This window comes from Pleurodeles waltl, chromosome 8, assembly GCF_031143425.1.
Source record: "Pleurodeles waltl isolate 20211129_DDA chromosome 8, aPleWal1.hap1.20221129, whole genome shotgun sequence".
Classification (NCBI taxonomy): Eukaryota; Metazoa; Chordata; class Amphibia; order Caudata; family Salamandridae; genus Pleurodeles; species Pleurodeles waltl.
In genome coordinates, this window is record NC_090447.1 from 756,255,010 (window position 1) to 756,399,188 (window position 144,179).

Genomic DNA, 144,179 nt, shown 5'->3' on the forward strand with positions numbered 1-144,179 from the left:
ATCCCTGGTGTTTCTACGTGGCTTCTGCCCCCCTTGGGGGCAGGTGGGTCTAGAAAAATAGGCCCATCTGCCCCCAGGGGGGGCAGAAATGGCCAACAGGTCAATGCCCCCCTTGGGGGGGCGCCCCGTGCCCGAGGGGACGCCCCCCCACAAAAATAAACACATAAAAAAAAATCCCTGGCGTTCTAGTGGTTTCTGCCCCCCTTGGGGGCAGATCAGCCTAAAAATAATAGGCTGATCTGTCTCCAAGGGGTGCAGAAATGGCCTGGGTACATGTGCCCCCAAAGTGGGGGGCGACCCTTGCCCAAGCCCCCCCCCCATCCACTAACACACACACACACACACACACACTATCCCTGGTGTCTACGTGGCTTCTGCCCCCCTTGGGGGCAGGTGGGTCTAGAAAAATAGGCCCATCTGCCCCCAGGGGGGGCAGAAATGGCCAACAGGTCAATGCCCCCCTTGGGGGGGCGCCCCGTGCCCAAGGGGACACCCCCCCACAAAAATAAACACATAAAAAAAAATCCCTGGCGTTCTAGTGGTTTCTGCCCCCCTTGGGGGCAGATCAGCCTAAAAATAATAGGCTGATCTGTCTCCAAGGGGTGCAGAAATGGCCTGGGTACATGTGCCCCCAAAGTGGGGGGCGACCCTTGCCCAAGCCCCCCCCCATCCACTAACACACACACACACACACACTATCCCTGGTGTCTACGTGGCTTCTGCCCCCCTTGGGGGCAGGTGGGTCTAGAAAAATAGGCCCATCTGCCCCCAGGGGGGGCAGAAATGGCCAACAGGTCAATGCCCCCGTTGGGGGGGCGCCCCGTGCCCAAGGGGACACCCCCCCACAAAAATAAACACATAAAAAAACATCCCTGGCGTTCTAGTGGTTTCTGCCCCCCTTGGGGCAGATCAACCTAAAAATAATAGGCTGATCTGCCCTCAAGGGGGGCAGAAATGGCCCTAAAAGACATGCCCCCCAAAGGGGAGCGACCCTTGCCCAAGGGGGCGCCCCCCCATCCACTACACACACAATCCCTGGTGCCTAAGTGGCTTCTGCCCCCCTTGGGGGCAGATGGACCTAAAAAAAATAGGCCGATCTGCCCCCAAGGGGGGCAGAAATGGCCAACAGTTCTCTGCCCCCTTGGGGGGGGCGCCCCTTGCCCAAGGGGACACCCCCTCCCAACATACCTGCACAGAAAATATAATTCCCTGGTGATCCAGTGGTTTCTGCCCCCCTTGGGGGCAGATCCGCCTAAAAAGTAGGCCAATCTGCCCCCAAGGGGGGCAGAAATGGCCGTAACTAATTGCCCCCACAAGGGGAGCGACCCTTGCCCAAGGGGCCGCTCCCCGCCAGCAAGAAACACGAGCAAACAACAAAAAAAACAAATCCCTGGTGTCTAGTGGGCATTCCTGCTGCCCGATCGCAATGCGATCGGGCAGCAGGAATGCTCAAAGAGACACCGGGGGAAAGGAAAAGCCTTTCCTTTCCCCCGGTGCCTCTTTAGCCCAAACCCCCCACCCACCGGGAAGAGGAACTCACCTCTTTCCTCGTCGCCGCACAGGAAGCAAATGGCTTCCTGTGCGGCGAAATCCCCATAATGAAGTCAGCGCGCGATCGCGCGCTGATGTCATTATGGGGGGGTGGGGGGGTCGGGGGTGGAAGGGGAAGGGCTTCCCCTTCCATCCCTGACTTTGGGGGGGTGGGGGGAAGCACACAGAGGGAGCGAGAGCGCTCCCTCTGGGCTGTGTGCCGAGGACGTAGTGGTTACGTCCTCGGCACAGCAGCACTGTGCCGCGGGACGTAACCACTACGTCCGCGGCACAGAAGGGGTTAAGGCTTGTCAAGTCAAGTGACAGTAAAACTGCACACACAGGTTCTGCAGTGGCAGGCCTGAGACGTGTTGAAAGGGCTTCTTATACAGGATCTGGATATAGAGTATACCACTTTACAGGTAAATTAAATATGCCAATTGTATATACATCAATTTTACCATATTAAGTGGAGACGCACAAGCACTTTAGCACTGGTCATCAGAGGTAATTTGCACAGAGTCCTAAGGCCAAACAAAAGATCAGCAAAAAGATTAGGCCAGCATGCAAAACGTTTGGGGGAAGACCACCCTAAGGCTGATAGGTCTAACAGACAGGTTTTACTCTAAATAGGGTGGACTGTATAAAGTCGTTCCTTTGACGGACCCTACTCTGTCAGACCATCAGAGAAATAATTCTGTTGAGAAGCCATAAGTAAAGGAACGGGACTATAATTATTTGAACAGAATGTCATTTGAATACGAATGAATTTTCCCAGTAAATCAGAAAGCCCAGAGATACTTTATTCATTGACTTTATTACAAATATTTTAAGAAATAAGATACTGGATAAACATACATGATGTTACTTTTACTCTTGTGACCTCCAGGTCGATCATTCGACATTCCCACTTCAATACTCTTTCTCCAGACAGGGGATGTGGATCCACTCTTGAGGTTTCAGAATTGATTTGGAGTGATTGTCTGCCAATTATCATATTCTGGCTGTAGGCCAGACAAAGTCTATGTAATATATGATGGCTTTCACAGCAATAGTAATACTGGCTCCAAGCCGAAGTATCCAAAACAAAACAAGGACACAACAAAGTATGAGATCTCAGCATCTAGCTGTCATTGGCTTTCCTGGGCAGTCAACAGGCACAGAAGGGCAGCCCTGCTTTGAAACTCTGACACCTTTAACAAAAGAAGCGTATGACCTACCTGTTGTTCCTACCAGCTATCTTATGTCATCACTTAGGAAAAACTAACCAGCAGTCTGACACAAAAATAGCCCTCACAGAATTTCTTTCCCATGCATTTTCTCCATTCTCCTTCACTTCAGTTTTGGGTCTCTACCCTCCATCCACAGGAATGCAGTCAATACGTACCCACTACGTAGGGAGGCTGTATGTATTCGTATGTATCACGTCATGCAAAATGCATCCAACTGTTCCACGCATTTAAATTTTCATCACACAAGGAGTCTTACTACTACGCATTTGCCACATACCAATCATGCATTCATGCTCTTAGAATGTAGGACACAAATATCTGGGAATCACACAAAATCCCACTTTGGGTCATCTGAGATAATCTATTTAAAGCTCCCTCACCCCCTCCTCCACTCATCAGGGCCGTCTTATGATCCTGAGCTCCCCTTTTCTGACTGCCATTGCCCTTTGACAGCTTTGTTAGCCATTAAGAGCCTAATTCACAAAGGGCCTCCACACTCATGGCAGATGCTCAGTAGTGGGAGAGCCTCCACACTCAGGGATTTCGCCCGATTGCAGAGACTCCCCCACAACTGACTCCTGACTTCAGCTTCTCTGAACTCTTTCTGCCATCCTTCAAAGACAATACTCATGTTCAACCATTCACCCATCCACTCCTCTGCCAAGTTTCAATCCATATGCCCTGAGATCCACACTCAGACTACTGTGCCAATATTAGACAGCATCTTCTATCACTCAAAGTCTAATAGTCTCATATTTTTATTCTCTTTGAATGCTCTGATTTTCAGCACATAGGCCCTCATTATGACATTGGCGGTAAATTCCACTTACCGCCACGATGACTGCCGCCAACATACCGCCGCCGCCACGGACACCCGTTCACCACATTATAACACAAACACACCGATTCGTCAGTATTCAGCAACAGACTCAAATCCGCCACACTAAAGGTCAGTGATAAACTGGTGGTATCAAAACCCACACCGTTACACCAACAGAAAAACGCCCATCAAATTATGACCCACGAGTCTCCACGGTGGACATTCAATGGTGGTAAACCATTGGCGGTACATAATTCAGCAGTCAAAATACACACACTCAAACAAAACAACACCACATTGGTTAATTCAAACAACACACACCTGACACCCATACACACACCACACCCACACCACTATAAAACACACACCCACATTACCCACAACCCTTCACCATTCTAAACCACTGGCACAAGACAGACACCACGACCACAGACAAAACCAGGGCCACACACTACCTGCACCTATACACCACTCATGCACCCCACATCACACACCCCAATACATCGCCCTACACACCCTCACTAACACAACTCACACAACACCCATGGCACCACAAAGACACCCCCGATTCTCAGAGGAGGAGCTAAGGGTCATGGTGGAGAAAATCATCAGGGTAGAGCCACAGCTATTTAAAGCACCCAAGAACTAGGGATGACAGCAGGAAGAGGTGGAACGACCTACGGGGGGAAGTACGATCCATTGCAGCAAGACACCAATTCGCTGTCCAGAGGAATGGCAGTGGACCCCCACCTCCTCCCCCACAACTAACAACATGGGAGGAGCAAGTCTTAGAAATCATGCATCGTGAGGGCCTGGCTGGAGTAGGAGAAGGACTGGACTCTGGTAATAACTCTCTACTACTACTACCCCCCTACCTGCATACCATCACATACCCTCATCCTCACCCTCACTCCACCCCCTCCCACACACCCCACCATCACATCTCACACATCCCAATGCCAAGCCCTGCATACCCTACCAATGCATGCACATCATACACAGACCTGCATGGAAACCTATCACTAAAGCATGCACACTAGAGAGAACCAGCTAGCCCACCACATACCAACTTACACAAGTGAAAGCTGCCAGGGCAAATCCAACCAAAGAGGGCAAGCCACCGATGCACAATATGTCAGACACAGAAACAATAACACATAATTTACATCCCCACAGGTATCCCTGCCAATGTCACCAGAGAGGAGGTGCCAGCAACATCCAGTCCCCCAACTGAAGAGGCCCACAGTGATGACAACAACCTGGTCACTTGGATCTGGATGACCAACTTGGCCCATCAGGGACCTTTGGACAGTAGGTTACCCAAGCCCAGTCACAGACAACCGCAGAGCCTCCCCATCTGGAAACACCACCACAGCATCCACCCAGCGTACGCACACCTCTGTCCCCAGGACACGTCAATCAGCAGTGTGTCCAGCTCTACAGGGACCCCAGGGCACACCTCAAGCCCATGACAATCAGGGACCTGGGGTTAGTGGCAGTGGGTACACGGTTCAGGGGACAGAGGCACAAGACAACAGGGAAACTGGGAGGACTTCTGTGCGCCAGGGGGAGGACAGGCCCAGAGAACCGACTCTCCAGGAGGGACTTGCAGAGATCCTGGGAGCATACCAACATTCCCAGGACACAATGGGCCAGATCCTGGACAATGTGCAGGAGGGACAGTACCAGGGGATCAGGGAGGACTTGCAGGCCATCAACACCACCCTGGTCTCCACAGCAGGGGTGCTGGCAGACATGGCCAATATTATGTGGGAGGCAGTATCACACCAGCGGGCCCCTGCCACTAGCCAGACATCTGAACTGCCTTCCACTGCTAGTGGCCAGGAGGCCCCACCACAGGACTCACAGGCCACCAGCACCCCACCCCTTGCAGAAGGAGAACCACCCTGCAAACGTTCCCTGCAATCCAGGCAGAAGTCAGAAACTATTGCCAAGACCCCGCCAGGATGGATAATGCACTTGTGCTAGAGACTGTACCTATACCCTGGAATATCCTACATCATCACCCCATCCCATTGCACTTGTCCCTCAATATCTTAGCACTTCAATAAACACCCTTAAAAAAAATAGAAGTATGGAGTATGTTACATTTTTTAAGTATGTATACGTTTAAGAAGTCCACCTGACTGAAGTGAGGTAATTCCGCTGACGTTGTGCTCCATTGCAGTAGGCGGTCGGGAACTGCCGTGCAACTCCTCATTGGTTAACATGGGGCCCTATGGGTTACAGTGGCCAATGGTGATGTACGCCGGCGGTGATGGTATGCACCGCCGCAGACGTGACTGTCATTTTCTATCATATTCCTCACATGCTACCTGACCTTCAACAGGAGAGGACCTACACTGCATGTGCTGCTGTGACCTGTGTCGGGAACCTACCATGGCCCGTGTGACTGGAGAAAGGGCCCCTGCCTTCACTCCAGTGGAATTGGAGAGACTGGTGGATGGGGTCCTACCCCAGTACGGACTGCTCTATGGGCCTCCAGACCAACAGGTAAGTACACTGTTGGCACGATGCATGTGGTATGAATGCATGGAGTGGTGTGTGAAGGCATCATGTAACAGGGTGGGTGGATGTCCCCTGGGTGGCGTACAGGTTGTGTGCTGGGCCATGTGTGTGTAAATGGTGATGTGGAGGGGTATGGTGGGACATAAGTGTAACAAGCAGGACTGTCTGACTGATACTATTTTCCTGTGTGTATTCCTTCTACAGGTCAGCGCCCATCAAAAGAAGGATATATGGGGTGCCATGCCAAGGACGTGTGGACCCTGGGGGTCTAGGGCAGGCAGAGCACCCACTGTCAGAAACAGTTGAAGGACCGGAGACGCTGGGCATGGAAGACAGCAGAGGCCCAGCTGGGGATGGCGTCCCAACAAGGAAGGGGTGCCTGTCGAACCCTGACCCCCCTGATGGCCTGCATACTGGCAGTGGCCTAGCCTCAGCTGAATGGGCACTTAAGGGCATCACAGCAGCCATCAGTGCCCATCATTACAACGTATGCATGGTAGGGTGGTATCCGGGTGGGGGATGTGTGTCAGTGGGTGCCCCTAGGCCAGGCCTGACATTGCAGCATAGGTCCCCTGGTGGCAAGGGTCCAGAAGAGATAATCCTTTTACCTAGCTCGTAGGCATCCACTACTGGTCAAGGCTTCATGGGTCCCAGGTGTGCTGGATTTGCTGGTGTGTGCCCCTCCCCATGCCTTGGTGACTAGCAATATCACTGATAGTGCGTAGCCCTGTACCCTGTGTGTGAGTGTGCTGTGTATGCCAACGGTGGTGTTGGTGCAACCATTGACCAAGTGTAGCCTTTGTCGCTTCCCCCCCTTTTTGTTTTGTCACCTTGTTCTTATGTGCATTAGCATCATCTGGCGGAGGAGCAGAGGCACCGGCGAAAGAGGGAGCTGCATCCCACAAGACCCAGGAGGCAGAGTCCACCGACACTGAGGGCACCAGTGGGACGGAGGGCAAGGGGAGCACCACGGCAGAGACTGGAGGGGACAGTTCAGACACAGATAACTCCTCCGATGGAAACTCGCTGGTGGTGGCGGACACCTCTGTAACCACCCCAGCTACAGGTTCAGCCACCACCCCCGTGCCAGTGCCGCCATCCCAGCAGCCCCTCATCGAGTTGCCCCTGCCTGCTCACCCAGGAGGGTGGGCATCTCTTTCGCCCCACGCACCTCAGGCCCTGCCCCAGTGAGCCCTGCTGCCCTGACTAAGGAGGCTATTGACCTCCTGAGATCCATCTCTGTAGGGCAGTCAACCATTGTGAATGCTATCCAGGGGCTGGCAGCCCAGATGCAACAGACTAATGCATTCCTGGAGGGCATTCACACTGGCTTGGCGGCCCAACAGAGATCAATTCAGGCTCTGGCCTCCTCTCTGATGGCAGCTATTGTCCCGGTTTCCACCCTTCCCCCTCCAACTTCCTCTTCCCAATCCCATTCCCCTCAACCCCAACCTATCCAAAGCACACAGGCAGATGAGCATGCACACAAGACAACAAACAAGAGTGGCACAGGCAAACACAAGCACCACACATCATCCCACAGGCACTCACACAAACACCATCCAGATGCAGACATACCAACATCCACAATTTCCACTGTCTCCCCCTCCTCCGCCTCCCTCCCAGTTCCGTCTACACTCGCACCTGCATGCACTACATCCTCATCCACTACCAGCATCACCACCACACCTAGCAGAACACACACCTCACTGGCAGACACCTCCACAAGAGCCATGCACATGTCCCCTGTGTCCTCTCCCACTGTGTCTGTCCCCCCCCTAAAGTACACAAATACCAGCACTCAGACACCCAACAACGATCCACCTCACAACAGCATCCAGGACATGCACCTGCACCCAAAATCAGCAGACAGACACCTCCTACAACCACTCCTTCTTCCTCCAATCCCAAACCTCCTCCCTCTTCCCCCCAATGTCCCTAAAAAGCTTTTCCTATCCACCTTTGACCTCTTCCCTACCCCAACCCCCCGTCCTGCACGTATGGCCGGGGTGGCAAAAACCCAACCAAGCACTTCAGCCACCCAGTCTATGGGCCCAGTAGCCACCACATCCACAGGGCACATGTCCTAAGGGTGAAGGAGCCTGCACCAGGCAGCCTCAAGGGTAAGGAGCCTGCCCCAGCTGCTGCCCTGACGACCAAGGAGCCTGCCCCAGCTGCTGCCAGGAAGACCAAGGAGCCTGCCCTAGCTACTGCCAGGAAGACCAAGGAGCCTGCCCCAGCTGCTGCCAGGAAGACCAAGGAGCCAGCATCAGCAGGCAGGAAGGGCAAGGGGCCTGGGGCAGGAACTCTGGCGGAGCCCCCACCACCAACCATGGTTGTGCAGCCATCCAAGGCTGCAGTGGATGGGTTGGGGCCTCCCCCCACCAGAAGCAGCAGTACCACCACCACCAGTTGGCAGCCATCCGAGGCGGGAAACATCCTTTTCTACAAAAAATAAATTCCGAAGGTCGTGGTTAACGAAAGTGCAACAACGTTTTTTTTAACCACGACTTCGGTTTTTTGTGCCTTAACTACGTATGTTCTGAACAACGAACATGCGTGGTTAAGGTACAAAGAAGGGACTTGGCGAAGTTAAGTGTGGGTTTAGGTTTTGGGGAGGGGGGTCAGGGGGTTTTAGGTTTTGGGGTGGGGTTGGGGGGGTGGGGCGTTTTTGGTTTTGGGGAGTGGGTGGGGGGTCAGGGGGTTTTAGGTTTTGGGGTGGGGTTGGGGGGGTGGGACATTTTTGGTTTTGGGGAGTGGGTGGGGGGGTCAGGGGGTTTTAGGTTTTGGGGTGGGGTGGGGGGGTGGGGCGTTTTTGGTTTTGGGGAGTGGGTGGGGGGTCAGGGGGTTTTAGGTTTTGGGGTGGGATTGGGGCGGTGGGACATTTTTGGTTTTGGGGAGTGGGTGGGGGGTCAGGGGGTTTTAGGTTTTGGGGTGGGTTTGGGGGGGTGGGGCGTTTTTGGTTTTGGGGAGTGGGTGGGGGGTCAGGGGGATTTAGGTTTTGGGGTGGGGTTGGGGGGGTGGGGTGAGGGATGTAGGGTGAATGGTGCCTATTGCTAATGATTTTATCAGGAATGCCTTTACAACAAAATATCGTTGTTAAGGCATTCGTGGTAAAATCATTAGTAGTAGCAACGAGATCGGTGTTCCGACCTCGTTGTTAAGGCAGTAGTTTTTTTTGCAGTCGTTGTTTCGTCGTACAGTCATCCGAGGCTGCAGGGGATGGGCTGTAATCTCCCTCCAACAGCAGCAGCAGCACCACCACCACCAGTGGGCAGCCATCCGAGGCTGCAGGGGATGGGCTGGAGCCTCCCCCCACTAGCGGCTGCAGCAGCACCACTACCACCACTGAGCAGCCGTCACCGCCGGCGGACGGTATGTAGTCCTGCCTCCATGGGCTGCTGTGCGGCCTGCCCCCTGCAAATCCAGTGGGTATGACACCCACCTGAACGGCTGTGCCCTTGCACTCCCCAGGATCAAGAGCACAGGACACGATGCCACCTCCAGAACCATTGGGGAAGACACCCACCCACCCCAGCATCCCCAGGATCAAGAGCACAGGGCACAATGCCCCCTCCAGAACCAGTGTGTAAGAGACCCACCAACCCCAGCCTTCCCAGGATCAAGAGCACAGGGCATGATGCCCCCTCCAGAACCAGTGGCTAGGACACTCACCAACCCCAGACTCAGTAGGATCAAGAGCACAGGGCACGATGCCTCCTCCAGAACCAGTGGGTAAGACACCCACCAACCTCAGGCTCCCCAGGATCAAGAGCACAGGGCACAATGCCCCCTCCAGAGCATGTGGGCAAGTCACCCACTCGAGAGACTGTGGCCTTGCACTCCCCAGGACCAAGCACAGGGCATGTTACCCCCTCCAGAGTGTGTGGGCAAGTCACCCACTCGAGAGACTGTGGCCTTGTACTCCGCAGGACCAAGCACAGGGCATGTTGCCCCTCCAGAACCAGTGATCTTGTTCCATCTCCTGGCTGAGGTGCTCCCCATCCCCGTCCACCTGAGGTTCCTGCCTATTTACCAACTGAATCCCCTGCAGTGTTCTCTTCATGTTGATGCAGGTGACAAGTGAGGCCTTGGACTTTGGCCTGTGGCCGTGTGGCCCACGCAAACTGAGGACTGGGCAATGACCCTTGAACTGTACAATTGTAAATATCATTAACATTGGCTAAGTTATTTTTATGCTGTGTTGATATTATTACACCCACTTTAGTAAATTCATTTGGTCCTTGCATTATTCAGCCGATTTAGGGGGAATAACTTGTTTTCTTGTGCATCTGGTTGTGTCTATGTCGGGTGTGTGTTGTGCGTATGTGTGTCACTCTCTTTTTCCTCTCCCCCTGCCTTGGGTGCTAGGCGGCTGTACTCACCGTCGTCGTACTCGCCGTCGTTGGTGTTTGTGGTGGAGCAGCACATAGAAGACCATGGGGAAGACATGCAGCTCGGGCTCCATGACGGCGTGGTTGTTCCCTGTGATTCCCATGGTGAGTCCTTTCACTTCTGTGCATGATGTCGTTGGTACCGTCTCGGAAAAGGTGGCGATTGGCACGTCTTAATTCGGTGGGCGGAACATTGACTTCCGCCTGGCTGTAGGCGGCTACCGCCGTGGTGCCTATTGTTTCCGCCCTGGCGGTCGGTGTGGTAAATGGCTGTCTATTTGAGATCTATCCACCAAGGTCATGATTTGGCGGTATTACAGCCACTTTTAGACCAACCACCAGGGTTGTAATGAGGGTGATTGTTACCGATTCTGTACATGCTGAAGATATGGGGGTTTCTCCAGATGGCTGTATAAAAAGCATGTTAGACCTGACAGCCTCAGGGTGGTCACCCTTATCTTTTTGCCTGCCTCCCTCCACTTTTGACACTGGTTTTGCTGGTTTTAGGACTCTGCGCACTTTACCACTGCTAACCAGTGCTAAAGTGCATATGCTTTCTCCCATAAAACACGGTGACGTTGGCTCATACCCAATTGGCTTATTTAATTTACTTGGAAGTCCCCAGTTAAGTGCACTACATGTGCCCCCGGCCTGTAGATTAAATGCTACCAGTAGACCTGCAGCACTGATTGTGCCACCCACATACGTAGCCCCTTAACCATGCCTCATGCTTGCCATTGCAAGGCCTGTATGTGCAGTTTCACTGCCACTTCGATTTGGCATTTAAAAGTACTTGCCAAGCCTTAAATTCCCCTTTTTCTACATAAAGGTCATCCCTAAGGTAGGCCTTAGGTAACCCATAGGGCAGGGTGCTGTGTAGGTAAAAGGCAGGACATGTACCTGTGTAGTTTATATGTCCTGATAGTGTAAGACTCCTAAAATTAATCTTACACTGCTGTGAGGCCGACTCCTTTTATAGGCTAGCATTATGGCTACCCTCATAGACCGTACAGTGGTTGATTATGATCTGACAGGAGTACCAAGGTCATATTGAGTATGGCCAGAATGGTAATACAAAATCCTGCTGAGTGGTAAAGTTGGATTTAATATTACTGTTTTAAAAATGCCACTTTTAGAAAGTGAGCATTCCTCTGCACTTAAATCCTTCTGTGCCTTTCAATCCATGTCTCTGGCTGGGTTCGGTTGACTGCTTCCTTGTGCATTTCATTCAGGCAACCCTAAACACAGGATGCTCAGTCACACCTGCACACATCTGCATACTGAATGGGTGTTCCTGGGTTGGGAGGGTTGAGGGCTTGGCACTTACATGTGAAAGGACAACGGCCTGCCCTCACACAATGGACTGCCAAACCGTCTACTGGCACCCTGGCAGACAGGATGGAACTGAAAGGGGACCTTGTGCACTTGTAAGCCACTCTTTGAAGTCTCCCCCGCTTCAAAGGCACACTTGGGTATATACACTGGGTCCCTGACCCTACCAACTCAGACACTCCTTGACAAGATACCTCCTGGGCAAGAAACTCTGATGCCAGAACCTGCAACCTGCTATGAGAAGCTCCCTGGCTGCCCAAAGGACTCACCTGGCTGCTTTGCTGTAAAGGACTGCTGCCTTGCTGTTGCCCTGCTGCCTTGCTGGCCTCTGGCTCTGTTGAGAAGTGCTCTCCAAGGGCTTGGATTGAGCTTGCCTCCAGTTTCCTGAAGTCTTGGGGTTAAAAAGACATCATTTCTGCGAAGAACTCCTTGTGCGGTGAAAATCGATGCACCGCCTGCCGGAATCGACGCACAGCCTGCCCGCGGTGAGAAAATAACCGCACGCTGAACCGGAATGCAACAGGAACTTCAACGCACAGCCTACCAGATCAACGCATCGCTGAGCTGGAATTACAGAGCCTGACTTCCTGCGAGAGGAATCGACTCAGATCCTGCCATGCAACAGAAATTTCCCCTCATCACCCACCGGATCGACGCAGCTCCTGTGGCTTCGCCCTGTACACCCAGGATCTTTCCACATCGTCCCTGGGGCATCCAAATACCCAGCAACCTGAAGAGGATTCAAGCCTGCGCACCAGAATTCAATGAAAACCCCTTGCCGCGTGGAAAAGAATCGACGCATTGTCTGTGTGTGCCCAGAAATCCAAAGCACACATACCTTTTTCAACGCATGTTCTCCTCTGCGGTCTTTGTGCATGTAATTTTGACGCAAACCAGGTACTTTGTGCTTGCAAGAGACCATTGTTACTTTTAAGGACTTAAAACTCATCTTATCATTACGAAAATGATATTTCAACTCATATTTATCAAGTCTTTATCTTTTTTGGCCTTAATCTACTCAGATAAATATTCTATATCCTTCTAAACCTGTTTGGTGTATTTTTGTGGTGTTTTCACTGTGTTATTGCATGATTTATTGCACGAATACTTTACAAACCTTGCACATTGCCTTCTAAGTTAAGCCTGACTGCTCAGTGCCAAGCTACCAGAGGTTGGGCAAAGGAAAATTTGGATTGTATGTGACTTACCCTGACTAGAGTGAGGGTCTTTGACTGCCAAACAAAGACCCAATTTCTAATAAAGCATAAATAAGAACCATTTACAAAAAGGATATTCTCATACATTTGGCCTAGACTCAGATAGGTGTCCTTCTGCTCCAGGTCTTCTTTCTCTTCCAGGTCCTTCAGTGCCTTTACTTGTTGGTCCCCTCCTAGTCATGTTCAAAGTCCTCCTTTTCTGTGCTGTTATGGCTCACCGATACTCATCCTGGCCCTGGTCTAACTAGTTCTGGCCCCCCTGATACTAGTTTCCTGAATCTGGTGCTCCTGGTAGTATTCCTGTCTGACTCTTAACCTGCTCCTTGCTCATCTTTGTATTAGCTCTTCCTGAACTGCCCAATCCTGCAAATACTGATCTTCACCCTGACCCTGCTGGTCTGCTTGATCCTTATTCACCTAGCCCTGTTGTTCTAGTTGCTCTAGGACTAGCACTTCCTGTCCCCCTGATTTGGGTCATCGTGATTCTCCTTGTCATTGTGGTTCACCTGGTACTGCATTAATTGGTCCTGGTTAACATTATTAGGTATTTTCAGGCTCAGCCTGGTATTTTTTAGTCCTGGTACTAATGGCTCTGGTTGTCCTGATTCCCCTGGTCATCAACAGCCCGTTCCTAATACCCCAGTTCTTAGTGCTCCTGTTCCATGTGGAACATGAGCACCTAGACCCCTCGGTTTTGGCCTCTCTTGCCCTCCTAGTCCTGTCCCTGGTCCTGCTTATTCTGATTCTTCTAGTCCAGCTAATCCTCCAATCTGGTCCCCGGTCTTAATGCCCAAGTCTACCTGCTCCTGACCTGACTAGTTATTTGGGTCCTTATCTAACATGTCATGATACTCTTCTTGTTTGTGTCTTTGCAAGCATAATCCTCTTGGTTCTGGTCCTTCTTTCCATCCTGGTTTTTTCACGCCCCCTTTTCCTAGTCCTTCCTTTTTATTCTTGATCCTCTTGATCTTCACTTATTTGACATGGTTCTTCTGCTCCTCATCACCCTGCTGATCTAATTCCTAGTACATCATCTCCGGGTCCTGTGGGACCCCTCAATCTACCTGGCCTCTTTTGTCTTGGCCCTCTTAGCCCTTGCCTTCCTGGTTTGGATCACCCTTGTTCTCCTGGCCCTGAGCCTTGTCCTGATAGGCCTCACAACACCCAATGGTCTGGGCTCTCTTAGTATGGGTTCTCTTTGTTTGGGTTCTTCAGAGAGTTCAGAGAATTGGCATTTTGGTGTTGGTCCTCCTGGACATCCAGGTCCAGCGTCCTTAGTCTTCTTGGCTTTGGTAGTTCTGGTCCTCCTGATCTTCTTCACTCTGGTCCTGCTACCTCCAAGTCTTGGTGTTTATGCTCCACTTAGAACTCTGGGCCTTGGTCCTGTAGTCAAGGTCCCCCTGGCACTCCAAGACCTGTTCCCGGTCTTCTTGGTGCTGAACTTTCTAATCCTCCTAGCTCCGGTCCTAATCATCCTGGCTCCAATCCCTCTGTCATTTTTGGTACTGCCTCCATCACTTTCTTTTATTATTTTGGTCCCCTGGTCCTATTAGCCTCAATCTGGCCTCCCGTGATCTGGTCCTTGATCTGGTCCTGATCATTATGGCCCAGGTCTTCCTACTCCTTGTCCTCCTTCTTCTACACAAACTCATCATGATCCTTGTTAGACCTTACATGGTTGTCCTGGGCCTAGCCATCCTGTTGTTCATCTTCCTGATGATACTGATCCTAGACCTGTGGCCTGGATCTCCAGGATGTGATCATCCTGCTCCTGATGTTCCTGGTCCTGATCCTCCTTAGCCTGCCCTCCTGGTCCTCAAGGTTCTGATTTATCCTCTTTGCTCTGATCTTCCTGGTTCCCCTAGTGCTTTGCTTCCTGTTCTCTTAGAACTTGTTCCTTCAGGCTTAAGTTGCCTGTGTCCCCGGGCTCATCACCCTGACACTCCTGGCCATGACCAATGCTATTCTTGGTTTGAATAGTTCTTGTCCTTCTCAAGGTTATGTGGCCTTTGGTCCTGATTCTCTTGGTCCTGGTCTGTATGGTTTGGTTTCTCCTGGGCTTACTTCTCATGGGCAGTTTCACCAGCCATGCTTGCCTTGGTCTGCTTGGTCCTGATTGTCTTGGTCCTCCTTGTGCTATTGTGCTTGTTATCATAAACCTTGCTTTTTTGCCATCTTGGTCTTTTTTGGTTCCCTCAGTCTTTGTTCATCTGGATCTGTTCCTTTCTGGTCCTCTTGGCCCTGGTCACATTGTCCTGGTTCTTCTCACCCTGAACTTCATAACCCGGTATTGCATTTTAATTCCCATCTGACCTCTTTTGCCCTGGCCCTCTTAGTCTTTGTATGCCTGGTTTCAGTTGTTCTGGTCCTCCTGGATCGTTTCTTTGTCATTGCAGTCCTACTGGTACTGCAGTCATTGATCCTGGACCCCTTGATCTAAGTTCTCACCCTAATTCTCCTCATCCATCAGTCCTCATGGTACTGCACCCCAAGTGTATCTATTCCTCTGATTTGCCTTTTCATAATCCTTCAGCTCCTGGCTCTCCTGGCCCATGTAGCCTTGATCTTAGTCTGGTACTATTTTGTCTGATCCTCATGTATTGGGTCTTCTGGTGCTAGTCCCACTCGTCTTGGCATTGCCACAGTCAACCTGCCCCAATTTACTCTTTCTAGCCCGCCTCATCTCCTGATTTTCCTACTCCACCATGTTCTTGACAATCTGATCCTAGTTCTCTGTATCACCGTCTTCCTAGTAATGGTCTTCCTGGGTCTGGCCTTCCTTATCTATGGCACTGGTCCACCTAGTTCCCCTTTTGAAATTTACTCTGGTTTGTGTAGTCCTTGTCAGCCTGGTAAAGGATCCCCATGAGTCCAGCCTTCATGCACCTTCTGTTCTGGTCCCACTGGCTCTAGACTTTCTGGTCCTTTATGTCCCTCCTGGCCATTCTAATCTAAAGTCTCCAGGACCTGCTAGCCCTGGTCCTCTGGCCATAGTCTTCCTGGTACTGGGCCATTTGCTTCTGGCCCCTCTTGCTCCCGGATCTGATCTCTGTGGTATTAGCCCTCTGGTTTCTGGTCCTTCTGTTTATTGGTCTCCGGGTACTGTTCTTTCTACCTGGGTCTGTGACTCCTGGCCATAGCTGTTCTCATTCTTCTGGTCCTAGTTGGTGCTCCCAGGCACTCTTAGCCCTCCCTTTCTTTATGGACCTTGGCCTTCTGTTCCTTCTACCCCTGGTGTTTCTGTTCCTTCAGTTCCTAGTCCAGTGGGTTGAGATCGTCATGTACCATATCCTCCTTTGCCCCCGATCCTTCTCACCCTGGTCCACGTATCCCTAGTCCTGTTTTTCCCTGTCCTGGTCTCTAACATGTATTTGTTCCTGATTGTTGGAAATGGCCTTTTCTGGAGGGTCATCCACAGACTTTTTGCCTTCCTCCTCCTCATAGTCTGACCTTGTTTTTCTTGAGTTTAGGACTTTACCACTGCTAACCAGTGATAAAGTGCGTGTGCTCTCTCCTTATATTGTTGTAGAATTGGCTTATTCACAATTGACATAGTTCATTTACTTTTAAGTCACTAGGAATGTGCACTGTGGCCCATATTTATACTTTTTGAATCAAAACTGCGCCAACGCAGTTTTGCGTCAAAAATATTACCGCTGGCTAACGCCATTTCTTTGCACCGTGCGGGCATCAAATTTATACTTTGACGCACAGTGGCGCAAAGCACAGGTGTGAGTCTTTTTTTTTACTCAAACCGCTGCGTCACGTCATAAAGGAAAACAACGTTAACGCGGCAGAAAGGACTGTGAGCCAGTTTACGACACCGCAAACCGGATATGCGGCGTTTTTTTACGCAATAGCATCAAAATTCGCCTCAAACACAGCAATTTGTGCAGAGGAGAGCCAAAATGGATCCCAGATGCTTTCACAGACCCCAGGAAGATGACAACAGACCAGAAACCAGCCAGGAGGACCCACACAAGACCCAGGATAGGGAGAAGAAGAAAAGAAAGTGTTGCTTCAGTGCAGAGGAACAGGAAATTTTGGTGAAAGAGGTGACGGAACACCAGCACCAACTGTTTGTCATCTCAAAGTTGCCAATCAGTAGGAGAGAGGCAATATGGCAACAAATTGTTGACAAGATCAACAGTGTGGCAGAAGTACGCATAGCAGTCATCGAGTGCAAGAAACGCTGGCATGACTGCAAACGCAGGACCAAGGAAAAGATGGCCAGGAACAGGAAGGCAGCACTGCAGATTGGAGGTGGGAGTCCAGAACCACAGGAGGCCCTGGACCGCATGGAGGAGATGGTTGCAGCCGTCATCCCTGAGGAGATCATCACAGGGATTTAAGGACAGGACAGCTCAGACAACCAGGAGACAACACACATGCAGGGTAAGTTGCATGGGGAATTAAAATGCACTAATGTTAACTGCAACCGGGGGGGTGGACATACCTACTACACAATGCATGTCAGCCATGATATTCAGGGAGTGGAATGGGTAAAGTGGCATGGCACTGGGGCATGGCCCGTACTGAGGAAACCTGGGGCACACCACCACACAACACCAACACCTTTTGCATGGGGTTATGCTGCCATACCAAGGATGTTGCAAAGGTTAAGCCAGGCCAGGAGGGCAGGGTACAACATAAAACTGACAGCCCGTCACACATCAGCCAGTAGACTCCCTGCATTAACTAGAGGCCAATTAACAACCTATGGCCATACCTGCAAGTGGAATGTAACATTGATAACAGTTGCAACTACCACCTCTGCTCTGTGTGCAGGTCAAGTAGCTAATGGCATTAACGTCCCCATGGATCAAACACACCCAAATTAGAGGGTTCAGGATGACAACAATATCAATCCCCTGAAATCAATACAAATGTTCCAATCCTTTCAAATGTGAGTGCCAAAAGTTGCCACAAACTTCACCCATTGTCATGAACATTAGGAGGTACACAGCACTAATGTCATATCCATGCTGCATATGTCAGGGTCCACCCTGTGCCTGGGTCACTATAGCTCCAATGACACCATGCAACATCCCAAATGTCATACTGCTCAGACAATAGCATTCAGGGGGAGGACACATGCAAGTGTTCACAGAAATACACCAGCACAGTCAGAGGAGGAAATCGGACACTGCTACGACTATCAGTGCAATCCAATGTACCACACATTCCCCAACATCAGCAGTACACATTACCAATGCTGACATCCATATTGTGCCATAACAATGCTATACATAGTATATGCTACATCTCAACTACATATAGGTGGATGTGAAAGATCAGAGACTGGGGCAGGTCCAGATTGTTACGTGTGGTGCTAGTGCCATCAGAGCATCCACAGCCAGTGCAAGGCCTCACCATGAGAATGGAATTAGACGGAGTGTTGAGTAGGACAAGAAGGTGGCAATTCACTATTTGGCCTGAACCAACACCTAGAGTCTATGATGCTGACAAGTCCACTAACTGACCACAATACATGTGACATGCAGGTGGGGCATAGGCCTGAGAGAATGCCATTCTGAAAGACAGGAACAATGAACAGGAACCAAGATCACAATGTGAAAATAATCGGAAGGCAGGCATGTCACATTACAAAGCCCACAACACTGACACACTAATTGTACCATATCTCATTGCAGAGGACGATGGATCTCCTGCGGATATGCCTGTCCAGGACTACCCTGATGACATGGATGACAAGCTGACAAACATTAGCCAGCAGACCCTCCAAGAGGTCCTTGGAACCCTCCAGACCCCACCTTCAGTCACAAGGAGGAGCACAGAACTAGCAGCCATCACAGTGGACCCACCCACAACACCAATTGTACGACCTGCAAGCTCCAACACAGCTGGGGACTCTGACGACACTGGCACCAGCTTTGAGAGAACTGTAGTTGGAGTACAGCGGGAGCTGGCCAAGGAAGTGCGGGTGGGGATGGAAAATATGGCAGCCAGCCTAGAGGGGGTGCGTTCGTGCATGATGTCAACTGAAGAATAGGCAGCAGCTATGCAAGTGCGAACAACTATCTTGCAGGAAGCTGAAAAAAGGTTGAAGGAAATCAGCACAGCTGTAATACAGTTGACCCAACACCTACAACAGCAATCCGTTCAACCCGTGCACGAATGCAACATTGAACCCTCAGGGCCGACCTGGCTGCTTACCACCGTGATGTGGCTTCTATTCTTAAGAACCAGCAGATCCTCTTTGCTGCAGTACTGCCCTTAAGACCCCCACATGTAGCAGCTACCGGAATGTCTGACTCCATGTCTTCAAACACTGAGGTGTGTGTTGCCCCTTCACAACCACCACCACCAAGGGCAGAGGAGACTACACACACATCAGAAGATGAAAGACGTGGAACAGATCACCTTCACACGTAAGAGTACCCGGTAGCACTAGTCCCTGCCACATGGCCACATATTACCAAGGTCCTGTGCTTTGTAACATGCCAGTCTTGCAACAACTGTACTCAAGCACTGTTCTGCAACCCACTGTTTATCTTGTCACCCTGCCTGGTGATTGTCTCTCACTAACTCATTGGCAAATCCTGTCCCTCTGCACTGTCTGACACTTCACCCCAGCATGTCCAATGACATGTCCTTTTGCACATGTGTCTGATCACAATGGAAGATGTCACAATAATGGACTCACAATCATGGACAATGTACGTATGGCACTACAGCACTTTTAAAATAAATAGCACTTACACAACCACTTTGTCTCTGTGTAATGTGACACATCAACCGTGCGGTAGATCAGTGATGTTTGCCTCCTGTCAATGATTATAGATTGTCAATACAACTGCCCTGAAATAATGTGGGCTGATAACTATACACAGTGGCCTGGATTGTATCATCATCTGCCCTTCCTGAGGGTTAAATCTGAGGGAAATAGAAACTATACAGTATAATGCTGTGTTGGACAGAATAATGCTTCCTCAAGGGATGTCTAAGCCAGAAAATACTGCCTTCATTTGTTGCTGAAAGTGAAAACATTTGTATTTGACATTTGCCCCAATTTAAACCTAACACACACCAAACTGCATGAAGGGATGTGTATGAGTTTCCACATAAATAAGTAACCATGCTGCACATTGTAACAATTGATATGTGTGAGTTATGTACACTACACTACAAGAGAGCATACTACCACTCACCTTTTAAGGAATTGCTTGGACATCAGGCTGCAGGCAGACTTAACACATTGTCTCCAATACCAATTCTGGTAGCACAGTATGTGACATTGAAAACATACATCACAAAATAACCACACTTTGGGATCCATAGTAACCGTGAGTGGTGGGTGCAATGAATGGCTGACTCTTAGCTAAGTAGCTTTGGGGTAGCTGCCAATGTATCAGCTCAGTTGGGATATGGTTGCAGCATGGGAAACAAAAGCTAATACAAAAGAGACACTGTTCACTCATGGCAAGGCCCTGATCTACAAGCAGTTGACACATACTGTAAAGGGTTACCTACATATTTATTAAAGAGTAAAAACAGAAGTTAAAACTAGGGAAAACACCTTACCTAACCTAATCTACTCTAACTACACATTACCCACAACTGTACCTAACTAACCTAAGCTGGACTTACTTATCACATTTAACGAAACGATCTAAACATCAATCCCCCACCCCCTTTATAAGACGGGACACATGGAGGACAACAGATACTAACCTAAACACGTACTATCCCATACTAAACAAATATATATTTTTTGTAAATTATTTTGTGTACTTTTTTTATTTTTTTGTTTTTATTTTTTTTAAACACCAAAACCCCAACATTGCCCCCGCCCACCCACACACATAATAAAAAACTGTAGAAAGATTCTGAAACCCCCACCCACTACTACTAACTAAACTAACAGCTTATACTAACCTAACACTAAGCCCCCTAAACCCACTAAGTGTAAGAACCAGGAAAGAGGAGAGGAAATCATGTCTGCGTTCATGCCTACAGGTTGGCCCTCCTCAGGGTCTTTTTAATGGCACGCACCCGCCGGTTGACCTGTGCCACCTCCTGCTGCAGTCTGGTCATCTTTCTTAGGACACGGTCCAATTTCCTTTGCATCTCTGCAAAAGCTGCAGGGTCTATGGATGCATCAGGGGTGGTCTGTGTGCCAGCCGAGGAAGTATGGGCCCTTGTCGGGGCAAAGTCTGTAGGCGACGGGGCAGGTGGTGTTGTGACTGCTCCTGGAGCTGCGCAGTTGATGGTCCACAAAGGTCCCAGCTGCTGTTGGTGCCACCTGGCTGGTAGTGAAGGTGCTGGTGGTGGTGGCTAAGGTAGACACGGAGGGTCCCCCTTGTGCAAATGCCCTCCATGCTCCGGAGGCTCTTTCATGGCGATATCTTCTTGCCATGTTGCGGTACCCAGACTCAACATCAAGAATGTGGAGGTATCGCTTTGCCCGGCGTTGAAACTCCCGAATCTGGATGGGAGTCATATTTGCAGCTGTTAGGACAAATAGAAAACCAAACATTAGGTACTGCATTGTGTGAAATGGCTCAAGAAGTCAATCGGACATTAAATCTAATGTATCTGTAACAGCCCATATCATTACACAGATCACTGACAGTCCCTGAGGAAGTACATGGCAAGCCAGTCTACAAATGTCCTATCATCAAAAAGCACATCCAAACCCTACAAGATGGGTAACAACTAGAATGAATTTGGCATCATAGTTCTGCCAGTTGTCAGGTAAAGATCATGCTGCATATCCTCCACCACTGCCAGGCCAACAAATTTCTATGTACTGGATGGCAATCTAGGGCCACAAGATCTGTGACTTGTAAATGGACTTGCCAGTATAGAAAGGATGTGCTAACCATGAGTGGGTTGGACAAGTGATTTACTGATTGACATGTCTGTGTACCAAACTTAGATCATCAGTTCTAGGTACACTATGCCCAACCCTACGCCTGTGTCTGAAGGGGGTAGACAATCAACTAATAATTTCTAACAACAAGGACACCCAGGAAGCCTTGGAAAGCTGTACATGGGTTTGGGCAGCACACCACAGGTAAGGAGGAACTCCAAATAGGATACACCCAAACCTTGGACAACCCCATCAACACTTATCTTTGGAAATGCATACCTTTGTCCACATCAGTTACTACCATTAAGCCATGACTTATAACAAACAGATAGATGCAAGCACACCTCTGGCCATGAGCTGCATGCACACCTAGGCCATTGTACTCAAGTGCCTCATACTCGTAGCACTACATGTAGAGCTACATGCAGCTAGGAAGTTTAACATACAGTCAAACATGTCCATTAGTGAATAGGGAAGCTGAAGTCTGTGGCTAACACTTTGGCATCCCTATTCTGGGAGAATCACGGTCTGACTGGCAAACTAATTCACTAATATGGTCCACTGCCACTTTTTCAGATTCAAGTTTTATCCACATGACTCATCCCTATTCACATTGCCGTGCCTACAGGACTGACCTAGAATCCCTAATTATGACAATACGATAAGGATCGGCCAACTCAAACATGCTGATAAAATGATCTTCCACTCATGGAACAAAACAAATGATTGACCAGTGCATCACACCTTGCTATGGGTCCAACACATAGGAGTCAATCATACATCATCAGCTAACACAACACATAACATAAATATCAACACTTACTGGAGATGTCTGGGTCCGCAAATCTACCCACCCCTCCAATAGTGTAGGGTGCCAGTCCATCTGTAAGGCCTGGAAAGGAGAAATGTGCTCAATGTCTGTGCACTCTACAACAATTCAAAAAACAAATACTATGTGTGATGTGAACTCAAAAAGTAAAGCCTCTCAGACATGATGATACTGCATCCTACATACCACTGCAAACATGTACAGATCCGGGGACTCCAGTGAATGATACACACATATCTGCACACATGCAGTGGCCCTAACCAACATGTCGTGGCAAACATGCTCCTTCATTATTGAGCATACAAAATCATGGAGTGTATTCCTCTCATCATGTGTATACATGAGAGACATCCAAAGCCACTTTCCATGAGGACTGCAATACCAGTCACCCAGACATTGTGACTAAGACCAATTTTAGACACACAGGTACAATGTACAGAGGGCCAGGGACAGTTGTTACCTCTCAATTTGTATCATTTTCTTCAATTGATGTGCCACAGCTATGGTGAGTTGCACCAACCATAGAGATATGAACCCATGTGCATACATTTTGCCAGCCACCCTAATTGAAATGTGGCACTACAAACTCCAAATATCAGTCTAAGATGTTAGCTGAGCGCAGCTATAACGTGTTACGTATGTGTCCAAATCCAGTTCAGACATGTGTCCGAAACAAATGGAGGGACACAATATTTATGAACATTTTTGGGATTTCCATGATCTGTTTCCTGACACACTCACCGACCACACTTGAAACATATGTTTGTGACACATTGCCATCATCAATGAAGTGAAGGCTGCACTAATAGTCTGGCTACTGTTGTGTTTATAAAGTTAGTGTAGCTGCGGCGTCAACAAATGACGGTAATGTGTCGGAAATTTCTATGCCTCACAGGCAACTGTGGCCCATATCTAAACATATTTTGCACCACATTTGTGTTGCTGTTTGACACAAATGCGGCGCAAACTTACTACATACAATTGAATTTTTGAAGTTTGCACCGCTCTTGATTGTGGTGCTAACAAAGTAGAAATATGGCCCTATATGTTTCACTAGCATTCCACATGTTCAAAAATATTGCCGTCAGAATATGAAAAAATCAGCTACTGTCACTATAGAGCATTTAAACATGCACTTTACCCTGATTTGTACTCACCAACAGGGCCACCAATCACAATGCCCAGGTGGTCCAGCAGATCTTGCTCCCTGGATACAAGGTCAGCCCAGCGGTGCTTCAGCTGGTGGTCATTTTGTGGTGTGTTACATATCCTCTGCAGATGGTGCAATGCATTTGCCCACCGGAGCATCCGTGCCTCTGTGTGATAACCTTGAATCCCACGACCACCTGCCTCAATCATTAGGGGTAGGAAATGGCACACCAGCCAAATTAACCCACCCAGCTCCTCCTCTCCCATCCTGCCCAGACGAGGCCTACCCAACATAATGTGAGAAAAATAAAAAGGGGATAAATGGGAAAAAAGGAGAATAGAGAGAAAGTAGGACAGGAAAAAGGCAAAAAAACAACTAACACAGCCCAACTATAACCAGACTACCACTACCCACAACAGACTCCCAACACAACAAAGACAAATCCTAACAACACAATGACCACAAAAACAGTCAGACAGGATACCACAGACAGTTATGAAACACAAAAAGGCAATTTATAGACCACACTGGAGACAAAATCACAAAATGCACAGAGGGACAATTCTAGACACAGCCACACAGTCAAGAAATATCACAGACTGCAAAGTGAAAGTACACCCACTGTACCAATTCTTTAAACAGGATATCCTATTACATCACTTCCTGCCTCAAATGCGGTGCGTTTTTATTGTTATGCGTCAAAATATTATGACGCTTACAGTCTGCATGAGTAGATTTAATCCTGCATCCATATGGTTAAAAAATGTTTCCAACTTAACCAATTTCCCGGGGTACAGTGTGGGAAATACGGCTCAGGGCCAATGGATGTTTCAGGGCATTGTGCGTCATATTTCTAAGCATAAGCGTCATTTTTAGACGCATGTGCATCATTTTTAGACGCGTATGCGTCAACATTTCGAACATAAACTGGGTTTGGGTCATTTTCCCATTTAAATGGTACATGACAGTTGTGACAATACAGAGATAGGCGGATTGCACCCACTTTGGGCATTACGGTGTATGGGCACATGTGACAGATCATACTACTGCGGACCATGATCCGCTACTTGGTGTACAGGATTTTCACTCTTCACTGACGCAATAGATGGCCAAACGTGTGGCCTACATATATGTATTACCCAATTTGGGCATGTTTGGCGTCAAGAGAGGATAACAAGGCGACGCACATAAGTACAATAAGTCAATGCCTATGGGTCAATGTGTGTGATTTGGCTACTACTATTGTTGTTGACCCACTGTGTGACTGTAGTGCTTTCCTCTTATCTAGTTTCTAAGCACTAACATAACACAACAGAAATGCACTTCTGAGGTCAAAGAAGACTTTTATTGTTGTTAATTCTTCCCCAACCACAATATTTTATGTATGACGAATTAGTAGCTTTCAAGTCCGCGTTAATCAAACAAAATATATCAGTTTGCAATATACACAGCAGGTTATATTTATAAGATATTGAATGCAAAGCAAAACAAATACTTCACCGTGTGGGAACTATTCACAGCTTCATCTTTCTAAGGTCTGCAAGCTGAGGACCCCTGTCAGCCGCGAGAAAGAGAGATTCATCTACCCACACGGGATTGCTGGCAGCTGGCGCCAAGCTCCAGCACGAGGTCCGGCAGATTCGAATCTGACCCTCTGCAGCCTGTTACATTCGTTACAAAGGTGTGCCCCCTCCTCTCAGACCTGGGAAACTGAGCAAGCCTTTTGGAGACTGGCCAGGTCTCCAAGACTACTCCTGTTCCCAAGCTCCAGCGGAGAGAAAAACAACACCCATGTTCTGTCTCTTATCATGTCTAGTCTACTGTGAGAAAAACATCTTGGTTCTCTTGTGCAAAAACACAGCTTGGCAAAATACAGCTTGGATTCTCAACTGCAATGTCTAACTCCACGTTAAAGGCAATGGGCAGCTAACCTAAATATCAAATGCAATGTCATGTTAAAGGCAATAGGCAGCTAACCTAAATATCAAATGCAATGTCTAGTGTCATGTCAAAGCCAATAGGCATCTAAGCTGAATACAAAATGCAATGTATAATATCATGTCAAAGCCAATAGGCAGCTGAGCTGAATACAAAATGCAATATATAATATCATGTCAAAGCCAATAGGCAGAATATCTAATAGCATGTCAAAGTCAATAGGCAGCTAAATTGAATACATCATGTCAAAGCCAATAGGAATGCAATGTCAAAGCCAATAGGCGGCTAGACTGGATACAGCATGTCAAAGCCAATAGGCAGAATACAGAATGTAATGACTAATGCAATGTCAAAGCCCATAGGCGGCTCAACTGAATACAGAAAGTAATGGCTAATGCCATGTCAAAGCCCATAGGCGGCTAAACTGAACAAAACATACCATGTGCTACTGGTGAACATTGAGCAACTAATATGCGCAGTGGTGAAACACAAAGTCATTGGTCAAAACAAACTTTATCAAATGGCAGTACAGTGACCATCACAAGATGCATTGTAGCAAATATGCTTGTATGGATGTGGAGTCATTGTGTCCAACCCTCAGATGCAAGTCAGTGTGGGAATGAGAGATGACATGTGTTAGTCATACATGTAGCAACAACTCCTGTGTGCACTTTATAGTTTTTTTGTAACTTAAACACCACAAATGACAAAGCATGCACTGGATAGATAGCAGACGGTTGTTCATGTCAATGGTCCAAAACTTGGCCATCACATGTCCTGGAATGTTGGATACTACTTCCTAGGCACTTGTTTGTTGAGTCACCATGAGTCAGGCATGGGTACATACTATGTGGGTACTGTGTTTGTGACACGGAGACTCAAAGATAAGCCACATTTGTATTGTTACGCCACCGTTGAGGTCATATAACTGAGCCATGTCTCTCCTGTGGCGGTGGAGGTCCAGTATACCAAGCAGCACATGTTCACATCTTTCCAGTGGTCAAATGTACAGAGGTGTCTGGTTCATGTGTGTGGGCCAATGTTTCACCTGTATAATTATTAGGATCTATGTTGTCACAGTTTCGTGCAGGTCTAGTCATGAGTCAGTGGCTCCATTTCCTTTATCTACGAAGTATCCTTCGCAAATCTATAGAAGTAAAGCCAATGAGGATTTGAGAACACACATGGGGATGGTCCAACCCTGTCACTGCAGACATGTAATGAGACTGTCAACAGGGCAACCTTGGTGTGCTGATACAGTTAATATCTCAGGATTATTGTACCAGCAGCTGTCATCAAAACATTTGTACACAGGTTGGCCTCTAAAATTCCCACTGCATCTAGGAACATCATTGCCTCTGTGCTGATTAATTTCACAGCCATTCACCACGCACGCCCCATCAATATGTTGGGAGCAATGTGAATCAGCGTGTGGACTGTCAGGGTCCTAATATGTGTAGACAATTCATGAACATTATCTGACGTTGTTTGTTGTGCTGGAGGCACCATACCCAATCCCTGCATACAGCCATGGTATACTGTCACAATTTATCACTCATGCATACATGAGACCCAGACAAGGGATAGTCCATGATTCGGGTATTTGGAGACAAGTTCCCACCCATGGTACAATAAATAAACTGATTAAGCTATACATTTTTTTGAGTATGCATTGTAGACCCACCTGACACAGTACCCCAGGAGGAATATGAGGTTTGGGAAAGCAACTATGATACAAATGTAGCCACAAGGAACCTTTAGGGTAACGCAAAGACAGGAGCCAGTCAGGCTAACAGGATGCAGGCTCATTCAGGATCCAGACAGTTCACAAGGTAAACACACAGTGGTCAGACTGAGAGTGGTCAAAGGAGGAACAAGACAGTTGAAATGGAAAACTGTGTTTGTCGTGTGTTTTGGTGGGTAAGACATTAACCCAAGGGCTGTGTTACACAGCTGATTTATACGGCAAGGCATAACAGTGTTATAGATAAAATGGCAGCATCTATGCTGTTCCAAGCATCAGCAAGGGCAGTGCATGTTCAAATGAATGGTCTCCATGGATGTGCTCACAGGTGTGTGCAGCATCAGTCTCTCACAAGTCCTGTATGTGAGATTCAAGTTCAAAGGGACAACAGTATCTTTCACATGGGAATCACTGTACAAGTGATAACAGGTCTTAGAAACTACAAGCCAGTGCATTATTTAACGTGACGTCCATGCAGACAGAAGTACAATGACTATGGCATACCATACTAAAGTGTGAAGCACACCGGATTTAGATTGTGAGTCTGGGAGTGTGTAGAGGAGGTATTATCTGGGTACACATATTACCATTCCAGGGACCTCTGAAGACGGGTGGGGTGAGACCGGGAACATGGGTGTGTCAAGACTTAGGACATGGGCTGACATGTGCAGGGGATGTCATGTGAGCAATGCTTGTCATACCTGGGGCACTTGTGCTATGACTTTGCTGCTTATATGGAAATCTAGTCACACATTGTCCTTGCAAAGATAGGTATGTAACAGTTACTGCTGTCAAGGGTCTGGTCATACATTCCTGTTACTAAAGCAATAGCACATCCACTGCTTCATGTATGATGACTTTTTTTCCATTATTGGCTGATGGTGTCTTTGTTGTGTGCCATATCCTGAAATGAACCTTGTTGCCAACATGTATGTGTGAAATAGGTGTGGGCCTCTGCTATTGCCCTTCAAATGTGACATGTACAGGATATGTGACATTTACTGTGTGAGTGAATGTGGCTGTACATTCATACGCATCTAACTAGTTTAGCAAAGTTCTGTGTCCTAATCGGTATTTCAGCAATGCTCCATTAGGCTACACTCTGAAGCTGATAGTTAGATATAATGTTATGCAAAAATGAATTTCCAGACCATGATATGGTGAGTGGTAAAGGTGTTTATTTACATATGGTTAGACAGTGGTGATGGGTGAGTGGGGTCAAAAGACATTTTGTGCAATCTGTTGTCTCCGACGCAATTCTGCTGCTGTGTTTGGATGGTCCCCCTCATGTTGGTGGCCAGCATCCTCCTCTTCCTCCTCTTCAGGCATTTGTGGGTCGGGTTCATATAGGGGAATGTTCCTTCTTACACATATGTCGTGCAGGATGACACAGGTCAAAATTATTTTGCAGACCATTTCTGGTGAGTATAGGAGGCTCCCTCCGGTGATGTCGAGGCACCTGAATCTTGACTTCAGGATGCCAAAGGTTCTCTCGACTACGGTGCGTGTCCTCCTATGTGCCTCATTATAGGCACGCTCTGATGCAGTGCTTGGGTTGCCAAATGGTGTCATAATCCATGGCTGGATCCCATACCCCTGATCAGCTGAAAGAGAAAATGAGTGAGAAAATGTTGATGTAGCTTGCCCCATAAATATCACCTTGCATGGCAGTAGTTCTCTTGTGTTGTCTGTGACTCATTGGTGTTTGTGTTATTGTGTGGATTCCTAGGCTTCCAGGATGTACCATCAGCATTGGGTTGTTTCCTTATCTGAACGGGTGTTTGGCTGTTGACCGGCTGTCAGCAGTATTACTGGAGAGTTGCAGTACAGTGTGTACTCCCTTGCATTGTGACTTGTGATACAGGTGTCCCTCTGTCTTAACTGGGGGTGAGATGATAGTTGCACACACAGAATCAATTCGACAGTGGTGGTAACACTGTTGCATCTATGTACCCTGGACATCCCATACAATTTGACATATGCAATAGATTAATTTAAGCATCTGTGAAACCCTTTGATTTGGCAAGGTGACATTGTGCAAAACATCTCCATACGTTGTGAGCACTGACGTGTTAACAATTGACTATACACTGGTTTCACATGTGTGACAAGTTCACTGCAGACCTATTTCTCTGCCCTTGCCAAGTCGACTCAGGTTGTTACGTGTTCCTATACTACTGAACATGTGCAGGTTCAGATGGCTAACTTGGTTGTGAGATTGTCATTCAGAGTTACAGAAGGTTCGTATGGCAGTACATCTGTTGTGTGTATGTTAATTTGTCACTATGATTATGAGTAGGAATGTGCACTTTCAATATTGTCCCATCAAGATGTGTTCTTCGCACAGTTCACTTGCTTCTTGGTAGTGGGCAATGTGAGAGCAGGAGTGATGTAAGATATTGGAACGGCCTCAATGATTGCACGTGACCTTCATTGTTCTCCTCATCATGATATCTGTGTCATGGTGTTTGACCCGCAGCTAAAAATATTACACACCCCTTACACAGTACGTATTGATTTGAAGGGTGTTGGATTGAGTGTTATTGATGTGATATTGAAAGTTTCTGATTCCCAGATGCACTGCCAGTTGGGACCATGTGTTTGTCATTGTGTTGTTTTTTAATTGTTCCCTTGTGTCTGTGGAGTGGCATCAGTTGTTATTTGGAATGGTCATTTGTCCCTAGGTGTGTCTCTCATTGGGTGAAGATATGACCCAATATCTAGCGGTGTCACAACCTCAGTGTGTTCCCGTCCACATGTCGATGTTGTGGTGTATGTGTTGTGTGTCCGAGAGGGTTGCTGTGCAGTGTGTACATAAGTAGGTTTCTGTACTTACCAATAAGTAGTCCATTTCCATATCATACATCCTCGGAGTGTTGATTGATGGTGCAGTGACGGAAGATGAATGAATCATTTACACTCCCAGGATACTTTGCCACGATGTTGGTGATCAATCCCAGGTGATCGACAATGGCCTGCACATTGATGGAGTGTGTGCTTCCTGTTGCTCTATAGATGTTCGGTTGCAGCAGGTGGCACAATGGGTACATGTGTGCAGTCAATGGCACCAAGGACGTGTGGGAAGCCATTAATTAGGTAAAACCCCTGTTTTGTCTCCTGCTGCTTCTGCTGTGTGTTGGGGAAGCAGATGTGGCAGGGTGGGAGTGAGATGATGGCATCCAGTACCTTGGGGAGGAAGGCAGAGAATGATGGCTGTGAGATCCCAGCAACCAGGGTGCCAGTGGTTTGAAAGGAGCCACTTGCCAACATGTGTAGTACAGCTAGCAGCTTGGTTTCTGGTGGAATGGTGCGGGGTGTCTGCAAGCTGGGTGCCAACTGTGGCTCAATGTTGCGCAGCACCTGCTGAATGGCTTGCCAGTTCAGCCTGTACCTCTGAATGATGTCTTGTTGGCGGAGTCCCATAAGGGTTGTCCTGGTGCGGAATATCCTCTCCTGCCTCCTGCATTGCCTTTGTGGTCCCTGCTGGTGTTGTGGAAGCTGCTGTTGTTGTTTCTGTGCTCTGCATCTGCGTGCATGCTGGATGAAAAGCACCTCCATGTCTTCCTTTTGGAGCTCTGCTGTTGCCTTTGTGTGGTTTAATTAAATACAGGTGTGTTTGCCCCATTTTAACGCCTGCCCTGACCCAGGCGTTATTTTTTTATGCAAATCGGGTTGTGCGTCATTTTCCAACTCCGCCTCCCGGCCATGCGTTATTTTTCCACGGTAGCATAAATAGAGCGCACGGGAGTTTAAGTCATTTTTTGGACGGGAACGCGTACCTTGCATGTCATTAACGCAAGGCGGTTTCCCGCATTCTGAAAATGATGCACATGGCGGGATTTTGGCGTTCGCGGGCTCGGGTGTCAAAGTTCAAATATGGTGCACGGTTTGCGCCGAATGTGCGTCAAAATTTTTGACGCACATTTGGCGTAAACAGAGTATAAATATGCCCCTAAATGTGCCCAGGACCTGTAAATTAAATGCTACTATTGGGCATGCAGCACTGATAGCGCCACCCACTACAGTAGCCTATCTAACATGTCCCAGGCCTGCCACCACAGAACCTGTGTGTGCAGTTTCAAACTTTGTTTCCTTGAATCCCTCTCCTCCTCATTGGAGCCTTTTTATGCCCCTGAACTTCCTTTTGCTGGTTGCCATTGCCCTTTGACACCACTTGTTAACCATTAACCATGTTTGCTGACTTTAGCCATCTGAGATTCTCCAGCCCTTTCTGCTTAACTTCACAGACCACATTATTTTTCATATACCCACCGTTAAATCTTTTTGCCAAGTTTTAGTGGCTGTGACCTTTCATCTACTCTCAGGCTAAATTGCAGCATCAGGCTCTCAGAGGGCAGAGTATAGCAGCCCTGGCTTATCATCGAATTTGCATGCTTTGATTATGTCCGGTCTTCTTCCTTTTCCTCCAGGCCTCTCTATGCTTTCTGGTGTTAATCCTCCTACAGGTTCTTTTTCAAGTCCTCCTTTTCAGGGTTGTTTTGATGCTCCTCACCCCAATCTGACTAGTTCTGGTCACCCAAGTACTGGTTTTCTGAACTGGTGCTCCTGGTTCTAGTCCTTCATGACATTAGTCTTTCTGGTCCTGAGCTGGTCATTCATTGTATTACCCCTTTCCGGGACTCCTGCCCTTCCCCCATACAACAAAAATCACAACACATTAAACAAGAGGGCCCTCATCATCTTGGGAACTATTACTAGTTTCATCATGACCTATATTTGGACGCCTACTCTATGCCGGAACTATGTGTGTCCAATGTAGAATACTGCAGATTGTGTTTATGGTGGCTTTGACAGGCAACCATACAGGCTGGCATCTTGATGCTGAAACCATCACACCTGCTGATATAGGGTCTCCTAGTCCTGCTGCCCTACTCCTTTCAAGGCATGATCTTCCCTGGTCCTGGTTAGGGCTGTGTGAAATCAAAATTAAGAGTCATTTACCAGGCCTACATCAATGGTGCAAAATGTGCAATGGCAACATCACTGGTGAGGTTTTGTACTTAAAATTTTAAAAAAACATGTCACTTCCATTAAGTAACTCAGTGTTCTGAATTCTGAGCTGCCCTATAAGTAGCAATGTGGGCTCATTTAAAGATTCAAGCCCACTCATGGGTCCAGAACATCAGATATATTCTCTGGGATGTCTCCCTCTGTCACTTGGTATGCACAGATTTAAAAACTGAGTAGTGCTCTGGTGGCCAAAAGATAAGGACATGGAGCCTGTGCAACGGCCCACCATATCAGAAAGTGCCCTGTAGGGGGATCCTGTAGTCCTGAGGAAGGCCCATCTACTTAGCCGGATGAAGAAACTTCAACCCAGTACCTGCTAAGAGATCCAGCTATTCCGGAGTAGGAAGCCTTCCTCCCTGAGTTCCATTCCTAGGTCTGCTGAGTCGCAAAGTGCCCGGGACACGGTCCGGCAGCTAGAAGTCCTCCCCTGGCTGGAGTTGCTGAGGCTCCCTGGGGCTACTCTGCTCCTACCTTGCAGTCTTGTCAGATAGCCTTTCTTTCAAGCTTGTCTTCATGGAGAGCATGCAAGAGATGGGAAGCTTACATCCCTGTGCCGAGCTGCCTGCTCATGGACCAGTTCAGCCAGCACTGTACTCTGAGTGATTGGGCACACTTTGTCCATTGAGGGATAGGCTACTTGGACTGCCTTTGCAGTTGTTTCAGTCAAATAGCTCCCACCCCACCTGGACTGTCTGCCTGTGGGGTCTGTTTTTTGTGGAGGCTACCTAGCAGAGAGAAGGCCAAGCAGCCTACAGCTTGTTGTGCCTCCCCATTGATCCGATCTGAGTGCATGGGGTTGAGTCACTCTTGTCTGGTCTGGACTCAGCATTCCTGTCTATCGCCCTTCTCCATCCAGCATATTGCTGCAGCTGCTCATTTCAGTAGGGTGTCCAGGCTGCTGAGGTTAGTACGTCTGTGTCTTGCTGAAGCTGCACCTTGGCACACCTCTCCTTTCCATTGCCATGGAGCAGACTGGACCCCACAGAGCCTGTGCACCAGTCCGGGCTTGACTGGCTGTTTTGGTAAATCTGGATAACCTTGGGATGATTTCATGTCCCCATGATGGCAACAATACATTCTGATGTCTGTCCTATCAACTTTTGACGGCACTCACCATGGTGACCATGAGTAATGTGGAATCAGGGTTCAGTTCCGTAGAAACAGCTACCACAGGCAAGGAAGGCAGCAAGCAGGTAAATTACCCACTATGACTTGGGGAGGTAGCACTGAAAAGTTCAAATACACTTTTAAGGCCCTGCAGTTGGACAGAGCGGACTTTAATGAGGATCTATTGGAGGGTGCGTCGTTTGCCAGCAGCCGTGGTGACTTCATCTCCAGTAGAGTATATTAAAGTTGCTGTAGTTAAAAGGTCATAGTAGGATCTTAGGATTGAGCTGGGGGTCTGCAGCAAGTCGAGCTACATTCTCTCCCAGTCAGTGCGAGCCTCTCGGAGCTCACTTGATGTTCTTGACTGAGTATCCTGGGAGTCCAAAGCATTTACTTTGAAAGAAATTTCAGAGCAGACTGGTTGCCTGAACACGTCAGCTAGGAATAATGGAATAGGACTCCAGTTCTATTTTGTTTGTTTTTAGATCTGGGGACATGATTAAAAAGGAACAGCCTGAAGAATTTGTATTGTGCCATTAGAGGTGAAATTCTTCGACGGTTAGAAGACTTACCAAAGCAAAAACATTTGTCAAGAATGTTTTAATTAAACAGGAATGAAAGCCAGAGGTTCAAAGACTACCAGATACCATCATAGTTGATGGAAGGACACTACTAGGATTGGAGTCTCTGGCTTAATTTGACTCAACACAGGTACCTCACCTGGCAAAACCACAGAAAGAATTGACAGTTTGTAAGCTCTTTCTCAGTTCTGTGGGTACTGGTGCATGGCCATTCCTACTTTTTGGAGCAATTTGTTAATTAATTCCAATTACTAACAAGACTCCTCTATGCTTGCTAGTTACGTGATGCCCAGCAGTCACCAGAGACCCCTCTGCCACACTGGGAATTGGGGGGGCTCCTACAACTGGGAGAACCCAACCGACATGGGAGGAACCAGGGCCTGTGACCACCGGCCACTCAGGGAGGGCATGATGTGATGGTCAGCCTCCAGGGATAGAACCTATGCTCACTCCTAGAGGGACCTGAATCACAGTGCCTCCCAAGGTTTGGACCCCCTAACGGCCTTGTCACCTGGGCCCTCTTGTGCCCGATCCAAGCCTGCCTGAGTTTTGAGTGACCAAGGAGTGGCCTGTCCTGGGCATTAGCGCTGCCTGGATGAGAAAGAGTTGGGGCCACAAAGGATCCCTGGCTCCTCTCTGTGTAGATGCAATGCCCCACAAAGCCAGACCTTCTGAGAAGAAGTTGGCCTCGGCCGATCAATCTTCTGCACATGTATGCCAAGTGGGAAGATGGTGAGTTGCTTTGACGATGTGGGGAACCTGGCACATCTCCCCTCATTGCCTTCTACCAGGGTGAGGGGAACCCAGCCCGGCAGCACTGCTCAGGTGTGTTTCCTAAGCTGGGGACTCCCGATGTGTTGTGGTCGAGCTCTGGCTCCCACCAGCCCAATGGGTGGCAGAAGGCTGATGTGTAGGTGGGGCAACCCTCCCTCATTGCCAGGTACCTGATAGTCTGGTCCCTTGTGACCGGGCTGGGATTTCAAGACTCATGCGGCCCTGTCCTGGAGGGCCGCTAGTGGAGCATGTGCTGCTGCAGGAGCATTTTGCTTGGCCGCCTACTATGGCGGCAGGGTGGAGCTCACAAGTTGAGCACCTGGTATGACTCCTTAAAAAATGGATGCCTACTTCCAGAGGATGGGTAATGAATGGTTAGTCCTGCCATCCTCTTGCCTGCACCAGCAATTGGGCAAATTTTGCAAAAGTATCCTGTGACTCTTGGCGGTGGATCACTCAGCTTGAAAACTGATGAAGAGCGCAGCTAGCTGTGATAATTAGTGTGAATTGCATCACATATTGATCATCAACACTTTGAACACACCTTGCTGCTCTGGTTTGCTCCAGGGGATGCACCTGTAAGAGGGTTACTTGAAAGTAAATCCCCCAGGGGCTCTCCCAAGGTTCATCTGGGGCTGTCGCAGGATGATCTGCTCCCTTTGTCCTCCCAAGGTCAGAACTCTAATTGCCCATCACAGGGCTGCCTTCATCCCACCGTAGAGGTACCCCACAGGCACACTTAGCCTTCTCACCTTGGTGGGGCTTGTGGGCACCCGGTCCTCCCCAGGCCTGAAAAAACAGGGTGCCCGGCTTAATACTGTGTGTATCTTTCTGTGATGTCCCACCACTGCCCTTACTCACAGCCTCAGGTACCCTTTTCCACAGCTGAGGTTAGGATGTCCCCTGCTTGGTCTTGTTTGCTGCTTTCCACTTTGGACCCTGAGGGATTTATTCTCTGATTTGGGAAAGGGTGTACTAGTGTGACACCCTACACGAAACAGGGTCCCCCTCTTCTACAGCCAGGGAATCAGCCTTGCTCCCCCATGGCTCAGTAACCCACTGAATTTAAGCATATTACAGAGGAAAGGAAACTAACAAGGAATCCCCTCCCAGTGGTGGATGTGAGAAATGTGCCATATAGAAGACTGACCACCGGGTAAGACAGGGTGCCAAATTTCTTCCAACTGAGGCTTACCGTGGGGACAGTGGTAGGTTGGTAACGGCCTTTGGCCTGCTAACATCAGGTTTTGTTAGATTTGGATTGCTTAGAAGTGCAGCCCATTGTGGTGGCAAACTCTATGTAAGGGGAGAGACTGCTAGCCAACAAGTACTGTAAGGGAAAGGTTAAAAGAACTTTAAAGAGAGAATTCAAGAAGGTGTGAAACTGCCAAGAAGCCAAAGGGTGGGATGCATGCAGTATGCCCAGAAGGATTCAACACAGGAGGAAGTTCAGTCACCTGGAAGGATAGATCCTCTCTGCAGGACCGCTACCTGGGTGCACCTGCACCTGCTGGATACATCTCAACTGCGGTGGTGCGCCATGCCCAACCCTGGGTCGGCTGGAAAGGCTTCATGGTGGCAGGTGGCTCTCCATTCTGAGCAAGAGATTTACGGCCCCTGGCAGGAAGTGGGACGGGGCAACCTCCTCCCAGCACCAGGCAGTAAACCCCATGCCAGTTGACAGTGGGTGCTAGGGATATTTGTTACTCACCTGACCCATCTTGAAACACGGACCAAGGAGTTTAATACATGCACACATCGCAGGGCCAGCTGAAAACCTGTGGAACAATGAAGGTAAAGGTGGTTTGTGCTGACTGAGATGGGATTCTTTCTTGGCCTTACAACGGGCGCATCATCAGCCTGTCTTGCCCACTCTGTCGGGGAGGTGGACCATGAATGTGTGTGATAGGACCCAGAAGATGGTGAGCTATGCCTGGGCAGGACAAAGTCAGAGGAAACTGGTGGAGATTTGTAGTGGTCCTGACATGTAAATTGGTCATCCGACCTGGGTACATGGGCAAATGAAAATATGATTGATTCCCAAGTTTCCGTCAGAATAGCTGGTGATTGGAAACCCAAGTTTTATCTGACAAGGCAAATTATTAAGGGTCTTGGGGTTGAGACAATCTCAACTTGTTTTCAAACTTCTAATGGGTAAAAAGCCTGACTCGCTTCCAATGAGAGTGCCTAGTGGACCACTTTTGGTAAGCAGAACTGGTGCTGCAGGATGAACCTGACTTCAGGTGAAGGAGTCTAAAGAAGATATTCATCAACTCCCAGAAAATGTGTTGGTTGATATAGACAGAAGGACGGTGCCATGGAAGTCAGAATCTGCTAAGTAGTGTGTAACTCACCTGCTGAATCAAATAACTCAGGAAATGGATGGTGCTGGAAAGTTTGGCCCATACCCATCTGTCGCCAGCGCGGAGATTTGGGGAGACCAAGATGCAACATGTAAGAGGGCCAGTGTGGTGTGCCCAAGAGCCTGGGGCGAGGTCCCGGGTGGATTAATTACAGATGCAAATCTTGGTAATAGTAGCAAATATTCAAATGAGAAATGTTAGGGTTAAAGTGGTCAAGGGTTCCATGTTAACAGGAGTTAAAGATGGGTCAGTCGGAAAGAACGGGTGATGGCGTTCGTTGCCCTCAGCTGATAAAAAGGGAGTCAGATTCAGATTCCACAACCAGTGTAACAGAGACAGGCATCCTTGCGTCATCCAGTGAGGTAACACAAATGATCCTGCAAGGCCCGTGGGAGCCCCACGAAGAGTGCTTTTCTTTGCGTAGGGCAGGGATCCTTAGAATGGGTTCACCCCGAGAGCCTTGGAAAGCGCTGCGGTTGGGGCAGAGTCCAGTGATCTCTTGCTGGTCCTTGAAAATCCTGGGGAGATTGTGGACGTCTTGTGCCAGGCCATATCCATATTTGGTGCTGGTCTTCAAGTGAAACACACTCTAGTGTTTTGGAGTAATGTGGGTGAAGGAAGTCAGCAAATCAGACCCATAACTTTCGAATAAGGATTGACTCTATGGGTTAGGTCAGTCTGGCTGGTGTGTGAAGCAATGGGTGCCGCAGCTGGATGAAGCGTCACCCTCTGGGGCAACACAGACTCTGGAGATGAGCTAGGCCATTCCTAGGGATTGACCCATCTGTAGTGGTTGCCTCTCCCAGTGCCCCTGCCTTAGGTGCAGGGACGGCATTCTACCTCAACCAGCACTTAGGAGCTGACTTAGAAATAGTGCACACCAGGGCAATCCAACTGTTTATTTTAAATGAAGCATTGTGAGGGACTAATGTGGGTGTTGACGTGATGTGATTTTTGTCCAGTCCTCTGAATGTCAAAGGAAAGAAGATCAAAGAAGCATGGGTAAATGGAGAGTCTGGTGGCTCCGATACTGATACTTTCCTAAACTCTTTTCAGTGGTAGTGACCTTTCTCTCCAAGTGATTCCACAGGTAATTATGTCGACACCACTGATCTCTTTGAGGAGAAGTCTGGAGAGATAGGCCAAAAAAGGTATCTATCATTGTCGTGAACATGATAGCGAGAGATGGCAAATTGAACAATCCCAATTGTTTCTGGAGTACTAAAAAACAGTAATGATGATGGAAGGATGTGCTGTCTTTTCCACTAACCTTTAAACTCCATACCGATTTTGTGACATTTACACACAGCTCTAATAACACAATTGAATCAAACTTCGTCACCATGTTCACCCTCAGTAATAAGCAATAAAGAGGAAACTATCAATCTTAGTGAAAGCCTCAAACTTGTAGCTTCATTAAGGAAAAATGTAACAGACGCAGCAAGACTTGAAAGACTGCAAGACGTTTATGAGTCACTGACAAACCCAATGACAAGAAAATTTACTTCACCTAAAAAGTCACATTATGGAAATATCCCAATGAAAAACACAATTGCAATCTTTTTGGAGACATAATGGAAACCTTCAAAGAACATAAAAAAACATGTCTCCAACAAGCACAAGAGATTCCAAAATGAAGTAGCAACATTCTTCCTTAATATCACCATATTGAGCACCATACAAGCATCATACCTTCACTAGTTATTAGAAAAAGCATCAAAAAACTTGGGAACACTCTGTTTGTGTCCCAAGACTCAAAAACCTCTGAAGAAGAATAATCAGGCATTAACCACCAAGGAAGTATGAAGGATTGAGATACCCACAGTGTGTCCAATAGGAATCCAATCTTATAACGTATCGATTTGAGTTGCAGAATTGGCACATTGAGTCAAAGTGGTAGATCCAAAATGTGTTTATTGGTGCACAACTGAGCAGAGAGCCACAGAAAGCCGACACATGTTTCACCCCTAGGGTCTATCTACCTGGGGCTTTTTCAAGGCTGAAAAATAATGTTGCAATCAGTTTTTACAAAATAGTTTTTGGGAAAAACAAACTTAGTCCTGTGATGTCCGTGGAGAAGTCCTTAGATATATCCAGTACATCCAGTGCAAAATAAGAAGAGAAGAAAGATTAAATCTATCACCACTTGTGAAAAATATAGAGAAATCCCAAGACAATTGGTTGTGCCCAGATTTTCTTTAAATATCAAAGGTGAGTCATGCAGATTAAAAACACACATGATTAATAGGGGAGGTGTTGGCACAGTATAATTATGATCCAGGTTGATGATAACTCTTATTGTGGGTGCATTACTGCATGCTATTAAATTACTCCATTACTGCATGCTGTTATAATACTACAGCACCTTAGGGTGACCAAAGTCGAAAACATATCACACCTATGAATCATCATTAAGATGGTCCATTTTTAAACTATTTTTGAAAGCGCATATAATCTGGTCAATGTATTCAGTCTAAATAAGAGAAATGTACACAATCATTGTCTAATATTTCAATATGTTAATGGAGAGCTGTGGAAACATATCACTGTCCAGAAATAATCAGCTGACATTGTCACATTCATAACCATGATCAGGCATCATCATACATTTCACAGTTTGTAAATGAACATCCATGATAATTAAAACTATAATTGAGCCATCAGTAATTAATTTCAAACAAGGTGCATTTCTACACACTATTCTTAGATGGTTACATATATGATCAAAATCAGGACAAACATTGCTCTTTTTGTTGCATTGAGTGAATAAAATATTTTGTAACCCCAAGGGAGAGGCTTATGCCCGTTTCATCGGGTCCCCACCAGTTTTGTAAATGTGATTCTATCTTGTACGAGCAAGAATCATTCTGGGCTAAATCCAGCGTGTTAATCCAACGCCATAATTATTTACATCTGAGCCTGTCGTCCTACTTCTGTTCTCATAGCATGAGCGAGGATCATTGCAGGTACGTGGTACCAGCGGCCATGATGGAAAGGCTATTGTGAGGGAGAGACGATAGTGAAGTCAAAGGGAAAGGGAGATGTATACATTCATGGGAGGCAGCAGGGACACGAGTCATGCTTTTCTTACTGTAAACAATAAAAACAATATATTCCAACCATGAATCCCAGTTATTTTTTACCATGCCTCATATTCGGTCCAGCATAATTCAGTGTTACAAGTGTAGTCCTACTTTACTTATCATGTCCCAGGGGTGGGACACTACAGGTTTCTGTAGGGAAATTAATTATACCAACAATTGTCCTTTTTATGATCAGAGTCCTACTTACTTATCATGTCCCAGAGGCTGGACACAACAGATCCTTGTTCTTGCCATCATGAAGGAAATTAATAATTAATATCACTGAGGTAAACTATTCAAGTGTGAAGGAATTGAGAAAGCAATAAAGTTGGAAGTGAAAATACAGAATGGTGCTATATAATATAGAAGAGAGGGTGTATGTAATTTAAATGTCAAGTACGGGTGTCTGCCGAGATTCATTAATTCTCCGTCCCTTGGAAATACCAAAGGTATTTTCAGACAATAGTTATTGGAATCGGGTCCCCAATACTTAAGGGTCAAGATAAATAGTTGTATCAAAAGTATTAGCATATCATCTATCTTGAGTAAGAAAATGCTACTAGTTATTACTATCCCACAGAAGAAAATTGTTTTAGGAAAATTCTTTCCCATACAAATTTTTTGGTGTGCTGGGTATGGCATTCTATGGGTCCCAACAATATTCATGTATAGGTCTGGATAGTGTCCAGGTCCTCCTTTAGAGTAATGGATTCCAGTTGTTACATGCTGCCTGTAAAATGATATAGTTAGCAACATATTCAAGTATAGACCAGACATTGTACATATCTTCCCACTCTTTCAGTATTCTAATTGCATTGTCCACAAAGTAAACAGTATATGTAGTGCAGTGTTCATTGAAGAAGGCAGTAATGTCAATCTTCATCCATTGATTCATTGGAGACAGATGTGCCATTCTGCATCTTTGTTAAGACCACGTTGAACTGTGAAAAAACAAATAATAAAAGTGCTTTCACATTCTCGCAGCTTTAGTTGCAGGTGTTGTTTAATTTTGAGTAGACTACAGAATTTGAAAGTCCATGTGAAGGGGTGACATTTTACTAAATGTTCTACCAATGGATGTCTCAAATCATCCTTTTGTATGCTGTCATAGTGCTCTCGTATTCTCAGTTTTAAGACTCTGATTGTGGTTCCTATGAAGACCTTGTCACGTGGGCAAGTGATGGAATATATTATGTTAGTACTTTCACAGTTAATAAAGTGACGTATTGAAAAATGTTGGTCATTGACTATAACCTCTTTTGATTTAGAAAGGCCCAGTTTACAAATTGAGCAAATGTTACTGGTATGTAGTTTGTTTCAAAAAGTTTTTAGTTGTTTTCCTTTCCTGATAAAATGAAGAGCATATTTTGTCCCTAAGACTGGGGGCTCTTTTGAAGCCCATCCGAGGAAAAGGTTTAATGTTCTATGAAATTGAAGGATTCTTTGTGAATAAATACCAATGTTTTTGGAGCAGTTTGTGGATGTGTTGATGCCCAGTGTTATAGTGAGTAATGAAATGAATGGGCGTGTTGTCTATGGCAGTGAGTTTTTCTTTGTTTAGAATTTCATTACGGTCAATTTTGGCAAAGTGTTCCTTTGTATGATTACATCCTGATCTGTTATATCCTCTTCTGCACAAGCATTCAATCCACCAAGACCTTCTGCATGTGTTAAAAGTAAAACAAATTTTCTGATGGATACAGATTCCTCACCTTAAGAGTATCTTGCCTGGTGTCCAACTGGTCTGGATACCATTAACCCCAGCTGTAGCTCTCCAGTAGCACCAGGTGGTCATATGAGGGCTCAGCCACAACTCTGCCAGCCAGTCATGGATAAACTGGCCTGTAATAGGTGACAATGTGTGTACAATGTGATATGGCATTCTCGTTCTCTACCAACCAAAATTCCTCTTCTTCACCAGTTTCTATGTCAAATGACTTAATATGAGGTTTAGAGGGTTCAAGGCCTATTGTAAGAGATGCAAGCAGATGTTCCCTTCAGATCTAATTGACATCTGCGTGTGGCTTCTTGGCTCCAGCCATTACTCCATTGCATGCAGTTTGTGATTCCTGATGCACCTGATGGGCATCAGGATTCTGAGTTGTTTTTCGCTAATGCCTGCAGGGACAAGCCAAAGCTTAGCTGTTCACCTCCAGGTAAATCTCCCAAGAGGTATTTCCACAAGAAACACAAAAAATGCCATCTGAAGGATAAATCCTGCTCCTCCAAGAAAAGATCCAGCTTGTGAGACCGTACAGAGCCACAGCACTGTTCCTTGATGCTGGGCTCTTCCTCATGCTTGGAGTCGATTCCAAATGGCCCAGCATGGAATCCCTTGTTCATTTCACTGACCCTGCGCAGGTCGAAGCATTCCATCTGTCCACCTTGAATATATTTAGTACAGCTCTGGCACTCTCTGAGCCACTCCCAAAGGCTGAACCAACGTGTTTGGGCGTGGCAATTCTGGTGGCTCCAACACTGATGCTTTTGGACTCTGCTTCCCCACAGCCTCAAGGCTTGATGTCTAGAAGTAAGTCATGAGCAACACTGTCATCCACTGTCTTTCCTGGGCTGTTCATGCCGTTGCACCTAGCGCTGACCTTATGTGTGTTCTCTTCCAATGTGATTCCTATACATCTCCACTTTTTCTCATAATGATCGCATTCATGCTCTCTTGCTTGTGTATGGTGTGGAGTTCCTGGTTAGAGATGGTTTGCAGCCAGAAAATGCATAAAAGTCTTAGGTTATTGATGTGGAAGGATGAGATTTTGGTAATGACGCTTTTTGTCATCTTCCAGCATTCTGATCGATACAAGAGTGTGGACAAACCACAACTCTGGTAAAGCATCAGCTTGGTGTTGGTGCTGTACTGAGATGCCCTCCACACATTGTTGAAGGCATTCCTGGCCTTGTTCATTCTGCACTTGATGTTACTGCCTGCCCCTCCATCATGCCTGATAGTACTTGCGAGGTAGGTGATCCTCAGTTATCGCTAGGTCCTCTCCATCCACCTTGATTGGTGAAGGGTTTGGGATGTTGAGTGGCATGTCTTCTGATTTCTTCTTGTTGATCTTCTGGCCCATATGCTGTGGATAAATATTAAGGCAAGGTGTCTTTTCCTGCATTTGCTGCTATATGTGAGAGAGTCAGGCTAGGTCATCCACATAATGAAAATACTCCAGTGTGGGAAATGGTCAATCTGATGACTCTGGCTTGGTCTTCTGTTGTGCATCGCATCACCCATCGATGACTAGATTGAAGAGCAACACAGACTTCATGCATAGTTATCTCACAGCAGTCTTGACTTCGAAGCTCAGTATCTACCACCCTCCAGGTACATTTATCCTGTAAAACGTTGATGAAGAGAACTATCTGCTGTGGGATGCCATAGGCTCTCAGTATTCTTCATAGCATATCACAATGGATACTCTCAAAGGCTTTCTTAAACTTTGAATTTGAGGTACAGTTCTCTTTTCCACTCTGTTCACTGCTCCATGATGTTGCTTAGAGTATGATCTAATCCACACACCCTCTGTGATTGTGAAACCCAGCCTGTTTTTTTTCTTAATTGCTCGCCTATGCTATGAGAAATGTACTGTATAATGATTTTTTTCCAGGATTTTACTTGGGATTAGAAAAGAGTGATTCCATGCCATTTGTTACAATTGGTTAACACACCCTTCTTTGGAATCTTGAAGCTGATGCCTTTGTTCCAGTCTTCTGGTACTTTCTTTCCCCCCAAATCGTTATACAGAGCAGTTGGAGGATCTTGGGTGATGTTTCAGGGTCTGCTGTGAATATTTCTGCAATCAAGGTGTCTTGGCCAGGAGCTTTTCCATTCATGAGAGATTAGATGGCAGTGATGATTACTTCTTTCTGTGGTGCGGCAGTGTTCACATCCAAGTCTGCCTCCGCTTCTTGGATGTCTGCATCACTTGTTGGTATTTGTCTGTTCAAGACTTCTTTGAAGTGCGTGGGTCAGAGTGCTTTCCTTCATGAAATTACCTAAGTCTTGACTGTCTTCTCTGCTTTCTATCAACGAGGTGCCTCTCATTGCTTTGTCCTAAGAAATGTCAAATGTGCTGTGTACATGCCACCAGTCTGCCACCTCTATAGTCGGTGCATACTCAAAGCAAGATCATCATGCAAATCCCAGCAGTTTTGCACAGAACATCACAAAACTGGTCCCGTCTTTTTCTACAGAAAAATCACAGTATATCAGAGGTACTTGTCATGTTGAATCTGACAGTATGCTATTGTACTGTGGGGCACTTTGTCAATATCTTCACGTGGTGAAAGCATTTCCACCGTGCTGAATGGGAGAGACAGAATTGATATCAGATCGTTTTTTTTTTAAATACAGTGGCTCTGACCAGGGCCAGGGCAGCAGTACATGCCTTGGAGGGAAAAAGTTGCAAGCATGCAGGAAAATTGTTATATGACAGACCGTTGCCTCCTTTTCTGGCAGCCATTTTTTTGCCTCACGTTGACCAATGCAATGTCTGTGACTTGCAGCTTCAAGCCAGGCTTGTGTTGTTAGGGTTGTTTGTTTATATGGTGTAAACAAACATTTTAAACTGTAATTATCATTTACAGATTGCAATCATTTTGATTAATGGCAGAGCAGATTGCCAGTGATGTACTGTAGTCCTAGGCAACATTCACAGTCAGTTTTGATTTTAGTCCAAGAGCACTTTACATTCTGAATCTTGCAATTACACTTTCCCGCTTTAAACCTTGGTCTAAATAACCCAAAAGGTTGTTTGTTGAAATTAGACACTGATTGAGCCGTTTGCACAGGACTCATGGGCCCTGTTCAGAAAGCATGGCTGAAAGAGCGTTATTAGTAGTTGCCCTGTATTGTAAAGTACAGTTAGGAATGAATGACTGCAAAAGAAAATGAAGAAGACGCTAATAAAACATGTAAATGTTATGTTTGTGTCATTCCAGACCGACATGCATACTGCTATTTCTTTCAGGCCAGCTTTTACAGTTGTGTACTATGGAAATTGACATTTTATTTAATGTGATTTGGTAAAAGAAGGCTTTCTTTAAGTCAATGGAAGCAAGCAAAATAAAATTATTAAATCTCTATATGGATATACTAGCTAAAGAGGAACAACTGTGGAGGTGCACAGTATACATTTTTATTTATGTATGCATGGCCTTGCTATACCACAAACATGGCCTTTGGGTAGTGGTTAGTGACCTGGGGACTGCGATGCTTTCTCCTGGTGTCCAAGACTATTTGGAAAATTAAATTATATTTGCATATTAATAAAGTATATACATCCAAAAAGCTAAATTAAACATTTTCAATTTTAAAACATGTTGTTAATATGAAGGAATTTGAAATTGGAGGCTAAAACATAAGATGGCAACCTTATCTTGATTTATGGGATCAGTGCAAAAAGAAGCAACTATAATCTTTTATTGGTGATTGAGACCTCATTCAAAGCACTGGTAATCACCAACAAAAACAATCATACAATAGGAGCAAAAAAGAAAAAGTGGTAATCTATTTTAGATTTTAGAAATTAACCTTTGATTTTTTTAAGTTTGTAATTTTTTTGGTATTGTAAATTAAATAGCATTTTTCATATTGTGTGTATTTGTTTGATGGATATTTGTTTCTGTATGTTTGTATTGTTTCGAGGAGCTAGTTGTAGAAATTGTTTAGGTGGGGGTCCTCAGCTTCCTGTGGTGATTCAGTGGAGGTCCACAGAAGCAAAAGGGTTAAGAACAGCTGCCCTAGGGCACTAGAGTGCTTTATAATAGAGGGCCTCTGAACGCGAGAGGTTGCAACATGCTCACCCTTCTAGGCCCAAGTGGAGAAGGTTTGGGCCCTGTCCTACTCTGTCAAGAAGTCCCACTATAGCACTGGGAAAACATTTTTCACTTACAACCTTTGGTGTTAACTGTGAGAGGCAGGTTTTGTGCGATTTTCAAATGGTAAATCTTCTTCTCTTCGTGCATTTGGGGCCATTTCTATACCTCCATAATTACTGTGTAAGCATAGACATACTACTACATCCAGGCGACAGACTGACGGTTAAAGAACCGGAGTGGGGATGGACACAACCTTCCCCTACTCCATAGCTATAAATATAAAATGCATGTTTGTATAGATAGATAGATAGATAGATAGATAGATATACCAAATGATGAAAATCTGCATAAAATTTCTTAAGAAAAAAAAATCGCTACTTTTTCGAGCTGTAAGTCATTAATAACTGTTGCCCCATTTTCTACGAACAGCTGACAAACAATAACCCGTTTTTCCTAATTCGGTATACTATATCCTAAACCAATAACAATTATCTTTTTAAGGCCAATTTTTGTATGCTTTTAGAAATTAACATCAGTTGTATATAGCTCCTCTTTCTTACTCAGTGGTAACATTATATAGTACGTTTTAATATATCCTGCTGAGAGCTTACTTGTTTGAAATTCTTATTATTTTTTAGACTGAGCGCCAGATATTGTCCAAGCACAAAGCTCAACGGTCATCTTTTACCAGTGAAAATTATGTGTGTTTTATCAACTGAGATTGGTGATCCCAATGTGAATGTTGATTTATAAATTAACATTGTGCGTTATCGCGATCTACTTGCCAGGTGGTTAGTAGGTCAGATGGAGTCTGCCCTACTGGGCCCTCATTACAAATGCAGGGCTAAATTATTATCCCTCTGCAAACAAGCGGAATTACGAGTTGCGTGAAAATAGTATTTACTACGTGTGGTAAATACTGCATCCTATTCAGTCTAACTGGCAATGACTAAGTAAAAGCACTCACTTTATCTAAGTGTTAATGGCCCAATTCAGAATTTGGCAGACCAAGGAATTCACCAAAATGTGCAATGTTCTGCCCACTGTGTTCAGACTGTCTTTGACATCAATGCACTCATAATACGGTCTACCGAACATCTAGTACTTTTTGACTAATGTCCTGCATACCCAAAACCCTAAATAAGGCACTAGAGGCCTGATTCATACTTTTTTAGTTCCGCATTTGTGTCAAAAAAGGACGCATATTTATACTCTGTTTGCACCGAATTAGTGTCATTTTTACTCTAATTCGGTGCAAAACTAACTCCATATTTATACTTTGGTCCTAGACTTGTCTAACACCTAATTTATGGAGTTAAAGTCATTTTTTGGACGTGGAAACCTACCTTGCCTTAATGAGATGCAAGGTAGGCTCTATGGCCTTAACACCATATTTATACTCCCGTGCAAAAATGGTGCACGGGAGGGAGGAGGGGTCAAAAAATGGTGCAAAGCTTGCTTTGCCTCATTTTTTAACGCCTGGGTCAGGGCAGCATTAGGGGACCTGTGGGACTATTTCCATGGTAGAACACCATGGAATAAGCCCACAGGTGTCCTCCCCATGCCCCAGGGACATCCCCACCCACATCAGAGGGACAGCGTAGGATGGGGGACCCCATCCCAGCTAAGTACAGGTAAATATTTTATTTTTTAAAGGGCCATAGGGGGCCCTGAAATGGGCCTCATACATGGCACAGGGTGTTGAACATGACTCCTGTCTTTTCTAAGACAGACGGCATGTGGTATAGATGGTTTTGCATTAGAAAATGAATCTAGGCAGGTTAGATTTTTTTATTTTACTCTAACCTGCCTAACGTCATTTTTTGGTGCAAATCCCCCTTCTTCCATACTGCCAGCCCAACTGGACTAACGTCATTTTTTTTACACTAGCCTTCCCTTTGCACCGGCTTGCACCATTCCATAAATATGGTGCCCGGCTGGTGCAAAGAAATGGTGCAAGCCGGTGCTAAACTTTTTGGTGCAAAACTGCGTTAGTGCAGTTTTGCCCCAAAAAGTATAAATCAGGGCCTAGGTATCTTCAATTATGAAGTGTCCCACATATCATCATTTCCTGTCTTGTATGTAGTGTCTGCAATTCCAGTTGTGTTGCAGGTCTGCAGCTGTGCTGCAGGTCTGGTATCAAAGCTTTGTGCTGCATTATGACCTCTATGTGCAGCTGCCTTAAGGTACTGCCAAAATGTCTACAAGAGGGCACTAGATTTAAAGAAATGGCCTAACAAGGTTTTTTTTTCCTAGAGAAAAAGGAAAGAGCCCCAACTGAAAAATGCAATGTGCCTAGAGCGCCGAAAATCTTTTCACATAAGATGCACAGGTCTGTGGCTCCACTCAGGATGGCCTTCTCAAGTCCAAAGTCAATGTATACAAAAGTTCACCTGGTTGAGACCCAGCTTGGGTTTCAGCCCTAGAATGTGGTCATGTGTCATCCTAGGTTAAAAGCAGGTTAACCCTTAATACTAAGTTGGATCTTGACCAGTGCTTTATATGGGCCGGTACTGTCCGGTATCGAGTACCGACACTTTTTTATTTTGAGAAGAAGAGTACCTTCACTCTCAAGAAAAACGTAATACTTTTCATTGGAGAGTACCGGCACTTCTCAGAAACAAGCAGGTACTTTGTTACAGAGTACCTGCACTTCTATTTTTCCATTTGAAGCACTGATCTTGACCAAATTGGCTTTTATTACAGAGGAGGCATGATGTGAAACAGAAAATACTGGTGAAATGGACAGTGAAATTATATTTTTAAAAGTTAACAAAGAGTCAAACGTAAGAGAAAATGAAGGGTGGAGTTCTAGCTTTAACAAACAAATGTCATGTACAACATTTAAGTTCATAGCATGATACTCTCTAACTGGTAGCACATGGCTGTAAGGCACTAGGAAGACAGCATGTTTGTTTACTTATTGATTAATTTGTGTATTTTTTTTTTCTACAAGGTTTGTAAGTGCCCCATGCCATATTTCGTCCACCTCCAAGCAACTTGGACCATGGTGGGATACTAACGTAGGTGCATACCTGTAGCATTGACTCTTGAAGCATTCAGCTTGTTAAGAATAACTAGAGCTATAAAGTGCATTTGGAATCATTTGATGTTGAGGAGTAGGTCATCACCTAGCCATCTGATTATCTAGTAGAAGACAGGAGTTGGTGGGTGGTTGGTGTTATTTGGGAGTTTCTACACGTAGCTGGATATCATAGGCCCACATTTATACTCTGCTTGCGCCGGATTTGCGTCATTTTTTTACACAAATTCGGCACAAAACTAAGACCATATTTATACTTTGACTCTAGACCTCGCTAACGTCAAAATATCTCAGTGTGCGTCATTTTCTGGATGCGTGAAACTGCCTTGCGTTACTGACATGCAAGGTAGGCGTTCCCATCCAAAAAATGACTTAAACACCTGTGCGCCGTATTTATCCAACGGGGCAAAAATGGCGCACGGCTGGGAGGCGGAGCCGGAAAATGACGTAAATCCCGATTTGCGTCAAAAATTAACGCCTGGGTCAGGGCAGGCGTTAAGCGACCTGTGGACTCTTTTCCATGGTGGGAGACCAAGGAAGCAGTCTACAGGTGCCCTTGTCTGCACCCAGGGACAACCCCTGCCACCCTAGCTCACCCCTGGAGGACACCCATGGATGGGTGGACCCATCCATGGTGAGTGCAGGTGAGAGCAGGTAAGTATAATTTATTTTTCTTTTTAGAGTGGCATAGGGTGGGCCTAACTTGAGCCCCCCTACATGCCACTGTGGCCAATTGCCATGCCCAGGCAACAGAAGTTTCCTGGGCATGGTCATTGGGCAGGGGGCATGACTCCTGTCTTTGCTAAGACAGGAGTCATTTCCATGGGGGTTGTGCATAAAAAAAAGGCGCTAGTCAGGTTAGAGCCAATATTTTTGACACTAATCTGACTTGCACCATTCTTTGGAGCACAACCCCCAGTCTTCCCTTCGCCTCCGCTGCCCGGTTAGAGTCATTTATTTTGATGCTAACCAGGCCGCAGTGCCGGCTAACGTCATTCCATAAATAAGGCGCCCAGCTGATGCGTTCGAATGGCGTTAGCCAGCGGTAAAATTTTTGACGCAAATCTGCCCAGCCGCTGATTTGTGTCAAAAAGTATAAATATGGGCCTTGGTCTTCTCTAGATCAATAGGCCAATTGAGAGCAAAGGGAAATAAATACCCAGATGAAAGTATATATGTGATAACTGTGTATAAACCGCTGTGAGACCTCACACCTCGCAATGAATATTTTAACTGAAGTTTTGGAAGCCATTTTGGAATGGTGCTCGAAACAATGAAGAATGTTAAAGACCTGTAAGGTGAACTGCAAAGAAAGGTGGAGGCGTTCCGCGAAAAGAGCCTTTGAAGCGCAAATCGAAATATTTCATGTACGTAAATAAAGTATTACAGGCTTGCATGCCATTTAATGTGAGATTGTTTTACGCTGGATGAAATAATAGGGTTAATTTTTTGAATGACGTATGTAGTCATTGTAATGGTGGTGAACAACAATACAGTATACAGGAGGCCAATTTGGCGGAACGATATGCGAGAACTGAAAGTATTACCTAGGAAGGGGACACTGCGTGCAGTGGTTCATGGACTCTCAAACCAGTTTGTGGTAAAGTCGTGGGCAGGAAAAAAAGGCACAATAGCTGTGCAGCACTCTTCAGCTGACGTCACTGGCTTTGTTTTTGTGTTCTGCAGAAGATTAGTTATGGTTCAAAGATACACGAATTAAAGGTTTTAAGTAGTCTTTGGCATTTTCTTAAAGAGCGGCTCAGCAAGAAACACATGTTCTGTGCGGTGACCTTTACCTCGAAAGGGGATGTGCTTGATCCACAAAATACCGCGTATCCCATGACTTGATTAATTTTGCATGAACTGAATTTGAAACTGATCCTGCATTTCCCAATTAGTACGACCACAAACTGTTTTATAACGAGACAGGATTCTGTGCTAGAATCCGTATTCTGTCTAAAAATTCAGGTCACATGAAAATTCCTACAACACAGGAAATATTACATGGAAAAAAAACCGGACGTGACTTTTATCAATTTATGAATTTGTTTGTCTATTTCTTCTGTCTGGAAAGGTTTTAGGTAAAGCGTATTAGAAAGTATTTTCCATGGCATTTTCTATCATTAGGAATTATACTTAATCATCATCATATAATATATGAATCGCCGAGTCCGGAGAATGCTGCAGCAACATGTTCTCATCCTGAGAAGCAGATCCGCCATTTTTGTGAGTTTCTTATATACACGGACTGATGTTCTGATTATGATTATTGCCGCTAAATATGATGCATAGGCTAGCTGGAAATACTATTATCCGCAGCATTTTTCTCTCGAGTGCAGGTAATTTGACGAACAATTAGGTGAAACATTTTCTAAACTGGTAGTTTGACAATCTGTGACACCAAAAAGTTGCCTGACATTTTCTAAAAGTTGGCAGGAGATGCACGATATTTCAGCATGATCAATTTTGCCTTTGCCCTTTCGGTAAACCTAGATATTATTTTCCTAATGGTGCAGAGTGAAAAAATGTTCATTAATTCGAATACCAGGCAATTCTCAAATGTTTTTATAAACATATGTCACAGTCGTCCTGTGTAGTGTGATTTTCCTCTATTAATGCCCATGTTCCTATTCTTGACCTTTCATTGTTCTGCATAGCATAGGTGGAAATCTCCTAAATTATGTAGAGCTGAATTTGGTTGATTTACTCCTCAAATATGTCTATACATGTCTAGTGCTAAATTTAAAGTTGTGAGTGGCTGTGGACAAGTATGCTTATGACTAGGCAAAGATCTTTGCTCACCCTTTGTGAATAACATCTAGGAGGAGAGATATACACCCATGCATAGGTTTAAACATATGTGCACACTGATCTATGTATGTAAATTTATCTTCGTGAATGTCCTCCCTAGTTTCAACTCTTCACCAACAGTGCCCTGTTCACGAAGTCTTAAATATACTGGATCATGCATTTCGAAATCCATCTTGAAAAACTAATATAACACATTAGCCACTGTTGAGGGCTATACTCGTTTAAATGCCTTTTAGCCAATTTATGAGCCAGGCTATAATTCTATTGGAACATTCCTCCCACTGAGGGTAAAATGTTCTAAATTAAGAAGGAGGAAACATAGAGAAAAGCAGTGGAATGTTGGGACTTGTGCCACTTGTTGGAGCGTGTCTTTTAAAATTAATATTAACATGAAAAGCTTGCAATATATTGTGTGATGAAGCTGCATAGAAAATGTGTTAACATAGAAAATAATGCACACGCTTGAAATGTGCCCACGGTGAGTGGCTACCAATGTATACGAAGACCAATGAAACTTATTAATGATGAATTAATTATGTACTAATGTTTTGAATTTGTACTAGCATATTGTAATTAGAGTCATGTATTAGGAGTTTGTTTATTAAATCATTAGGCCTTAGCTTAGCTAGGGTCTGAGCCTAGCTGCCTGGTCTCATATTAAACTGCATTTTTCTAACGTGCAATGTGCTGTTTTCCTGAAGGACACGAAGCTGTACTTTTCCAGAAGCTATGTATGTGTAGCCGTAGTAAATTCTTTCTCATGAGACCCGACTTGCTCAAGGAGACATTCTTGCTGAATGCAACAGTGTAATACGTAACAGGTGCAAGGCTGCCTGGAGTAGGAGAAAACAATGGAACCACTGGCTGGTGCGTAAAGAGTAACTTTTCTTATCTGACATTCCAACCGATAAAGACGTCAATAACATGGACCAATCAGTGACATGAGAACTGTGGTTTGTGGAAAATACTGGTGAAGTGCGTGAAGAATTATTGGACAGAGATAACGAAGCACCAAATATTATCCAATGGGGAATTAAGGGCTAGTTAGACAGTTTTGATTTATCCGCATGACCTGAGGAGAAATCATCCATTCTTTGCCATCCTTTCCCATTCTACCGATACTTACTTCTCCTCCCTATGAGGGAAGCTCTTATTCTTAGCTATGCTATATTGAGACTTTGCCCATCCTAATTCTGCTGATGGTGAATCGACTGATGTCCTGAGGACGAAGACTGACGCTGTTTGCTGATCTGTTGGAGTGGTAACTATCTGATGCAAAATTGTAATTGTTTGTTTGCCTTTCCTTTCTAGGTACCAACTGCTCTTTTGATAGAGGCTATAGTTAGATGTTTTCTAAATTCATGTTTACTAAATTGTTTTTCATGAAGCCTAACATGCTAATGCTAATTCAAGGTTAGTTAAGGTGTTCACAAATATCTGACGCAAATAGACAAATGACTGAGTTCTTGTTTTGTTGAATCATGTATTAACGAATTGTTGCTGAGTTGCTTCATGTTAATGATGTGCCTAAATACTGAATGAATATTCTCTATACATTGATTAACTACGGTCTAAATACTAATTAGATAAGTTCTTAAGAAGATTGATTGCTAATGAGATGAACAGAAATGACATTAGATTAAACCCAATAGGGAAATAAATATCCTAACGCTTAACTAAATTGGTGTGGTTATTCATGACTGAAAGGTCATGGTGTGTTTGGCTTATTGACTCTTATTGAATGTTATTGATTAGCTTAATGATCAATTAATTGTGATTATTGATTGGGTTATTGATTTATTGATCTGTGATGCCAAAAAGACATCTCGTGGTGGGAAGTCCCTGAACGTGGTCCAAAGGTTCATCAACCTAGGCGTGTCTCCTTGTAAGTTTACTTATCAAGGCTCTGACACGCTAACACACTCCATTGTCTTCAATGGCTCTTCCAACTTGCCAACGTCCTTATTGGTGTTATGTATCAAATCGTAGATAGATGGCAGTTAATTTCTGGGATGTTTTTCACCAAGGGGTTTTGCTTGACATCAAATAGACAACAAGAGTGAAGTACACGCTGTCTATGGTGTTACGCAAAGCCCTAAGTGAAGGACATCTCTGTAATTCACTTTCATCCATCTATAATTGTATCTTATATAGAGCCCCGAAAATCATCTGCCTCTACATTCAACTTCTACACATGGGCAGAGTAGTAATGAGATAGCCATACGGCCTCTGCTCTCTGTCTCAAATGAAAGAGAAAATAAAAATGCACATCCTTCTATCACCCACTCTTACCAATCTCCTGGCCTGATTCACAAAGGTAAACCTATACTTTAGAGTAGATTTTATATTTTTGGCATCTGCAAACTATGAAGTAATAGCAAGTTTACAACTGTGCAGGCCTATCTTTAAATGGACAAAGTTTCCTGCCTTGACTGCGGAGTCTCTGCATCATAATCTTACTATTACGTCATAGTTTATAAATGCCCCAAAAATAGTAAACTTACACAAAAGTATAAGTTCACCATTGAGAATTAGGCCTTCAATTCCATCTCCTCAAGAAGTTGTGCTTCCTGCTTTCCATCTTTGCTCTGACTGGCTCTCAGAGATCCCACCTAGAGCATCCTCAATTTTCTGTATGAAGTACTAACAGTTCATAACTCTGAATTATTGGATTTAAATTGAAGCTAATGTAACAGCCAAATAATGAACAGAATCGCCATGTGCGCGATTCGAACAGCTAGCAAGTTACATTTAACTGTATTAATTTGTATTTTGCCAAACTGTACCAATCAATTAACCTTCATTGTCTACCTACTCAGCTTTTATATTCCCTATAAAATATAAAAAGATAATTAATTGAAAAGATGATGTACAGTCTTACAAATTGGCACGTTCCCACAGGAAATGTTGTAGACTGTTCGGCTTTTATTTTCCATTTTGTGTCCTCCGAATGTGAGCTTTGTCTCGGTTACTTTCAAGGGTGGTGGGTTTTCCTAACCAAAGAGTGAAAAAACCGTGCCTGCACGAAATATATATTTTAACAATGGGCAGCATTTGTGAACTGAAGTCTGTGAATTTCCAAGAAGTTGTCTAACAATCACCAAGATGAATTGGACTAATAAATGTTTGTTGTTAAAAATATTCTCACAATCGAGAGCCACGGAAGAGATGACACGTTATGATTTATTCATATAAGCATCTGTCTGTCTTTCTGAAAGTGAGCGTCAATCGACTGCTGAACTTCACTTTGTATCTGTCAACACAGGCGTCAAAAACATAACATAAGTAGGCTGCGGGGCAGAGGCAAATAAGGAATTTAGCATCGACCAATTGTACAGCCTGTGTTTTTTATTTTATGGGCTGTAATTTAAGACACGGTCTCTGCTCCGATATTCGGATGACTTCGTCCTAAATAGTTGAGGGGCTAAAACAGCAGTGCTTAATCACCTTCGGCTGTGGTAAATTGATGTTTGTCGTTGATGGTTTTAGTTGAAGATATGGCAGTGTTTTTTTGACATTTTTAACATAATTACAGAGCACAACAAACCACGAGATAATATTAAGACACAAACCAAACAAGCAATGCAATTAAAACATAACGATGATAACACAACAATACATTATAAACAGAATTAAAAACTACAACTGTACGAGTAAGCAAGAACACGGTGCAAATATGCAGCACAAAAACACAGCAGTATAAAAATCTGCAAAACACATCACCACCACAACAAAATGCAAAACATATGCACTAATATTCTTGTCACATACCTACAGAAATCTGCTTTCAGAGTATAGTGGTGTCATAATACGGTGGTAAAAGATGTTATTTCACCAGAAAAAAAATGTATTTTTGCTAACCGTGATTTTTTTTAAAGTTGTAGGTGTTGTGTCCTTTCGAGATGGCAAACGCTTTATTATTGTCTAAAGAAAGGTAGGTTTCCCTGCAAGAGGGTGCTAGCGCGCCTGACCTTAACAAGTAAACTTCCAAGGGGACACGAATAGGTTGATGAACCTTTCGACTGGCAATTAAGATGTTCCTACCATAGATCCAGTACATAATCAATAAACAGTAATCAATAACTATTAGTGATCAATACATCAATAAACAATGGAGTCAGTAATTATCACGCACCATGACCTTTCAGTCACGAATAACCACACCTTTAGTAAAAGTTTAGAATGTTTATTTCCCTATATTAACAAAGCTAAGATTATGTAAATTAATCTCAAAATCAGATGAAACACATACAAAAATAACACTGGTTGTCCAATGCGGTGAGAGAAACGCAATCTAATCAAAGCTTGAACTACAACACATTCTACAGTTATGGTGCAAATCAATAGCAAAGTCAGCTTCATCAATGAAATGAAGTACATGAAGTTTAGCAGAGACATTCATCACACATTAGCCTGTCATCATAAATCAGGATCCTTAACTAAAGTCAGATTAGCATCAGCATGTTGTGCTTCATGAAAAAAATGTAGTAACACCGATTTGGAAAAGTATCTAACTATGGCTCTATCAAAACAGTGCAGTTGGTACCTAGAAAAAAAAACAAATATGCACGTTAATCACAGTTCAGAATATGCCTAACCTTAGGGTGGATCAGCAAAGCAGAATCAGTCTTCGTCCTCAGGACATCAGTCAATCAGCAAAGCATCAGGCTTCAGCATCAAGAATTATAAAAGGGCAAAGTCATTAAGCATTAAAGTTAAGCACGTCTCTAGTAAAGATGCATAAGAAATATCAACCTTTTGGTCAGCAAGCAAAAGGGTAAAAATGACTGCATGAAGGCAAGCACAGAATGTCTGAATGACCAGTCTTCTCTCTCTGCAGTGTCATTTTTATTGAAGTTACCTAAACTATCCCCTAATTCCCTATTGGTCAGTTAATCGTATATTCAAACTCTGTCCAATAAAACTTCTATCCCAAGTCTATGACTTCAAATATTTCTCCATTCTCATATTGTTGATTGGTTCATCTTGCAATGTCCTCATCATCCGGCTTGTCAGGTTACAATACTGTTGCAGCTTCTACTCTAATCAGTATCTTCATTGTTCTCGTCTTGGGAAAGTCAGTCTCACACGCATCACACATAAAATGTTGCATTTGCCAGAACATCATCTCCTAGCAGTCAGTTCACACAAAAAGCTTCCGTTATGAGCACATTTAAACAATACAATAGACATTTCACAGTTTAATTTAACTGGTCAGCATTGTTTCTAAACACTAAGAAATACAGCTTTACATGAGGCCTGGCAAAATAGGTCAAGACACTTGCTAAATTAAGGCGTACAATTAATAAAGCTAAAGCTAAATTCATAACCCTTAATATGACATATCACTGCATTAGTCCAACATATATTCAATATTTCATAAAAAATAATCATTGATTATTACACTTCGCTAACATTCGTGGCCCTTCTTCGGGATCACATTTTCAAATGCGTGCATTATTTTCTACGTTATTTCATTTTCTACATAAACGTAATATTCAAAATGCATAAACACTCAATAATAATTTTTATTAAGACGTCTGCGCTAGCAAGGGATATGACCACAATTTGTAATTGAGACCTGACTCCCCCCAAAGACTCTGACACATTGCTTAGTTAAAAAAAAAAAAAGAGCACAGGTCCACTGGCAAACTCAGGGGCTGCTGAATAAAATGGCTGCCTATTAATGGTGCGTCATTCTTCCACCGTCCAACACTTCTTGTCTCTTTAATTTTCCCACGTTTGCAGGTTCTTTTTCATCCCTGCTTTTTTCCTTTGCCACTGTTTGCCTACAGTTTTCTTCATCTTTCATTCTCTTTTGTCAGCCTTTCCCTCTCCTGGTCTGCGTCAAAGTCTGATGAGAACAGTAAGTTTGGGCCCAAAAATGAGTGCTAGTGCTCACAATCTTCAAGCACCAGTACAAATTAAGCACTGAGGCCTGGATTTAGTGAAAAAACAAGTATATCAGTTTTGGCAACTACCAAAATAACTTCTAGCATAACGATTGCCAGTTACACAGGCAAGCAGCGTCATAGGAGCTACTGGATTACAATGAAACAACAGAAGGGATATTTTGGGTTAGAAAGGGGGTTGCATCTCTACAAAGTTGAAAGAAGAATTTTTACATGTCAATTCTAGCTCTCAGGGTGAAGAACGTAACAATAATTGTGAAGTTTATATGGCACGACCTTATCACAACTTAGAATTGTTTGGCCTGACTCACAAAGTTGTTTGTGTGCTTTCGTGCACTGTAGATGTGCGTATAAATGCGTTTTCAAGAAAAATCCAAATCCCGGTTCACAAAACCAGTATTGGCCGAATGTTTTCCTCCCAGATGAGATTTCAAATTTGTGGAAATATTACATTACAGTGAAAATTTCACATTTGAAAATTTAGGATTCAGTAGGATTAAGGACGTTGTACAGAGGACCAACCTGCAGAAGAATTTGGAAACAAACATTCTGCTCCTCTCAAGGGAAATAGTAAGTTTGATTCTAGACTGGGCTAGAAGACAAAACAATTCTATATTTTGTGGAAGTTACATGAAGTGGATTCTTTTCAAATGGATTTTCAATTTTGGAAATTATGTCAATATTGTGGTACTTCCACATTTGAAGATTTAGTGGTGAGAGGGTTGTAAGTGTTCTATAGAGATCACACCTGCAAATGTAATTTGCTTCCAGGCGGAGCGGGGAGGATCTTGGTGGCAAGAGGGCTGTAAGTCAGTGGGCCGTCGCTCCAACAGCGAGCGCGCCGAACGCCTGCCCTCTGGGGAGCCACCAGCCACCAAAGTATGTGGTCTCTGCTAAGAAAAGGAGAAACGGCAGTGAGTGGAGCGTTTACTGCCGCGCTCCCACTGCGCTAGTTTCTTGTTAGAGAAAAGTGTTAATACAATTAATATAGCAACATGAAATGGAGTGTAAAACAGCAGCAAATGGAACGGTTACCACAGCGCTCTCCCTACAATCCCTGTGGGGAGAAATAATAGGTTAGCACAAATTAGACAATAATAATCGCATGACAACTAATAAAGGGCACTTATCTGTGCTGGAAGCAGGAAAGAAAGAGGAAGTGCCTTGGGGGACATTTAGTTATATGGAGTGTAGCTGGGATATGCAATTGGCTACTGTATTGTTTGTTCTATATTTCCTTCCAAGGGGTTCTTGGGAAAGGTAGTTTTAGTGTTGAACACTGCTGGAAGTATTAAAGGAATACAATGTTTTAGTAAAATACCCACCTCCCTGTCCTTAATAGAATTGAAACTTTCCTCTACATAACCTAGGAAATTTTACATTTAACACCAATAATCTGAGATATTCGAGTCAAGCCTCCTACCACCTGTGGGTAGATTAGCAAACCAGCAATCCTTGAAAATATATGCTTCTTAATCAAAAGAGTAAGTGTGACTAGAAGGCTTCAATGGTGGAGGAAACACCACATACTTAGTGGAAGTTAATGTGAAGTTATTTCATTTCGGGTATGTTGACTGCAATGTAGGCAATATATTTATATTTCATATTTATATTATTGTAATTTGAAAACGTACCTGTGTGTACATATTTGTAAGCACATTAAAATCAAATTGCCTCTGTACAAAATACTATAACATTTTTCAATAGGTTTTAAGTACATTAAAATAATTTCATTATTACACTTTACTTGTAGTCTATTTCGCATTTCTATTTCAGTGTCTTTTTGTTTTAATGTTAAGTACATTATACAGTCTTTCTTTATGTTACTACTAGTGGACAACAAAGACAAAAGATGCCAATATCCGGCTCTTCAGAAATGGAAAGGGAAAATTACATTTTGAATGTTTCTATTACTAATGGGAGTGAGTTAGTTTAGTTTAATTTATTTTAAACTCTTTAGTGAGGCCACTGGTCAGCGGTCGATGCCCGGATTCCCTCCTCAGTGTGACCTTCTGTAGGAAAGTACCATCTTGCCTGGCATGTTACCCCCATTTTTCACTGTATATATGTTGTTTTAGTTGTATGTGTCACTGGGACCCTGCCAGCCAGAGCCCTAGTGCTCATAAGTGTGCCTAAATGTGTTACCTGTGTTATGACTAACTGTCTCACTGAGGCTCTGCTAATCAGAACCTCAGTGGTTATGCTCTCTCATTTCTTTCAAATTGTCACTAACAGGCTAGTGACCAATTTTACCAAATTACATTGGCTTACTGGAACACCCTTATAATTCCCTAGTATATGGTACTAAGGTACCCAGGGTATTGGGGTTCCAGGAGATCCCTATGGGCTGCAACATTTCTTTTGCCACCCATAGGGAGCTCTGACAATTCTTACACAGGCCTGCCACTGCAGCCTGAGTGAAATAACGTCCACGTTATTTCACAGCCATTTTACACTGCACTTAAGTAACTTATAAGTCACCTATATGTCTAACCTTTACCTGGTAAAGGTTGGGTGCTAGGTTACTTAGTGTGTGGGCACCCTGGCACTAGCCAAGGTGCCCCCACATTGTTCAGGGCCAATTCCCCGGACTTTGTGAGTGCGGGGACACCATTACACGCGTGCACTACACATAGGCCGCTACCTACATGTAGCTTCACAATGGTAACTCCGAATATGGCCATGTAACATGTCTATGATCATGGAATTGCCCCCTCTATGCCATCCTGGCATAGTTGGCACAATCCCATGATCCCACAGGTCTGTAGCTCAGACCTGGGTACTGCCAAACTGCCTTTCCCGGGGTTTCACTGCAGCTGCTGCTGCTGCCAACCCCTCAGACAGGTTTCTGCCCTCCTGGGGTCCAGCCAGGCTTGGCCCAGGATGGCAGAACAAAGGACTTCCTCTGAGAGAGGGTGTTACACCCTCTCCCTTTGGAAAATGGTGTGAAGGCAGGGGAGGAGTAGCCTCCCCCAGCCTCTGGAAATGCTTTCATGGGCACACATGGTGCCCATTTCTGCATAAGCCAGTGTACACCAGTTCAGGGACCCCTCAGCCCTGCTCTGGCGCGAAACTGGACAAAGGAAAGGGGAGTGACCACTCCCCTGACCTGCACCTCCCCTGGGAGGTGCCCAGAGCTCCTCCAGTGTGCTCCAGACCTCTGCCATCTTGGAAACAGAGGTGCTGCTGGCACACTGGACTGCTCTGAGTGGCCAGTGCCAGCAGGTGACGTCAGAGACTCCTTCTGATAGGCTCCTTCAGGTGTTGCTAGCCTATCCTCTCTCCTAAGTAGCCAAACCCTCTTTTCTGTCTATTTAGGATCTCTGTCTTTGGGAATTCCTTAGATAACGAATGCAAGAGCTCATCCGAGTTCCTCTGCATCTCTCTCTTCACCTTCTGCCAAGGAATCGACTGCTGACCGCGCTGGAAGCCTGCAAAACTGCAACAAAGTAGCAAAGACGACTACTGCAACTCTGTAACGCTGATCCAGCCGCCTTCTCGACTGCTTTCCTGGGGGTGCATGCTGTGGGGGTGGTCTGCCTCCTCTCTGCACTAGAAGCTCTGAAGAAATCTCCCGTGGGTCGACAGAATCGTCCCCCTGCAACCGCAGGCACCAAAGAACTGCATCACCGGTACCCTGGGTCTCCTCTCAGCACGATGAGCGAGGTCCCTTGAATCCAGCAACTCTGTCCAAGTGACTCCCACAGTCCAGTGACTCTTCAGTCCAAGTTTGGTGGAGGTAAGTCCTTGCCTCCCCACGCCAGACTGAATTGCTGGGAACCACGACTTTTGCAGCTACTCCGGCCTCCGTGCACTTCCGGCGGAAATCCTTTGTGCACAGTCCAGCCTGGGTCCACAGCACTCTAACCTGCATTGAACGACCTCCTAAGTTGTCCTCCGGCGGCGTGGGACTCCTTTGTGCAACTTCGGGTGAGCACTGTTTCACTCCACTTTGTAGTGCCTGTTCCGGCACTTCTGCGGGTGCTGCCTGCTTTTGAGAGGGCTCCTTGTCTTGCTCGATGCCCCCTCTGTCCCCAGACGCAATTGGCGACATCCTGGTCCCTCCTGGGCTACAGCAGCATCCAAAAACCCTAACTGCACGATTTGAAGCTAGCAAGGCTTGTTGGTGGTCTTTCTTCAGGAAAACACTTCTGCACAACTCTCCACAGCGTGAGGAATCCGTCCTCCAAAGGAGAAGTTCCTAGCCCTTGTCGTCCCTGCAGAACCTTCAGCTTCTACTGTCCAGTAGCAGCTTCTTTGCACCCACAGCTGGCATTTCCTGGGCATCTGCCCATCTCCGACTTGCTTGTGACTTTTGGACTTGGTCCCCTTGTTCCACAGGTACCCTCGACTGGAAATCCATTGTTGTTGCATTGCTGGTTTGTGTCTTTCCTGCAGAATTCCCCTATCACGACTTCTATGTCCTTTGGGGAACTTTAGTGCACTTTGCACTCACTTTTCAGGGTCTTGGGGTGGGCTATTTTTCTAACCCTAACTGTTTTCTTACAGTCCCAGCGACCCTCTACAAGGTCACACAGGTTTGGGGTCCATTCGTGGTTCGCATTCCACTTTTGGTGTATATGGTTTGTGTTGCCCCTATCCCTATGTGTCCCCATTGCATCCTATTGTAACTATACATTGTTTGCACTGTTTTCTAAGACTATACTGCATATTTTTGGTATTGTGTACATATATCTTGTTTATATTTGCTATCCTCATACTGAGGGTACTCACTGAGATACTTTTGGCATATTGTCATAAAAATAAAGTACCTTTATTTTTAGTATATCTGTGTATTGTGTTTTCTTATGATATTGTGCATTTGACACTAGTGGTACTGTAGGAGCTTCACTCGTCTCCTAGTTCAGCCTAAGCTGCTCTGCTAAGCTACCATTATCTATCAGCCTAAGCTGCTAGACACCCTATACACTAATAAGGGATAACTGGGCATGGTGCAAGGTGTAAGTACCCCTTGGTACTCACTACAAGCCAGTCCAGCCTCCTACACCTTCAGACAGTGGTTAATGCTTGAGAAGCTTTGAGAAAAACTTCCTGTGCAATCACCAGAGCCTTCATTAGGTCGAGCATAGCAGTATGCAAGCGCTGCTTTTCCGACGTGTCGGTATGTATCTGGGCTTTTAACCACACCCACCGCACGGCCATCACGGTCACTCCTTCATGGACTTGCCTTTCAAAATTCCTTTGTTTTCATTGGTAACTGCTTTACGTTTGTCCCTCCTTAAGGCGGTTTTGTAACCGTCTTGGCCATCGACCCTGTTACATGGATAATTGCTCTATTGCCGATAACCTTGACTGTGAGCGAACTTCTTACTCTTTTTGTCTCTCTCTTCGAGCTTGCGGCAGCACTTTGAATCAGCTCGCTTATGTCAACTGGTTTGCTTTTTAATTTCAGTTTGTGTGGCAAGAAAGTTCCAGTTAGAAATTTACTACGCTATTAGTTCTAATTCAAGCAAACGCGAGACTCATTGCATTGCAAATGCTTGTTTATTTTCTAAAGGGTTGGACAACACAGAATCATTTCTGCTTAAGTTCTCACTCCTCCGTTCGCCCACCTGTCATGCCCATGTGCTTTACTGCATGGTGTCACAGATGGAAAGTGAAACCTATAGGCCCCATTGTTGACAACTGGTTTCCAGCGGCAGCTGCCGCAGATCTCAAGGCAAGGGGCAGGGCTGGTGGGGGTGGGTTAAAAAAATAATGTAAAAAAGGTACTTGTTCCCATCACCACCGCCTGCCACCTAGCTCCTGTGTTCTTCTTCTGGTGTCCCAGCATTCACTGGGACACCTGCACAGGCTCCCCAGCAATCCTGGCACTGCTCTCATGCTGCACAAAAGGATAATGGACACAGTGCTGAAACTTTTCAAACACTCACCCCCCAGTCACAGATATGGGTTTAATCCATTGTTCTTTTGCTCACCATGCCATCCCAGTTTGGACCCAGCCATACGCAAATCAGTCTTGACCCTGTTCCACTTGGGAACAGCCCAGCCCGAACTGCCACGCCAGGTCCTCCCTGGACCGGAAACAAGCATCCTGGGACCTAAAACTAGCAAGAGATCAGTGCCAGGATTGGTCTGAGCGGCTTGTTCTGCTGCTCAGACAGTTCACTGGAGTCTATGCAGTTTCTCCAACCCGGTTGTGAAGCACAGCCTGGTTAGGAAACCTGAGTGCGCATGTGTGTTTGACCGGCCTGAGACGGCCGGCCAAACACACATGCGCTCTAAGAAGTGCACAGACTCCACTCCCCCTCCCCGTCCTCCTCCTGCGGCCCAACCCCGCCTCTCCCTTCACATGCTGCTGGCTGAGTCAGGAGCTGAAAAATAAAACGATGATGATATATAATTTTATTTTTCAGCTCCTGGCTTAGCCAGGGGGTCACTTGCCATTGCGAAGGAATAGCCCCTGCTGGTTTCACCTTCTGATTTGAGCAAGAGGCATAACTCTCACTCTCCTGATCATTGTGGGAGGGGCAGCATTGGAAAAGAAAAAATTTCCCTTTTCCAGCATTGCCTCTCATTAGTGTACCACTGCTTGGGGATCACAATGAGAGTGTGATCTCCAAGCAGAGATGAACTTCCCACTAGCCGCCATGAATTTTACTGGGGAAAACGGCTTCTTGGGCAAGCGCCTGTGCACGCCCCACCTGCTCCCGAAGAAATTAAGGCCCATAGTTATACTTTTTTTAGCACTGTTTTTGTGCCGCTTTTGGTGCAAAAACGGCGCAAACTTACAAAATACAATTGTATTTTGTTAGTTTGCGCCGCTTTTGCATCAAAAAGTGGCGCAAATGCGGCGCTCAAAAAGTATAAAATGGGCTTAAGACTTTCTGTCTTCCAGGGGGTGATTGGGGAGTTTAAACCCCAATCTGACCATCCCTGCAAAAAGAAGTTCCGCTATACCCCAGGGATATAGTTAAATATAAGAATGGGTTGGAGGTGGTCCACTCTGGCACAGGGCCATGCATCTACCCCAAAAGAGGCAAAATATTCTTTCTGCCCCAGCCAATGATGCCGATTGAAGGGTTTACTTCCCACCTGAAAGCCCACTGGGCACCAGGGAATTTACACTGGGCCAAAAAAGCAGTGAGGCATCACACCTTGGTTTTGGGCAGAGCCCCATTCCAATTTTTTGCACAATTTTGAATTTGAACAATTTTTACTTTGTTTTTTTATGTGTTTTTTCATTTCTGTTGTTGGTGATGTTCTTTTTAAAAAAAATAGTATTTTTGTTTCCTTTTGGGAAACGGGGAGTTGGGGTTTTCTACCTTGGGGGTAATATCTATTGTAGTGGTCATTGTTTGACAGTTAGTACCCTAGATGCTTCAGCAGCCTGTCAGCTGCTCCAGGCCAGCACTAGTAAACATGGCTGTGGTACGGACCGTGAGCAGTGGGTATGATGATGATGATGTGCCAGAGGTGCACCAAATGCAAGCCCAGCTACGACAGTCAGCGCCTGAAAAAGGTCCAGAGGCCAGGAACATTGCCCCTCCATCTCCAGGTAGGTTCTTCTACTCTGCTTCACAATTGTTTGCCCTCCGCCCTACAGTTAGTGAAGTCTGTCCTCCATTCCCTGATTCTGAACACATGGTTGACACTAGAAAGTGCCCACATTGCAACTTTGTAAACACCCCCTTGCATGTAAAACCTGTACTATCCAATTAAGGCATCATGATTTGCACTTGCTTCAGAATCACAGCAAATTTATTTATTTTTAGTGTAAATTGTCACTCACTCATTAGACATCATTAGGAGATGTTTAATTTTCTCACAAATCATGAACCTGATCCAGTTTTCTTAGCGTTAACTTGGCTCAAGAGGTTTCTAGGCCAGCGGTTAATTCTGCTTTGCCCTCCACATATCTAGGCCTGGGCAGAGTGAATGGAGTCCAGTTTCGTGGAATTCTGCAGAGTTGAAAAAAACTCAGTGGAATTCTGCGAAGCAAGAATTCCGTACCCCGCGGAGTCCTCCTGAATGCGCCTCTCTCGGAGGCACTAAGCAGGGTTGGGCCTGGTCAGCCAGGCCCAAACCTGCTTAGCTCTTCCAAGATGGGCGCATTCAAGAAGGCTGCAGGCAGGGAAAGCTGTCGTTTCAGGCCTCTTGTGCACTGGCCAGTTCCATGTGCAGTGCACACATGGCAATCCGGTCCACTAGAGGCCTGAACAGCAGCTTTCTTTCGCTGCCTCCAGCAGTGGCCTGAATTCATATCAGGGCCGTAGGAAGCAAAAGCTGCCAGGCCTGTTGTGCACTGGTCTGTCCCATGTGCACTGCACATGGGACAGGCCTGTGTGCAAGTGGCCTGAATTGGCTCTGGCCTGAATTCAGGTCAGGGTCGTAGGCAGCGAAAGCTGTCGTTGCATCCTTGTTTGTGCACCAGTATGCACAAACAATGACAACCAAAAAGACAAGGACAGCGATGACGAGTCCTCCTCTTCAATGGCTGTCACCCTTCTCTACTCCGGTGTGTGCCCCAGCCCAGTTATGGGCTACACAGCGCAAGCGCAGACTGTCTGCACTTGCGCTTTGCAGCCCCTACTGGGCTGCAGTGCGCACCGGTTGAGCTCCGCTACACTGGCCAGGCTAGCAGAGTTTTTTGGGATAACCTTGTGCTCCAAGCGGAGTGTGAAGATCCCAAAACTCCATTAGCTCCGCCAGTGGAGCAGAGCTCCCCACACAGGACTACTCATATAGGATATTGAGATTAGATCGAATAAGAAAAAAGAAGGAGGTATTGCTATTATCTTCAAAAAAGGTCTTGTGTGCAAATTTGATAAGGTGCCACTCCTGGAATGTGAAGATTTTCGGTTTTCATTGTCTTTAACCAAGACTTTTACTCTGTCCAGTGCTGTAATGTGTAGCCCTCCAAGCAGTGTGGTTCCTTGGACTCCCATAATCTCTGACATTTTAGCACCACACATTCTTAAACTTTCAAATTTTACTACCTAGCTGGTCATTTGCTGGATCCCATATTTACCAACCTCAGCTGTCTGCAGACTGATCAACCTAGCCCTCTAACATGGACAGATCATTTTACAGTTCCGTTTTCTATGTATGTTCGAAAAGGACCCTGAATAAGCAAAACCCCGAAGACGAAATCTGGGAGATGCTGGTCTAAGCTTGACATTCTAGCCTTGAACTCCCTATTAGTAGCCTCTTGCCCTTTACTGAGCAATTCTGTGGAATTGAATACCCAGACCTTGGAAATCTGGATGGGATCTTCACTGGACAAGCTTGTTCCTATTACCTGTAAAACATGTCATCTACTTCACCTTCACGCCCCACTGTATAATAATTTTCTTCTCCAGCTCAAAATATCATGCAAATGTCTGGAAACAGGATGGCGGAAAACGTACAGTTATGGGGACAAATTAAAATACCAAGCAGCTCTAAAAAACTATCATAAAGAATGCAGCAGCCTGGCTAAAACCAAATTATATTCAGATAGAATTGAGGTGGCCAAAAACTGCCCTAAAACTATATTTAGGATTGTTAAAAATCTCTCTGACCAGGGCAATACTACCCTTATAATCACTTTCATGCAAGTTCAGTGCAATGATGTTGCAGAATTTTGTTTAAGAAAGTTGCCAATATCAAGTCCTCTTTTGGTGATTTGAGTATAGTTAGCCCTATCTTTGATCGTACAACCATTACATGCACACTGGACACTTTTTGCCTTTTAGACTTGACATCATTTTGTTCTCTGTTGGCAGGTACCAGATCAGCCCCCCCCTCTTGACCCATGTCCTCCTTCGATAATGGGTAAGCTTGCTTTACCAGTTATGGAACAATTTCTGTTGTTACTCAATTCTTCTTTGAAAGAGGGCATTATTCCTCCAATCAACCAATCAATCAATCAATCAATCAGGATTTATATTATGTGTGGCTAATCAACCTATATTGTATCCAGGCACTTGCAGGTCCCGGAGGCTTATTCGAACAGCCAGGTCTTGAGGGCCCTTTGGAATTCCAGAAGTGAGATGATGGTCCAGAGGTGTGTGGGGAGGCTGTTACAAGTTTTTGCTGCAACATGAGATGAGTGTCATCCACTTCTGCTCTGGTAGATGCGTGGAATATGGGCAAGTGAAAGGGAGACAGAGCATAGTCTTCTCGATGGTTGGTGGAAATTCAGGTGGTGGTTAATGCATGCGGGTCTTTGGTTAGGCAGAGCCTTGTGTGCGTGGGTCAGCAGCTTGAGTTGGCATCTCAACTGCACGGGGATCTGTACTGGTTGTACGTGTGGCATCTGCACTTGTTGGATGGGTTGAAGACCCTGCATCTGAACCATGCTATTCTGGAAGTTCGAATTTGGACCCCTCATTCTTGGTCCTTTAACATTTTGGAATTCATTAACATCAGTTCTTTGTTGAACAACACCCTCCTGCACCATCAAACGGCAATCCCGCTTCCAGTGTCCGACGCCCCGGCACGCATGACATGGTAACACCTTCTTCATCCCCTGCACATCATTTTGAACCACTACAGTATTCATGTCTGGACCACGGTCCACAAAACCTCCTCGACCTCTGCCTCTCGCTTGCATCTGAAACATCCCGTTTCCTTGCGGCTGTTGCACCATCTTTTGCAACCCATTTCCCTGCATCCCTGCTTGTGCTGCCTTAATTTGCATCACCATCACTTTCTCTTTCAACTTTCTTTGCTTCAACTCAATTTCTTCACTACAGGATTTTGCATACTGCAATACCTCATCAATCAGCTTCGCTTGCCAACAGCTTAAATGATTCTTAATCATCTGGCTAACTCTGGTCTCAGTCCCTCAACAAACCTGAACACAAGGTGATTCATGTCCTTTGCTTCTATGACATCTGTACCGCTGTAGTGTTTGAACGCTTTCAACAACCTCTCATAGTAGGCATGTATCGATTCTTTGGCTTCCTGTGCTGTTCGATCAATCTTTTGCCAATCAATATTTTGCGGCGACACCTTCTTTGGGCACAGATACCTCAATTCTGCTTCAGTGTATGACTCTAGTCTGTTCACTCCCATACTCCCTTCAACTAGTTCCGGTGCTTCCATGCACAACCTCACAAAATTCAGGTACTCTTCTCTTTCCGACCGCTCTGCCGTCGCAAGGGTAGTCTATGGTGAATTTAACTTGTCCAACCATTCATTCAGTTGTTGCACAGTTAAACCTTGCAATGAGAAATTACCAGCCTGCATCTGAGGTACATTTGCACTTGAGATCTGCGGAGTCAGCAGTCCCAAACCTGATTGTCTCATGGTATCTGGAGGAACCCCTATCGGACTGAAGTCTAACAGTGATCTAGATCTGTCTATTGTCTTTTCCACTGGAGTCACCCCTTGAGGGCTTCCTGTGAACCTTCTTCTTGTCACCTCTTGGGTCATTACTCCCTGATCGCATACACTGGACTTCGCCTGTGCGTACAATGGTACTGGTGGACCAACTGTAATAGCCTGCTTCCCAAAGCCTGTGGAGCATTAGCCCCCATATTCTGATTCATCATCGGTGCTGTAGCTAACCGCGGTCCCGTGACTGAGGCATAATTCAGAACCATCTGTTGCTGTGCCTGAGGCAGTAAAATTGGAGTTGGCAAAATAATTTTAATCTCATATATGCCGGATCAGACGGCACCATCAAGCTCGTAGTTGTCTCTAATGTTGAAACATCAGGGTAGAGCCTCTGAATGGGTGGTGGCTGCAACTGTGTCTGTGTCTCTGGAGCAGTAGACACACTGACACTATTCTGTACCGGAGCTGGTGTCGCAACTGTATTTACCTGTGCTATATTTGTGGTTCCCTGGTTCTGTGTCGAATTTACAGGACCCGCATTAGTACTTGGTCTATTATCATCTAGGGCATATGGCGGTGGACGATCATGTAGCAACTGATTTAGGAATTCATCATCATCTGAGTCGTCTGCCTCTGCCCAGGACTTTTTAGTCTCCTTTTCTTTGCTAGAACCCTTATCCGTTTTACAGGTGGCTTTTCTTCCTTGCGTTCCGGCTTCTTGAGTTATTGCCGTAAACATCCTAACCCCATCTATTATCTCCCTTCTCCACATCCTGTGCTCACTATCCCACCTAGCCTCCGCTAGCATCTTTTCTGCCTTCCTCATTCTCCTCTCAAATTTCTGTTGCCATTGTCGTATGGCCATCAGTTCCCAAATTGCTAATGCCTCAAACTGTGCTGGCCTCAGAGGCGGCTTTTGCTCATTTAATGCCTTCTGCAAATTCTCCAAAATCATTATATTGAACGATCCGTGTTCCGTAAACGCCAAACACCCATCTTTCTCTGTTAATTTGCACCACTGCTTTAGCCAAAGACATGGCACAACTCCCCTCTCCTCCATTACGGCATAAGCCGGTGTATCCTCTGGCGGTGTGGGCTCCCCCACACTCACAGTAATGTACACATCTCCCCTCAAAGCGCTCCTTAGAGCCTTGAAAAACTTAATTTTTGCATCTTTTATTTTGTTTACAATTGAATCAGGAAGTGACTTTAATTCCCAGGACTCTCTTCGCCTACCTTCTCAATCAATTGCCTCTCATGGACGGCTGCCAATCTGTGCGCAACCCTTCTCACTAACTGACCTATCCCAGCGCGGCTCCAATGACGTCACATTCACACACACTGCGGCTGACAAAGTCTTGCGGCTTGTCTTCCTCACTCTCGATACGCACAAACAAATGCAATATATTGCGAGCACTAACAAAAACTCAAATTTGCTGGTTTACTACAGGAAGGGTAACACAATCGCTTCAGAACTTTACAGAGATTTTGCTTTTAGCCTCGGCTGATACTCTCTCCTTCTCAGATTCTGCACTCACAAGCAAAATTTGACCCGCAAATTCTACTCTCGATTTGTCAATGGTTCGTCCTAGTGCACTTTAGAACTCGCCAAATCTTCATCGAAGTTTTCATTCACTCACTTTGACTCAAACTTGACTCGTCAACCACGCCCGATTGACCTATTAAACCGTGCAAATTACAACATAAACCATCAATATACTCCGGAGTCTTAGACCACGCAGGGTCCGTACATCACCAACAACCACGTGGACAATTTTTCAGCACAAAGTGCCACATTCACATGAAGTTCGCCGACTTCCCTACTCTCATACTGCGGAGTACGCCCACTCCTACTAAAACATTACCTGGCCTAAAATTCTCACAACCCTCACAATTCACCTGCGATATGCATAAGCTGTGCAAGCGCAAACCCTACATCACTCACACTATAACTAGAATGCCGAGAACATACCCAACTCACTTCAGCAAGCTCTGAGATTCCGGGAAAGTCATTTGGGACTTAGGGGCACATCATCTTTCCAATTTGCATTATCTCAAAATCAATTTTCAAACAATGGTTCCTCGTCCTAGGGCCCCAAAGGGCCGAAACCATCCTCTGCTACCAGAACTGTTAACGCGTCCCAACTTTGATAATTTACCTACAAGGGGACTCGTTTTAGGCCAATGAACCTTTTGACCCTGATTGGAGACTCCTCAGGACGAGATATCTATTTAACATCTCAATTGATAGATCAATAATCTAATCAATATTCACAATAACTAATCAATCAAACTGATCAATGACATTTATTAAGAAGGAAACACACCATGACCTTTCAGCCATGAATACCCACACAAATCTAGTAAGATTTTGGATATTTATCTTTATTAGTTACAATCTATTAGCATATTCATTAGTCTCAATATCAATATCAATAGGCACATCAACAAAACTACAATATGGCAACTCGCATAAGACTTTATCAAAGCATAGATCATGAACATTAGGACAAAACACGATGTCAACATGAATCAACTTTAGCAGAGTATCATTAGTACATTATTCAACAAAGCAAAGATTTAGTCATTTGTCTATTTGCACCCGATTTTAGTGAACTCCTTAACTAACCTCTAATTAGCATCAGCATGTTTGGCGTCATGCAAAACAATTTAGCAACATGAATTTAAAAACATCTTACTATGGCCTCTATCAAAAGAGCAGTTGGTACCTAGAAAGAAAAGGCAAACAGACAATTACAATTTTATCCTCAGATAGTTACCCATCCAAATGGGGCGGCATACAGTGTCAGTCTTTGTCCTCAGGACATCAGTTGACTCGTCATCAGCCAAGATAAGCAGGTAAGTCTCAGCAGGGTATGGCAAAAGGCCCTTCCCTCATAAGGAGGAAAAGTGCATATCAGGCAAGGGGTAAGGTGAGGATGGTTTAAGAGTAAAAGACAAAGGCCCTCATTACAACCCTAGCGGTCAAAGACCGTCAGGGCTGTTTCATCGGATGCACCGCCAACAGGCTGGCGGTGCAATACATGGAATTACGACCACGGAGGAAGCGCGCGGTTGCACCGCAGGGACCGGCAGTTTACCGCCACGTTGGTCCCGGGGGTTGTAATCCTCCAGGGCAGCGCTGCTTGCAGCGCTGCCTAGGGGCCCCGCGACTCCCCTTTCCACCAGCCTTTTCATGGCGGTAGGAACCGCCATGAAAAGGCTGGCGGAAAGGGGAGTCACGGGGCCCCCTGCCACGGCCCCATGGAGCTTTTCAATGTCTGCATAGCTGACAGTGAAAAGCGTGACGGGTGCAACTGCACCCGTTGCACCGCCGCAACACCGCCAGATCCATTTGGAGCCGGCTCCCGTGTTGCAGCTGACATCCCGGCTGGGGCAGCTGGCGGAAACTCGGTTTCCACCCACCGGCCCAGCGGGGAAGTTGAAATGGCCACTGCGGAAGTGCCCCGCATTGGCGGCCGCGCAGCGGTTACAACTTGGCGGGTGGCGGTTGCCGCCCGCCAAAGTTGTAATGAGGGCCAACGTCTCTCAGAAAGGCAAAGGGTGATGAAGAAAGAATGTCTCCATAAGGGCAGGATAATGGCCAAGAACGGCAAAGTAATGGCTCAGTAATGGCTGATTTCTCATTGTGTCACGTTGTTATATCAAAGTTGTCGGACAAGTCCCTAATTTTCCATTGGGCAATACTTGGTGCATCGTTATCTCTGTCTAATAATCAGTCGCACAACTTACTAGAATTTTCACCTAAGACAGTCCTCATGCAGTTAATTGGCTCCTGTGATTGACGTCTTCAATGGGTAAAATGTCAGGTAAGAAAAGTTACACTTGTTGCTCCAGTCAGTATTTCCATTGTCTTTTACCAGTTTAGGCGACCTTGCACCTGTTGCGAATTACACTGTTGCATTCGGCAAGAATGTCTCCTTGAGCAAGTCGGGTCCCATGAGAAAGAATTTACTACAAGTACACACAAATCTCTAGCTTCTGGAAAAGTACAGCATTGTGTCCTTCAGGGAAGCAGCACATTGCACGATAGAAAACACAGTTAATGTGAGACCAGGCAGCTAGGCCCAGACCCTTGCTAACTAAGGCCTAGTGAGAAATTTAGCAAAACCTTAATACATATCGCTTAGTGCTAATACAAAATCAGACATGAATACATTATTACTACATTTTAGTCAGTTTCATTAATCATAGTATGCATTGGTGGCCACTCTCTGTGGTCACATTTCAGACGCTGGCATTAGTATTACACTTATGCGGTTTCATTAGACATTGCATTGCAAGCTTTTCATTGTTAATATTGATTATAAAGTCACACTCCAACAGTATCAGCTCTCTAGCTGTTTCAAAAACACTCAACTCCACAGATTCTCACAACTACAGCTCATTGTTCTGTCACAGTCTTTACATTACATGACATACTAACGCTCATGAAAAGTAGCTGTTGATGAGATCTTCCTACAAGTCAGCTCCTTCCTCTTCACCACTGTCATCCTCACATGTCATTTCAGGATTCTCACCCGGTGGCACTGCAGGCTCCCCCTCCTCTGGGACATAGCCCCACAGGGCGATGTGGTGGAGCATGCAGTATGCCAAAGTGATTCGACACACTTTCCCGGATGAGCAGAGGAAGCCTCCACCAGCCCTATCCAGACACATAAATCTAGCGTTCAGGAGCCCAAATCCCAATCCACTGGCCTCCATATTCTTCCATGGGCCTCATTGAAGCGGACTTCCCCTGGTGTAGTTGGATTCCTCAGTGGCATCACCAACCAAGGACAATTTGGCTATGTGGAGTCTCCTGTTAAAAACCTCTGAAATTATTTTAAATGATCAAAGTCAGGAGCATATGGCACCAAGTGGAAGGCAAAACAGCGATATCCAAGTTCAAGCAAGTACTAGCACTGACACAAAGGCTGGAGTAAAGACCACTTCGGACCCAACAGGGGTCGTCCAGCTTACAAAGTCCCCGTTGAGGCCCCCCGCTGTGCCTGGCAAACATACGGACAATTGTACAAGTCCCCAAAGGGTCCAGCAGAGAACAAAATCAAAAACCACTATGCTCTGACAATTCAGACAGCCAGCACAGGCAAATCCAAGCAGCAAGAGGAACGTCCATGGCACAAGGCTGGGTGAAGTGGTCTACTTGGAACATATCGAGCACGCAGAGCAAATCCAGGCCCCTCATGCAGGTACCCAAAACGACGAACCAAACCTCCAGCTGCTCTGGGTTCCGGAATTCACCTCAAGATCCTCCACAGATGTTCTCAATCGTTCTACTATCCTAAGACTCATCAAGGCACTCCCGGATCTACAGCACATGGCCTCGGATGACATTGCTGCAATTAAATTTATCCAAGCCAGAGGTAGCCAACACATGGACCCAACGCTTAGTATCTTTGCAGAGCCGGTCTTACCCTAACAGATTATGGAAAGAAGGGACCTTTTGAAAGCCTGGGGTATGGAGGTGGTCATCTACAAAGGTGAACGATATCCACCCCCACTATTAGACTCTCAACATCTGGAAACGCCAAAAAGCACGCAGTCTGTCCTGCATGGAGCTTGCGCAGCCGCCCCTGACAAGAGAGTCTCTGAAGAAACAATTTTCGAGCGAAGGCTTCCCAAATCCCCGTTGAAAGTCCACGTATAGAAGGAAGAAGGCAGGAAAAGACTGGTTCAAGGTCAGAGATCCCACTACCGAAGGGAATGGGTAGTATCGGCTCCTCCCCCAGAGTGATGGGTAACAGCTGAACAGCTGGAGAATCATTCCTACAAGGCGTATTGAACATCTGCTCGTGGAACATGGCAGCCTGTGGGCAAAAATGGAGGGCCCAGAGGTAACAAAGTTTTATAGCACCTTTGATATTATACTCCTAGAGGAATCCTGGGCGATGAAATCAATACCATTAGTAGGATTCATAGAATATCTCAGTCCAGTCACAAAAACAAACAGGCCCGGCCGGCCAAAGGGAGGCCTAGTGACATATGTTAGCACAAGCATCCTGGCAAAGATCTCAGATCACAAGGAGGAAGATCTACCTTTTCAACTAGTCAGGGTTGATGGATGGGGAAAGAATACACAGGAACCACTGATCTTAGTCAATATGTACATCAACCCAAAATCCAAAACAATTGAAGCAAATAAGTCATTAACTGAACTGATAAGGATGAAAAGTACGGTACAATCAACATATTGGCTAATATCGGGTGATTTCAACCTCAACCTATTCCACATTCCTGGTGAAAATCACATCCAATCAGTGGCAACAGTGCCCGCCCAAACCCTCCCAACAAAAAGCAGGAAAGACAAATTAGGTGAAAGTTTTATACGCACCTGCGAAGGATAGGCCTTTTTGAATTAAATGGTCGAAAGTTGCCTGACATCCCACCGGCATGGACAAGATCTTCTGGGAAAACAGTCTCCCACCTTAACTAAACACTGGTAACACCCACCCTGTATACATTAGTGAGTAATTTCAGCATTTTGGACCGAGTGGAAAGTGATCACAAGCCACAGGTAATCGGGATCTGCTCATCACCATACATGCCAGAAAAAGCGGTAGCCCTGGAAGGGGTAATTGGCTCTGAAAACCTAAAGCGACTTAAATGGTCATCCAATACCATTGAAAGCCAAGCGGAAGGGGCTCTACTAAGGCTAGATTCAATGGCCAGCGGCAGGGCGAATCTGACAACGGTCTGGGAGAACTTTGCCATAAACCTTATTAACAAAGTCAATGTAGAAAACACCAGAAAGGGAGCACAATTAATCCACCAAAAGTGTTTACATCTACCACAGCCTGTACGGAGAAGGAAAGCAACCGTAGCTAAATTATTAAGGCAAATGCAAAAACACCCAGACAATAGACCACTATTGGCGGCCTTGCAAGAGCAAAGAAAACTATTAAAAGGCGAATTATGGTCCTTTAAAAAACGGCAGCAGGAGACGCTTTGGGCCAAACTACACTATGCATCTAAATAATATTCTGGAAAATTATCAATACAATGGCCAAGGGCCCAATGGCAGCTAATAATGCAAACATATCAGAGGAAGCATGGGTGTGCCATTTAAAGTCGCATCTAAACGAGTTGGACACCGAAATTGTACCGCAAACCCAGGGGTCCCCGAAAACCCAGGAACCCGAGGTTGTAGAAAGCCTGAAGATCTCAGCATCAGAATTAATAAACATCATTGGGAAGTTGCAAACTGATTGTGCTCCAAGGCCTAACGGTTTACCACAGGCACTGATTAAACAGGAAACAGAAAGATGGGCCAAGTTCCTGGCAGCAATGTTCAACTGTGTGCTCACAACGGGAATTGTACCGGCAACCTGGAGAGGCTCAATAATTCACCCCATCTACAAAGGAGGGAACGCGGCTTCTCCAAGTAATTACAGACTCATAGCTCTCCTAGATGTCGACCTTAAGTATTTTTTATCTTGTGTGTTAAACCACCTAGAGACTTGGTTTACAGGCAACAACATTCTGACGTTCTACCAAAGCGGTTTCACCAAACATCAAGGAATATTAACAAACCTCATGGTGCTGGGACTCATTACCAACAGAGCAAAAGCAACCAGGACTCCCACCTACCTGTGTTTTGTTGACTTTAAAGCTGCCTTTGATTATGTTCCCCGTAACAAACTGTGGGCTAAACTACAGCTTTGGGGGCTACCAGTTACTATTTTAAAAGCTATCGAAATGATTTATTCTGATGCATGGGTGAAGGTAAAACTAGGGGGCGGCTCACATCTATCCAGGGCAGTTAAAACAACAGTTGGCGTCAAACAAGGCTGTGTATTGGCCCCAACACTTTTTAAACTGTATATAGCGGATCTGTCTGCAAAGTTAAACCTGGAATCATCCCAATCCCCCTCTCTGGGTGGATAGCAACTATCTAATATGTTATATGCAGATGACCTATTACTAATTAGCAACACCAGAATAGGCATGCAAAAACTGCTAAACAAACTAGAAGAGTTTGCAAGGATTAATGAATTAGAAATCAACCACAACAAATCTAAAATGATTACCATAAATCGCAGACCCTCCACCCAGCGTAAATGGTACCTAAATGAAAAGACTTTAGAGGAAGTAAGCACCTATAGATACCTAGGAGTCGTGGTTGATGCCAGGTGCAACTTTGCGCCACAAAAAGAAGCGATAAAAAACAAGGCGCAGATACTTGCTTATGCCTTTTGCAAGCTCTCTAATTCAATCTGTGGCCTTGCCTTGAACCCCTTGACAGCCATAATGAGAGCAAAATTATTGCCAACCCTCTCATATGGGGCAGAAATAATGAGGGGTATGGAGATAGCTCTTTTGGAGAAGCTTTTGATAAAGACGTACAAGCGTGTCTTTCGGTTACCAAGGCATTCCTCCGCAGCCCAGGTCAGACTAGAATTCATGTTGTTTAAGCATTCGCTGGCTCGCCCGGCAGCATTCATCAAATGTTGTTACAAACTGAGTCGCGTGCAAAAAGGGTCCTTAGCCAACCTAGTCTGGAAGGAAATCACCCTAGAAAGGGGGAATGGAAACTATAAAATGTATCTGGAAAAGAGTATACGCCTCTTGAACATAGGTGAGGCATTGGATCAGTCGCGTCCCACGCCGGCTTTTAACAAAGCTGTCAACAAGTCAAGTAAACTACAGAGCTGGTTAAAAGACAGGGATGCTCTGACCAAAAGGTCGCATGGCTGCTTGACTCTCAAATCGTTTAAAACTCTTAAAGAATCATCACTTATGGCTGCCCCCTATTCACAGAAAATTAAGCAACGCTTTCTAAGGCTCAGGCTGGGTGTAGTTCCAATGTCAGACCTCATGCCAAATTGGAAGAAGGGGCAACGAGCGGGCATGTATGAGTGCCGCCTTTGTCATCTGGCGGTAGAAAACTTGGTGCATGTGGTCTGCATTTGCCCAGCCCTGGCTGTAGAAAGAAAATGCCTACTGAAAAAAGAAATAACTGGCTTAGGGATTTAGATCCTGCAGACAAGCACTAATTGAAGCATTCAATCCACAAAACACCATACTGAACATTAGATTGGTTCAATTTTTGGAAATCTATTCCAGTAAAATAACATCTGCTGAAACAAGCGTGTGATAGGGTGGGCGCAAATAGAGACGATATTCATCCACTCTGAGTAAACACATCAAAGAAAGAAAGGTAATTTGGTAACATCGCTGGTCACGCAGCCAGACCGCTATGAAGTCTTGCACCAATAACCGGTGTCAAGTAGGAGTAATTCAAATTTGTAGAATGTATTTAGCTCTTCTCAGTTTTATATATTTATGTAATTGATATACTCCAGTGCCGAACATGGTTCTGTCAAATTTTGTGTTGAAGGATTACTTTTATGGTTTTAATTAACTAATAAAATAAACATTCTCTCTGTTAAGGAATGGGACATAAGTGCAACAATGATTCAGTCACTTCATGATTGTAGCACCTGACATTGCACACACACAATCAGGACAGACATGACTTACCAACCAGCCAGGCCCTCTCTGGGTGCAGTTGTGACATCAGCTGGGGGATAGTGCTGTTCCACATTATGAAGAAATCATGGCCTCATCCTAAATAATGTGCACAGACGGTTGAGATGTAGAGATCTGACAAACAGACAACTTGCACTTTGATGGAATGGAAATTCTTTTTGTTTCAATAGACTTGTTCAGTGGCCTGCGGTGGCACCACACCATCATGTGTGCCATCAATGGCCCCCACCATCTGGGGGAGATGGGCAAAACCATAAAAGTCAGCCTTCACATTGACTAGGTCTTCATGTCGTGGGAACCTGATATAGCTGTCAATGTGTTTCAATATTGCTGAGAGTAAATCCTTCAACACCAGACTGAACATAGGTTGGGGCACACCAACAGATAGGGACACCGTATGTTAGAAGGATCCTGTGGTTAGGAAGTGCAATACTGATATGACTTGTACAATGGGTGGCATGCAGGTTGGATAACTAATAGCTTGGATGAGATCTGGCTTCAGCTGCCGGCATAGGTCCACTACTGTTTTCCTATCCAGGTAATATAGCATAATTATATGCCATCATTGCTCCATGGTCTGAAGGTGTGGCAGTGGACAGAAGGTTGTTGCATCTTCCCTCCTTCAGGGTACATATGTGTGATAAGACAGGATTTATAAAATTAGTCAGTGTGCCCACAGCAACATACATGATGCATGCCAAAAATATAATGTGACAAAGCATTTCTGACTGGATAGACATAACACACAGTACATATCACAGGTGGCAACTACACAAGATTCACATGTGACCCCATGGTTGTCAACACATGTGTCCACAACATGGATTTTGATGAAACGCAAAGATGTGCTACACAATTGCCTCTCGAAATGTGACTATATAGTCTGACCACCAAAATGACCGTCAGTGGTGATAGACCATGCACCTCTGTGAAATTGCATCTGTGCCCTGCAACATACTACATGGTGGTTGTGTCCAAAAACCTAAAGGACAAGACATAATAAGGATGTTTGTGATGCTACATATTGTAGGTGTAAGACAGTTTACAAAGCCAAATACAGCATTTCAGGCCACCAAAATGGTGGATGCCTGACCTACTCCACTGGACATTCGGAACTGGCCACGACTGCAGGATGAAGTCATTGGGGCGGTTCCAACCATGGCGTAAACAACCAAAGGCTAATGTTGTCGCCTATGGCAGTTGTGGCTCAATGGGTGTGTCCGCCGGTGGTGACGACCGCGGACGTAGCGGATGTGACCGCCATTTATGCACTTTCATTCACTTGACTCCCGACACTGCTGCCAGCAATATCTCCATTACCTGAGCTGCTATGTGCTGCCTCTGGATGCAATAATGTCACCGCCAACAGGTGATAAAGCCCCTGCCTTCTTTCCAGAGTAGCTGGAGAGACTTGTTGATGAGGTCCTACCCCTGTATGGACAGCTCTATGGCTCACCAGAGGAGCAGATAAGAATCTCATATGCGCAATCGATTCTGTTCTACACCATCCATTACATCCAAACAGGCTACAATGTGCCCCTGTGTGTCAGTTAGACTTCTTTTATGCCTGTTGTTGCAGTTTGTGTGGCATCAATGGGGTATACTTTGTGCAGGTATTGGGGGCCTTTGGTGACCTAGATCCTCCTTGTGTTAGATGCTCATAACTAGGTAGGGATACTTTACTGCCATCCAATAACATTTCTTTCTTCATGATTGATAGACAACATGTATGTGCATGACATCAGATGTCTATGCATCTTCTATGAGTCATTTGAGGATCTTGTAAGCAATGTGTATAGTACCAAAGATCTTTCAACCCACATCTCACCTTGCCAAACTGTAGTCTGAAATTCATATCCGACTCACTCTGCCCTTCTGGTTGCCACGCACACCACATGCCAAATTGCTGATGGCCACATGATTTACTGTCCTTCATGAAGTGATGGAAATGAAGTGACATGTAGGTTCTGTATGCTCAGCCTGCAGAAACCAGGGCTTCTCAAATTTATCTTTTAGCATGGGACCTGCTACAGGCTGGGGGAGAGTTGCTGTGGCTATGCAACTGTGGTATTCTGCCCACTCCCTGTACACCTGCGGATCATGGCAAGTGGACAATATGATGCTTAGGTGGCAGAACTTGCCCCGAAGGCCTCAGTCCATTGGCTAGATTAGGAATAGGCACTGAGATACATCCCAGAAGTGGTCCATTTGTGCATTATGCATCATTGTCAATATGCATCTTTGACTCATGTCAGGTCCCTTACTCCCACAGCTCTGTTGTCACCTTCACATAAGTCATATTTGTCCTGTGCAGGCCTCTTGCACAAATGACAGTCCCACGATGCAGACAGTGTGTTGATTCCTGGGAGGCCATGATATGTGAGTCAGTGCCTTGGTCACATTGTCGAAATTGTACAATGCCTACCTTTGTATGTTGGATGCCATCTATGTAGTATAGGGCCAAATGTATGAAGCTTTTTACCAGTCGCAAATGGCCCATTGAGCCGTTTGCAACCAGTAAAATGCTTTTTTACATGTACTAACCCTATTTTGCGAGTCAGTAACATATTACAGACTCGCAAAATTGTGTTTGAGATTCAGGGCCAGATGTAGCAAAGTTTTGCGAGTCGCAAATGGCTCGCATCGCTATTTGCAACCCCGCAAAATCCGAAATGGGATGCAAAAATCCCATTTCCGATCACCAAATAGAGATGCGACCCAGCAGCGACTCGCAAAATTTGCGACCTGATTTTGCAACCCACAATCAGGAAGTCGCAAAGTGCAAGTTGAAAACCATATGCAAAAGCCAGTCGCAAATTGCGACTGGTCGCAAAAAGCCCGTTTTGCACACCCAGATTACCACTGATTCAGAGCAGGTGGTAACCAGAACCAAAGTATAAAAGGAGACCCAGAAGGCATCTGGGCTACTCAAAATGGCTGAACTGTATGTGATTGCATGGAGGAGGAGAGTCCAGGCTGCCCAGCAGAGGAGGAGGAGGCAGAGACAGGAGAGGATATACCGAACCAGGCAGACACTATTTCAACAAAGTGAGGAGGAGGAGATTTATGACAAATATAGACTCAGCAGTGCTGTTATCTTAGAGATTATTGAACTGCTGAAACCTCAGCTTGAACGACAGACAATGCACGGCAGCGCCATCCCCACACATGTGCAAGTACTATGCTCACTGCACCTCTTGGCCTCGGGTAGCTATCAGGGGGTGATTGCAGTGGCAGGTGGGGTATCCCAAAGTGCCCTCTCACGATTCTTCAGACGGTTCCTAGATGCCATACTGGCACACATGTCCAGATATATATACCTCCCCAGGAATGAGGCAGAAGTGAACAGCACCAAGTTGGACTTCTACAGAATTGCCAACTTTCCCCATGTAATAGGGTGTGTGGACGGGACACATATACAAATTTGCCCACCTGCAAATCTGGAATATGTGTTCCGCAATGGGAAATGTATCCACTCAGTAAACATCCAGGTGGTATGTGACGGCCATAATGTCATTCCTGACATTGTAGCTAAATATCCAGGGAGTACACATGACTCATACATATTCAGGCACAGTGGGATACACCAACGCCTAGCACGTGGGGAGTTTGGAGAAGGATATTTATTAGGTATTGGTGACTACACTCTGAAGCCTTACATACAGGTCACTTTGTAACTCTGTGATTCCCTGCTAAATTTGCCTCTTTTGTCAAACAGGTGACAGTGCATATGCCCTGAGACCATGGATACTCACCCCATACCTAACAACTGGCAATCAAAACGAGAGGCGATACAACATTGCACATCGGCAGACCAGAACTGTAGTCGAGAGGACCTTTGGCTTGTTAAAGGCAAGATTCAGATGCCTCCACAAAGTGGAGGAGTACTCCAGTATGCCCCAGAAACAGCATGCAAGATAGTTGCCACCTGTGCCATCCTACACAACATTGCCACCAGACGTGGGCTACATCTCACCCCTGAAGACACAGACACGGAGGATGAGGATCAAGAGCAACCACACCGACAGCCTGGGGATAGAAGCATCGCAAATGAGGGCAGACAGAGACAGAACCACATTGCAACCCAGTACTTTGGCAGGTAGGTGGCAACCGTGACCACACTCACTAATGTCAGACACACATAGCCCAGTTGTGTAGTCAAACAAACAAAACCTTTTTATTGCTAAACTATAATGTTGATATAAATGTGCAGTATGCAACAGTCTGGTATGGAAACAGTCAAATGAGACACATTATTTTCATGTGCCTCAGTACCAGTACATGTCAGTGGCTCTCAGCCTCCCACAACTGCGGCCACCATGGCTCACTCGGGCTTGGTCCCCTGAGCCCTGCTGTGCGCTGCTGCTCCGCAGCACACGCGCATCAGTGGCAGACACACTGCTGATTGTTGAACCCTCCTCACTGTCCTGCGGGGTATCCTCTGTGCCCCTTGCAGCCTGCCTGGTCACCAGGATATCAACCACATGGCTTATGTGGCCAAGTCCCCGTGCCACATCTCCAGCAAAATGCCCCAGTTCTATCTGCAGGCTGACAGTGCGCCTTGACAGTCAGGTTGTGTTCGTTGCAAGGCGCCCTATGGATGCAGCAAGTCTGTCTAAACGGGCTTCAGTGTTGCGCTCCCTGCGCTGTGCCTGTGCCCTGTCAGCCACCAGTTCCCTGACCAAAAAGTCAATAGATTGTGTCAGGTTCCCCAGATGTGTGTTGATTGTTTGGAACTGATTGTCCACATTAGCCAGCCCATGGGTCACAGTGGTCTGCAGTCTTGTGAGGTTCCGGTTAATTGACCTCAATTGTCTATTTTGCAGGCGCTGACCCTATAATAAGGATGCCTCAAGTCCCGGAAACTCGACATCTGCGACATCCTCACTGTGCACAGACTGCAATCTGTGGCGGCGTCTACGCACTGCGCCTGATGATGGCTGTGTGTGCCTTTCCGGAGGCATTGTCCCTGGTGTTACCACTGCTGCCTCCATATCCAGTGGCAGCCTCCTCCTGTGGGTCTGTGCCGTGTTCCTCTCCCTGCAAGTTGGCGCTGATGGGGGGGCCTTGTGGGAGACCTGTGGGACATAGGGGATACACAGTGTCGCACATATGCTATTTGCCTCACAATAAACATTTGCCTATATTTGGACTACTGTACTACATTGACCATAATGAACTATTCTAGAGGTTACTAGACTGGAATGGAGCTAGTCTGGAGTTGCCTGCTGCTGTGTACTGGGATTGTGTGTATAGTGCATTTGTGGGTGTGAAAGCATATATTTTGGTACTCACTTTTTGATGTTCCAGGTGCCGAACTGTCCACATCTCCTATGCCCAGTACAGCCTCCGGCTCCAGTGTTGTCTCCACCATGGTTTCAATTGCTGTAGGTGGTGGAACAGTGGATGGGCCTCCTCCAGTGCCCTGCATCTCCCTCATGCGCTCCCCAACCCTCTCCTTGGTCATGGAGCGAAAGTCATGCCACCTTTTCCTAATTTCATCCAGGGTGCGGTGGCTTACCCCAATGGCATTTATTTTGTCCTGGATATCTTGCCATATATATATTTTTTTTTGGGTGTCTGGGACACTCATTGCTGCCTTGCCAAAGAGTTGTTTATGGTGCACCTCCAACTCCTTGTCAGAGAACTTGATTTTTCTCTTCCTGCCAGCACTGGGTGTCTCCTTCTCTATTGTTGCTGCAGCTCCTCTCACCTGGGTGTGGCTCTGCAGTTTGGGATGGGTGGGCTCCTCCCTCCTCCCAGTTCTATTTGGTTACTTCCTGGTTCTGATGTCATCACCGAGAGCCAGGAAGTGGGTATTCCAACTTTTTTGTTACACCTGCAGGCAATTTGCGAGTCAGTCGCAATTTGCGGCACCGGACCACTCCCTTCGCGCAAAATGTGGTGCGACAACTCTGCGACTCGCTATTTGGAATGGCGAGTCTTTCTGGCATTTGGTTTTGCGAGTCGGAAATAGCGATTTGCATGGAGTCGCTATTTCCGAGTCACAATTTTTTACCTACCTACATCTGGCCCATAGACACATATGTCCAAGGAGGTGTTCTGTGGTACAGGTACATACCACAGACCCCACCCTCTGAAGTCGAATGAGTCTGGATTTGGTAATTCACGTGTCCACACATACACAAGGAAGACACTTTGTGTACCCACCATGACAATTGTCACTCAAGTGACCTGTAGGAACCGTATGCGGTGAGTCAATCTCGCAGAGTGTGAATGTGTTGGTCCAGTCAGGCCTAAGAAGTTTACCCTTCAGAAGCCACATATATGTGCAGTGTTTCATTGTGGCTCACATCACAGTGCATGTTGCTGGAGCATGGGCTACCTGATCTCAGTAGGGCTGTTTAGTCCTCTTCATCAAGATTCTTTATTTGGTCACAAAAGACCATAAAAGCATAGTGCATACAACACGTTTCATAATAAATAGCTTATTAGTCTAAAATATTCTCATTCTCCTTAGAATATGGACAGCAACAAATCTCATTTTGAGTAAAACGCTCAGTACCAAATAGAATACAATTAAAATTAAAGCAGGTAATACATATCTCTAAAACGAGGAATACAATTCCATAATCTCGGAAGATTGACTAAAATACGATTTGTCCTAAACGCACGTTCACTACTATTACATGGAGAATGTTTTCCCGCCTGACTAGTTATATAAAACTCCTTCGGGTTAGGTCCATTGTGTACGTAGTTCTAGGTAAAACATATGATGTAAAATGGTACCAACAAAATACTTTATTAACCCAGAATCCCCATACTACGTGTAGGTCCTGTCCTTGTAGGGGCTTACTAAAGACATTTTTGGAGGACTATGGAAAATCAATCGTAACTACCCGTGCAGATGGTCTAGTCAGCTCAAGCCACTGACTAATTATTCTAAGTTCAATATCCGTGGTAATTAGAATAAAATATTTGACAGATTCAAGTTATAATCGTATTTAAGGGCTTTCTTGCAGTTAAAACAGAACTTAATTTTTTTTCCTGAGCAAAGCATATTTCGACGGTTGGGAGCGACTGGAGTTGAAGGTACGCAGGATGGCATTGCTGTATGTGAAAAGTACTTAAAAGAGGGATTATATATTGTTTCCTCAGCATATCATACAATTTGCAGAATAACACCACATGTATTGTACTTTGTGTTGAGATAGAACTGCAAGGAAAGGTCTTTAATGTCATACTTCAATCGTTCATGGAAGGGAAAGTTACCAAACAGTGAAATATATCTAACATTAGACGAGTGAGGACAAAGCGATGCCTCATACTCGCTACATGCATTAAGAAAAACTGCATGCAGTCCGCAGTCAGCATAAGTTGATTACGCATGACGCTGTTTTTGGGATTCCGCTGACCACCTCAGATCAGCTAGGTGCTTAAGTCACGAGGTCTTCAGGTCTTTCCTACATATTGCAGTCAACAGTTCTGGATTTTCATAGTATTCAAGGTGCCCCAAGTCTTCAAATAAATTGTTAATATACTTCAAACACGGGACTCTTAGGGAGAGTTTAGAAGCCAGACAGTCCCAAAGAACAGCCCGGTTTAAACCTGCATGTTCTGAGGTCCATATTTTCTGCCATAATAAAATGGGCTGTACCATTATTAAATCACCTAAGTAAGTAACCCCCAATTCTGCATGACAAACAAATAGTAAGTGCCCTTTGGTAAGGTTAACAGAGCTCTCAGGAAATCATTTTCCGTTATTTGGAGGATATTACATATAGAGTTTTCCCAAACGCCCGCACCATAAATGGCAGTGGGAATACATTTTGCTCTGTATACTTTTAACATATTCTGTGGTGTGATGGTCCCAAGCCATTTTAAATGGTTCTTCAGAGCCAAATTGGCCTTAACAAAGTGTCATTTCCTAACGTTTACACACCGTGACCAAGCGCCATCCTTGTCGAACAGGATTCCCAAATATGAGAATGTTGATGTAGAATTAATTTTCCCACCCTGCATAGTAATATCGTGGCTCTTTAGTGTCTTTCTGCCGCATTTCAAAATATAAATTTTAGAACAATTATCTTTGAGACCCAAATTGGTCATATAGTTGACAAAAGTTGTCAAGAGTCCCGAAAGAGCTAATGGAGTCTGTGCCAAAAGGACGGCATCATCTGCATAGAGTAAGACCGGGATCGGATAATGTACGATTTGAGGGAGATCTCTACACTTATTTACCGAATTCTGTCCCCAGCTTATTTATATACAGTGAACAGAAAAAAGGTGCTAAAATGCAACCTTGATGTACTCCTCTGTGTATACTAAAGGGTCTAGAGCATTCCCCTCTTACCCCATATCTCATCCCTGCTTTACTTCCTGAATAGAGCTCCCTTATGAAATGGATAATGGTCTGGTCTACCCCTATAACATTCAAAATGCTCCATAAGGTATCGTGAACTACACAATCAAAAGCCAGGGTCAGGTCAATGAAGGCAAGATAAAGATTACCTTCCCTGATCTTTTTATATTTCCCCATTATAACGATTAGATTCAGGGCCTGTTCCACTGTTCCAATCCCTGGACGGAATCCATATTGTAGTTCTGACAAGATGTTATTTGATTCTGCCCAGTCTTGTAATCTGTTCTGAATAATGCGGCCGGCTATTTTGGCTAATGAATCAAGAAGTGAGATGGGTCTATACAATGCTTGATTGCGGCGGTTGCCCTTTTTAAATATTGGAATAATAATGGACTCTGCCGAAGATGGTATAAATCCTGAAATACAACAGGCCCTCAGGACCTGGGTCAACAGAGGACCCCATAGCTGGATGTTGGCCTAATAGAGGTCCACTGGAATACCATCGGGGCCTGGTCCCTTCCCAGCTTTACTTGCATTAAAGGCCCCTATGACTTCCTCCAAGCTAAAAATGTGGTTAAGATCAAACGGGCGGCTGTTTTAGTAACATCACCAGTCAAGGGCTCATTCGGATCTACCTCGCTTACAGGGCCTATATATGTCAGAAAATTGCCCAATCCATTCTCCTTCCATTATAGAAATCTCCATTCTAGGATTCTCTTTTGTCACTAACATTGGGGAATTTATTATCTTCCAAAAGAGGGTGTTATAATTTTTTATACTGGCGTTATGGAGTGATTCCCAGGTTTCGTCTTTCAGGCAATCTTTCCTTCTCTTAATTGCTACTTTATATTCATGCTTCAGTTTACGAACCTCATTTGGGAATCTGTTTGGAGTGCCCAAGGCCTTCTTTAATCTTTTATGTGCCTTGGTACATGCAGAATCAAACCAAACAATATTTTTCCGTTACCCCAGCTTCTCCCTGTTATAGGTGAAGGCTCTTTTTACACCTCGAGAAATCGGGGTAAAGGCGCTAATGCATTTGGGGGGATCCACATCTTCACTGAGGCGTGTCCCGAAATCCGAGAAGTGATCGCTGATTAGTTGGTTAAGGAGGCCTTGGGGTTCTATTTGGGGACAGCGTAATGAATACCCGCTATGTGAGGCTAATTCAATATTGTTTACTAGATCATCATTATCATTTTGGCATTGTTTGTCTGATCGTACAGAGATCTGTAAGCTCTGTGGGTAATGATCACTAATAGCTATGTCATGTAATAAATAGTTAGACAGGCAATGTGCGAAATGATTTGACATTAATACAAAATCAATCACCATGCCAGCACCTCTACCGTTGAAAGTGGGCTTGAATTGCGGCTCATTACTGTGTATCTCATTTATAAAAAGCAAGTCAAATTTATACACCAGTTCATTCATAGCACCTCTTTGACAATTATGTGCAAGATGTACTCGAGGCCCTATACCTTCTTCATTTAGGCCGCATATCTTTTCTGAAGGTTCCCTGCAGAGATGGATATTAAAATCACCACCCCATATTCTGGCCCTTTCTCTTCTGTTGCTAACACAGACTTTCTCTAGGTCATCTCCTCGCTGGCCTAGGTTGGTAGGAACCTCGCCTATTGGGGCATTATTCTAAAAGTTAACAACCGCTAATTTGTGAGGAAAGTAGCCTCTTTCTAGCCTTTTTACCCCCACTTTTGGCCTGTTTGTGAGTTTATGTCAGGGTGTTTTCACTGTCTCACTGGGATCCTGCTAGCCAGGGCCCAGTGCTCATAGTGAAAACCTATGTTTTCAGTATGTTTGTTAAGTGTCACTGGGACCCTGCTAGTCAGGACCCCAGTGCTCATAAGTTTGTGACCTATAGGTATGTGTTCCCTGTGTGATGCCTAACTGTCTCACTGAGGCTCTGATAACCAGAACCTCAGTGGTTATGCTCTCTCTTTACAAATTGTCACTAACAGGCTAGTGACCAATTTCACCAATTCACATTGGCATACTGGAACACCCTTATAATTCCCTAGTATATGGTACTGAGGTACCCAGGGTATTGGGGTTCCAGGAGATCCCTATGTGCTGCAGCATTTCGTTTTCCACCCATAGGGAGCTCTGACAATTCTTACACAGGCCTGCCACTGCAGCCTGAGTGAAATAACGTCCACATTATTTCACAGCCATTTACCACTGCACTTAAGTAACTTATAAGTCACCTATATGTCTAACCTTTACCTGGCAAAGGTTGGGTGCTAAGTTACTTAGTGTGTGGGCACCCTGGCACTAGCCAAGGTGCCCCCACATTGTTCAGGGCAAATTCCCCGGATTTTGTGAGGGCGGGGACACCATTACACGCGTGCGTTATACATAGGTCACCTATGTATAGCGTCACAATGGCAACTCCGAACATGGCCATGTAACATGTCTAAGATCATGGAATTGTCACCCCAATGCCATTCTGGCATTGGGGAGACAATTCCATGATCCCCCGAGTCTCTAGAACAGACCCGGGTACTGCCAAACTACCTTTCCTGGGGTTTCACTGCAGCTGCTGCTGCTGCCAACCCCTCAGACAGGTTTCTGCCCTCCTGGGGTCCAGCCAGGCTTGGCCCAGGAAGTCAGAACAAAGGACTTCCTCAGAGAGAGGGTGTTACACCCTCTCCCTTTGGAAAAAGGTGTCAGGGCTGGGGAGGAGTAGCCTCCCCCAGCCTCTGGAAATGCTTTGATGGGCACGGATGGTGCCCATCTCTGCATAAGCCAGTCTACACTGGTTCAGGGATCCCCCAGCCCTGCTCTGACACGAAACTGGACAAAGGAAAGGGGAGTGACCACTCCCCTGACCTGCACCTCCCCTGGGAGGTGCCCAGAGCTCCTCCAGTGTGCTCCAGACCTCTGCCATCTTGGAAACAGAGGTGCTGCTGGCACACTGGACTGCTCTGAGTGGCCAGGGCCAGCAGGTGACGTCAGAGACTCCTTCTGATAGGCTCTTACCTGTGTTGCTAGCCTATCCTCCTTCCTAAGTAGCCAAACCTCCTTTTCTGGCTATTTAGGGTCTCTGCTTTGGGGAATTCTTTAGATAACGAATGCAAGAGCTCATCAGAGTTCCTCTGCATCTCTCTCTTCACCTTCTGCCAAGGAATCGACCGCTGACTGCTCTGGACGCCTGCAAAACCGCAACAAAGTAGCAAAGACGACTACTGCAACCTTGTATCTCTGATCCTGCAGCCTTCTCTACTGTTTTCCTGGTGGTGCATGCTGTGGGGGTAGTCTGCCTCCTCTCTGCACTAGAAGCTCCAAAGAAATCTCCCGTGGGTCGACGGAATCTTCCCCCTGCAACCGCAGGCACCAAAAGACTGCATCACCGGTCCTCTGGGTCCCCTCTCAGCACGACGAGCGTGGTCCCTGGAACTCAGCAACTCTGTCCAAGTGACTCGCTCAGTCCAGTGACTCTTCAGTCCAAGTTTGGTGGAGGTAAGTCCTTGCCTCCCCACGCTAGACTGCATTGCTGGGTACCTCGTGATTTGCAGCTGCTCTGGCTACTGTGCACTCTTCCAGGATTTCCTTTGTGCACAGCCAAGCCTGGGTCCCCGACACTCTAACCTGCAGTGCACGACCTCCTGAGTTGTCCTCCGGCGTCGTGGGACCTTCTTTTGTGACTTTGGGTGAGCTCTGGTTCACTCTTCTTCGTAGTGCCTGTTCCAGCACTTCTGCGGGTGCTGCTTGCTTCTGAGTGGGCTCCTTGTCTTGCTGGGTGCCCCCTCTGTCTCCTCACGCAATTGGTGATATCCTGGTCCCTCCTGGGCCACAGCAGCATCCAAAAACCCTAACCGCGACCCTTGCAGCTAGCAAGGCTTGTTTGCGGTCTTTCTGCATGGAAATACCTCTGCAAGCTTCTTCACGACGTGGGACATCCATCCTCCAAAGGGGAAGTTCCTAGTCCTCTTCGTTCTTGCAGAATCCACAGCTTCTACCATCCGGTGGCAGCTTCTTTGCACCCTCAGCTGGCATTTCTTGAGCATCTGCCCACTCACGACTTGAGTGTGACTCTTGGACTTGGTCCCCTTGTTCCACAGGTACTCTCCTCTGGAAATCCATCATTTTTGCATTGCTGGTGTTGGTCTTCCTTGCAGAATTCCCCTATCACAACTTCTGTGCTCTCTGGGGAACTTAGGTGCACTTTACACCTACTTTTCAGGGTCTTGGGGTGGGCTATTTTTCTAACCCTCACTGTTTTCTTACAGTCCCAGCGACCCTCTACAAGCTCACATAGGTTTGGGGTCCATACGTTATTCGCATTCCACTTTTGGAGTATATGGTTTGTGTTGCCCCTATACCTATGTGCTCTCATTGCAATCTGTTGTGACTGTACATTGCTTGCATTGCTTTCTATTGCTATTACTGCATATTTTTGGTATTGTGTACATATATCTTGTGTATATTTGCTATCCTCATACTGAGGGTACTCACTGAGATACTTTTGGCATATTGTCATAAAAATAAAGTACCTTTATTTTTAGTATATCTGTGTATTGTGTTTTCTTATGATATTGTGCATATGACACCAGTGGTATAGTAGGAGCTTCACACGTCTCCTAGTTCAGCCTAAGCTGCTCTGCTAAGCTACCTTTTCTATCAGCCTAAGCTGCTAGACACCTCTTCTACACTAATAAGGGATAACTGGACCTGGTACAGAGTGTAAGTACCCCTTTGTACCCACTACAAGCCAGGCCAGCCTCCTACATAATTGGATCAGCTTCTCTAGGTCACACACAATCATTTGATAATTTGGGTTGGAAAATAGCATGGTCAGGTTAATCAGTGGCAGCTAATTTGAAATGTATATGCTTAAACCCCCTTTGGGCCTTCCATGTCTTGAGGGAACGGCCGGTGTATGATATGTTCTATATCCATTAATGTGGATAGGGTACAAAAGCCAAGTTTCAGGTAGTCATAAGAAGGGAAAGCCTTCAATGAAGGTCGCCTATTCTGTAGAGTTAAGCTTACTGCATAAGCCTGTCATGTTCCAAAATAGTAGACTTATTTCTATATTCGATATGCTCTTTTCTGGTAAATAAAAATTTACAATGTTTGTGCTACTGTGGGCGATGGGTATATATGTCCTAAGTGGCTCACCGTTCCTTATCTGCCCCTTGTTAGTGTTTATCATAGGTGCCTCCTTTTTATGCAACTCTATATTCTCGGTACGCAGTCAATCCAGTGCTTCCAGGACTGGCAGGGCTTGATATCTGTTGTGAGTAGGAATTGGATGGGGCTTAATTGTTACCCCAGGACAATGTGTCTGAAATGTAGCCGCATAACTTCCGGGAATAGGTTGGTAAAAATAACTCAGCGAGAGTACCAACACAGCGTCTGGAGTGACTTGCCCTGCACCAAGCTTACGGATAATGCTTTGTACTAGGGCTGGCGATTTGAAGGAGAGAACCACATAATCTCCCTGTAGTGTTTAGTGGCTACTTCCTATCCATTTTACTCTCCTCACCATTTTTATATCATCAAAGAGGGGCCAAACCCTGCCAGGTTCCATTTGAGAGCCAATCCAATTCAAGGACTTGTTCCTCAGTGATGTCCATGATTCCCGGTTTTGGTTCGCCATGACAGGGATGTTAGCCAAGATCACCACCTAAGGGGTTGCCTCAGGGGGCAAGTGCAAGAAACCACTTGAAAGGGCCGATGATTCAAGTGGTGGTTGGATTGTATTTTCCTTCACCAGTGGATATCTGACAGTCCAGGGAGCCCTACCTGGGAGATCCTCTTTAATGAAAAGATCCGACTGTGTTTACCTAGTGGGAACAGGTGGTAAAGATGGTTGTGTGCTACTAATATGAGTAACATTTGAGAGAAGGGTATCAGTCACTTGAGTGGGGACGTTTGAGCCCCCTACCTGAGTGGACTTTATGAAGTCTAGACCTGTCTCGAGGTTGCTCTCCACCTTTTTCAAGCGATCTGAGAGAGAATCCAGTGATGACTTAACCGATAGCTTCAAAGTATTAATTGATTCGTAAATGTTTGCAAGAAGTTTTATGGGCGTTTCTGCAGGTTTTTTAGGGTTTTTACTGGAGCTCCCTTTCTTTGGTGGCCTCCTTCCTATTATCTTAGCTGGCTAGTTCTTCTTTTCCAATATGGGTTTTCCATCATTGAGAGCTTTATCCGCCTTTTGTTCCAGGGGCTTTCTTGTTCATTTGGGAGGGGGTGATGTTTCATCATAGACTGATACTGTGTCATGATAGATTGGACGCATCTATTTTTATCATTACGACTGTTTTGATTTCCGGCTCCCACCATACAGGTGTCTGAATCTGAGTTATTAAAACCAGTCTGTGTTGCAGAAACAAGTGCAGGAGTCACTAGGGTATCACCACATGACAGTAATTTTTCTTCAACACTTATAATTTGCTCTTCAGTCACTCCCATTGCGCCCAAAATATATTTTAATATGGAGGAACAGTCTTGTGAAGCGGATAAAGAGTTCACAATTGTGTGCTTTCTCTTCCTCATTTTACCAAAAGCTAAATATAGCCTTATGGGAAGAGAAGTATTTGAACCAACAAGATACAGGCGAAGTTCTACACAAGCTAGAGAACTCATAAAAAATGCATACACCAAAGGTAATGCCTATTTTGCTCATTTGATAACTAATCAGAGAAAGATAGAGTATGATAGTGTACAAGGAGAGTATACTGTCGGTGTTACAGAGACCATAGGTATGTTTAGACTGTGAGGGACTATCGATCTTACTTAGGAGGTTGCTATAAGCGAAGAAAAAGCACTCCCTCAAAGTAGTAGTTTCTGCTCTGCACGTTCCAGTCCTATCAGTTGCTCTTACTGGCAAACTAATGAGGCGTGGCCCAGCCCAGGCTACTCCAGGCTCTGACAAGCGTGCTCTTTCAGGGGCTTTATGGCTAACTGAAGTAACTTTTCTCCACCAGCCTCCAAGGATACTGGGATCTGCGGTCCCACGTTTTGCCAAGTGAGTCAAATGTGTCTCGTCACTAGAGTCGGGCACTAGTTACTCATTGAAGGTGTCTGGTGAGTCCGTGGATTGTTTCAGATTAATCGAGGGACCGGAGCAGACCATAGAAACAGTGCTGATGTAATTGCATAGATTTACCATGCCCTCTAGGTAAATCCATTTTATCAGTCCCCCCGGGCTCACTGGGAGGGGATTCACGCAATTCAGGGCAGAGCCCAAAGGTCTCCGGCCCACTGTACATGGAGGCCTCAGGCCCAGCACCAGTATGTTCCAGGAGGGCTACTTAGTCATTATAGGCCCTGATCAGGGTAGTGGGTTAATCTGCAGATGGATATATATGCCTGTAGTCATGTCCCTATACTTATTGGCTTGTGTGCGTTACACTTGTGGTGTGATAACAAATTTAAAAATTCTAGTTTGGTGTTTCTGACTTGTTTGTGACAACCATTTGTGCAAAAACTTGTGAATGTAATCTCTTGATTTGTTTTTTGCATCATGCAGGTAAACACCCATCAGAAAAAGGAGATATGGAGAGCCATCGCCCAGAAGGTGCGGACCCTAGGGGTCCACAGTCGGTGGAGCACCAACTGTCACAAGAGTTGGGAGGACCTGAGACGCTGGGCCCATAAGATCGCTGAGGTCGAGCTGTGGCTGTCCTCCAAAAGTGGGCAAGGCGCACGGCGGACCATAACCCCCTATTGGCCCGCATTCTGGCGGTGGCCTACCCATACCTTGATGGGCATTTGAGGGGAGCACAGCAGCCACAAGGGGGTGAGTACAGTGCATTTCCTGCCTGTCACATTGCAAAGTTAATGTGTTAGGTTCTGACATCTCCCCCTGATGATTAGGGATGAGCCAAGTGTGACACAGTAGATGAGTGGCTATTTGTGTAGATATGTCATGTGGTGCATACTGATGTACCTTGCCTACTGTCCCAGGGACCTAGGACACAACTGTGTACAATCCACAAATATTTTGCTCTCCAGGGACAACATATAGCTGGTGTACATTGATCAATCAAGTACTGTTTGTTGTGTATGTTCTTGTAGTGGGTGTAAATTCTATGAAACAGACTAGTACTCCTCAGTGTTACAGGCCAAAGGAAAGGAAGTGATGGATCTCTGTCCTCAGCCATGTGTCTGGTAAAATGAGTAAATTGGCATCTGCCACCCAGAGGCTACTTGCCTTCAGAGTGTGATGGGTGCTTATGCCTCACTACTGTCTGTAATGTGAATATATGAAGGTATACATTGTTCTTTGAGTGCAGCTACAGATCAATTATTTCCCTTAGTAAGTGGGGAATGTTCATTGACATGATGTGTGTGCCACCACATGTTAGCTTGTGTCCCTTTCTTTTTTGACAAAATTTGTACTTTGCTGTTTCATGCATGGTCTACATGTGTTCATGGGACGATTTTGGTATTCCCTCACATATATAAGAATGCCAACCTTGTGATGGGGGTACATTTCATGTGGTGCCACAGACAGGAGTGTGGACCATTGATTGTTGGCTGACACATGCCCTCAACCATCATTTCATGTCATTTGACATGTACAACTGCAGTAGCAATGAGGGACAGAAAGTGTATCACTAGATTGTTTAGCCATAATGTGCATTTCCAGGACCTTGATATGGAATCATGTAGCAAAGTGTGTAATGAGTAAGGTTTGTTACATGACTGTTGACCTGCATCATAGAGTGACTTGCAGCTATGTTGAAATCACATGTGGTTGGGTACAACCGTTTATCCACAGACATCTGGGTTTGATGTTCCTTCTCATTGGGCAACATGTTGAGGGCATTCTACAAGTACTTACAAATCTCTGGGCCTCTCCAATATACAAAGGACTAATGGTGTCTACTGATGCAACCAGAGTATGTAATTGTTAGAGATGCCAGACATTTGTGATGATTTCCCTGGGGTTTACTGTTTCATTGTTTTGCGGATTTTAGGGACATATCTCCCGGTCAATTTGCACATACTGGGCCTTATTCACAAAGGTAAACTTAGATCAAAAGTCTATGTTTAGACCAGAAGTGTATATTTAGATGAAGCGTCTGACTTCACCAAAAGTCTAACTTTACTTGTAGCATACTCCCAGGCATCACCACAACAGCCAATGCCACACCCATCACACCCAACAAACAACCACTACCTCATCCTCAAAATCCCCAATCCCATCTGATGACCGTCCCCGTGTTCTGAAGGAGAGTTTCCTTCTCAAGCTTACCCTTTCCCCTGTTCCCTCCACCCCTGTCCTCGACCCAAGAGGCACCCACCCACATCCCAACCCATCCCTTCCACATCCAAGTCCTCCCGTCACACCTGCCAACCCTGCAGGCACCTATACCCATCTCCCAAAAAGAAGCCCACCCTCCTAAGAAACAGTCCACCCCTCCCAAACCCACCTATCCCAAATCTGACCCCCCTCTAAGAATGATCACTGAGGTGCCTGCCTGCCAACTTGGTGCTTCTTCCTGTGGAGGTTCCCTGGCAGTGATAGGAGTCAAGTGTAGGCACTGTACTGTGCAAAGTCTTTCAGATTGACTGGCCAATGGCCTTTGCTATTATGCATTTTTGTTTTAACAAACCTGTATAGTTGATTTGTGGGTAGCGCTAGTATCACCCAGGACAAGGGTATATGTTGACTGTATGATTATGTGTTTGTAAATGCAATTGTGGTGTCATTGCATTGTGTAATGTTTGGTATGGTAAATAGGGGGTCTTGTGCTGCCCAATGTCAGCATGTATGGTGTTAGACTTGTCCCCCTGATATGGATTGTAGATTAGTCTCATGTGTGACAGCTTTAGTTTTCTTTGTGCAGATATGGAGGGTGTTCAAGTGTGCTACCTTTTTTGCATTTGACTGTGCATGTGTCCATTGTGATGTGTGTAGCTTGCAGCTACTTCATTTAGATATATGGGCCATGCAGTTGCAGTGGTATTTGCTTTCTTGAGTTGCACTTCCAAACTATGCAAACAGGCATGTCACTTGGCTCTAGTATTATTTGTACCTGAGATTCATTTAGGGCCAGCTCCTGTGCAAATGTTGTTTTATGGGTATGTGCAAAGTGTGATGTGTCCCAGTGCAGCATCCTTCCCTGAGTGCTCTGATTCCCAATCACTTTTGTGGAGGTGTTACTTGCATAGTGAGCTCTAGATATTTGTCTCTCTTACTAATGTGCATCCCATTGTCCTTCCATTGAGTTGCAATTTGGGTGATGTGTGGGTCCATACCAGGAATGTCTAATGGGAGGGGTGTCTGTGTTCCATGACACATACATACATATGTGTATTGAATTTGATGACAGTCCTTGACATGTGAGCAGTGTAAGTGTGTCAGTTGTATTGGTAGAAGTGATGTTGCTGTGTTGTTAGTGTTTTGTGACACAATGTGGTGTACACTTCACTGTCCCTGTGGCTAAGATGTGCAGACATGTGTTTCTATGTAGTGCTGCAGTGCAGTGTGAGTGATTTGCCCAAAGAGGATTTTTAATGACTGTGAATGTGTCCTTCTTTGTGAATTCCTCTGACTGTGTACACAATGATAAGTGTACTTGATGCCCATACCATGCCCCCCATGTCATGTGGATGACTCCGCAACTATCTTTTGTTTAGCTTAATGACACAGGTAGGTGTGTGTGTACATATAGTCGGTTGCGTCCATGGCGGTGTGGATTTTGTGCACCTTCAATCAGCAACAACAGCGGCAGGACGTGTGTGATGGGCTCCATGGCGGAACAGGATGTATAACTCTGCCTGCAGGTGAGTTACTCCCTTTGTACTCTCGTTTTTCGCCTGCTAAGATGTGGTGTTTGGACTGCCATGGTCACATTGGTGGTGTGCAACCTCATAATGAGTCCAGCGGAAACACAGGTTCTGCCGGCCTGTTTATTCTGCCTCCTCACTGCGGCGGTCTGCGCTGCTTGGCGGTGCCAGTCGGACCACAGGGATCTCTGCTCCATAGGTCCACGTTACTCGCAATACAGTGGCCCGATCACCAAGCCGATGGTGGCCAGACCGCCACTGCTACCATGGTGGTGCACGGACCAACACACTCGTCATGGGGTCCCATATTTCAAAATATTGTCAACAACTATACAAACAATCTTTAACATATAAAATTTATATATGAACTAAAAATATAAAGATAATTAAAAAACAATATTTTTACAACAATATTATAAAAAATGATATTAACAACACAGATTGTCTTGAAAATAATATTACTTACCAAACAAATTGATATTCTTGTCAACAATATTTCTGCATCACAATATTTTTGTATTACAATATTTCTTTTCTGATATTTCTCTAACTCGATATTTAAAACTTTTATCCAAGTACCATTTTAACATTGTGTTTTGCAGTTCTCTGCTTTCTCTGGAAAATGTGTTACTGAACATTAGTTTGTCTTCATCTCTTCAAAATGACTCTTTGACTCAATGATCCTGACATATTGCCACTATCCTTCCTTCCAAAATGTATCCATTATATTTATTGATTGTTTTATACACATTAATCATTAGATATTATACTTTAAGTCTCTATAATTTAGAAAAATCCTTATGACATTTCAAGGGAAGTTGTGAAAACTCTTAGACAGTAAGTTATTTCTGTCTGTTGGGTTTGTAAACAAAGAAGTTATGCATTTCCAGTCTTTCAAATGAGTTTCTACATTCAAAATGTGTCACTTGCTTGAACTGGTAACTGGTAGGAATTCATGTTTTTTGTGATCACATTCAGCTTTTTGATATTCACTGCTCAATACCATTCCTTTCCTACCCATGCTTAATGAATCAAAGCATTTAATTTTTTTATTTTGGGGTGCTACTTGAAGGTAATATTGGTCTTTACAGCGGAAGTTGTTATTATACAAAGTAACATATTATGATATTTGCTGCCATTAAGAAATCAGGACAATTGTTACTGAAGGTGATGCTTGCATTATTTATGTCTCTTTCTCTATTTGAATTTTCTGTTCTAGATGAAGATGCCGAAGATGAGTATGATGAGTTTCTTCACCTCTACTTGAGACATCTTTAAAATTCTTCAGATTTCTTCATATTGTATCTCAGAAAATAATTTACAGCCCACATATTTATGTCAACGTACCAGTAATGGACAGTGACTTTCCTGGTATTTCTAATTTTCCATTGTTCAATCTATCATTTGTACCTACCCAGTTTCCCATTTGTTTGATCCATCTTTTTTCGCTATTCCTACTTCTCACAGTTTGTCTGCATTTTAGTTTATAGTTTTTCAATGTCACTTCCCTCTGAGAAATATCCCTCTTAAAGGTTAACTATTGTCAATATTATTTGATCTAAAGAGCATTTATAAACTAGTGCACATTTTGGTGAATTGTTGCTTGTTAATCCTTAAAAGTGACAGATTTAGGAAGATTGGTAGATCATGCTGAACATGTTAGTCTTCATAATATTCAATCAGAGTAGCTGTGTGTGACTGCTCATTCGTTTATTTTTCTGGTTTTGTTGACATAGTAATAGCATCTCATGATCTTTTTATTAATTGAATTAGTTAAATAATTTCTCTTTGGAAAATCATAACATGCTTATTGGTCGTTTTTGTAGTACCATCAAATGGCATAATGGTGGGCTGAAGGCTCAGAGCACAGCTCACAAGCAGCTTCAGTCTAATTTTTTCCCTTAAGGGATCTTCGCAAGAGAGAACAGTTTCTCATTAACCCTCAATTTTATTTTTGCATAGCTATGCCCAGTTCAACAGTGGAAACACACAATGGAGTAACTGTGTACCTGCACTATATGGAAAGACAACCTCAGCTGTATAAAATCTCTATGTTAAAATCTGGAGAAGAAGGAAAGCAAACGGGAGAAGAAGATCAAAACAATGAAAAAGTACCTCAGGAGTTCACTAACTTTTAATGCATCCAGACGCATTATCTAACAAATGATCAAGGATGTTTACTATAGACGCATACAACACTCACTTTCCACATACAGTCAAGCAGGTGATATGTCCAAATAACTTCTTGGTGAGCCACGATATATAGGGACGTTCCAGGAGCATTTTATTTGAGGGTGTCAGGGCAACTGTCTGTATTGACTACATTGGCAAGTGAGATGAGTAAAGTGTCATTGGTAAAACAGTTACACAGAGGATACATTGGACTCTGTGATAACCTGTCAGGGAGACCAGATCCTCTGGGCATGCACACGTTCCTAACATGTCCACCCCTAGACAGCTCCAAAGCTCCGATAGAAATATCACAGAGCCTGAGAGAGTCCAAGTGGGGGAAAAGGGGATTAGGTAGGGAACAGCTGGGAAGGAGACCTGTAGGAAGCAAAAGGTTAAACAAAACAATATCAAGATATAATCACATTGACTTTCAATAGACTATGATTCTAGGAGTTCTCATACTGTAACCATGGATAACCTAAGACGTGACTATAACTAGACCTCAAGAAATCTGGGTACCTGGAAAAAATCAAGAATGGGTTAATACAATGTTTCATATGAGCTTTTCATGAAATATAACATACTGTCAAGAAATACAAGAACCTTCTAGAAAAATGTTTCAGAACAAACATTGCTTTTTTTTTACATGAGGACAAAAGGCTATCTGAAACATTCCCTGGAAAACAATAAGAATTGTACTATGGACTTAATATGCACAAAGAATGTCACATTTTTGAATTTAGAATCTTCACAGAAAATCCAAAAGCTCGGGATAAATGTGTGCACTTCAACAAACACAACACACCAAAGTTTTAATTGCCATGAAATGATCACGCACACTGTTGCCGATCTGAACCTCAAGTTTTACATGCAGGAAATGAACCGCGCACACTGCCGATTCGAACAAGAATATGCCAATGCCATGAAATGATCACGCACACTGTTGCCGATCTGAACATCAAGATTTACATGCGGGAAATGAATCGGGCACACTGCCGATTCGAACAAGAATATGCAAATGCCAAGAAATGATCGCGCACACTGTTCCCGATCTGAACATCAAGTTTTACATGCTGGAAATTAATCGCGCACACTGCCGATTCGAACAAGAATATGCAAATGCCATGAAATGATTGCGCACACTGTTGCCGATCTGAACATCAAGTTTTACATGCTGGAAATGAATCGCACGCACTACCGATTCGAACAAGAATATGCAAATGCCATGAAATGATAGCGCACACTGTTGCCGATCTGAACATCAAGTTTTACATGCTGGAAATGAATTGCGCACACTGCCAATTCGAACAAGAATATGCAAATGCCATGAAATGATCGCGCAAGCTGTTGCCGATCTGAATGCCAAGGTTTACATGAGAGCAATGAATCGCGCACTCTGAAGGTTTCACAAGTAGGCCCAAAAGTCAAGAGTCTTTGAGAATGGGGTCGGAGGTCGGGCGCCTTACCGCCCTGCTCAAGGATCACCAATATAATGCGGGGCAGGCCTGGAACATCAAGGTAGGCCTCCGGTACAGGAGCTCAGGAAGTTGCTGCTGCTCTGCACCGGGACCTCTGAATAGTGAGCACGTGGAGCTGGGCTGGCTCCCTTATATAGAGTCGGGCCCAGCCCACAAACCACACCCAGTCATGCTGCAGGGAAAGGTTCTAGAAGGTCCTATAAAGGGACCACACCCTAAAACACTCAGTAAGCCTGCAGCAATACCTTGTAAATGAACAGTTATTGCAAACATCATTAATAGTGTTTTTCAAGGTTGAACTCTGCAATGCAAAAGGTTAACATACTGCATATAAACACAATGCATGAATTATGCTCTTGCATAAAGGCTGGATTTTTGCATTTTTGTTGCCCGTAGAGCGCGCACTGTCCTGATGTTGACATAACCACGTCATGTGTGCTGATCGTGTGATTGTGCTGCAGCATACATGCGTCCTATACAGTATGATATCCATGTGGCAGAGAACCCAGCTCTAGCTATTTCATCCCCTTCAACCATTCCAATCTGGCCCATAGAAAAAGAAACCACCTCTAAATAACCCACATTTTGCCTATGCAGATTTGTCACCTGCCTCAACACAAAGTGCTGAGAATCCTACAGTCTTTTCCCTTTAAACCTTATTTTGTCTTCTGCCTTTTAAACCCGTCTGTCTCACTTTTATAGCCTCTGGCCCATCCTTTTTCTCTCAAGTCTTGCACTTCCTATTGTTGTCCAAACATAGCTGGCAGAAATGATTACATCTGATGTTTCTCAGAGTATTATAAATTCCTTTGATGGTGTTGTGTGCCTTTGTATTCGTGCTAGTTTTCTTTCTGGAGGCATGTGGCTGGCTTACGTATCCTTATCTGGCCCCATGTTCGAGGATATGATTGATGTGCAAGTCCTTCTCAATTGTGTTTACCCCATGTTCTTCTTCTACACAGTGGCTGGAATGCTGTTAAGCAGTGAAACTTGTTCTTCCTGAATCTCCATAACAATCCATTCACCAGTAAATCAACACAGAATGTGAACAAAGTGAGTTATTTCCAGTGCCACAATATTCATTATCACCTTTCACATCAGCACGTTTCACCCATGTCGTGACTGTGAGACATCCCATGAGTGTTTGCGTGATTGCATTTGTGAGTGAAAATCCAGATGACCATGCTCACTAAATGGATAAAAACTGCTATGAATGCATATATTCAACAACAAAGAAACACATTTGTATGACTTTATGTATATTTAGCCTTCCCTGATTTGTCAGAAATACCTTGGACCCTTTCACAGTGTGTCTTTTAGACTATTGGGATAGATCTAACGTGTAGTCAGCTTTCTTATTCCTCTTAGCTTCTATCATAACTTTGATGTCTTCTTTTGTTTGTATTGATAGTACCTAATTTTACCTGTGCATGAGGTCAGTTAACGTTCATGATTCAGTTCCAATTAATGTCCTATAGCCCCATCTGCAGTGAAGGTGCAGTTTGATTAAAAGGTGCATTTAGTGTGCTTTCAACTGGAGCTTTGGCACAGATTTGCTGCACTGCGACTGAGTGCAGACATTTCTGGATATTCTTTGGGCAACCAGTTCTGCAGACTTTCCAGAATAAAACAAAAGTTTCACACAGGGTAAGTCCTCCTTTACTAAAACTAAATATCTCTTCTATAGTGAAGTACTTCCTTTTCTGATCGTTCACCTGACTCTAGTGGATCTTGGTCAGGCCTGAATCTCATTTCATGTGAACTTTCTTATTGAACTCTGCTCTGTGTAGCTGACTGGGAGGCAGGGCTAGAGGACTTTGGTGCTGTGTGTGGGACTCATTCAGTGCTCTCCCATTCCCAGAGATCTATCACAGCTAAGAAACGGTCATCACGTTTGCACACACCCTCTAGTCAGATGTATGCTTAAAAACAGCTATGATTAATACGGTCAGATATAAAGATAATAAAAAGTGAGTGCAGAAGGTTTTTTTTATCCTTTCATCTCAGAGGTAACCTAAGCAAAGTTTATTTGGCCAGATGGACATTATTATACAAGAAAACACGAAAATGTATATCTAGTACAAGTTAATAGTCTAAGTAACTCACTTTTAGCCCATTCTTACATATCATTGCTTGTTTTAGTAGAAATATAGTATTCAATGTCAGGCAGCACAGCTTTCATCCAATAGAGTAAAGGACTTGTTCAAGGCTCTTCAGTAATGCAACATTTTAAAAGATGACACGCAATAGGAAGTGAATGTAATTCCAGATATTTGTGAAATAACAATGTGTGGTGCTGCACTGTATAGCACTAATCCTATCTCTCATCACAGGTGTCACCCACTTTTATGAAGTTACTATCACTAGCAGTGCACCAAAAGATTGCCCATTACTACAATAGGTTGCACTGCATTTTTTTTAACCAAAGTCCAGAGGCTTGTCCAATAATTACCGTATACAAGTGCTATTCGTAATCCCGATGTGCTCCTCACAAACTGGTAATTTTACATGATAGATCAGGACTTTTTATAGTCTTTTGCAGAGCTGATCCAATGCTACAGCTGCAGGGTATATCCATCAGGTGAATAAGGTTATCTGGGTTCCCACACACAGATACATTCACATAGGTCAGCACTTGAAGGATTTCTCACAGTCATGATAGGTGAAATGTGTTGGTGTGAAAGGTCATAAAGGATACCAATGCACTGAAAATAACTCACTTTGTACACATTCCGTGATGATTAGCAGATTAGTGGATCATAATGCCCATGCGTGATGTACATCCATTTATGTTTCTCTTTGCAGGAATTAAAACCTTCTGAAGGGTGAAATCGATTTTGTTGAGGAGGTGTCTTTTCCCTGTAACCATGGCTTCTTCTCTGTCTCCGACCCTTATGACGAGTTTAGATGTAACCCCAATGTGGGCTGAAAGTAGAGTTTCTGCCTTAATCGCGATTATGAACGTTTGGATAAAAAGTACCTTCGGGCTTTTTTCGGATACTATTCAATTTTTCAAATCAAAAAGTCCCCATGGGCAAAAAAATGCGGACATGTGTACTTAAACGCTGTTTTATGCTGTTTCTTGAATTCCGGAATTCTGCATGAATTTCACTCCAGGGAAATGTTTATATTTTTACTTCAAAGGGTTAAACAATTTCGAAGTGGTAAAACCTTCATACCCATAATGGGCACAATGGGCTTATTCCATATTTTCGCTTTTTTCCGAGTTTTGGCATTAATTATTTTCTTGCTTATTTACTGTTGTGAACCATGGTTTGCAGCCTTGCTCCCTTGGGCCTCAAAGGCTTTAATGAAAAGTAAATAGATAAGAGTAACTCATTCTCTCATTAATAAGCACAAAACGTATAATACACAACGACCAAACTGTTGTACAAGCTTAAAATATCAGGTCTGAAAAACAGGATTTAGTTTTTTAATATTTGCTTTCTAGTTCCGAAGGAAACCTATTTTCTTTATTTTTCTGTGTAACTTATGATGGCTTACACAAGTACACTCGCTTAAAACACAAGGGTCTTAATATGGAATTAAGTGAAATAGTAGTACAACTCTTACCGATATTACAAATATGCTCTTGTGTAGCAAAAGTTCATGGAATGCCTCCGGTGCATAAAACTACTGCAGTATAACACTATCCCTACATTTAAAGACATCTGCTCTGCGACCTGTTTGGGACATAAAACAGAAAACTCGATATCTATTTCATAATTTAAGAGCGTGTTAACACAGGCTTGGAGAAATATGCTGTAGTGAACGATAGGGCCAAAAGTTCATTTTTGCTATAGCTCACTGCTGATGGCTCATAAAAATTCAAGATAGTTTTCCATGGACCGTTTCATTGTAAACGCACACACATGGAAAGACTGATCTTAAATTGCTTTTCTGTATGGTGAAGACACCCAAGGGCGAATCAAAGACATATTTTAATGATTTGAGACCAAACTTGATCATACGTACTCCTGATCTTACATCCATTGATTCAGCCAGAAGTGCAAACTCGGAGCATGCCTTCTACAAGCAGTGGAAAACACAAGCATTTTGCAATTGTGAAAATAAAGGGCCTGAAGATGTACAACACAATACTGACGGGTGATTTTTCACCACCGTTTTCACCTCTGATCAAACCTGGACATTTATGTAAAACTCACACCTAAGCTTGGAGTAAGGCACTGACACTCATAGAAATAACTTTGGGAATCAGGCCCAATTCTTTGCATATAGAATATCAAACTTTAATTAAAATGTAAAGCAGGGCCTTTTTTCACGAATCCTGGTACGTACAGCTGTTGTACTTATAATGAATCAAACGTTTTGATGTCTATTTAACTGTATGCAGACCTGAATTTACACCAAGGCCTGCAGGCATGAGGTCATTTGGGACTGCCGTATAAGCCTTTGTGCAGCTTTTTTTAGCACTCTTCTCCATCTCTACATCAGTGAATGCATCCCAAATGCTGTACAATTCAGTAGATCCCATGCCACACCTGGCGGAGGCCTTAGGCATGTCCTTCAACTCATATCTACTAACCATGATCAAGAGAATGGACCTCCCTGGATGAGCCTTAAAGCCCCCACCCCCAAGAAAGTGAATACAAATGGTTTTGTTTAAAGGCAGAAATTAAATTCTGTACACCAAAACTCTTCCCTGCATGAACATTATTGTGCAGTGCTTTTGGTGTTATCATAGGGTATGTTCGCCCTATCTGTGTACTGTGCCTTCTCCTGCATGAATCTTGCATCACTACCGCAACTCACACCAAGACTGGATTACTTAAGTGGTAGTGGTGGTGAAATGTGAAAGATGAATGACAATTACTGAGTAGGAGTGGTTAAGCCAGCTGTTTGACTTGTCATTTAAACAAAATGTAAACATATTTGCAAATCCCATTGGTCAAAGTAATACCTAGCTATCATGTTTTGACAGTGAATTGACGTTCTATATAGTCCAGAACTCTTGGTCTATTATTTGGGTCTTGGAGGAATTCAACATAACCAGATATCTCCCTGAATGTGGTTTCCTGTCTTCTGTAGCAAGAACTGCTGAGGCAGCCCATAAAATCCATGGATACTCAGCAGGGGTTTACTGGGCTCTACAGTACTTCTACATTCATATGTCTTTAGGAACACCCCAACATGGAACTAAGCAAAGCTCCTTGGTCACCACTAAACTCTTTAACGATGTGTCCAAATAGAACTGCATCTTGTGTGTACTGTGTTAACAACTTATGTAATTATCTTTGTTGATCTTAAGACCAGCAGACTTCTAAAGATACCCTATGACATTGTTTGCTGTGAGAACGTCCATCACCCCTGTTAGCACAATTCAACCATTATCATAACACACATAAAGAATGAGAAAGCATCCATTTAAAGTGGATTCGCTGGGTTTTCTGCATCATACTGTTTTTCTCAAAAGACAATGCCTGAGCAGATAATTAGTATGGCACCTGAATATTGCTGCTTTGGATTTTGTCAAAACAGGAATCCACACGCTGCCTGATCTTGCTTTTCTATGTTCCATCGTGACCCAATCACCACTACAGTCCAGTACAGTGTAAAAGGTAATTTATTAGGACAGGATTGCAAATAATTTCAAACATCTGAACTACTTTAACAATAATCTTGCAGATTCTCAATTCTGCACCACCCCTTTTGTATCGCCGCCTTTAAATTTAGTTGCCCACTTTTACCTCAGTTCGCCCAGTTCCTATTTTCCATTCACTTACTGTCCAAGCTCTCCTTCCATACCCGCCTCATTTGGGCATCCCATACCATGTCATCCTTCACCTGTGCTTCTTTCCCCTCCCAGAGGGGTGGACAAACCTGCATCTGACTCTCCATCCCCCCTAGCTAATGCCACCCAGTGAAGGCCCCAGAGGGCATTTCACTGCCCACCAGCGAACCCACTGCAACACTGCATTCTTCAGTCACTGTCTCTGAACCAAAAATTTCACCCCACAGCTCCCCAACATGACCCTCAATTGCATGATGTAATATGCTTCACCCATGTCTGAAAGATGTATACCGTCATCACAAAAAAGTACTGCCTCCTCCTCAATACCACCCTCATGTGCCAATACCTTGATGTCTTGAGCCCAGCAAAAACCCTCATTGCCCGCCTTAGCTTCCTACTGGCTCTGTCAATTGCCTCATGTTTCATAGTTCCCCTCCATTTCCTACGGGGCACAAATTCAGTCCACACTAAACAAGTCCCGCCATTTTCTGCCAAAGAAACTAAAGGTTCCATTGCATGTGCTGCAGTAGGATGAGCACCGATAGGCGCACCTGATCATTCTCCCCCAGGAGAAGAACCATAACATCCGGATAGCCCCAATTCGGTATCACAGCCATTAAGAAAAACAGCACATTTCTCCATCTCATTCCACTCTTTCTCCACCACAAAACCTCAAGGGGACTCCCAGGTAATCCAAGGGAGCATCCATAAATCTGCTTTTCTGCATACTTCACTGCCCAATGGATAAAGGAGTGTCCCACTAGCCACGTGACCACCTTGGACCTCTCAGGGCCACTCACACAGCCTGTGAAAAGAAATAGAAATCAGTAGTGCACCACTGCAGGCCTCCAACCCCCCCTCCAAAACATTATAACACTCTCATTTGTGCACATATCTCTCACAGCACCTCGAACACCACCTACCAATCTGCTAAATCTGTGCCCAGTCCCATCCCAAACGAACAGCCGCAGTTGCTCCCCAATCCTGAATGAGTGGGTCCCAAAGTTATCCGCCTTCCTCCCAATCCGTCGCAAAGTCACCCTCAAAACTGTCAACAACTGAAAGGCGGTAAGCTTCTCCCCATTCACATGAGAAAACATTGCCTAGTTCATGGTCACCAGCCATTTCTCAAAACTACACCACTCACAGATCGGGCATGCTTCACCATTCCCTCTTTCATCAGCCACACCCATTTACTCCTTCCCCTCTGGTCTGTCTTGGATCTCCTCAACCAGATGCCCAAATTCTCATCTTCCAAACTTTTCTCTCCATGTCGCACACCCACATCCTTGCTCACCCCCTAACAATTCAGACACTCGAAACGGTCCAAAAAACATCCATATCATGCAAAGCCTGAAAAGTGCCACTTCATAGCCATACCTGCAACAGACAGGCAGCACCTGTAACAATTCCAGTAGTAACTCAAAAGTGATAGCCTCTCTCAAATCCCTGCCCTACCCTGACGTTTCATTCCCCCACCCTTTTAACATCCTACCTAGGATATCATCCTTGTCCAGATCGAAACCCATGCCGCTTGCTGCCACCTGCTTAGGGCACAACATTCCGACCCAGACATGGTCCAAAACCCCTGGCCTGAGGAGCTCTGTCCTACCTGCCTCCCCGATGATGCAGAGCGCAGCGTGCACCGCCTCTGCTTGTGTGCTGCCTTCCATGTTATAGGATGTGTCTCTGCCTATAGCCACTGCTGGCCAAACTTCCTGCAATGCAAGAAACAAGCTGCAAAGAAGAGGCTGACTCTCCCCCACTTTTCCTGTCTGTATTCCCACCCTAGACCCTCCCCTACCTCCCCCCACCTATCCTGTCCCTCTGATGCTCTTCCGCATCCCGAAGATTCCAGTAGAGAGACTAGGCTGTTGATGTTGTTCTCCACGAGCCCTTCATTCCATTCAAACATGGAACACTTCCTCAATAGTTTGAATATCGAATGGTAATCTCTATATGCTGAGCCACTTGCAATTACAAATAAATGAAGCTTGATCCATTGTTGGTGATTCAGGAGCACATCCAGTTTGCCATGCACATCAGAAATAAGCTGCATGACAGTTTGGATTTTAAAGGTGTGCTGCGTTAGTATCTCTTCCATTTCCATGAGATATTGTCACATTTCTGCTGTCTGCTGAGGCATGGCATTAGAATTTACATGGAGAATCTAACAGCAGCCTGAAGTTCAGGACTTTTTTCATCTTTCAGGAAATACAACTGCATTTTCTTCTTATCTATAATAGCACCTTGTATACTATGGCAAGGGTGTTCTGTGGTTTGTCACATGTTGATCCGGTGACTTGCATGGGCCTTGATAAAGGAGCAGTCTCCTCACTTGTGTTTGGCATAGGGGCTGGTCCCATACTTGATTCAGCCTTTTAATCACAACAGAGATGCTCCTCTTCAATCATCACAGACTGTGGATCTGTACTTGTTGCTGATTGGTGCTGTGGTTTGTGGTCAACAACAGCAGCTGTTGCATTAGATCTGGCTGTGTATTTCTTTAATACATTTTGGTTTGTGTACTCTGCATCCAGCTGCTCTTAGCTTTAAGCAAAGACCAGAATGGTTCTTCTGCTGCAGCTAGCACCACAAAGGATTCCCTTCTTATGCTCGTCCGGTGTCACTTCTCTAGCCTGTTGACATTACTGCTGGCTACTTCATTGATGAGCGTTTTATTATTTTCTGCTCTAGCCAATATGTCATCCCTTACTCCAGCCAGAGGAGTTACTTTGCCTAGCAAGGCTATCTGTTGAAGGAGACGCTGGTAAAGGAGTCTTCAAAGGGGAGTCATGCGTTATTACAGACCTTGGGCACATGCCTGCTATTATTTGGGCTTCACTAATCACACCACCTCCAGCTTGACCACCTCATAGTGGGTGTGTTGAAAAAAGAAATGGTGCTAGCCTTTCTTCTGAAGGCAAAGGTGTGTGGTTAATACCTAATGGATTCTGCAATGGGTGGCTTGGAGCATTAATATCAGACTCTGTGAAACTAGGTTGCTGATTTTCGCTGAGTATTTTTTTCCTGGATGTTTGTGACTCACCCTAGAGATCTCTAGGGGGAAAGTAGGGCTTTAAGATCACATGGGAGGCACTAAAGTGGAGAGAGCACTGGCCTCATTGCCAAGACATTTACGTGGCAGATCGTTTGTGAAAGGAACCAGGATGGTGAGTTATTGCTCTGGAAGAGAGGGCTTGTCCTGCCATTTGATAAAGTTTGTTTTGACCAATGACTTTGTGTTTCATTACTGCGCATATTAGTTGCTCAATGTTCACCAGTAGCACATGGTATGTTTTGTTCAGTTGAGCCGCCTATGGGCTTTGACATTGCATTAGCCATTACATTCTGTATTCTGCCTATTGGCTTTGACATGCTGTATCCAGTCTAGCCGCCTATTGGCTTTGACATTGCATGCCTATTGACTTTGACATGATGTATTCAATTTAGCTGCCTATTGACTTTGACATGATATCATATATTACATTTTGTATTCAGCTCCGCTGCCTATTGACTTTGACATGATATTATAAGACATTGCATTTTGTATTCAGCTTAGATGCCTATTGGCTTTGACATGACACTAGACATTGCATTTGATATTTAGGTTAGCTGCCTATTGCCTTTAACATGACATTGCATTTGATATTTAGGTTAGCTGCCCATTGCCTTTAACGTGGAGTTAGACATGGCAGTTGAGAATCTAAGCTGTATTTTTCCAAGCTGTGTTTTTGCACCAGAGAACCAAGATGTTTTGCTCTCACAGTAGACTAGACCTGATAAGAGAGAGTACATGGGCGTCGTTTCTCTTCCCTTGAGCTTGGGAACAGGAGTAGTCTTGGAGACCTGGCCAGTCTCCAAAAGGCTTGCTCAGTTTCCCAGGTCTGAGAGGAGGGGGCACACCTTTGTAACGAATGTAACAGGCTGCAGAGAGTCAGATTCGAATCTGCCGGACCTCGTGCTGGAGCTTGGCGCAGGCTGCCAGCAATCCCGTGTGGGTAGATGAATCACTCTTTCTCGCGGCTGACAGGGGTCATCAGCTTGCAGACCTTAGAAAGATGTAGCTGTAAATAGTTCCTACACGGTGAAGTATTTGTTTTGCTTTGCATTCAATATCTTATAAATATAACCTGCTGTGTATATTGCAAACTGATATATTTTGTTTGATTAACGCGGACTTGAAAGCTACTAATTCGTCATTCATATAACAACAATAAAAGTCTTCTTTGACCTCAGAAGTGCATTTCTGTTGTGTTATGTTAGTGCTTAGAAACTAAATAAGAGGAAAGCACTACAGGGCTGTTGGATGGCAATGAATGTGCCCTTGAATGGGTACAATTTTCTGCAGATACTGAAGGCTCATTAAGAGTAATTTTTACTGAAGAGCCTATCTTTCTCCATGTAGAGTGCTCTGGTGTACCAGCTGCAACAGAGTTATGTACATGCTATTGTTGGCTTTTCCCTGTTGCCTAGTATTATGTTTGGGAGATGGAGGCTAAGTGCTCTGTCACTGCTTTAGGAATTCAGTTTGCACTCTCACTAAACTGAGCTGAGTGCCACACTGATTGAGACAGGCTTCCCAAAAAAAAAATCTGGTTGGAAATTATATTATTTTTTTCTAGAAATTTCACAGTCTCTTAACAGGTAAGAAGTGATTTTCCTGCTCAAGTAACACATGATCTTCAGCATCGTCAGTGCCCAATTCTGGTAACTGAGGTGTTTCTTCCCTGCTTTTCTAAAAATCATCCACGTTGCAGAGCTCCATACTTTTCTGTGGCATTGCTTTTTATCTTTGAAGCACCACATTCCAGTGCAACTAAACTCTCCATTTACTATACCCTTTGAGAGAGATCTCTGCAATCACAGAAATTCAAATAAATGCAGAGATCATGTCACAGTACTAACAGCAGACTAGAGGGGATAGTCTGAAGGACCTGAAGAAACACACTACAGGCAATCTAGTCTGTCTATAAACCTAGCACTTTTCAGTCAACAACAAAGGTTGCTGGGGCGAGGGGGGCACCCAAACCCACCAACTACTGAAAATGTTAAGACCATTAGTCCTGCTCAGAGATCACTGGCACACTGAGGTAGGGCATCTCAGCCACTGATCTTGTTGTTTTCTACTACCCAGAACCCAATCCAAGCTGATAGCTGCAGGATGAGGTAAATGCTTGATTTGAGCTTCACATGCGCCCTGGCGATTTATAGGTGGCAAAGTACAGTTTTTACAAAACAATACCAGATAGTAAACAGCTGAGAACAAGATTCATAAAACTTTGCTTAATACCAGAATGACATTGGTCTGTTCTGATCATAACATAAGGAGTTTGCAGTATTGTGGGCATATAACCTTCTAATATTAGGCTAAGGTGACTTGTAATAAGCAGTAACATCCTCTACCCTCAGAGGACGCCGCAGATCTTTTGACTCAGATCAAACAATGAGAATCAATACAATCAACAATAACAATATACAATAATGAGTCGATAATTTATATACACAATGACCTACATAGTCATACATCACCACACCAATTTAGTAAAGTTTAAACATTTATTGCCCTTAAATTAACAATGCTAAGGTCGCGTAAACGATGCACAAAACCAAATGATAGAAATACAGAAACAACACAGGCTGACCAAAACGTCTAAAGAATCTCAATCTTGCTAAATCATTTACCATTAAACAGTCTAAAAGAATTATACAGAATAACAACAGAATTATTTGAAAAATAGCAACAGAATACATTTAGTTTTGCAACTGAATCAATCACAATCAATTAATAAACATGCATTCAAATATTGGGTCAGACACCCTAACTACCAAATTCTAATTAAAAAAGCCTGAATGTGCTGGGTTTTGTCACATTCAAAAATTAAAAATAAGACAAAAATAAATTTAGAAAACATCTAACTATGGGCCTAGCAAAAGCAATGTGGTTGAATTTCTAAAGGGAAAAACCTGTAAAGGTAAAATCAATGCACATTGGTTATACCTCTCCTAAATGAGACAGCAGCTTGCAGAGTCTTCATCAGCTGAGCACAGGAACAGAAGGTCTTCAGAGATCAGCATCAGGAACATGAAAAGGGAAAACAGTTCAGTAATGTTGGGCCTAATGTAACTGAACTATTAAAATCATAAGTAGCTAGACAGAAGAGCGGAATAGCAGAACTGAACAGAAATTAAATCTGACTTCACAGAAAGCTAAACAGAAAACTGCCTAAACTGCAAAGAGCTGAATGAAAAAATGAACTCTGAATGGATCTGAAAGGAAACTGCCTTCAATCACCTATAACTTGCTAAATTAAAGTCCCAAACATTACTAGCTAAGCTTCTATTGGACCAGACTATGAGGTGGGTTAGTGCACGGCAATAAAATCTCATCTGGGTTTCAGTTGTATCTTTGTTCATTCTTCATTCGCTCCTCTCCGGATGGCAGCAGCTTCTGTGTAACATTTACATTATTAAAAACAACACAGAACACAACATTTAGCTAATGTTGCTTCCTTTAAAAACTAAGGCTCACTGTTAAAACATACAATTTTTATCAATAGAAAGTACAGAGTGAGAAGCAAGACCAGGAAAATAATTTTCCACTGTGCATATTTAACAGGATGTCCAATATAACAATGTTTGCAAAGCGTTTCAGTAAAGTCGGCATAACATTTAAACACTGTGCTTCTGAAATAATACTAAAACGTAGGCCTTTTCACTAATGCTAATACATGAAGAAATAAACATTTCTAATAATTTCAAACCATTAGTTTTATAGTACAATAATATCATTCATATTTGTCAGTGCACATGGTTATAATTAATCAAAATACTTTTTCACAGACATTTATTAATTCACATTGAACTCGACGTGGCTGACACCAGGTGAGCCACATTTTTAAACATGCACGTTTTATTTTTCTAACACACATTTCTCTATTTAGGCCTGTTGGTACATGTTAAGCATTTCATTTTAGTCACTCATATTTATTAATAATGTTTGCTTTCTAACAGTATCAGCATCCAAATGAAACCTCTAGGAAAACTGTGTAACTGCTCAAAAATAGATTGGAGTTCATTTGACTGCAGTGCTCATTAAGACCTAATTTGAAGAGTGGTTCTGGTGTAAACTAACGTTAGGTCAGTCTGGTTTTAATAGGGTAGACTAATTAAGCATTTCAGACTACTGTTCACATAACACACTAAAGCAATAGCAAATCTGGGATTTTATGGCCTTGACTGTGCTATTGTCAAAGCCTTAGGACGAAGATAACAAACACACTTCAAGATGATGACCCTCAGTCCTAGTCCCTGAATAAGATAAATGTAGGGTTTTTTGTATCATGTGTGCATCATCAACTCTTGTACACCCAGCCACCTCCCAATACCTGATTACCATGATAAACGTCTAGATGACACCAAATTATCCCGCTTTGTTTGAGCTTACTACAGTATAGGTACGTATTCAATTGGACAATGGCCTTTCACCTTTTATGCATAAGGCCTTAAAACCAAACCAGGGAAAGAGCCCAATGATTGTTCTTCCTATTGCCAATTCTTCATATTTAATTTGCACTACAGAGTTCTTGGAACAGGATTAGCCACTACTTTTAAGAACACCCTTGCTGGCCCTGGCACCATGGCAAGAAAACTTTATACTCAGTGCCTAATTTGAGCAGATGTTGCCGGTTAGGGCCACTAAAACGTATTTTTGGGGCTTATATTTTGCATCAGACATATACCATAGCAAGAGAAGGTAAAATGCAAAAAGTGGTAACACGAAGTAGAGAAAGACAAAATGGAGAAATCAGAAACCTGTAATAGATGAGATAAAATGATTAAAGAGGTGTAAGGAGAGTTCTAGACTATACTACTGTAGTATTCAGCACATTGATACTTTATTGCACATGCTGCAGGCTTCTGGCCACCACACACATTCATGTACAAATTAAGGACTGTTTGCACATGGTCGTAGCACTTCAGTAACCCTTGGATCACTTTGATCACCGAGACTTGTAGACATCATTTATTCTTTACATGCAGGGAAAGTCTTCCATATGATGATTATGAGCTATCTCTGGGATGTGGTCTAAAAATTAAATTTGGCTCTGATATATAGGTTTGAATCACAGTCTTGTACTAAGTTGTTGATGTACATGTTGCTGTGGCAACGTTTACTCTGATTGGTGATAATTAGAATGAGGTATCAGATTAGAGCCCTCATTACAACCCTGGCGGTAAATGCCGCCTACCGCCTTGCTGACGGCCGCCAAGATACCGTGACTGTGGCGGTACTCTGCTACGGGTATTATGACCTACAATGAGAAATCCACCACTATACAGACACCCACACAAGTCCGCCAGACCAAAGGTCAGTGATAAATTGGAAGTACCAAAACCGACAACGTTACGCCAACAGGAATACGCCCAGAGTATCAGGTCCCATGAATCATCGCAGAGGTCTTTCAACCACGGTAAACCATTGGCAGTACACACCGCCACACTCAAAATACACACACACTTACAAAACTACACCACATTGGGCAATTCAAACTACACACACACACATCACACCCAAACACCCAATATAAGATAAAACACCCACCCACATTATCCACAACCCTTTCCACGAATAAAGATTGCCAACAGAGAGAGACACAAGCTAGGAGCACCCACTCAATCTGAGCCACAGAATACCGTCACCCATACACCATGCATGCACCTCACAGCACATACCACAACACATCACCCCACACATCATCCCTCACATCCTCACATATATCACTCACACCACATCCATGGCACCCCAAAGACAACCCAGGTTTTCGAAGGAAGAGCTAAGGGTCATGGTGGAGGAAATCATCCGGGTAGAGCCACAGCTATACGGATCACAGGTGCAGCAGACGTCCATTGCTAGGAAGATGGAGCTATGGCGTAGGATTGTGGACAGGGTCAATGCAGTGGGACAGCACCCAAGAACAAGGGATGACATCAGGAAGAAGTGGAACAACCTACGGGGGAAGGTGCGTTCCGTGGTTGCAAGATACCAGGTAGCCGTACAGAGGACTGGCGGTGGACCTCCACCTCATCCCCCACAACTAACAACATGGGAGGAGCAAGTCTTGGCAATAATGCATCCTGAGGGCCTCACAGGAGTATCAGGAGGACTGGACTCTGGTAAGTCAAATCATTACTACTATATCCCCCACCTTACCTGCATGCCGCCACAAACTCCTGCCCAACCCCCACCCCCATCATCACTCTACCACCTCACATATACCCCACCATCACAACCCACCCATCCCAAACCCAAGCCTGCATGTAACACCAATCCATGGACCTCCATCACCAGACCTGCATGGACACCCAACACCACAGCATGCACAGTACTGACAATCACTTAGCCAAACCAAGAACAACTCACACAAGCCAAAGCTGCCTTGCTAATAACAACCATAGAGGGAAACATACCCATGCACAAGAATGCACATGCAGATACAATAACACTGCATTTTCATCCCCACAGGACACCTACTCAACGTCACCGGAGAGGTGTTGCCACCAACATCCAGTCCCCCCAGAGGAGGCACACAGTGATGACAGCAGCTCTGCACACCTGGATCACGATGACCAACCTGGCCCATCAGGTACCTCTGGATAGTCGGGTAACCAGGCACAGTCCCAACCCACCACAGAGCCTCCCCCTCAGGAAACACCAGCACAGCACCTACCCAGCGGGTCCATGCCTCTGTCCCCAGGACACGTCAATCAGCGGTGTGTCCACCACTACAGGGACCCCAGGCAACCCCACAAACACAGGACGATCAGGGACCTGGGGTCAGTGAAGGTGGGCACACGGTTCAGGGCACAGAGGCGCAGGACAACAGGGAAACTGGGAGGACTGCTGTGCGACAGGGGGAAGACAGGCCCAGGGAACCCACCCTCCAGGAGGCACTCTCCAACATCCTGGGAGCATACCACCATTCCTGGGAGACCATGGGCCAGATACTGGCCAAGTTGTAATCGTAGTTGCAGGAGACCCAGCGGCTGCATGAGGGACAGTACCAGGGGATCAGGGAGGACCTTGAAAACATGTACACCATCCTGGTCACCATTGTAGGGGTGCTGGCAGACATGGGCAAGACCATGAGGGAGGCAGTGGCACACCAACGGGCCCCTGACACTAGCCACACCAAAGAACAGCCCTCCACCTCCGCCAACACTAGTGGACAGGAGGCCCCGCCACAGGACCAACATCCAGCACCCCACCACCTGCAGAAGGAGAACCAACCCACAAACAGTCCCTGTGATCCAGGCAGAAGCCAGAGAACATTGCCAAGTCCCCTGCCAGGAAATAAGACTCTCCTGATTGTCACCCTTCTGTCCCACTCTGTCACCCTGTCCCCCTTGAACTGCCATTACTCCCCTTCCTATACCCCATTGGATAATGCAACTGTGATACAAAGAGCCTTGACTCTAACTGGACATTCCTCCACCATTCCCCCAGCTCATTGCACATCCCCCTCTACGTATGTTGAGTCTGTCAAATGATTGAATCATGCATTAGTACAACATTCTGAAAACAATGCAAGTAACGTGTACAGTCGTTTATACATTGGTATGACCTTTAGTGGGCAGCAGTAAACATACCAAGAGCCAGAGTGGGCCACAGAGATCTGAAAATACAGATGCCAAAGGGTACAGTAAGTGACCATAGACATAGGGAAATCAGGCTGCCATGTACAATGTCCAATAGAAAACTGAAATGTAAAGTGAAGTTACAGTGTCTTACATGTGTGTCACTGTAAGTACTGCTGTATTGTATTACTTCTGTTGTCCACATCCTCTTCCTCTGCCTCTTCTTCCTCACTGTCCACAGGCTCCATCGCTGCCACAAGACCATCTCCAGGCTTATCCTCCTGCAGAAAAGGCACCTGGAGTCTCAAGGCCAGGTTGTGCAACATGCAACATGCAACGATGATCTGGCACACCTTCTTGGGTGAGTAGTACAGGGATCCACCTGTCAGATGGAGGCATCGAAACCTGGCCTTCAGGTGGCCAAAGGTCCTTTCAATGATCCTCCTTGTTCGCCCATGTGCCTCATTGTAACGTTCCTCTGCCCTTGTCCTGACATTCCTCACTGGGGTCAGTGGGCCATGAGAGGTTGGGGTAATCAGAGTCACTTGCAAATATCGAGGGATACCTGTTAGACACACACTAACTCTTACGGACAACCACATACCCAGACACAAACTTATACTGGGTGGTGACCTTGAGCTCACCTATTAGCCACACCCGGTGCCTATGGAGTTGGCCCATCACATATGGGATGCTGCAACTCCTCAAGATAAAGGCGTCATGCACAGAGCCAGGAAACTTGGCATTCACATGGGAGATGTACTGGTCCGCCAAACACACCATCTGCACATTCATAGAGTGATAGCTTTTTCTGTTCCTGAACACTCGTTAATTTTTCCGGGGTGGGACAAATGCTACATGTGTACCATCTATGGCACCAATGATGTTGGGGATATATCCCAGGGAATAAAAGTCAGCTTTCACTGTGGCCAAATCCTCCACCTGGGGGAATACAATGTAGCTGTGCATGTGTTTCCGCAGGGCTGACCACACTCTAGTCAACACATTTGAGAACATTGGCTGAGACATCCCTGATGCCATGGCCACTGTTGTTTGAAAGGAACCACTTGCCAGGAAATGGAGCACTAGCAGGACCTGCACTAGAGGGGGCATACCTGTGGGCTGGCGGATAGCTGACATCAGGTCTGGCTCCAATTAGACACACAGTTCTTGGATTGTGGCCCGATCAAGTCTGTAGGTTAGGATAATGTGTCTGTCCTCCATTGTCCACCAGGGGTCTGTACACCAGAGAATGTCGCCATCCCATATTCATCCTCAGTGGCAGAAGCCTATGGAGGAAAACGGTGAGCAGAGGGTCTTATTCACACATCAATTGAAATAATGATGCATCTTTTCCTTTACAGACCCTCTATGTGAATCTGAGAGTCAGTTGCTGTGATGCAGTTAGGTGCCAGGCCTGTGCCCCCCTGAAATGGCTGCTGCCTGACCTGTGAGGAGGGACAAGTGGAAATGAGGTAATTCCGCTGGCGTTGCGGTAGGCGGTCTATGACCGCCGCGCAACTTTGCATTGGTTATCATTGGGCCCTGTGGGTTCCAGGAGCCAATGGCGATGTACGCTGGCGGTGACGGTACACACCACCGCGGACGTGACTGCCATTTTCTATCTGTTCACTCACTTGCTACCTGACTCTTAACAGGAGAGGACCTACACTGCAAGTGCTGCTGTGACCTGTGTCTGGAAGCGACAATGGCTCATGTGTCTGGGGAAAGGGCCCCTGCCTTCACTATGGAGGAGTTGGAGAAACTGGTGGATGGGATCCTACCCCAGTACACGTTACTCTACAGTCCTCCAGACAAACAGGTGAGTACACTGTGAGCATGATGTGTGGGACATGAATGTATGGATTGCTGTGTGTGTAAGCCACATGTAGGGGGGGCTGAGTCGTCCTGGCCAGGGTGATGCATGCATGATGATCAATGTATGTGCATCAGGGGATGGGAGGGATCTGGTCGGCCATGAGTGTGATGATCTGGACGGTTAAGTAATGCCCTTTTCTGCTGTCTTTTTCCATGCAGGTCAGTGCCCATCAGAAAAAAGGGTATTTGGCGTGCCATTGCCAAGGAGGTGCGGATCTTAGGGGTCTTTGACAGACGGAGCACTCACTGCCGCAAATGGTGGGAGGACCTGCGCCACTGGCAAGGAAGACGGCGGAGGCCCAGCTGGAGCTGGCCTCCCAACAAGGAAGGGGTGCCTGTTGTACCCTGACCCACCCCTGATGTTCCGCATCCTGGCGGTGGCCTCTCAGGAGTTGGATAGGCACTTGAAGGCATCACAGCAGCCACAAGAGGGTGAGTACAGATTCAGAATCATGACTTTGCGTGTGTTAAGGTTTACCTGGGTGGGGGATGTGGCCTGTGGGTGCCCCTAGGCCAGGGCGAACATGGCAGGATAGGTCCATTGTTGGGCAGGCTCTGAAGCTCTCCACCCCAATAGTGTTAGTGTTCATCTACTACTGGGCAGGGTCCTGTGGGTTTCAGCAATACAGGTAATGGCGTTAGGCATTGTACCCCATGTGTTGTAGACTATCTTAGTAACTGGTAGTGCATGGTCTATTGCTTTGGGCTGCTCCCTGAGAGTTGTGTATGCCAACGGTAGTGTTGTTGCTGGCATTGATCAAATGTATCCTCTGCCTCTCCCTCCCCTTTTTGTTTTGTCACCTTGTCCTTGTGTGCATTACCATTAACTGGCGGAGGAGCAGAGGTACCCGCAATGGAGGGAGCTGCATCCCACATGGGCCTGGAGGCCGAATCCACCGACGGTGAGGGCACAACGATGGAGGGCGAGGGGAGCACCACGACGGGGACAGGAGGGGACACCAGGGACAGCAACTTCTCCTCCGAAGGAAGCTCCCTGGCGGTGGCGGACACCTCTGTGCCAACCAAAACAACAGGTACACCCAACACTCTCCTACCAGCACTGCTCTCCCAGCAGCCCCTCGGCGTGTTTCCCGTGCCCACTCACTCAGGAGGATGGACATCTCCTTCGCCCCAGGCACTTCAGGCCCTGCCCCAGTCAGGCCTGCTGCCCTCAGTGAGGAGGCTATTGACCTCCTGAGATCCTTCACTGTTGGGCAGGCAACCATACTGAACGCCATCCAGGGTGTTGAGAGGCATTTGCAACAAACAAATGCATACCTGGAGGGCATTCACTCTGGTGTGGCGGTTCAACAGAGAGCATTTCAGACTCTGGCCTCAGCACTGATGACAGCCATTGTCCCTGTCTCTAGCCTCCCTCCTCCAACTTCCTCTACCCAGTCCCAATCCTCTCAACCTATCCCAAGCACACCTTCAGACCAGCATTCATCCAAATCACCAGATAAAAGTGGCTCAGGCAAACACAGGCACCACACTTCATCTCACGGTCACTTACACAAGCACCATCCCCATGCAGACACACCAACATCCACTGCCTCCACTGTGTCCCCCTCTTCCTCATCGTCCACCTCCCTCACAGTAGCATTTCCACTCACACCTGCATGCACTACATCCTCATCCACTACCTCCATCACGCATATCACTAGACACCCCTCACTGGCAGTCACTACCCCCACATCCATGCACACGTCCCCTGTGTCCTCTCCCTGTGTGTCTGTGACCCCTCATCCCAAAGTACACAGACGCACACACCCACCCACTGAACAGCCATCCACCTCATAACAGCATCCAGCCCATGAACCCAAACTCAGCAGACAGGCACCTCCTACAGGGCACTCCCTCTTCCTCCACTCCCAAACCCTCTCCCTCTTCCCTCCCCAGTGTCTCTAAGAAGCTTTTCCTGGCAAACATTGACCTCTTCCCTACCCCTACCCCCACCCCCGTCCTTCTCCTGGTGCCAGGGTGGCCAGAACCCAGCCCAGCACCTGAGCCACCAAATTGTCGTCCACTGTGGTTCCTGCAGCTATCAACGCGCTCAAAGGGGGCACCCGTCAGCCCAGCCAGTGTGCCACCAACCCCTGTCAAGGCTAAAGCCATTCCGCCACCTGGCAAGGTGAAGAGGGGGACAGGATTCAGAAAGGGGAAGGAGCCACAACCACCCAGCAAGGCCACCTCAAAGACTCCAGCTGCCAAACCCAAGGTCACACCACCATCTGCCAAGGTGAGGAAGGGGCAGAAAAAAACAGCCAAGGCACTTCAGCCATCCGAGGCTGCAGGTAAAGGCCAGGTGTGTACCAGCACAACCGCCAGCATTGCCACCTGCACCACAGCCAGCACCGCCAGCAGCCCTGCTGTTAGCACCGCCGCAAGCCCCGCCACCTGCACCACCACCTGCACCGCCGCAAGCACCACTACTGTCAGCAGCAGCAGCCCCAGTGGACAGCCGTCCGAGGCTGCAGGAGAAGGGCTGGAGCCTCCCTCCATGACTGGCAGCACCGGCACCTGCACCCCGGCCAGCACCGCCACCTGCACTGCCGATAGCACCGCCGCAAGCACCGCCACCTGCACCGCTGACAGTAGCACCACTGGCAGCAGCCCAGTGGGCAGCCGTCCGAGGCTGCAGGAGAAGGGCTGGAGCCTCCCTCCACCACTGGCAGCACCCCCACCAGCCCCGGCACTGCCACCAGTTTGCAGCCGTAGCTGTCGCTGGGTGGAGTCTAGCCCTGCCTCCATGGACTATCATGCAACCTGGTCTCTGAAAATATCGTGCCTCTGACACCCAGGTGAGGGACTGTGAACTGCCAAACCCCAAGTATTGCAGCACTGGGCACAGAGCCCTCTCCAGAACCAGTGGAGAAAGGCATCCACTTTCCCTATTCTTGGCAGGATGAAGCACACTGGGCACAAAGCCCCCTCCAGAACCAGTGGAGTAAGGCATCCACTCACCCTATCCTTGTCACGATTAAGCACACTGGGCACAAAGCCCTCTCTAGACCCAGTGGAAGAAGGCATCCACTTGAGAGACTGTGGCTTTGCACTCCCCAGGACCAAGCAGTGGGCATACCACCCACTTGAGAAACTGTGGCTTTGCACTCACCAGGACCAATAAGTGGGCAAACCACCCACTTGAAAGACTTGAGAGACTGTGGCTTTGCACTCCCCAGGACCAAGCAGTGGGCAAATCACCCACTTGAGAGACTGTAACTTTGCACTCCCCAGGAGCAAGCAGTGGGCAATCCACCCACTTGAGAGACTGTGGCTTTGTAGTCCCCAAGAGAAAGCAGTGGGCCTGCCTGCTCTGAAAAAATAATTTTGTGATCATTCACAAAGGGGAAGGGGTCCCATGGGGACCCCTTCCCTTTTGCGAATGTGTTACCATCCACTTCAAGTGGATGGTAACTGCGAGTTGATTTGCAACCGCTTTCGCGGTCACAAATCAACTTACATCGCGGTGCGAGTCGCAAATAGGAAGGGAACACCCCTTCCTATTTGCGAGTCGGAAACACATTTTGCAAGTCGGTTCCGACTCGCAAAATGTGTTTTGCATCGCGTGAGGGCTTTTGCGCCTTGCAAACGGCGGTTTTCGCCATTTGCGAGGCGCAAAAGCCTACCTACATCTGGCCCTCAATTTGTGAATAAGCTGCTGTCTAGTTTTCTGTGGTATTTCAGTAGGCAAGTTCAATAATCGATTCACTGAGATGTTGAAGTGAACTAATCATTGTGGTCTTGGAACCTGCATCCTTGGCCCTCATTCTTCAAATCAAGGGTTTTAACCAACAGTTCCGGATCTTTCACTTTCCACTGCTGTTCACCTTACTATTTTCAAGACATATAGGGCCTCATTCTGAGGCTGGCGGGCGGCGGTAGCCGTCCGCCTGGCGGGGACCGCCATATGGCCGCCGACCGCGGAGGCCATTCTGGCTTTCCCGCTGGGCTGGCGGGCGACCGCCAGAAGGCCGCCCGCCAGCCCAGCGGGAAACCCCTTCCCACGAGGAAGCCGGCTCCGAATGGAGCCGGCGGAGTGGGAAGGTGCGACGGGTGCAGTTGCACCCGTCGCGAATTTCAGTGTCTGCTAAGCAGACACTGAAATTCTTTGTGGGGCCCTCTTACAGGGGCCCCTGCAGTGCCCATGCCATTGGCCCCACGACACCCCATACCGCCATCCTGTTCCTGGCGGGCGAACCGCCAGGAACAGGATAGCGGTATGGGGTGTCGGAATCCCCATGGCGGCGCAGCAAGCTGCGCCGCCATGGAGGATTCCTGAGGGCAGCAGAAAACCGGCGGGAGACCGCCGGTTTTCCTGTTCTGACCGCGGCCAAACCGCCGCGGTCAGAATGCCCTGCGGGGCACCGCCAGCCTGTTGGCGGTGCTCCCGCCGACCCCGGCCGTCGGAATGACCTCCATACTGTCTGTGGAATGGGAAACTAGAATAGGACTATTGCTTCATTAGTGGCTAGTGCATGACTATAATTGCTGTAACTCTGAAAACTCAGTGTGCAATGTTTCATCAAACATGTGTCTTTTTAACATAAGGGTGTTAGAAATTGGGTCTCTAGTTGGCAGCCTGTCCAAGGAGGGACCACAAACCTAGTTTGAGGAAGTCAGTTACACACCATAAATTAACCTGTGCTCACCCTCTGGTAGTTTGGCACAGAGCAGGCAGGCTCAACCTAGGAGGAATGTGTAAAATATTTGTGCAACACTTAAGACAATAAAACAATGAGAACACCACACAAAGACTTCACATCAAGTTAGAAAAGTATATTAATTTAATGAACAGCTGAAAATCAGACCAACAAAAAACCAATAAGTAGAAGTTGAGATATGAATTGTTAAAGAATATCTGCAATTGTAGTGCTTAGAAATTTAAAGCCAGACCAGGTCTATTTTATCACACTAGGCACAGGTAGATCTGGAGTTCAGGCCAACCGCAATGGAGAGCGGGCAGGCTACAGGGACCAAACTTGTCTCGCTGAAACAGTACCTTGTGAGGCGGGTTGCACCGATGTTGAGGATCTGATGTGAGGAGCAGAAGACGTGATTCAAAGGTGATGCATCATTGAGCTGTGCAGTCATCGATGCAATGCCCTTGAGGTGCAGTGTTGACCCATTTACAATGAAGGCAGTGCGTCGTCGTCGAGCCGTGCAGCCTGTGATATGAAAGGTGATGCACCAGGGTAAATGGAGATGCATTGATCCAGAGCTGCCCAGTCAGCAATGTGAAGTCCTCATCCTCAGGGGCAGCGGCAATGCACAAGCACCGAGGAGGGATGCACTGATTACAATCGGCACAGTGGCGGTGATGAGTCAACATTGAGAGTTGCAGCACAGAATGCCTTTCTTCCACGGGCCCAGGACTAGATTGGCACCACTTGGCAGGGCAGGACTCACCAGTGGGAGAGTCCAGGTGCTGTCGAGAAAATGCAGGCAGTCTTTGATGTACCTGAGACTGCAGAACAGGAGGCAAGCCAGCATGCCCTTGGAGTCACTTGGTTCTGGGGGTGTGGAGATTCAGGTTCAGTCCTGCTCACCCCCAGGCAAGAAGGCAGCAGGCAGCAGGACAGGTACAGCCAAGCAGGAGTCCAGCAAAACCTAGCAGAGTTCTAGCAGAGTGACAGTCCTTTCAGCACAGCAGTCCCTGTTTCTTGCAGAACTTAAGAGCAGAAAAATGGCAACTTTCTAAAATCAGCGTTTATAAAGTTGTAATCATAAATCCAACTTTACCATTTAGAAGGATTTATTATTACAAGTCCATGGGTACCAAACATGACAGTCCTACACCTTCTCAACCAAAATTATACTTCATATGTGTATTAATGAATCCCCAATGTTATCCTATGAGAGAGATAGGCCTCACAGCAGTGGAACATGAATTTCACAGTTGTTCACTACCAGGACATATACAACTAACAGTATATGCCCTGCCTTTTATTTACATAGCACCCTTAAAAGGGGAGTTGAAGGCTTGACAAAGGTTTTTAAATGTCAAGTCAGCATGCTACTGAAAACTGCACATACTGACGCTGCAGTGGCAGGTCTGAGATTTGTTTAAAGGGCAGGCCTTGAGGACATGTAGTGCACTTTACTAGAGACTTATAAGTAAATTAGATATGGCATTTATGGATACACCAGTGTTACCATGTTTTAGGGGATTGAGCACAGGCACTTTAGCACTGGTTACTGTTGGTAAAGTACCCAGAGTCCTAAGGCCAACAAAAACAGATCAACAAACGGGAGGCAAGGTAGGAAAAAGTTTAGGGGATGACCATCCTTAGACAGTCAGGTCTAACAATGGGGAAACCCAGAAAACACCAGGGATCGGGGCAGTCAGTAGAACAAGGAACAGAGGTCCCTAGTTGAAGGAATATGCAGACATTAAGTGCAATCATATGTACATTTTAAACCTGTAGCCTGTTTCAGTCCCCCATGGCCTTTGCCTGCCTCATGTTGATTACACAGACAGGCTCTCACAAACAGGACCTCATGACTGGCCCCTCACTTCTGCCACCCATTTTTGGAACTTGAGGTAAAACTTTGTGCGTCTAATTCCTGCTTTTTCTTAGTACCTTGGCCCCTTGAATTCTCTTATTGCTATTACTACCATTCACAGACTAGTCTGACAAATTATTTTTCCATGGATGTCCGCTGACCAGAGGCTAATCGCCTTTCTCCCTGGGGTAAGTCACCACTGCATGTGATTGCGAGTGTTTCTATTTCAGCTTTGTTTTTCACCACCTTGTTTGCTGTGTAGTGTGCTGTGGTGTGCCACCAATTTTTTACTTTATTATAATCTTCAGTGTATTAATCTTCCTTACAGACCTACCCTAAATAATAAACCAACTGTTCAGGTAGGCCCTCAGACCTCCTTTTATTTCTCTTAGCGAGCACACCCATTAGCAGCTGTGCTCTGGGGATCCTAGACCCTGACGAATGCCCCTGACCTTCCAGCACATAGAGAGGGCAGAAACATGTTGGTCCTTATTTTTTAGACTCTAAGAGACATAAGCACTCTAATGAGTCTCTCTCCCACTTTTTAACCTCACCTGCATGCACCTTTATTAAATGTAATCAATAGAAATATGTGACATGTATGGTAATTTTATTCTCACCCTATCTGGAGCCCTGATATTTATCCAGTAAGATTTATTTCAGCACTCCCTCTTGTTCCTTTAACAAAGAGGATGAGTCCGCCCAGGTAGTACCATCTTACCTGGGTGGGGCTAGGTGGTCATATCATGCAGCATGACACTACAATGTGTGTGAGACCACCTAGTCCGTAAAAGGAACTCCCCTTTGTATGATACAGCCACCCTTATAGAGACACTCAATATACACTTCCCATAGCACTAACCCACACCTAACCGGTATCACTAAGTGAGGGTACACTGATCCAGTCTCACCCTCATTGTTTACTAACCCACACTTTCAGTGGTTTATGGATACTCACCAGCAGACTGCCTTATACGTCCAGTGTCACCATGGAGTCTCTTCATAAACATCATGCTGCTGCTGATGCTTATCGTAAGACAACAGAATTAACACCGCTGTGGATGCCAACATCCATAAGTACACACAACTACCTGTATCCTAAATCTTAAAAGCTTTGTATTGCACCAGCTCACACATCATAGGAGGGCTTGCCATGGGTAACAAGTGCACATGTCAACCTACAAACACTCACACACACACATTAACATGGACACCCACACAGTCACAATACGCCCCCTTTGGGTAGCACACGTCCACTGCATTGCTACTCTACCCAAATACACATGACCATACAGCTCAGGCACAGTGAGACTGTAGGCAACACAACATTATCATACACATAAACCACAACACACCTACTGCACAAATACAAATACAAATCAAACACTCACATCCACCACTGGCGAGGGTCCGTCCTCACATGCAAACACATATGTATCTATGTGGCATGCAACACAAACAAAACTGCCCTTAAACAATCCTGCAATAGACACACACATTATACACACAGCACAATGGAAGCACAATGGCATGAACAAACATAGAAACACAAAAAAGACGAAGAACAACATTCCAACAAGGGAGGTACAATTGGGAGGGGGCCATCTGGGACACCCCCCAGGGAAGGAGACTGCACTGGGATATATATTATTTTCAACATGCCCCTCAAACAACATGTGCACAAGAAATGATCCTACATGGGTCTTAGGGACAAACAATGCTACACCCAAATGTCATGCATATCTGCACAATGGGGAAGGGCAAGCTAACAGAGCACATACAACTCCTACTGCATGGGACATACCTGTACAGGAACTAGCTGCAAGGGACACATACCTAAATGGACACATGCACAGGCAAATGCAAACACAGCTAGCACAACTTAACATACTCCATGTCAGCACAAACAAAAATCCAACTGACACACATCACATGAATACATAAGCCATATCAGGGGGAGAAGTCTAACACCATATATTCCCACACTGGACAACACAAAAAGAAATACTTACCATACCAATCAGTACAAAATGGCATTACACCACCATTGCATTTACAAACACATACCCATTCAAACAATATATAGCCTTCTCTCGGGGGACCCCAGCATTACCCACAAACTGACATACTGCTAACAACACCACATGGAGCAGAAAACAGACCTAAACACGCAAAACTGGAGGCATGCAATGCAAGTCAACCAGGTACAATATCAACGTAGAAAAGGAATTGCAGGACAAATGTGTACCCAAAATAACCAACCATCAGAGATTTATTCAAGATTAAAATATAATAGTCCAAAAACCATTGGCAGTCCACATATATGGTCCCAAAGGTAGCACAGTATGGTGCCCAAACTTAACTCCTAACTGCCAGAGAACCTCCACAGAAAGGGGCATGAGGGGGCAAGCAGGCACCTCAGGGATTATCCGGAGGTGGGGGGTGGGAGATTTAGATTTGGGAGGGGAGGATTTGGGCTTGGGCTTGGGAGGGGTGGTCTCCTACTTAGGAGGGGTGGGCTTCCTTTTAGGGGGTAGAGGTATGGCTACTTGCAGGGGGGTGACGGAAGGGCAGGGGAGGCCTTAGAGGTGGTAGGTATAGACTGGGAACTGGGTGGGGTCCTTCTGGGTCTGGAATAGGGAGGGGGAACAGGCTAAATGTCAAGCTTGGACAAAACACATTTTTGGACACACAGGGACAGTCATCAGAAGGGGTAGGGACTTGGAGGTTGAGGAAGTGGTTGTAGGCTGTGTTTGTGTAGATGTTGTGGATGCATGCTTATAGGGGTATGCTTGTGAGTGGTGGGTGTCTGTTGGGTGTGTGAGTGTGGGCGTTTGTGTGTCTTGGTGGGTGGGAGGAGGAGGTGCTGGGGGATGTGGGAGTGGTAGGAGTGTGTGTGTGTGTGTGTGTCTGTGGGATGGCTGGATGTGGTGGAGGTATGTGTGTTTGTAGTTGGGGTGTCTGCGGGTGTGGTGGTTATGGTGGATGTCTGTAGGTCTACTGGGTTGGTGTCTATGGTTTGATGTGTGTAATTGGTATGCTTGTGACATTTGGTGTTGTGCCTGTCGGTATTCTTGATGTAGTGTCTATGATGCTGGGGGTGGTGGGAGTGTCCTGGGAAGTAGGGAGTGTTGTTGTGTCTGTAGGTGGGTTTTTGTTTGTGTGTGTGTGTCGGTGTGTTTTGTGGTGCTTGTGTTTGTGTGAGCTACTTTTGGGTGTTGAGGTGGATGTCTGCGATATGTCTGTGTGCCTTGGTTAGGTAATGGGAGGGGGGATTTGGATTGGGAAGATGGAGGTAGAGGGGGGATGGAAGGTGGAGGGTGACTGACTGCCATCAGTGAGGAGACCAGGGCCTGAAAAGATCTCTGTATGCCAATCATTGCACCATAAATGCCTTCCAGGAATGCATGTATCTGTTGGAGCTGAGTTGCCAATCTCTGGATGACATTCACAATGGCTGACTGACCCTCAGAGATATTCCTTAGGAGGTCAATAGCTTCTTCACTGAGGACAGCAGGGGTAACAGGGGCTGGGGCAGAGGTGCCTGCAACAAAAGAGACGTCCAGCCTCTTAGGTGAGCAGGCATGGCCACTGGATGGGAAGCAACAGGGAGGGTGGTGATAGAACAGGGTGGTGGACAAAAGTGGTACAGGGGGTTGCCCCGATTGGTCTGCCACCACTAAATAATGGCCACTGGAAGAGGAATCCGAGGATGATACAGATGTAGATCCAGCCTCCCCCTCGGCACTCCCCTCACCTTTCAGCCCACTGGGTCCCTCCCTGTCGGTGGTGTCTTCACTCGAGGTCCCATGGCTAGATGCTTCCCCACTTGGCTTGACCCCGTTTCCTCTGCTTGCTGGTTCTGATGCTGCAAGGACAGAGAGTAATCAGGTCATTGCATGTCCATGGTAACCCTTGACCCACAACTCTGCTTGATAAACAATACCATTATATCAAGTAGGCCCGGCAAACACTTGCACCTAAGTGGCACACACATGTGCCATTACATATGCATTCATGCCATGTGGATTTCTGATGGCTGCGCACAGGAAGATCAGGATTTCAGACAACTACAGTTGCATGGCTGAAGTCTTGAAACCATAATAACCATCCAACAAATAGGAGACCTCTTCATCCTCATAGCTGTCCCACATGCAGCAGACCTAAGTTAACTAATAGCAAACAATGGTATCCCATTGTATAGTCCATTTCCCATATCCCACCCATGGGCTTGCACACATCTCACTGGCACATATGTAATGTAGCATCAATGAGAAATGATGCCCTGGCATCATGCAATGCTGCTTAAAAAATTACAATATCCTGGAGTATGTGACATGGAAATACCAAAGTCACACTGGAAACATATCAACACTGTACACTTCTCCAAGGGACAGCTGTCCCACCAGAGTCAAAAAGGTAGTATCAAGTTACTCAGGTAGTCCACACATGAGGCATTGTAGGGAACACTGTTGAGGTCAGGTTCAAAATGTCAGGAAGGGATGTCTCCAGAATACACAAAACAATGATTCAGCAAGTGTCAGGATAGTCAGAACTAATCTCTGACACCCATTACAATGACATCCTTTGAGTGTTTCTCTTGAAGCCATCTGTCCTTTGCATGTTGGAGAGACACAGAACTTGTAAGGATCAATAGAAGGTCTTCAGCCTGTTGCCCAATAAGAAGCCACAACACTATCCATATCTTCGACATGGCAACCGAGGTGTCTGTGGATGAATGACTGTATCCAAACACGTTATGTCAACATCACTGCAAGTCACTCCATGATGCATGCCAACAGTCAGGGCACGATCCTTAACCATTAACCATGCGCAGTGCACTCTTCCACATGATTCCACATCAAGGGCATAGGCATACGCAAGGTGGTTACACACTCTAGGCCTACTTGTCATGTCCCTCATTGCTACTGCAATTCTACATGACAAATTACATACTATGACGCATGAAGTCAATTGTCAGACAAAAATACAATGGTGACACACACCTGTCTGTGGCACAAGATGAAATGTTATCCCATTGTGAATGTGCAATTTCACAAACTGGGTGCCATGCACATATATGTGAGGGAATACAGACATCATCCCATCAACATAGGCAGAACATGCATGCAACTGCAGCTTACAAATGATTCCCAAAGAGAAAGGGTCCCATGCTGACATGTAGACACAAGGAATGATAGCACAGAAGTCCAGCCAATTAACATTCCCTACTCACCAAAGGAAAGTACTTTGCTACACCCACAAACAATTGGCCATATAAGCCATGTCATATGCATGATGGACACCTACACATCACAGACTGCAATGAGGCACCAGCACCAATCGCACTCTGAAGATAATTTTTTGGGTGGAAGATGTCTACTTACACAAATACACAGACACATAGCAGAGTACAATGATCCATAACCTACTTAGCTTTGGGCCTGTAACATGTAGGAGTAGTGATCTCTCTTAGATGCAAATTAGAGCCACTGCAGCAACAAACAGTATATGAATGTTCACTGTACACAACCATTTGCACTCCCTACAAAGCAAGTGGTTTCTGGATTCACCCCAGTTTGTCCTAGGTCCCAGGTCCAAAAGGCTAGGCACACCAGTTTAATACACTTGGCATGTCAACACAACTAATCTCTCATCTACTGTGTGACACATAGCTCTTCCCTCATTTTCAGAGGGAGCAGTCAGTATCTCACTCAATCACCTGGCAATGGGACAGGCAGGAATTTGCCTTGTACTCACCACCTTGCGGCTGCTGTGCTACCCTCAAGCACCCAATAAGCTCTGGGTAGGCCACCACCAGAATGTGGGACATTAGGGGGGGTCATGGTCCAACGGGCACCCCGTCCACGTTGGGAGGGCAGCCCCTGCTGGGCTTTGGCAATCTCTCAGGCCCAGTGTCTCAGGTCCCCCACCTCTGGCAACAGTGGGTGCTCCACTGGCTGTGGACCGGCGAGGTCCATACATTCTTGGGGATGGCTCTCTATATCTCTTTCTGCTGATAGGCATTGACCTGCATAGATGCAATAAACAAGACAAGAATTTATGTCCACAGGTCTCATCCAAAATGTCGGAGTCACATACATGTCAATACATCAAGCTGATAACATTCTGTTTTGCCCATACTGCCCAAGTGTGGCACACACTAGCAATTGAGTACAGGGACATGACTACAAACACTTCCCAATCTGCAGACCAACCCACCACCCTGCTCAGTCCCTGCACTAACCAGGTAGATCAACTGACATGATCTAGCAATCTGACTGAGATCTGATAAACTATGTGGTACATCACACCTCTCTGGCTTCTGAAAGGTAGACCTATTAGGGATGGATGCATCAAAACACTCAAAATCTGTGATATTGGTTGTCTGCATACAGTCCCTACAGGCTACGGCCAGGGCACAGACTCAAACATTACACATGGGCAATAATGAAGAGACTAGCATGGTGGGTACAGAAAGAGTCTAGCCTGTCTATGTGTGGACATGTGCAAATACAAATGCAGACTTGTTCAACTTCAGGGGTTGGGGTTCTCTGTGCTTATCATTAACACATAACACACTTTTGGACATATGTGTCCATATTACATAAATTGCAGCCAAAACAACATAGCCCTGTCACATATGTGACCTGTATCAAGGTGACAACAGGGCTGTGGGATTAAGGGACCTGTAAGGTGGCTGAGACACACATTGACAATGATGGCAAGTGCACATTTGTTACAGATCATGAACTCTCCTCTAAAACCATTACCATTCTTATCAGGGAAAATAGCCTCATTAAACTGCATATTAGCACACAGCCAAGATATGCCCTCATAACAGTATAGGCTGGGATACAGGGATCTGGCACAGTGCCGCAGTTGTTCTCATACCAACAATGCGCTGCACATCACCATAATTCCTTGAAAAGATAAGATTCACATCATGTTCAATTGTGTTCAATGTCCATAAATCATATTTTTTTCCATAAATTCTAATTAATGATCTTTCTCCTTCCTTGAAATTCTTAATTCCAAATAGTTCTTTACAATCTCCCAATCTTCCAAATTTTCTCATACTTTTGTTTCCATCTTGTGTCCAAATTATTCATAAATTCAAATGTTTACTCCATTATCGAAACCATCCAATTTGTATGGCAGTCTTTGTGTTCCAAACGTTTACCACTTTATCCTAATCATCCAAATTTGTTCTCAATTTAGTCATAGTTACTTTGTCCCAGTCAACACGTGTTTCGTCTAGGGTGTACCCTTTGACTTCATCAGGACTTTCTACAATAAATACAATTTAGTCAATATTAAATCATAAACTAATATCCATTAATTAACCCATCACCAAAGTGTAGAAAATAAGATATTATTAGATATCAGGTGGAAACCATGAATTTAAAATCATAACGTAAAATACATTAGCCCTCATATGATCATATGAACCATTAAACATTGATTTACAAATACTCTCATCTCCACTTCTAATTCACCCATTTAATTAGCCAGGGAAAGCATACCATAACATATTAAAATAAAGTTTCAACACACTTTTCCAGGTTTCCTATTTGTATCTCCTTTTCTGAAAAGCCCACTCAGGCGTTAGCTTTAGGCTTAGTTCAGCATCCCTCTGAAAATCTACATAATTGATATCTTTATTAGAAACCAAAATCTTCCCCTAAGTTAGTATATCCCTGCATCTAACATCCTATGATGCTTACCTTGTTTATTTATATACAGTAACCCTCCATCAACCCTGTTGCGACGGAGCAATTATCTAAAAATGGGAGAAAAATAATAATAACATATTCTTATCAAGGGTCTTCTTTCTTTACCATGACCCATGTTTTCTTGCTACTATTTTCTGAAACTGGAACCGCTTACCTTTATGACCATGCCGCTCGCGTTTCGGCATACTCTGTTAAAAAGACGCGTGTGTTACTTCTGCGTTTAAATGTCCGCCTCCTGGGGCCATTAACATAGAAAGACGACATCGGCAGGCTTCCATTAGCACTAACCTGAACTCTACTGTTATGTTACTTCACGGAGTCCTCTTCGTATCGTACGCATACGTGGTTTCAATAAACAATATCTAATCTTCTTTAATGTTTAATCGCAAAAGTGGCAAAATAAATCCCTTTATTTTATGACAATCTATCAGTGCCAAACCTTTATCGAAATTGCCCCCCCCACACCACCACCAAAAGGTCATTTTGAAGCTTGGGACATCAAGTCACAGTCCGAATGACATCAAGTAACAGTCCGAATGATTAACAGTTACATGATCTGTACTCATGTGTTTCAAAGCAAGGGTGTAAAATGTGACTTTTGTGTGATTATCAGTTGTGATGTGTACTGTGTATCATGTTCACACCTTACTACATGCCTTGTCATATTTTATCATTGACATGCATTCTGTATGTTGGAAGGGACACATTGTATAATAGCAATACTCAATTCTTGTCATACATAGGTACCCTGGGAGGGGGAGGATGTGACAACCTCCTGTCTGTCGTCCACTGCCGGACCTTCAGACCATGGAAAATCTGTCTGACTAAGCAAATCATTGTGACCCTATGTCATCAGTTGGAGCTAGATCTGATGCTTGCCATTCGTCAGCCAACAAGCATACCACCCATTGCACAAGTCATGGCAGTGTTGTACTTCCTCGCCACAGTGTCCTTCCAAGATACAGTGGCCCTATCTGCTGGGATGTTCCTGCTCACTTTCAGTTTGGTTTTGAAGGATGTACTCTCAGCAGTGTTGAAATACCTGGACAGCTACATTTGGTTCCTCAATGTGAGGATTTTGCCCATGTGAAGGCTGACTTCTGTGGATTGGCACACATCCCACATGTGGTCAGAGCCACTGATGGTAAACATGACATTAAACAAGTGTACTGCAACAGAATGAGCTTCAATTTTATCAATGTCCGAGTTGTTTGTTTAGGGGATGTCTACTTTTCACAGGTCTGTGCCTGTTTCCGGGTTGAGTCAATTATGCCTTCATTATGCAGAACAGCGCAAATCCCCAGGTGATGTCATGACTATGCCCAGAGAGGGCCTGGATGATTGGTAAGAAACATATGTCCTGTTTGTGTGTGTGCAATGTCTGCTGCAACAAATCCAATTAGAGGGACTCATAGTTGCACATTTGTCCCATTTTATCACCGGGGACTCTGCATACCCAAACCATCCATGGTTGTTGATGCCAGTGAGGAATCCAACTAAGCCAGTGGAAGCCTGTTTTAATGATGCCCATGGAAGAACACAGTGTGTCCTGGAGCAGGCTTTTGTGCTTCTGAAGGCCAGATTTAGGTGTCTGGACAATACAGGTAGAGCCCTCCTCTACTCACATGAAAAGATGTATAAGATAATTGTGGCCTGCTGCATGCTCCACAACATTACTCTGTGGAGGAATATCCCATACATCCCAGATGAGGGAGAGCTAGCAGTGCCAAAGGGTGGGAATCCTGAAATGCCAAGTGAGGATGACGGTGATGAGGAGGAAGGTAAAGACGTGCGGGCAGATCGTATAAATCACTACTTCACCTGAGTGTAAGTATGTAATGTGATGTGATTACTGTGACTGTATAAGGAACTGTAGTTGTCTGTGTGCAGAGTAGAGTGTTTTTCCAATAGATAGGGAATCTACTGATTTGCAGTATACAGCCAAAGGTTAATTGCTAAGTCAGCAGTGAACATATCACTACCTTGATTTTCTGCTGGGTTTGTGTCAGTCTCATTGCAATGTAAGTGTATCAACTGATGTTTGATATGTGCTTTAGGTCATAGGTATGAATTTCCAATGTAAACTCCTTGTATTGGTTTTATCCAGGTACCTTCACCCTGACATCCTCATGTGGGCATTTCAGAGTTGTGACATTGGCAGGTACCTGATGTCGTTTTGACATAGGAAGGGGACATGGATTGATCCATGTAACATTGGTCACAGATTTGGTGTGTATGACTCCTGTGCCAAACCTGCTAGCACAGTGAGTGGGTGGAAGTCTGAAGTGCATAATACACAGGATTGATGTGGTGAGTTGGGCCAATTGTGTCATGTTGTGTTGAGATATGTTGTTATCACATGCAATCCATGCATTCTCCCTTCACATTGTCTAATGATCTTGTATGACCTGTATGTAGCTGTAGATGTGTTTCATCATTGCAGGCCACAGTGCCTGTGCCACAACACTAACATAGGTTTGTGTTGTACCACCAGCTGCTTGATCATTATAATTGGTTGGACCTATGATCAGGGACTGTTGTACTACACTCTGTCTGTGCCATGGCTTATGTTATGTTGGCAGACCTGGTTCTGGTATGTGATAAGGCTCAAGCTGGTGACAACATCCACAATTCTGTTAACCCATTCCACGGGACGGGGTCTGACAAAGTCCTTTCTTCTGTGCTCTGGGGGACAGTACCTTGGTATATCTAGTCTGACTCACTATAGTTCATCTATTCCTGGCTATAACAGTCAAGCCATTTTGACAGCCTGTGTTGTACAATGTAATAGAATGTTTGGTGTGACCAGACACTTGTATCGGTGTGGTGCTAGCAATCCTCAGCATGGCACTACATTTGACATATCCCTCCTTCCATTACTATCTTGTGTCTTCCTCATGTGCATCACGTGGGCTTACATCTCAACATTTTAAAATTTGGAACAGAAGCACACAGACAACGATTTTCTGATAGGTGAGTTTATTGACAGAGGTGAAGGAAATAATACTGTGGTGCAACAAAAAAGGAATGTTAAGGTATCAGTCATCGTGGATGTCATCATTTTAGTAGATGCTACAACATTTGAAGTCCAAAGTCCAGTGTCCTACTACCATGAAAATGGAAGGTGGTTGAAGAACAATCAACAGAGCGAATGTGTAGCACACAAAGGATTTCCTTCAGGTAGACATCAATTGCTTGCAGTGGTTGGTGTCTTGCCATCCGATGCTCCTGGATTCTTGGCTGGACATCCCCGCTTGCAGGGGTGTTCTGCTACTACAGAGGATGGGGTGTCTTAGGTGGGTCCTTCTCCAGACAGGGCCTCCCTTCCAGTGACTGCCACTGATGTTGAAGGGACTGGTGTTACTTGGCCAAAGGAAGTGGTGTGGTGTTGCTCATGGCCCCTGATCAGGGTACTACTTATCTCCCTGAACACTCCTGATAGAAAGGCCATGATGGTGTTGGTGGCCTCCCACTTCTCCAGTTACTCACGATGGAAGTCCCTCTGCAACTGCTTCATTTCCCTGAGTTTGACAAGTACCTGGCCCATCACGCATTGGGATTCTTGATAGGCGCCCAAGACTTGGCTGATGGTGTCCTGGCCAGGATCTTCCCCAGTGGCCTCATGCCACTGGCCCAAAACATCCCTCCCATGTACCCTATCCACATGTGCCAGGACCCTTGCCACAGATTGCCCCCTACCACTGGTTCCAGGACCATCATTGTCAGATGTGTGTTGCTGTGACTCAGGATCCTGGACTGGGGGGGCACAAGATTGTAGTCACTCTCCTAGGGACACAGGTTGGGGGGTGAATGGCTGCCTGCGATGTTGATGCAGCTGGGCTGGGAGGAGTCGATGTGGTCATGATGAGGCTAACTGGTGTCATCTGACCAGGTTGCCCTGCTGGGCCAGAACTATCCTCAATTTCCAGACATCCAGGAGTGTTGTCCTCACTGAGGGCTTCATCCATGGGGGCAGTCTTCAGTAGTCTTGGTGTCCCCAATAGCAGCTTGACCTGTTGATGTGAGAGATACAATATTATAGGTGTATTTTGACATCTACCTCCAATAATTGACAGAGGCCCTCATTCTGACCCTGGCGGTCCTAAACCGCCAGGGTCACGGGCAACGGAAGCACCGCCAACAGGCTGGCGGTGCTTCAGTGCCCATTCTGACCGCAGCGGTAAAGCAGCGCCGCCATGGGGATTCCGACCCCCTTCCTGCCATCCTGTTCCTGGCGGTAAAACCCGCCAGGAACAGGATGGCGGGAACGGGTGTCGTGGGGCCCCTGTGGGCCCCTGCACTGCCCATGCCACTGGCATGGGCAGTGCAGGGGCCCCCTAACAGGGCCCCACAAAGATTTTCACTGTCTGCTATGCAGACAGTGAAAATCGTGACGGATGCTACTGCACCTGTCGCACCCCTGCAACTCTGCCGGCTCCATTCGGAGCCGGTTTCCTCGTTGCCGGGGCTTTCCCGCTGGGCCGGCGGGCGATCTTCTGGCGATCGCCCGCCGGCCCAGCGGGAAAGTCAAAATGACCTCCGCGGTCTATTGACCGCGGTGCGGTCTTTCGGCGGTTTCCGCCCGCCGGGCTCAGAATGAGCCCAAGTGACATTTAGCAAAGGCTATGTACACATTGGATTAGAAAGTTTCCCTTATGTGACAGGTACACATGGCATAACTTGCAGTGACCTAACATTTGTGAAACATACCAATTCCATTTCAGCCATCCAGCTGCAGGATGTATGAATTCATTAGTACTTGGGAGGATGGGCATAGACTTACAACTTGCCACCAGTGCAGGCAAACCAGTGGCTGGCAGGATGTGGCTTTGATCCTTTTACAGCCTGGTTGACTGTTATGCAGGCAGAACCAGCACTTTGTTGTAAATGTGATTGAAGTCATTGTGTGGTCAGTGCATTGTGAATGTGTCTGCTGCCAATATCATTTAGGTGTTGCATCTTGAGACCTTTGGTTCTTGTGTTTTTTTCACACAGGTTGAGCTGTTCTACCTGTCCTCTATCTTTTCATCTTGGAATGGCTTCTCAAGATAGATCTAGGTAGTTAGCGACTTCACAGAGTGTACTATGATCTGTATCTTGGTTTGTCGCAGGTGAGTAAACTTAATTTGTAAGTTCACAGACAGATGCATTAAGGCATATGGGCACTGGCCTGGTGATTGGAGTTACAGGGAGTGGCCTTCCTGGGATTTACAGTCATGTTACTCCATGTACCACACACAGTATACACAAGTCATCCTCCCAGGTGAGTTCATTTCCATTGCGAGGTAACAAGCAAGAATATTTCAACAGATGCACACTGTGCTTGTGTTTGGAGTTGGAGCGACAGAGCCTCCTGGCCTTAGCAGTCCTGTCAGTTCCTGTAATTCATGCATTTGTTATATGTCACCCCCCAGGTGGGTGGACTTCATGTGTGAATTTCCAAAGAAGGGTATCTTTGTAAGTGTATGCTGGAATGGTGCTTGTAGTGACAGTAAGAGAGCCTCCTGTTATTTGCAGACATTTCACTTCCTGTATTACACACACTATACTTATGGTTTCTTCCCAGGTGAGTACACTTCAATGATGATTTGGTACACAGGAGTATTTTGGGGAGACCACAGTTTTTTTCCTTCCGAGTTTGGGCAACAGTGCATGCTGTGAGTTGCAGTCCTGTCACTCTCACAACTCCACAATATCTTACAGATGCCTACTCCCCCAGTGAGTAAACATCATATGAGATTTAAAAGTATTGTGGGCTTCACACTGTTCTGGTGTTTGTAGTGACAGTACCAGTACCTCGTGACGTTAGCAGTCCTGCCAGTCCCTGTACTACACACAGTATAAAGATGCTATCCACCCAGGTGAGTAGACTTCAACAGAGGGTTGTGACACAAGGGTCTTTGTTGTAGGGGACATTGGGCTGGCTGAGTGGGATAACAGTGACAGAGCTTCCTGGCCCTAGCACTCATGCCAGCCCCTGTACTACACACACTATACAAATGTTATCCACCCAGGTGAGTACACTTTAATATGGAGTTGACAAACAAGTTACATTTGAGTAGCATCCACTGTTCTGTTCTTAGCAGTCCTGTCAGTTCCTGTACTATACCCACTGCACAAATGTTATCCTCTTAGGTGAGTAGACTTCAAAACAGGGTTGTGACACAGGGGTCTTTGGTGCAGGGGACACTGGGATGGCTGAGTGGAGCAACAGTGACAGAATCTCCTGTCTTTAGCGATCATGTCAGTCCCTGTACTAAACACAGTATACAAACGTTATCCACCCAGGTGGGCGCACTTCAATTGGGAGTTGAGGGACAGGGTTCTTTGGTGCAGAGGACACTGGGCTGGCTGAGTGGAGTGAAAATAACAGTGCCTGCTGGGAGTTGTAGTCATGTCAGTTCCTGTACCACACACACACTATAAAGAAATCATACTCTCGGGTGGGTACACTTGAATGGGAAGTTGACAAACAACTTAATTTAGAGAAGGATACGGTGTTCTGGTTTTTGTAATTGTAGAACAGTGCCTGCTGGGAATTGTAGTGCTGTCAATCCCTGTACTACACACTACACATATGTCCCCCCCCCAAGTGAGTCTACTTCACATGTGAGACACCTGACTGGTGTCTATGGACAGGTGGACACTGGACTGGTGAGTGGTGTGGCAGGGAAGGTGGCAAAAGGTGTGATATCTTTGTGTTGTGACTTATCAGACTCCACACCCCCAGGTATTTCTGTCAAGCCCTCAGGATGGCCAAGATCGTCTCCTCCCAGGATGGGAGTTGTAAGGGAGGAGGTTGGAACCACCACAGTCTTCTGGACCTGCAGCTGGTGCCCAGATGCTATGGAACAGACCTTTCCCCTGAGGTCATTCCACTTCTTCATGATGTTGTTCCTTGTGCATGGGGTGGAGCCTACAGAATTCATTATATTGACTATCCTTTGTCACATTTCTATTTTTCTGGCTATTGTAGTGTTTTGGACTTGGGCTTCAAATAAATGTGGCTCTACTATTATGATTTCATCCATCATGACTCAACTCATCTTCAATTAAACGGGGATTTTTCTATGGGTGACATGCTGGTGATAAAAAGTAAGGAGCAAGTTAACAAGTGATGGTGAGTTTAGGATTTAATTTGAGAAGTGCAGATGGTTGTGATTGAAAATAGAAGTGTGTAGAAGATGTGGAATATATGCTTAGGGAACGTTGGAGGGGTGCCTAGTCTGCTGTTTAGTATTTTTTAGATGCGTTCTGGCTTCTGTGTTTGGCGTTGGAGATGCAAAGGATTGTGGTGGGTGAAGGGGTGTGTTTTATAGTGTGCTTTGCAGGTTTATTGGGTGTGGCAATGTGCGTCAGCTGTGTTGTTTTCAAATCCATGCAATGTGGTATTGTGAATTACTTTGGTGGCTGTGAACAGCCGTGGTCTGGACCGCCATTGGTGGACCGGCATGCTGCACCACCACTGCAACTTTTGATTTGTAATATGGTCGGTGGTTGGTCGATCGGCTGTTGGTGCTGGTGGTTGGCCCACTTATTTCCTGCTCTCAGCGGTACCGGCGGGCTGACATTTTTGGCTGGATTTTGGTGGTCCTTACTGTGCAACTCGTAATGTTACCCGACCGCCAAACTCATAATGAGGCCCAAACTCTTTATTTGAAATATGAGTCGGAGTAGGGGTTGTTAACTACGTGATTAAGGCATGGAGTATAAAACTATTGCTGTTGTACCTGTTAGCTACACATAGTGTAATGTTACTAAAAAAATAATACATTCAAAAAGAAGTCTCTGAGGTTTTTTACATTGGCCATTTCATTTTATGTTTTTACCCACCCACCAAGAAGCCATATTGATAGCAATGAAGGACGGTACTCCTACCCCAATCAAATGCATAGCTCTGCACACATGTCAAAAAAGAATGTGTGTAGTCCTGGCATCCTGGTACAGCAATCCAATGTTGAAAACATATTGAGAAGGCAAATTAACCCAACCCTGAGTGAAATGGAAGAAATGATTGGAAGCAATTATCAGTGCTTAATTTGTAAAAGAATAGGTGGCAACCTAAGGTTTTGCGCAGAAGCATGTGGCTAGCTGTGTGGTCTTGATCCCACCTTATGCTTCTTTAATCCCTCCACCAAATACATCATGTCCGTCTATCTCACTCTTGAAGGTTCTTTTCCATCCCTGCTATCTTCCTTTGTCATAGTTTTTCCATCTTTCTCTTCCTTCTTATTTCCCCACTCTGTGTGTTTCTCTCTCAGCCTCTACTTAAAGATTGATGAGGAAAAATAAGTGTTGGTCCCAAAAATTGATGCTGGTAGGGCCTACCTGTGGAAATTAACCACTGGCAACAAAACTAAGGGTCTGGTTTAGATTTCAGTGGATGGGTTACTCTGTCACAACGGTGATGGATAGCTTGCACGCCAAATATAATAAAATTATTTCTTATGGGATTTATATTTCAATGGATGGGATATCATCACTGTTGCGACAGAAAAACCCATCTGCCGAAATATTAATGAGTCCCTAAAACATAATTGGATTAATTCTTCGACAGATATAGGATGAAGAGCATCAAAAGTGTGTAAAAATAAATAAATGGAGAAACCTATGACCGCTCTGGGTATAACAAGTGATAATAGTAAATTGGTGCCATCACCTTTTTGGAAAATGTCCCTCTCTGAAGGGCCACCAGAAACCTTTTTCCTTCCTCCATCTGGACACTTTATCACTACTAACTAGTGCTAAAATGGAAGCACTCTCTCCCTAAAACATGGTAACATTGGCTCATACCCAATTTTTAATTTACTTGTTTGTTCCTAGTAAAGTGCACTAGATGTGCCCAGGGCCTGTAAATCGAATTATACTGTGGCCCTTCAGCACTGATTGTGCCACACACTTAAGGTGCCCCTTAACCATGTCTCAGGACTGCCATTGCAAGGCCTGTGTGTGCAGTTTCTCTGCCACTTTGACTTGCCATTTAAAAATATTTTCCAAGCTGTAAACTTCCCTTTTTCTACATATAAGTCACCCCTAAGATAGGCCCTAGGTAACCCATAGGGTAGGGTGCCATGTAAGTAAAAGGCAGGACATGTGCTTATGTGTTTTACATATCCTGGTACTGAAAAACTCACAAATTAATTTCTCACTACTGTGACGCCTGCTCCTCTCATACTCCAGCATTAGAACTACCCTTATGTACTTTTACATGGTAGATTCTGATCTGAAAGGAGTATACCTGTCATTTTAGCACGGCCAGAATGGAAATAGAAAATCCTGCTTACTGGTGAAGTTGGATTTAATATTACTATTTTTTAGAAATGCCACTTTAGGAAACTGGGCATTTCTCTTCACTGACTGTCATCTGTGCCTTACAGCCTGACTCTAATCCACACATGGTTTGTGCTGGTTGAGAAGCTCCCCTTGTGCATTCCACCCAGGCAGCCATAAACACAGGGCACTCAGTCACATCTGTATTTATCTGCATACTGGATGGGTCTCCCTGGGAAGGAAGGGTGGAGGGGCTCTCTCTTTCACTTCAAAGACCAGTAGCCTGCCCTCACACAAAGGACTGAAAACCCCAAATAGGGAGCTAGCAGACAGGACTGGGTTGAAAGTGGGACTTGTGCACTTCAAAACCACTCTTTGAAGTTTACCCCACTTCAAAGGCACATTTGAGTATATATACTGGGTCTCTGAACCCACCAAATCAGACACTTCTCGATCTACAACTAGACTGCCTGGCTGCCAAAAGGATTTATCTGGACTGCTTTGCTGAGAAGTACTGCTGCCCTGCTTGTTGCCCTGATGCCTGCTGTCCCCTGACTCTGCTGGAAGGACTCTGCCTTCCCCAGAACTGCCCTCCAAGGGCTTGGATTGAGCTTTCCTCCTGTTCTGAAGTCTAAGGTCCACAAGACATCACCCAAGAGAAGAAAATCCCAGTGCATCGGATAATCAATGCAACACCTGTAGAAATCAATGCAATGCTTGCCTCGCGGCAAAAAAAACACTACATTGCCTGCAGGATCAACGCAACGCCTG

At 45.4% G+C, this 144,179-nt stretch overlaps 1 long non-coding RNA gene and 1 pseudogene across 1 annotated transcript; both read left to right on the plus strand.

Annotated features, from left to right (window-relative positions):
• Positions 1 to 35,480: 35,480 nt before the first annotated feature.
• Positions 35,481 to 35,634, plus strand: LOC138252442 (5.8S ribosomal RNA; annotated as a pseudogene).
• Positions 35,635 to 51,444: 15,810 nt separating this feature from the next.
• LOC138249152 (uncharacterized) lies at positions 51,445 to 99,457 on the plus strand. The gene is made up of 3 exons (XR_011194752.1): positions 51,445 to 51,588; positions 94,709 to 94,978; positions 99,197 to 99,457. It is a non-coding gene; the product is annotated as an uncharacterized lncRNA (long non-coding RNA).
• Positions 99,458 to 144,179: the final 44,722 nt, after the last annotated feature.